Source organism: Cryptomeria japonica, chromosome 5 (genome assembly GCF_030272615.1).
Source record: "Cryptomeria japonica chromosome 5, Sugi_1.0, whole genome shotgun sequence".
In the NCBI taxonomy this organism is placed as follows: domain Eukaryota; kingdom Viridiplantae; phylum Streptophyta; class Pinopsida; order Cupressales; family Cupressaceae; genus Cryptomeria; species Cryptomeria japonica.
The window spans coordinates 672,071,017-672,198,803 of NC_081409.1; the positions used below are offsets into that span (position 1 = coordinate 672,071,017).

The following is a 127,787-nucleotide window of genomic DNA, read 5'->3' on the forward strand; positions in this document are numbered from 1 at the left end:
GCATAAAGAAAATTATAAGGCAAACCTAATGTGCGAATTGTAGGTCAAGGGTTTATGTAAAGAACAGAGCAAGAACCGGTACTGAATCTGGCATTGAAGATGCTATTGTAAAGCAGTACAGATCATTGGATTTGGATAATCCTCATTGTAAGTCAGTGTGACTTCTTATTGAGCAGTGTGCTCTAGGTAGTTGGCCTTCCTGCATGTGCAGGCCCCTATTGTAAGTAATATTCTCTTATTGGCCAGTAAGTGAATATTGTGGGTCACAAATCCCACTAAGGTTTTTCCCACACCGGGTTTCCTCGTTAAACATCTTGTGTTATGGTGTTCTTTTATGTGGATGTTTTTGATTCTGTTAATTACATTAATTCTTGCATACCGGTACACTATTACTTTATGTTCTGCATGTTCTGTTTTAAGAAAATCTCATTACCGGTCAGATACTGATTCACCGCCCCCCTCTCAGTATCTGTGGGAACCCTAACAAGGTGTTGGTGTAAATAATTATTCATCATGGATATTATTACACCTTACTTAAGTTTACTTAGGAAATGCATTTCATAGTAGTTTGGGTATGAGACACTTGGGTGTTTGTGCCACATTGGGATAGTGTGTGTAGGATAATTTCCACCTTTTATGGTGTGATCTTGTTACTACTGTATCATATCCACTTATTGTGGAGTGATAATTCCACCTTTAGTGGGTGATCCACCTCATGTGGAATATTTTATTGTTTCTCCTACCTACCCCTACTTATCCCTACCTACCCTTATTTCTTATTGAGCCACTTGTCATGTTTGTGTTCTCACATATCCATATAGCCTTGCCTATATATGCAAGCTCATCTACATTATATGCAATGACCATTTTTATCTATTGATGAGAATACAAGTTATTCTTGTCCTATATTTTATCTCTCTTTTGTATTTTTCATTGAGCTCTTGATCTTGGCAAAATCTCACGAGGACAATTCTAATGAACACCTTGCTAAGGAACCCTAGAGGATAAAAGAAAATTATGCAAGGAATGTATGGAAATATTTTTTGTTTTGAAGTAATAAAGTGCCATCATACACTAGATATACAAGTATAACGCTCAACCTCAAGATAAGGTAAACTATGTGTTTACCAACTATGCACATGCAGAAGTCCAAGCTCTCAATACTCCAACCAAGTTAACTAAAGTCACCTCTAAGGTCGCCTAATGTCTCTGTAGACACCTAAATTTGGCCAATTATTTAATCAAATTTAAATCCTATTCTTCCAATTAATTAATCTAATTAATTGATTTCCCTATCCCTTTCTTCTAATTAATTTATTCCTAATTAATTAATCTCCCAATCCTCGTTGTACCCTCATGAGATCTTTTCTATCTCATGTTACATTGGGGCATATCTTCTGCTCGGGGTTCTTCTAGCACTATTGCCTGCAGGGTCTTTGTAACTCTATGTGGTGCTAGATTAGCCTATGTCTATTTATATGTGTTAGTCCATGCATTGGCTGTGAAATTCCCCCCTAGTTCCTTATACCTTGGTGACTCACAAACACTACTAAATCAAAATAAGTGATTCATACATGGCATCCTATTTCATGGTTATTGCGCTCCATGATCATTTCATCCATTGCATTTGCATTTTTTCCCCTTCCTATTATGTCTCTTCCCTTCTATCATATTCGTTGGGGCACTGTCTCTTTTGAGATACCGCTCAATTCTTTTTCCTCGTGCACCCTCTTGAAGGGGCATCCCTACCCATTCCTTCATCTGCTTGGGGCATTTTCTTGCTCCCCTTTTTCTACCCTCATAAGTGTCTTTTTGTATTTGCATTGACGATATTCTAGCGCCACCGCGAAGAGGGACAAAATGTATACACCTAAATTTGGCTAATTATTTTAATCAGATTTAAATCATATTCTTCCAATTAATTAATATAATTAATTAAATTCCATGTCCCTTTCCTCCAATTAATTAATTCCTAATTAATTAATCTCCCAATCCTATTCTTCTAATTAATTAATCTAATTAATTAATTGCCCAACTTGTTTCCTCCTAATTCATTAATTATCCTTGTTGTCCATCCCTTTTGATTAATTACTTTAATTAAGTAAATACCCACTTTCCAAGCCCATGGATTAATTAATTTAATCAATTAATTTGGTTCAAATTCCTATTTGAACACATTGCTCCTAATTGTCTTCCTAACCTCCTTCCAATCCTATCCTAACCAACTCTATCCTTCCAACCCTTTTCCCTAGCCTAGTCATCCCTCCAAATAACCTTATCCTATCCCTTTTAATCTCCCACACATGTGTGTACATCCTAACCAATTCCTAATTTTGGGGCAAATGTCCTATTTTGGGTGGCCTTTTCCAAAATGGACATGGGACACATGTCACTCTTCCTATTTTTGGGTGGCTTTGCCCAAAATAGACATGTGTCCATGAGGACATGTGTCATTCCTTTTTCATCTATTTAAGCCACTTGTTCTTTTTTGGAGGACAAGTGTCTCCTCTTCACCTCCCCTTCCCTTCCTCATCTTTCCTATTTAATCCCTCCATTTTAAGACCAAATCTTTTCTGGTCCACTTTTCATTCAACCATACCATTACTCTGCAAAAATCATTACTCAACCCACACTCCATCATTTTCATCCATCAATCCATTTATCATTGCATCAAAATCATGGAGCAACATCGAGCATTCGAAGCAATGTCATGAACACACATCAAATCACGGAATAATCAAATTGAAGTGGGCATTTGGTTTGCATTTTATGTTATCATTTTTATGCGTGTTTTTGTTTTATCATTCTAATCTCGAGGTGTATGATGTATTGTGTTTGCTTGATTAATTAGTTTTTCTTTTTAATCCTTAGTATTTGCACACACATTTTTCATCGCACATTTTATGGCATGCCCAGAGGGACCCACTTAAAGGGTCATTCTAACATTTTTTTGTTGTTTGAGTGCATTTTTTTGACATATTTTGAGCCCTTGCAGGCAAAAAAGCAAAAATACATGTGGATTTCCACCACGGCGGAAGTCTATTTTATCAATCCCGAGATTTCGCGAAACAATGGGAACGCTACTTGAAACAGTGGGTTCACATTCTCGTAACCATATGGAAGGTATAAATCTCCATTTTAAGTTTAGAGAATTTGTAAATGTATTTTGACATTTTTTTGCACAGTAACGAGAACGCGCCTTAAATCAACAGGAACGTGCCCTGAAACAATGGGAACGCGAAACAACAAATTCGCTCATTATCATTTACATGATTTTCCATAATGTTATTTTTCTACTAATCAGCTAACTTGTATGTTATTGGATGATTTATTTTTTGCAAGTTTGCACCCTGAAACAGCGTGAACGCACCCTAAAATAGTGGGAACACACCCTGAAATAGTGGGAACGTGAAATAGTGGGTTTGCATTGTGAAATAGTGGGTTTGCTCATTATCATTTACATGATTTTTCATAATGCTATTTTTCTACTAATTAGCTAACTTGTATGTTGTTGGATGATTTAAATTTTAAAAGTTTTCCCTTTTAAACAATGGGAACTTGCCTTGAAATGGCGAGAACGCACTCTGAAACAGAAGGAGCGCACCCTGAAATAGTGGGGATGCACCCTGAAATAGTGGGACTGTGAAACAACAGGTTCACACTATGGCATAGCGAGTTTGCATATTATCATTTACATGATTTTACATAATGTTATTTTTCTACTAATCAGCTAACTTGTATGTTGTTGGATGATTTAAATTTTGCAATTTTGCACCCTAAAACAGTGGGAATGTGCCCTGAAACTGCGGGAACGCACTCTGAAATAGTGAGAACGCACCTTGAAACAATAGAAATGCGAAACAACAAGTTTGCACTATGAAATAGCGGGTTTGCTCATTATCATTTACATGATTTTCTAGAATGTTATTTTTCTACTAATCAGCTAACTTGTATGTTGTTGAATGATTTAAATTTTGCAAGTTTGCACCCTGAAACAGTGGGAATGCACCCTGAAACAGCAAGAACGCACCCTAAAGTAGCAGAGACACACCCTGAAACAACGGGAACGCGAAACAACAGGTTTGCATTGTGAAATAGCGGGTTCGCTCATTATCATTTACATGATTTTCCAAAATGCTATTTTTCTACTAATCAATTAACTTGTATGTTATTGGAAGATTTAAATTTTGCAATTTTGCACCCTGAAACAGTGGGAATGCACCCTGAAGCAGCGGGAATGCAACCTAAAATAGCGGGTTTGCACTATGTTGTAGCAGTTTCACTCATTATCATTTACATGATTTTCCAAAATGCTATTTTTGGACTAATCTGCTAACTTGTGTGTTTTTGGATGATATTTTGCTAACATTTCTGCAACAAATTGAGTGATAATAAGACCCCATACTTTTGAAATATTAACAATTGGTTGAAGGACTGCTAAAGAGGGCTTTCGCAAAAACATATTTCTTTTCTTACATTTCAATCTTCACATCTTGTGTCTTATGGGTAATTAGGCACACTTGAATTCAACTAAGGAAATGGACATGTTGCGTCTTTTGAGTAATTAGGCACACTTTGATTTGATTAAAGGAAATGAACCCATGTCTTCCATGATTGGCAAACTCATGTGCATATAGAGTGGTCCTACTGCTAACACACAATATCCCCTCCCTTTGCTCTCATGGTCCTAGGTGAAAGAGAAAAGTGTTAGCGACACTCATTTTTCATTGTAGTAATGAATCACATCTTGGGAGTCTCATCACCTCAAGGGAGTGTTTCAAAACAGGGGCACGTTGCGGATAGCATCTCTCCCAGCGTGACCTTGAGCAATTTTTTTCAAGCCGCTATATAAAAAACCCAGTCAAATGGCTGAAGTGTTGAGTGAATTCGTTGTATATGGAGGCCTTCTCTGCACCGATAAGCTCAATTAAAGTCTTAAGTGGCTTGCTTCAAGAATCTATTGTTGGACTAGACCTATCAAAAAATTACTAAAAACCATTGTTATAGTGGACTCAATCCTTCTACTTGTTGACTCAAGCATTGTGATATGTGCATGTCAAAGACACCCCTCATGTACCCCCGAATTTGAGAGAAAATTTCTCAAGATATTCGAGTCTTTAGAAATTCAAAGCTTGGAATGTCTGAGAAGTGTGTGCCGAGGGTGGAGCCAATGCTGCTAAGCTTCTATCTATCTGGTTGGATGTGGTATTCTGGGCTAGGGGATTCAATAGGTATTGTCCTTTGACTATCCTAGGAAGTACATGACTATTTTATTGCAATCTAAAATTTATATGTGCTTGTTGTGTTTGTGTCATAATGATCTTTTGCCAAAATCAGTATGTCATCAAAGATATCGCATTTCACATAGTCCTAGTTGCTATTGTCCTACAATGGGTTCACTTCCTGGTATAGCGAGAATGCCTCTGCCTTGAGATAGATTGACATACTTAGCATAGTCACTGTCATTTGAACTCTTGCGGGTTTTCTCTTTACTCTGGCGGGTTTGATGTCAATCTCACCTATCTTTCATAATCTTGTTCTTAGACATCATTGTGTTGTCATTATGATGTATGCATTTCCTTAAAAACTACTTGATTCTCCTGTTGTTACTTATCTTCATGATCTTATTCTTAGACATCGTCATGCTATCAGAATTATGTCTGTTTAGCGTTAGACTTTTCTTGATCTATCGGCAATTTACACCTATCTTTCATGATCATGTTCTTAGATGTCATTATGTTGCCGAAGTGATGTTTGTATCACATTAGAAATATATTGAGTTTTCAGCAGTCAGTATCTATCCTTGCGTATTCTAAGTCTTAAATGTTGTTGCACTAGCAGAGTATTGTCTTTGGTTTGTTAGTTCTCTCTTAATTGATATCTTTAGCTCTTCACTTTTGCATTCCAGTTTGGCTTCTAGCTTATGTCGTTATTATCGTCCACTAGGGTCTCGACTTGCATTATCACTTTTATCATCTCAGTTGGTAGTCGTCACCTTAGTTATCATCATCTTGGTTCTTTTGTTGTCATTATAGTCTATTATCACCTCTCGTCTCCTAATTTACATCATCATTGCCTTCTTCCTAGGTCATCAATCCAAACATGAGCCATCCAAAATCAAACATCAAAATTCATCCTCTTTCCAGCTTCATTAAACATAAGTCCCCATCCTAGTTTGATTTGGTCATTCATCCTATTTTGAGCTTTGGTTTGTCATTCTTTTTCATCTTTCATCTCTCCAACTCATCAACTAATCATCATTTTACAATTTTATTATGATGAATTTGGTCATCCTTCATTTTCTTCCACTTCACCCTATGTCGATGATGACCAGCATATGGTTGATCAACCTGATGACACGTATGTCCAAGTCATGTCCCAATCCTACTATGATGATTATGGTCATCCCTCATTTTCTTCCACTTCACCCTATGTTGAGGATGACAAGGGTATGGTTGATCAACCCGATGAGACAGATCTCCAAGTTACATCATAATCTTATCTCACTTCTCCATCCAATTCTAATCTTCAATCCTATCTCAATCCTTCATCTAATCCTAATTTGCCATAATTTGTCACTGAAGATATGATTGGGGGCATGAATTACAATCTGTCATTATCATATTTACCCCCACTCGTCCAATGAGTGCCACAAGTGGTCAGTGCTCCATAATATCAATCTCAACTAACATCACAACCTATTATTTTAAAACCATGATCAGTTATCTACAGGCACTACCTTCACACATTGTTGTGATGAACATTCATGAACAAGCATGTGGCACCAGTCGTAATCCTTTATCTCACCTTAATCCTCTACCATCCACTTCCTTCTATCTCAGTCCATCATCCACCGCATCTTACCTCAATCCACTAGCTTCCCTTCCAACTCCCACATTTATCATTCCTCTCCCACTTTCTACCACCATCGAAAACATCTCCTCCATGAGACAATCCAAACACAATCCCCCTCACCTACTTCTACCATCATTCAAACTCAAGATGATGAATTTGTTAGGATAACTGGTGGACAACTGAGAGGGGGGGGTGAATCAGTTGTCAACAGATTATAAAACTTTAAGCACACAAAACCTTTTACTGGAATCCATAAACCAAATATTGAAATAGCAGATATATCAATTAAGCATAAACATAAATCACAAACCAAATACCATACATCCACAACACATAACACCAAGATTTGTACGTGGAAAACCCGGTAAAGGGAAAAACCACGATGGGAAGCCTACCTACAGTCAGATGATACTTTTGCAGTAAGTATGTGATTATAATGAAGGGGCCTACATATGCAAGAAGGCCAACAACATAGAGCACACCTCTCATCACAAAGGAGCCTCACTGACTACAAAATAAATCCAGACTGTAATCCGAAAATAAGAATGAATTGCAAGAATAGCATCTCCTATGCCTAAGTATAGTTTTAGTTAAGCTCAATACTTGAGGTCTTAAACTTCTTACACAAACCCAATTCGATCACCTATAATCGACCAAAACCTCTGCATATGATTACAACCTTATTCGCACATAGATAATCATATAACCATAATCACATGATCTACAAAGAGATCTTACATCATATATATACCAACCTGGGAGCGAAACAATTAGGTCGGCCACCTAAAAGATAATACAATAAATCCATAACGTGAACCCATAAACCAATGATAAACCAAGTTGTCCTAAGACCGAAACAACATAAACCAATGAATAAATCCAACTGGTAACGCATCGGGAAAATCCACCAACATGTTACATAAACCGGTCCATAACCTAACATAATAAGACCGGACCTAAAATAGGTCACCATAAGCCAAATGAAACACCACCAATAAAATGGAACACGAACATGATAACCATCAGCATCCTGGATAACCTTCTAGAAGCCACACCAACACTACTTATCGAATCCATCAAAAGATCTTCAACAAAGCTCTATCGGTAAAACGCTTACTGGTAACCAAAAGGCTTACTAGAACAAATGATAGCTTCCAGATCATCAAATCCCAAACCAACTGAATGAGATACGAATCTGAATGACATGAATAACCAAAACAAACCAAAACATTTCCACCAATCAGAAAATACCGGAGACAAATCTCCTAATCATCATCAAAGTCCAACCACTCTATCGAAACCCGATAGACAACAAAAGAAGCTAGTGTTGACATCAATGCAACACATAATCAATTCTTCTAAATTGCCAATAGAATCTCCCATCCTTACATCAACTCCATCTATTCCAGTTGTAGAACCTCTCATCCCTCCATCTATCTCAATTGAGGACCTCCCCATCCTTCCGTGCACTCCATCTATCCCAAATATAGAACCTCTCATCCCTCCATCTCTCCCAATCGATGAATCTCCCATCCTTCCATCAACTCCATCTATCCCAATTGAAGAACCTCTCATCCTTCCATCCACTCCATCTCCCCCAATGGAAGAACCTCTCATCCTGTCATACACCTCATCTACCCCAATTGAGGAACTCCCCATCCTTCCATATAGTCAATCTATCCCAATTGAAGAATCTCCCATCCTTCCATCTACTCCATTTATCCCAGCTAAATAATTTCCCATCCTTCCATCTATTCCATCCACCCAAGTCATTGACCCTTCTCTCATTCCATCCATTCCATTTGAAGAGTCTACCCACTCACCCCTTGTTGCACCATCCATACCTATCATCTCATGCCAAGATCTTGTTCCAAAGCATGTTGAAAGAATTATTGATCCAAGTCAAGATCCTACCATTCCATCTCCTCCATCTCAAGACCCCTTATCCTCCCCTCTTCTAAGTCAAGATCCTACCATTCCATCCCCTCCATCTCAAGATCCCCTATCATCTCCTCTTCCAAGTCAATATCCTACCAGTCCATCTACTGCATCACAAGAGCCCCTACCGTCCCCTCTTCCAGGTCAAGATCCTCTCATCCCATATGATCCACTTCTTGATCCTCCATCTCCTCTTATCTAAACCATCCCAAGACCATCACTTTATCCCTTTGGTTCGCTTACATTCATCCACGGCAGTTTGTTCGCAGCAAAAGAACATCTTATATGCACCACCCATTCTCCTCCATCTGATAAAGGACTCACATCTTGTTACCCAAAAAACAAGTATCCTATTTTAAATAAAATGCTCAAGAAAATGAACTATTAAGGAAAAGGCTTAGGCCTACATGAGAAAGGCACTTTGTATCCCATCCATGTCAAAGCACATCTAGGATCTCATGGTCTTGGCTACATATCCCAAGGCACTTCAAATAAAATTATTGGTAAAACTATTGCAAAAGCCAAGTATACTTCCAAACACACCATTGCATTTCCCCGTTGTTCCTCCAAATCATTTATTGCCATCCCCCCTCCTCCATCATATAAAGATAAAACAACCATCCATCTCCCTCCTTCATCCTCTAAATCCATAGACTATTGTGATGATGTAATGATCAAGCCAATTTGGTTTGAACTTGTCCTTCTTCTGTATGTCTTGTTGATTTTTGGGATTCTCCTTGAGAACTAAGTCACCCACCTCAAATGGATGAGGCTTAACCTTATGATTGTAACTGCATTGTTCCTTGACTGAATGATGTGTATCTCGAGTGATTGTCTTCCTTGATAAAGGAATTGAGATATAATTACTAATGTGAGGTCTACATTTGCCCATATGCATGTCACCTAAAGAAGTTTGGGCATCCCTGACAACAAAGTCCTTCGAGGAAGTTTCATTAAAGGTCCATGATGTATCGCCAAAAGGGAAAGGATGTGTGGAACAAGTGGATGAGTTATGAAGGCTTATGATTGTGAAAAGAAGTAAAAGTAGGATAGCATGATGGAGACTTGGGATCAACAAGTATGTTTTTTGACTTAAAATTGTAGAACTTTTGCCCCCAGTTATTTTTCTATTTGGGGAGATCAACTCTTGTTCTTTTTCGTTCATAGGATTTTTATCCTTGACTTTGATTTTTGCAGAGTCCAATAGCTTTTGATTTTGATTTGGACTAAAGGACTTTTCTTTAGTTTTGACTTTTAGATTTTTCTTTTCAAAGCTTGATTTTTGATCCCCAATTAGTAAGGGCTTTTGTGATTCTTGTTGATCCAAGTCTGGAAGAGGAGTGAAAATGGAATGAGTAGATGAAATGGTAAGGCTATGTGAGTTATCAAGAGGGCTGGCGATACACTCAATAGATTCTTCACTGGAACCACTCTTAGGACTATTGATATCAAGAGGTGCTTGCACCACTAGAGGAGATTTGCATTCAAACTTAGTATCCACAACACTAGGTGCTTCGTACCCAATTCCTTGGCATTGCAATTTTTTTGTAGGTTGTTCTTTTCGACTGAATGTCTTAGGAGATACTGGGAGTTGATCAACATGAAATATATACTCGCCACATCCCAGGTCTTTAATCTTGAACTTTTCTTTGATCTCTGCTTGTTTTGATGTAGAAGCTTTCAAGGATTTTGGATCAACATATGTTGATGAAGGAATAGCCTCTCTATTGACAGGGATTGTTATTTCTGATCTAGGTCACAAATTGTTGCAATATATGAATGGATTTGGATCAGCTTTGACTGTCACTTCAACTCCATTGTGTGAGAACTTGATACATCAATGATATGTAGATGGAACTGCGCTCATCTCATGAATCCATGGACGTCCTAGCAATATGTTGTATGTCAAATCTAGGTCTAAGACTTGACAAACCACATCCTTCGTAACTGGGCCAACTCTGAGAGGTAAGGTGATTGTTCCTTTGGATGAATGCTCTTCATCATCATATGCCTTGATGGTAATTTTGTTTGAAGCATTCATAGCTTTATCATAATATCCCAATTGTATTATTGTGTTCAAAGTACATATATTGAGACCAGCTCCTCCATCTATCAGGACTCATTTTATTCGATGTTTCTGTAGGAAGGCTTCAATGTGTAAAGGTGCATTGTGTGGTTGGCTCATGGAGGCGTCGTCAGCTTCTGTGAATGTAAGGGAGTGTGGAACAGAAAGGTATCCCACCATGGCTTGAAACTAGTCCACGTTCAGATCAGTGGGGATAGAAGTGTCTCTCGAAGTTTTGTCAAGAATGACTTTATGTGCAGGGGATATGCCTAAAAGCTCAAGGATTGAGATAAGCGCAGGTGTCTTCCCTAAGTGCTCTACCAGATCGTACTCAGGTTTGGTTGATGAGGAAGCAATGTTTTTAGCTGGAGAACCTTGCAAAGTAAATTGACCTCGACGAGTTGTAACATTACATTCAGAGGTCAGTTCGGAAGAAGATCCAATGCCTTTTAGGAAAATTTTGGATCTTTGGGTGGAATTTTTCAGGCGCTTTGTCCTTGATGATAATGATAGAGACATAATTTTCCATCGAAATGTGATTGACAATTGAATCATAGTTATAGGATGCTCCGGTATAGTTGGTCTTCTCATCTATGGCTTTGGCTTTTCCCTTGTCTTGTTTTGGGAATGGTTCTTTAAACATTTCATGTTCTTGGTTAAATGAGTGTCCCTCGATCTCAATGTCACCTCTATCAATAAGATCTTGTATGATGTTCTTTAGTCGATGACAATTTCCTATTTTATGGCCCTTGCTCTTGCGATGTTCACAGTATTTATCATCATTCCACCAATTTGGTTTGACCTTTGGCTCATATGGAGGCATATCTAGAATTGTTATTATTTTGTTTGCCACTAGCTTCTTGAAAGTTGACTCAAGTAGTTCTCCCAATGGGGTGTATTTCCTTCATGATTTTGAAGTTGTTTGAGCATTCACTTGATTTTTTGTAGAGCTTGATCTAGAAAAAACAATTTTGGGTCGTACTGTATTGGCATCAACAACACTATCATTGACTGTGTTCTTGTTTTTATTCCAAAATCTTGGCTTGTCTTTTCCTTTAAAGTCCTCGTTGTTTTCTTTGAATATCTTAATTACTCCTTGTTCAATTAGGACCTTCTCTATTGCTAGTCCTTTTTCAATGACGTCCTTGAAGGTGGACAAACAAGATTTTCTTAGATCATAACCAATATCTTTGTTAACATTCTGGGTGAACATCTCTACCATTTGTTTTTGTGGAATTTCACAAGAGCATCTGCTGGCTAGATTCCTCCATCTTTGTAAAAATGATGAAAAAGATTCTCCATCCTTTTGCTTGGTGTTGCACAAATTAGTGATTGATATGTCTATCTCTATATTGTGTGAGAAATGTTGGATAAAAGCCTTTGCTAAATCACCCCATGACTTAAATCCAGGTGGGAGTTGGGAGAACCATTCTATAGCTTGATCACCTAAGCTTTGTGGGAATAATCTCATCAAATATGTCTCTTTTGTTGCTACCTCAATGCAAGCTATAAAAAATTGTCTTATATGTGCCTTACGATCTCCTTTGCCTCTGTACCTATCAAACTTAAGTGTCATGAAATGTGTAGGAAAAGGAGACATTGGAATGCTTTTTTCAAATGGATAGGGACATATGTCTCTCATTGTATGAGTTGGCTTTGGTGTATTTATGTCCTCCATTTTCTTTTGTAAGTCCTTAATTTGTTGTTCCAAATTGTTCTTAGGTGGAGATCGACTTCTTAGACCATATCCCATGCCTGAGGCACCAGGTGGAGGAGGAGCATGTTGCATATATGGATGGTATTGATCATACACATGTTCATATGGAGGAGGTCTATAGTGATGTTGTGTATAAGGACCACTTGGTATAGAGTCATGATGAGGAATGGAATATTTGTTTTGTCCATGTATACAATACTCTACAGGCATGTCATGAGTTTGTTCTAGTGTGTTGCCCCCAAATTTGACCCAGGGTTTCCTTGTGTCCAAATTTTGAGCATGCCTTTGGACATCCAATTGTTTTGGTGGTTGGTCCTTAGCATTGGCATGTGATTGAGTATATTTTTCTGCATAAGACTTCCATAATGGTCTACGAAGGTGAGTATCATATGCTTGACCATGTGTGTATGGGACCTTGGGTTTTTGAAACAAATATGATGGTGATTCAAGCACCATATGTGGTCCTATATTGCCTCCACTATTAGGCCTCCTTTGATCCATGTTGGGGTGAGGTTGTTGCAAAGGTCAATTTTCCATTATTTGAGACATGTCAAAATCATGAGGGATCTTGGCTCCACTTTGTGCCATCACTTGTAAGAAATATTGTCTATCTCTCCTCATTATTTCCTCAACCAATCTATTAAAACGGGGATCCATTATGGAGTCTTCCACTTTTGTTGAATGTATGAAAAATTTGTCCATATTGTCATTGTGTGTATCATTGTTGTTTGTAGTGTCCATGTTCTCAACATTTGGAATGTTTCTATAGGCATCCATGTAAAGTAATGTGGTATGATTAGAATTGAAGAAGATATCATTATCATACTCATAGGCACTCATGTTTGCCGACTCTTGAGCCTCTTTATCTTCTCTCCTAGATTTTTGGGAACGGGTTTCAACCATGAACTAGGTCTTGACCAAGATGTGTGAGACTAAATGAAAAATGAAAAGAGTATGAAAGACCAAGAGTTGGATGGAATGTAAATGAATCTGAGGTTTACTTGCAATGTCCAAAGTGTAAGACCAAGTATGTATGTAGTAGAGTAGGTGTGACTTGCAAAGAGATGATAGTTTCTCTTGATGAGGTAAGTTGACCTTGACTCTAAGTAAGACCAAATGAGACCCAAAGGTGATAGACCTTGATGAGGGACCACTTAGGAAAATGTTATTGTATGTAGTTTGTTGACAAAGTAAGGTGAGGACAAGAAAGTGACCTTTTGACTCAAGTTTAGAGAAATGTGAATGTAATGTAAGGTGTAAAGCAATGATGGATTTTGTGAGACCCAAAGATAGGTTGAATTCTAGATAAAACCTGAAGAAATAGCTTAGGAAGCTCAAGAATTATGAAACTTATTGCTCTTGTTTGTTGGACTGTAAATTTTTCTAATTTGTGAAGTTGTTTGTTGTGACCAAATCTAAATTTTTGACTATTTTTTCGTGACAAGAGGACACAATGTTGATGAGGACTCAATGTTCGCAAGTGTTTAAACTCAAAATGACTCAAAAAAAAGTGTGTTGTTTGATGTAAAATTGTTTTGCATACACTTGAAGACACAAAAGACACAATGTTTTGATGTTTGATCTTGACTGTTTGATTGTTCAAAATAAGACAAGCACAATTCTCATGGTTGGCTAGGACAATAGTTGTTGATCCCACATGGGGTTTCCCTTGAGGCTACACTATTCAAAGTGGATACTTAGATGCTTGACCCCACTAGCTCCACCCTCAGCACTCACTTCTCTGGGGCAGCCAAGCATCAGTCCCCACAAAAACTCCCCGTGGTGAACTTTGTATCTCTACTAAGAACCATATGTGTGTGGGTCGCTCTAGAGGTCCGACCTCCTGACCCAACAAATAGAAGGATTTTGACTTTCTAAAACAAAAAGGTGCTAGTAAGGGCATCCCCTCGTGTGTCCATACATGTAGCACTTTCATCTCTATAAATACAAAAGGCTCCTAGCCTGTAGGGGTTATGGCCTACAACTAATCAAATAAATTTGATCAAACGAGTTTATGGGGAGACATAGTGTCGATATGAACTAATCAACACACGTTATCCATAGTTTTCACCATGGATACAGTTGTTTATAGTGGTTCGGAAGAGGATGGCTTTTCCTTGCTACCACTCGGGTCATTCTCTCCTCACTAGTAATCCTAATGACCACACGGGGAGATAGGCCCTCTAGAGATTAAACAAAAAGAGCCTATTGCCCAAGACACAAAAGACACTGGTTCAATTTTAGTGCACCAATTGAAGTGTTTGATAATCTATGAAAACAAGGCACACAATAAAGATTAAAAGAAAATTCTTGTCAAGGTCCTGCAACAAAGATCTGTTAGTAGTTTGAGTTGTTTCAAATGATCACCCCTTCCTGCAAGCACACAAGTTAGGTAAATTTTAGATCCAAAAGACTTTGTGAAATAGGGCCCTTCGACAATACATTTTTTTTTGACCAATTCAAAGATCTAATTCATCATAAAAATATAACACTTGTAAAATTTTAAGAAATTTCCAGAAATGTAAGAAAATCCAAAGAATTTGCTAATTTGCTCCAAAAAATATTTTTTTACGAAAAATCATAAAAAATTTATATAAAATGAAAAATAAATCCAAAAAATCTGAAATTTTTACTGGACACTCCCGAAGGTCTTCCAAACTTGTGTAAAAAAATTCTTGCAAAAGTTGCAAGCAGTTTGTGATATATGAGCAAAATAATGCAAAACCCTAATGTTTAAAGATCCAATTTTTGAGGAAATATTTTGCATAAAAATTTAAATCATAAAGAATAGATCCTATGTATAAATTAGAGAGCTTTCCAAAAATATAAAAAAATCCAAAAAATTCGCTAATTTTCTCTCAAAATTATTTTGTTATGAAAAATCATACAAAATTCATAGAAAATAAAAATGTGCTCTAAAAATTCTTAATTTTGGATTGAGAGCTCTTGATACTGTCTTGAACCTTCCAACAAAATTTTGTGCAAAACTTCCAAGCCGTTTGTGAGATCGGATCAAATCTTTTCAAGATCTTAATTTTGTGTCCAAAACCCTAGCTGCACAAGGTTATTCTCCAAATTGTTTTACAAAACAACAATATAGGGTTAGAAAAACCTACAAAAAACATAGATCTAACAAAAATCCATATCCCACAGGGCGTTCCAAAATGTTTATGATGAAAATGGATAACAACAATATTGAAAGACTAAATGAATTCAACCACAAAACCCTAGCCTAACAACAACAAAGATCCACCATAACATATGAAGATTACCTAAGACAATGCAAATCAAATGAAATCACAAAGATTATATCATCACATGTCCAATAGGGTTTGGATCTTCATTCTTCCTATCTCCATTGATCTTGCTTGATATATTTGCTTTCAGATTTTACGTGTGCACAAGAGCTCAACAAAGAACGGAAATGTGGTTGCAAGTAGGCTTGATTGCATATGAAAGTTCGAATGCTAGAGTCGTCGATTCTAAAAGCATATTTGAACCGAATGATTAGCTGATTAGAATTTATTCGGGTTGATAATGAAGGAAGCATCTCCTTATATAGAAGACACTAAAAGAAATGGAGGAATGAGATTGACAGGTGTAAAAGATAAATGGTCGGCTATGATTAAAGGGTAGGTAGAGGAAATAAGAAAATAATGAGAGGGTAGGTAGTGTAAGAATTAAGAGATGAATGACATGTGTCATGGGTAGAAAAGGATAATGAATTAATTAAATAAATAAAGATTTAATTAATTAATAGAAAAAGTGGGATCAATTAAATAAATAAAAGTATTTATTTAATTTAGGAAGAGGGGAATTTAAATAAATAAATGTATTTATTTAAATGGGAAATAAGGCAAGAAGAGGATAAATGAATTAATTAAATAAATAAATATTTAATTAATTAATAGAAGAATTAGGCTTAAAATAATTAAATAAATAAAGATATTTATTTAATTAGACATGACAATTTTAGGTGTCTACAGTATCAAATACCTTTTGTCATCCCATCATCAATCTTTTATCCTGATGTTGTTCTGAGATGTATCCTTCTCACCAACACTCATCGTCTGTCTGCACAAGATGTATCCTTCCTCAAGTCAAACATCATCAAATCCTCATCCAATCAATCATCCTTTTTGGAAAAAGATATTTGAGGCCCTCGTGTTGGCTTTGATTCTTTTTTATCTTTGTTTATCTTTTTAAGCTCCTGAGGGCTATGCTTCTTATTGGTTGCCACAATCTTTTATATCATGGTGCACTAGGAATAACAAGGCTCGGGATATGATCTTGTTGCTTTTGGTTTTTTGCTTGGCATGTCTTTTGGATGTGCTCCTTGTTGTACCCTCATGAGATCTATGTTATCTCATGTTACATTGGGGCATATCTTCTTCTTTGGATTCTTCTAGGACTGTAGCCTGCAGGGTCTTTGTAACTCTATGTGGTGCTACATTAGCCTGTGTGTATGTTTATATGTGTCATTCCATGCATTGGCTGTGAAATTCCACCCTGGTTCCTTATACCTTAGTGACTCACAGACACTACTAAATCAAAATAAGTGCTTCGTACATGGCGTCCTATTTCATGGGTGCTCGTGCTCCATGATCATTTCATCCATATCATCCATTGCATTTGCATTTTTCCCCTTCTTGTTTTGTCTCTTCCCTTTTATCCTGTCCATTGGGGCAGTCTCTTTTGAGATGCGGCCCGGTTCCTTTTTCCCCATGCACCCTCTCGAGGGGGCATCTCTACCCATTCCTTCATCCGCTTGGGGCATTTCTCGCTCCCCTTTTTTCTACCCTAGCAAGTGTCTTTTTGTCTTCACATCAACGCTATTCTAGCGCCACCGCAAAGAGGGGCAAAATGTAGACACCTAAATTTGGCTAATTAATTTAATCAAATTTAAATCCTATTCTTCCAATTAATTAATCTCTCTATCTCTTTCTTCTAATTAATTAATTCCTAATTAATTAATCTCCCAATCCTATTATTCTAATTAATTAATTACCCAACTTGTTTCCTCCTAATTAATTAATTATCCTTGTTGTCCATCCCTTCTGATTAATTACTTTAATTAATTAAATATCCCCTTTCCAAGCCCATGGATTAATTAATTTAATCAATTAATTTGGTTCAAATTTCTATTTGAGCACATGGCTCCTAAATTTTCTCCCTAACCTCCTTCCAATCCTATCCTAACCAACCCTATCCTTCCAACCATTTTTCCCTAGCCTAGTCATCCCTCCAACTCACCTTATCCTATCCCTTTTAGTCTCCCACACATGTGCGCACATCCTAACCAATTCCTTAATTTGGGGAAAATATCCTATTTTGGGTGGCCTTTTCCAAAATGGACATGTGTCCTTCACTCTTCCTATTTTTGGGTGGCTTTGCCCAAAATAGACATGTTTCATTCCTTTTTCATCTAGTTGAGTCACTTGTCCTTTTTTGGAGGACAAGTGTCTCCTCTTCACCTCCCCTTCCCTTCCTCATCTTGCCTATTTAATCCCTCCATTTTTAGACCAAATCCTCTTTGATCCACTTTTCATTCAACCATACTGTTACTCTACAGAAATCATTAGTCAACCCACACTCCATCATCTTCATCCATCAATCCATTTATCATTGCATCAACATCATGGAGCAACATTGAGCATTTGAAGCTACATCATGAGCACACATCAAATCGTGGAATAATCAAATCAAAGCGGCCATTTGGTTTGCATTGTTAAGTGTATAGCTTATATCAGATTGAATAAAATCAATATATATATATATAAATTGATATATATAAATATGTGCATATTTAAAAAAAAAAAAAAAATTAAATGACATGGTCGATATAATAATCCTGATAACTATTGGGTTGCATTAGTTAATGTCTACCGATGCAATGGTTGGGAGACAGAGGGTCATGTCCCCATAAGATCATGACTCTACGTGGCATAAAGCCACGTAGAAGTCATGCCCCTACGTGGGCATGGTTCTACGTCTCCCTATACATATCCAAAGAATATCGACAATATCGGCAAGTTGATCAATCACCCTGGCAATCAAACAATCCAGAAACTATCAAAATTAAATAAAGAATTAATGTTACAGATTTATACTTAGATATAAATCGAGGAGAACAATATTCATTGCAGTAATTTCTGTTAAAGTCCATCCCTGTTAAAATATAGTAAGTTTGTTATCTTCTCTATCTTTGATCTAATTCCTTAACATGGTATCAAAGCCAAGTTGGTAGAGAAATAAATAAAGACAACTCCTTTCATACTTGCATTCAAAATCGAAGGAAAGCAATCATGGTGAACAGTGTTAGAGTGGAGGATAGACTTGAAGTAGCATCCAACTTCATCTCATGGAGAATTCAAATAACAACAATTCTTCAAGAACTCGAATTAGATGAATACATAGAAGAAGACACTAAGATGCCTGAAGACGAGCCAGAGAAAACAACTTGGAAAAGACATAACAACAAGGCTAAGAAAATCATAATTGACGTTGTTAAAGATCACATTCTTCCAACCATCTCAAAACTTACTCCAGCTTATGATATGTTCAAGACCATTTCAAACTCATATGAAATAAATAATGCAAGCAGATTGCTCACCTTAAAGCGGCAATTAATGCATATCTCCATGAACAAAGGAGAATCAATTACATCCTATTTTATGAGGATTTCAGAGTTAAAAGACCAATTATCAACTATTGGAAATAATGTAGATGACTTGGAGCTATCTCTAATAGCACTTAAAGGATTACCATCCAATTGGGAATCCTTTATTCAAGGCATTAGTGCTCGTCCGACACTGCCAAAATTCGATCAACTCAAGAATGATTGCACTCAAGAAGAATCTCAGCTGATCACAAGAGGATTGGGTCCAAACAAAGAGGGAGAAATTCAAGCACTACATGCTAACACAAGCAACAAAAAGAAGAAAATGAAGTTCAAACGAAAGAGAGGAAATAAACACAAAAGCAGAGACTTCTCCAAGATTCAATGCTACAAGTGTGATAAATTTGGACACACTCACAGGTTTTGTCCAGAAAGGAAGAAAGCTCAAGCAACCATAGCCGAAGTCAAGGAAGTAGAGAATCCTCTATTTTTCTTATCCTTATCAAGTGAATTAAATTCAAACAAACATATATGGATAATCAACAGTGGAGCCTCTCAACACATAACCAGATTCAGAGATTAATTTGAAACCTTTGAAGGCCATTCAACTGAAGAAGTTACAATAGGAGAGAATTCTACCTATCCTGTGAAAGGAATTGGGACCTGCTCAATTCAATTAAGAACATGAGTTTCACTACAATTGAAGGATGGTATTTTTGTACCAGGTATCAAAAGAAATTTGGTCTACATTTCAGGACTAGCTGATCAAGGATATCGTGTCACCTTCCATGAAGATAAAGTTCTACTCTGGCCTAAAATTTCGAATATAAAGAATGGTATTCCCATAGGATCTAGAGATGGTAGTTTATACAAATTATGTAATATTCAAAAACAAGCACTAAATCTTGAAGTATCTAACTCTAATGAAATCTGGGATAGAAGATTAAGACATCTTCGATTTAGTGCACTACCCTCTATAGGAAAGATTACCAAAAGATTACCAAATCTAAAATCTGATCATGTTGGAACTTGTAAATGATGTGCTCTAGGGAAGAACTCAAAAAGGTCATTTCCCTCAAGTGATCACAAATCCAAAGTTGTACTCGAACTTGTCCACAATGATTTGTGTGGTCCAATGTCATTACCATCACTAGGGGGTTTCTTGTATTACGTGATATTTGTTGATGACTACTCTAGGAAAACTTGGATCTATTTCATAAAACTCAAGGAATGAAATGAAGTGTTATCAAAATTCAAATAATTTAAAGCCTTAGTGGAAAATCAAACTGGAAAGAAAATAAAAACCCTAAGATCAGATAATGGGGGTGAATACATCTCTGGAAATTTTAAAGAATAATGCATCTTTGTTGGGATTAAGAGGGAGTGTATTGTACCTTATAATCCTCAACAGAATGGAGTCGCAGAAACAAAAAATAGAACCATCATCGAAGCCGCTAAAGCTATGATGCATGATCAAAATCTACATATCTCATTTTGGGCTAAAGCCTCAAATAAAGTTGTGTATATTCAAAATAGATGTCCTCATTCAATCCTAGAGAATATAACACCTGAAGAAGCCTTTACAGGAAATAAACCAGATTTAAGCCATCTAAGAATCTTTGGTTGTCACGTATATATTCACATTCCTAAAGAAAAGAGAACCAAACTAGAACCCTCTGGGAAGAAAGGCATATTTGTTAGCTACAGTGAAACCACTAAAGGATATATAGTCTATATTCCAGGGTGAAGATCTATTGAAATCAGTAGAGATATCAAATTTGAAGATGCAGAAGATGATCAAACCATAGAATCAGATGAAAATCTTACAATTGAGAATTAGAGGGAGAATAGCATAGAAAATCATGAACTTCAATCACCTAATTTCGCGAATGTTGAAAATCCTAACAAGAAGAAAAGACCACTATGGGCAAGAAAGACGATTGAAGAAAATAATGTGGAACCTGATGAAATCTTCAAAGAGAATAAGAAAACAAGAAGTCAATCATGCTATGTTGCACTCATGACCGAACTTACAAAATCTGAACCATCAAATGTTAAAGAAGCCTTAACATGTCAAGCTTGGAAAGATGCAATGATTGAGGAATACCAATCTATACTAAAGAATGATGTTTGGGATATTGTATCTAGACCAAAAGACAAATCAGTTGTCTAATCAAAGTGGTTATTCAAAATCAAATATGCACCAAATGGTAGTATTGAAAAACACAAAGCTGGATTCATTGCCAGGGGGTTCTCTCAAAAGGCTGGAATTGATTACAAAGAGACATTTGCTCCAGTTGCCTAATATACTTCTGTAAGAACAATCATTGCCATTGCAACTTCCAAAAAGTGGAAAATACACCAAATGGATGTAAAAACCGCTTTTTTGAATGGTATTATTGAGGAATAAGTATACATAGAACACCCTGAAGGTTTTGCTACACAGGATAGTAACCTCTATGTGTGTAGACTAAAAAAATCCCTTTATGGCCTTAAGCAAGCTCCCAGGGCATGGTATGGAAGAATAGATAGTTATCTCTCCAAACTAGGACACTCCAAAAATGAAGCAAATTCCAACATATACTTCAAAATATTGGATGGTGACATGTTAATACTTGTTCTCTATGTTGATGACTTGTTGATTACAAGAGAAGATCGCCTCATTGCAAAATGCAAACAAGATCTTGTGTCTGAATTCGATATGAAAGATCTAGGACTATTGCACTACTTTCTGGGCCTAAAAGTATGGCAAAAAGAGAATTATACTTTCCTAAATCAAGGAAAATATACCACTGGTTTTCTGGCCAGATTTGGTATGATAGATTGTAAACCTCTCTCTATTCCAATGGAAACAAACCTTCATAAGCTCAAAAGTGAAGCAGTAGATTCAGAACCTACGGATCCTACATACTATAGACAAATCATTGGATCTATTATGTACCTAGTAAACACCCGCCCTAATATTTGTTACGCTACCAATGTGCTAAGCCATTTCATGTGCGAACCTAAGAAGATTCACATAATGGCGGCTAAGCATATTCTGAGATACTTGTGTGGCACTATTGGACTAGGCCTGAAGTACAAAAATGTAGTGATACAACTCCAGGGGTATTTTGATTCCGACTGGGCAGGCAATTCCATTGATCATAAGAGTACAACAGGGTGTTGTTTTAGTCTTGGATCAGCTATGATATCCTAATTTAGCAGAAAACAGTCAGCAATTGCTCAGAGTTCCACTGAAGTCAAATATATGGCTGCCTCCATGGGAGCACGTGAGGCAGTGTAGTTAAGGAAATTGCTAGTTGGACTATTTGGGAAACCACTAGACCCCACTGTGATTCACTATGATCATCAAAGTTGCATCAAACTTTCTGTAAATCCAGTTTTTCATAATCGATCCAAGAATATAGAGATCTCATACCATTACATAAGAGATATGGTAGATAGAGATGTCATCAAATTGACCTACATCAGCACTGAAGAGAAAAGTGTCGACATATTCACCAAACCTCCTGCAAAATTGAAAGTGGAATACCTTAGAGGTAAACTTGGTATGACTAAATTATAATGGAAATTTCTAATATTAATATTGTTTATATATGATTTATATATTCATGAATATCTTGGATGCAATATTGCATGTATGTGTTGTGTCATGAAAGGTGACGATCTTTCATGTTAGTGTAAGATCGCTATTGTAAGGTGACGACTTTAACAATAGCTTGATTTGTTATCAAGATTGACTACATTAAGTTGATGTCCCGGAATGTGTCGGAAATCTTGATACTAAATTTCCTATGATGAGTTATTGAGTTGTTATCATTAAATGTTGTTCTGAAATATGTCAGAAATTATAATAACAACTATATCATAATTGACTACATTAATTTGTTGTCCTGGAATGTGTCGGATATCATGATACTAAAATTGGTTCACCTATGATAATAACATCAAGGTAGTAATTTGATAAGACTTCAAACAGTTGTTGTCCCAGAGTGTTGGATATCAGATAATCTATATCTCTCTGAGATATGAAGTATTTCATTAGTAAATATTCTAAATGAATGATCATGTCAAGTAAAGTTGTGTATCTAGAAGGTTGCTTCTTAAAACTCAATTATGAAATTCAATCCTCTTTTGCTAAGAGGGAGTGTTAAGTGTATAGCTTCCATCGGATTGAATAAAATCGATATATATATATATATATATATATATATATATATATATATATATATATATATATATATATAAAATAAAACATAAATATTAAATGACATGGTAGATATAATAATTCTGATAACTATCGGGTTGCATTAGTTAATGTCAACCAATGCAATGGGTGGGAAACAGAGGGTCATTTCCCCGTAGGTTCATGACTCTACATGGCATAAAGCCATGTAAAAGTCATGCCCCTATGTGGGCATGGCTCTATGTCTCCCTATACATATCCAAAGAATATCAACAGTATCGGCAAGTTGATCAATCACCATGGCAATCAAACAATCCAGAAACTGTCAACATTAAATAAAGAATTAATGTTACCGATTTATACTTAGATATAAATCGAGGAGAACAATATTCATTGCAGTAATTTCTGTTAAAGTCCATCCCTGTTAAAATATAGTAAGTTTGTTATCTTCTCTATCTCTGATCTAATTCCTTAACATGCATTTTATATTATCATTTTTATGCTTATTTTGGTTTTATCATTCTAATCTCGAGGTGTATGATGTAATGTGTTTGCTTGATTAATTTATTTTGTTTTTTAGTCCTTAGTATTTGCACACTCATTTTCCATCGCACGTTCTTTACCTTAGCAATGCATCCAAAACTAGATCAATATCTCATGACCCACTAGGAGATGACTAAATCAACCTCCAACACTAAACCAAATACGTCTATGTTTATTTTTAAACACCAATTAAAATGTTTCTATGATAACATCATAACACATCAAGAATAGAGAAGCATAAGAGATCATACTTCATGAAGAATCCCAACACTAGTGCGCATAAAGATTTACCAATACATATCCAACAATGATGATTACATCCATCTCCAATTAGAATGTCCAATACATACATGATCACTGATACAACACATGTTACAATATACAAATGATTACATCTTACATGAAATAGAGAAAATGAGAAAGGAATCTAGTGCTGAGGAAGGAGATAAAATCCATCAACCAATCACAAACCATGTCCTTCAGTCCCCAATGGTGGTTGGAAATGCCAACCAACCATGTGGTACCATTAGGTCCACTTTGCCATGCTTGTGGAGATAGTCACATAGCCCAAATAGTCGTACAAGTATACAAGGGAAGTAATAGGCTTACACAAGATCCAAACATGGAGCAAATATTCAACATGAACATATCAACCCAACAAGATTCATACAACCACAAAAAGGTGGAAATACCAACAATGCATCACTCACATCATAGAGAAACAATTAAGAAAGAGAAGGTGTCTAAGAAACAATAAGTAAAATGCCAAAGAACGAGGAAGCATCCTCAATCAGCAACAATAAGGACAAGAAGGCACCCGTAACAGCAGCACCAATTTATCATACAACATATATCCCAATGAGATAACCAAAAGATCAACCAACAATAAATCCATATGGTTTTATTTAACTATCACGTGCTAAATACTAAAGAGCTAGTGTACCTGGAGTGTCATCATGTGTGCTCATGAGGACACACCACATGGAACCAAGCATTCTCTTATATGAATGAGAATGATGATCATGCAATTCCAATCACTACATGTATAGGCATGTCTCTTTGAACAAGTCTCATTCGCTCCATGTGCAAGCATGCCTTCCAAGTCATCCTTAGCCTCATACCAGCGCTCAAGGCATGCTTGGCAAACCAATTATCTTAATTAATGTTTTATTCCATCCCAAGTTTATTAATATGTTATCACTTGATTATAAAACTCCCCAATCTAATTTCTAAGTGTACCACTTACAGGTCAGCGACACGATTAGGAGCCACTCCCTAGACCCAATTTAGTACCTAGTTCTAGGCTCATCCCATTCAATTGAACGAGGAATCAAAATAAAACAAAATGCAATTATTCACTTTCCATTTGCTCAATTGGTCATGCTAACAAGAGAATGGATCCACTTGATCCCACAATGAAATTATGTAATCACATAAGAAGATATAAAGCATCTATTTAATATTTCTATCAGTACTCAAGAATTCATAACACTTGCTCATATCAAGACATAGACACAACACCCATTGGATACGTGAATCCAATAAAATATTGGGCAACATTTCCTCTTGAAAGCCTCATTTTCATCAAAATTCCAACAAGCACTTAACTCAAACAATTAAGTAATCACAAGGAGACCAAAGCAATAGCATAACATGGTTTCAATTCATTATACAATGTCTTTCAAACAACTAAAAGAGTCCAATTTGGAAAGCAAAGGGAGAATGAAGGCACCTACCTCAAACTTGGAGTGAAACCTTCCAATGCAAAGAAAAATCCAAATGCATCACAAATGGCCACAATATTCGGACAACATGAAGGATTCCCCAATCCAAATATTTCAAGAGGACACCCACAAAATTATACTCCAAGAAACTCAAGATCTCAATAATTCCAAAATACCCATGAACTTGGTTCCAAGAGGAAAAACATGAAAATACACTAAGTGATGAGCAAAATGAGCTCAATTACCAAATATAAACTCACTTTTTGAGTGATGAGTTAAATATTAATAAAAATCAATTTAAACTCAAAATGCCAATTAAACTCCCAAAAGACCCCCATGATAAATCATTAAATCAAACACATATAAGGTATATTTCACATTTAAATATTAAATTATCATTAATACATGTAATAAGATGTCGACATTTCTCAATCAATTGATTATGCACAAATAGTCATTATGGACCAACTCAACATGATGGTTGGGTTTCCAAAAGCTACCAACTACGGTAGTCGGGGCTCAAAATAATAAAATAATTAAAATAGTAAAATCAAGGGAATTTTCCTAATCAAGAGGCACAAGTTTTGGCTCGGGATAATTGACCAATGTGGTATCCATCAATGTTGTACTAAAAAGGGCATTTTTAGTGCAATAAAGTGGGATCATTTCTCGAATGATTATTTTTTTTAAAAAAAATATGATTCAAGTTGTGAAATTGAATAATCTAAGGTTATTAGATCAGATTTTTCTTTAACCAAAAGAATGTAAAGATCTATCTAAATTGTCAAGGGGGTTTAATGTTGTCTTGCAGGTAGTAGTTTGGAGTGTGCTAGTGTTGGTGTGAGTAAAGTTATATTGATATTACAAACACAAATATTACAAAGCTAAACCATATTAAATTTATAAATAACATTGAATATTATGTAAATAATGTTATTTGTAAATAAAATTGATGATTGTTGAGATAAGATTTATATTGATATCGATTTGATTTATAAAATCTTCTCCCCATAAACTATCCTACAACTACCTTATGAGATATTCTTGCACATAACACCTAACACTTATTTAATTACTAACATGTGTTTAATTACTAATGCATCTAATGTGTTTATTTACTAACCTAATATCATAGATATAATATATTTACAAACTTTCCCCCTTTATTTCATCAACCCAAACAAAGAGTGAAACATTGCATGCATTTAACATAGCAACCCATTTAAAAATCTAATAAAGGTACTCCACCAAATCTCCTCACTCACTTAAGACATCAAACAATAAAGATGAATGGGTGCCCTAACTATCTAATAAAACATAGGAATTGAGACATACTCAACTATTTACAAGTAAAACACTCCTCTTACAAATTGAGACATATGCAACTATCCAAAAAAACACATTTATCGACACATGTTCAACCACTGTGTAATACTCTAGTTGTGAATCAAGACATATTCAACTAGCCACAACAACAATAACAATCCTTTTGTTAATAAAGACACATTCAACTATCCACAATTACAAATCTTTAATATTCTAGATTGAGACATACTCAATATATGTAGATACAACATGGCTCATGTGGATTGAAGCATATTCAACTATCAACAAGAAAAAAACTATGAACTACTAAGGCCCCCTTGCTCCAAGAAGGGACACAAATGAAGAACTAACATTTCTCATACAATGTGTCATCTCTAAGTGAGAATGTGGCTTGCAATGGAAAAATATTCCAACCTCTTATGTCATCTTGCCTTCTTTTGTACTTGACCCATTAATACAACGTAACTCATGCAGATTGAAACATGCCCAACTATCTACAAGTATGAAGCTACCAAGGCCCTCTTTCTTCAAGAAGGGACACACGTGAAGAACTAATACTTCTCATACAATGTGCCATCTTTGAGTGAGAAACAAGCTCAAAATAGAAAAATCTTCCAACGTCTCGTATCCTCCCGCCTCCTTTTTGACCCTATTACATTTTATCTGCCTAGGATTGCATTAGAATCTCTAAAAATCACATCAGTAAAAGTAGCATGTAAAAAATCAATAACTCTAATAACGCAAATGTAAAATACTATGATAAATAATTATATATATTTTTCAAAATGTTGGGTACAACTAATAATACACCTCTGCACAATATGACTGATATAAACTCCACAAGAAAAACGTACAAAAGTATACACCACCATTATTTCGCCAATTAAAAACATCCTTGTTAACACTATTATACTTTATAACCCAAAAAAGAAGAGCTGAGGTTCTAACTTTTTACCAACTATAATAATTTCTTTAGTTAGCATATGTAGTTTCTAGATTCAACTATGTAAGATTATTTTATATCAATACTTTGGATCACACTCCATGGTTTTTCTCCTCTAACTCTTTATAACTCTGATGATGAATCATGATATGTACTCTGAAACATTGATACAAAATAATCTTACACAGTCAACTCCAAAAACTTTGAATATAAATTATTTTTGTATAACAATCATTATTTTCTATGCTGCAAATGGAGGCAAACAGGAATTGCAAATCATGTCATGTGAGGACCTCAATAGTTACTGGTCAATGATTTACCTTGGAAGGGCTGTCAACCTGGTAACCAGAGGCATTGAATTTTTCACGTGAAGACTAATTTGGCAGTGTTGGGCTTATAACCAGAATAACCAGTCACAATGTTGGCACACAACAGCATATAAAACTTGCACACAACATTGTCAAATCCGTTATCCATGAGTTTTTGGGAGATTTATTACTCCATGAGATTACTTTTTATTTTGATTACTTTTTTTTAATGAACAAACATTTCTCAATAATCTTTGTACTAACACGCATAGACAGATAGTCAAGAAACTTAAAATAATTTCTAAGCATTTGTTAATAGAAAAGAGAAAGAATTGTTTGTATCAAGTTGTGTAATAATCAATATGAAACACTTTGCATCTAACATATTATAAGCAATAAAATATCGATTGACAAATAGACATTAACATCTTATTAGGTTACTATCATTAAGGCATAGTACATTAGTAGTGGGTGTATTGTTTTGCCCACCTAAATTCATACTCCTACGAAGGACAAATCTTACAATCTTTGTAACCCTATTGGGTTGTTGCACTCACAAGCTGAAAGTACTGAATATGTCCCTAACTAAACCTTAGTATTGCCAAAATTCCTATTAGAAGACTCCTATAAAACCTTCATTAATCGCTATATTAAAAAAAATATATCATTAATTACTAGGAAATTAATAAGTCCCACAAAAAGATTGAGAAATATCTTACTTTTTTTTTTATCATCAAGGGCCAATTATATTAAAAAATAGTAAATACATAATAAAAAGTTTAATCCAGTCTAAAAAAATTTGCCCTAGACTAAACCATATCAAATCAAACCATCTAGGGCAAAAACTGAAAGTCATCAAAATTTAATCTTTCTAAAAAACAGAAAATTTGAAATAGGATTAAAACTAAATCTATCTAAACTGAGTATTTTGATAGCATTATGTCCAAACCTAGCCATGAGGCATCTTTTTTTATGCAGAGTCAAGAAGATCACTGAACGGGTAGAGAAGGGCCTGGAGCAACCGAGGTATCCACTAAGTGAACAATTGTTGGAATATGTGGACCGATCCATACCGGTTCTGGGGGAGGAAAGCAATCAACCACTTCCAAAGGTTGTAGACCAAGACGAGCCATGAAATCTTTCACATTTGTTTCCCATTCCACCAATCTTTCCTTAGGAGCAAATTCAAATAGACCATTCATTTCGAAATACCTTTTATCCACTTTTGATTAGAGATTTTTTATAACTAAAAATGAGACCAAAGGAAATTTGCATTTTCCTTGAGAAATATCTTACTTTTAGACAAAATGAATAACTCTTCCTTTAATAATGGTACCTTCCAAAAAAATTATTAAAACCTCTAATGAAAAGGCAACATTATAACACTTAATTATTATATTAAGAGAAAACATCATTAATTACTAAGAAATTAATAATTCCCACAAAAATAATGTAGAAATATCTTGCTTTTAGGCAAAACGAGTAACTCTTACTTTAATAATGGTACCTTCCAAAAACTTTATCAAAATCTCTAATGGAAAGGCTACAATAATTAATGGTGAATTTTAAAAGAGAAAATATTAAGGGCCATAATAAAAAGACAACATTGTTTTTTTATATTAAAAGCAACAAAACAAGGGTGTTGACCCAAAATACAATAGCCCAAAGGGCATAAAATCAACCAGATAACCAGTAGCAGCACATTAATTGCCAACTATGAAAATCAAAACTAGCCATAACGGCGCTACCACATCAAACTAACAAGCTGACAGACGAAAAGAAAAACTTGTCAAGCCAACAACCCAAACCTAGATCAAGGAGGGGTAGAGGCACCCGAGCCTTGACATGAAGGAGGGGGGAAGACTTCCCCTTTTGCCTACGACAAACCACTGTTCAGGCAATATTGTCATTAGGACCATCATGAGAGAGATCATTCAGGAGAGGCCCCACAAGGTTACAATTAGTAGTGCTACCAACGTGTTGCGCAAAACAACAATATTCTGTTACAGAGGAACAACATCAAGAGCAAAATTAGGAGTAGGTTGCTAAGCAAGAGAAATAGGAGTAGGAGCCTCGGGGGTAGAGGAGGCTACAACAACAGTAACAAGAGGGTCTAAAGAGGCATCAACACCAGTGAGGTGCACTTTGTCCTGGGAGGAGCCATCATCCTCCTGAGAGGAGTCAACAAAATCAGTTACAGCAGCATTAACCATCAAGTGATCATCATTAGCATCCTTCCACCAAGTGGCAGCACCTCTACAGTGTGAGAGAGAACAGTATGAAGCTAAGTGATCCATTGAGAAGCATCTCTGACATCAAAAGGGGAAGCCCTCATAATCCAACAGTTGAGTCAATGGCCTATCCCTAACCATAAGAACCACATCCCTAGGGAGGGGCAACAATATGTCGATATCAACCAACAATCGGACAAAGGTAGAATGACCCATAGAAGTTGTGGCATCATCAATCTTCAAGAAGTTGCCAATGGAGTTACCAATGGCCTCGCAACAAGAAAGCTCCCAAAGATGGATGGGAAGATTAGGAAAGCGGACCCAAACAAAACGAACATTAAGAGGTTTGGTAAGGGAGTTGAATGAAGTTGTCCAGGGCTTAATAAAGAAAGAATGGTCTCCCCAAGCCCACAACTTACCCAAAACCAAATCACGATCATGAGTAGATGTAAAGGAGTCAATGAAAAAGCCTTTAGCACAAGGAAAAATCTCAATGATATGAGTAGCCAAAGGCTTCCAGGGGTCACTCACCCAATGATGAATGTCCAAAAGAGAAGGCCAAAACCCAATAAATCTACAAACCAAAGTGAGGCATTGCAAGTAATCAGCATTTTCCACAACCTCCTGACCACATACCACAAGGAGGGAGGTCTTGGCACAGGGGAGAGGATGAAAACCCTTAGGAAAGTGAGTAGCAAATCTGGCCATGCCAGCAAAGCTTCGCCCCCAGCAAAGGAAGAAGGTTTGGGAGGAGCCTTAGCAATCCACAACAGTAATGGTAACACCTGCACCCATAGTAGCACAAATCTCCTTTTCCTCAACAACAATAGTACCCCTATTACAAGTACCCGCAATAGAGCCAATAGTACCATTGGCATGAGCAACCGTAGTAACCGATGCAACAAAGGTCACTGCAAAGGCACCAACGAAACCTCCACACAGCATTGAGGGAAGAAGAAGCATAGAGCCATCGATACGAGGGGGGGTGGGGTGGAATCCTCCTACAAAAAAAGCGGTCTCATTCAAACCTGAATGAGCAGGAGAGCCATTGAAGGACACAGAGCGAGACATCATTTTCTAAATAATAAAAAGACAACATTGTTACACATACAAAATTAATGGTGAATTCTAATAGAAAAAATTCATAAACTCATATTAAAGATTAAGTGTATAACCATAACGACTATACTTTCTCCATTATAATTACTAGTACATTTATCTTTACATGAATAAAGATAAAGTACGCTAAAAATATTGTATTTGTTCATTATTTAACTCAAAAAATTATTAAATATTATATTGCAATAAATATTAAATCATTGTAATATTATAATTATTATTAAATTATTATTAAAATATAATTATATTATTATTTTTTTTAAATCTTTTTTATGTATTTTTTTAATTTCCATCAAATTCTTTTAAAAATAACAATAATAATAATACCAAATTATTATTATTATATTATTATAATTCTATTAAACTATTGACAAAAATAAAAAAAATAATTAAGACTAGATTATTAAAAATTTATTTTTAATTTATTCTTATCCTTGAAAAATAGTGGATTTAATGTAGAGATACTTTCAACCCTCCATACTTAATAATAGTATTATTTGTTCATATTTGTTCATTATTCCACTTAAAAAATATTACATTATTATATTGTAATTAGAATTAAATCGTGATTATATTATAATATTATAATTATTATTATATTTTGATTATGTTATTATATTTTAGTGTATTCTTATAATTATATTTTATATTCCTATTAAACTCTTTACAAAAACAAAAGTTATTATACTATTATTATATCATTATATTTTTATTTTATATTTGTTTTTATCCTTATACTTACGAAAAAAATGGATTTAATGTTAGAAAACTTTCAATATCATGCTTCTATTGTAATCATCTATAGTCGTAATTATTTTTATTATACTATTTTATTATATTATATATTTAAAACAATGTAGAAATATTTTTTTTGTTTTTATATATATTTATCAAGAATATTAACATTAAAGAGTTGAATGGAAATAGCAACACCCCGGCGAATGCCCTAGAAAAAATCAACTAGTTTCTCTTTTGGAGTTTGACTGGCTTTGTGGGGCTTTTGCCGTTTTCCTTCGTTTTCTGTTGGTTTTTCGATGGTCTGTTCCTTTTTGTTTCTCGTCACTTTTTCTGATTAAATTCCGCTTGTAAAGGGTTTCGGGGCCCCTTCAAAACCTGTTTTTACCTTAATCAAAAACATACTAATCTTATAGTAAAAATAATTTTTTATTTTTCATGCACTTGAATTAAACGATAGTGGTTTTGATTTTTATTAATAGACATTTTTACATCCATATGTGAATGTAATAAGCCTTCAACATAATTATATTGACATTCAAATTATTAAGTGAAAGGTTGAAGCACAAAGCAACCATCCGATATTACATAGAGTTATATAATTAGATTAGTCGTCAAATTTAGCTTTGACTTAATATTCACCGATAAGTTTTCTAAAACCCCTAAACCCAAAGTTAGATAAGCGCCATCAATAACATTTTCTCCCAAGATTACGTTAAAATTAATAGCTAAGTACATTCCGATTAGTCTTCAAAATTAATTTGAATTAATTTCCAACAATCAGTTTCCTAGGACCCTCAAAAACTATGGTGGGATGTGATGCATCAATAACAACCCCAAAAAATACAGACACAAAACCGGCAAGCCCATCAGTTTCCCTTTACTTATTAATGTCGTCCAGAGATCCAGACTACAATTACCTAGACCCCAACAACTTACACAAGTGTGGTAAGAACACAAGCAAACAATTATTCATAACATAATAACAAGAGTCCCCTCTAAAAGCTTTAACTGCATATTCAGCACGACAAAGGCATAATGGGCTTTTGGACATGGACATATGCATATGCCTTTAGCTACTTCTGCTCATTCTCCTGATTATCAGAATCCGAATCACTTCGACTGTAACCTGCAAAAGCCCTTGCAATTAAGCTATTTGTGAGTAGTATCAAAAACAAGCAAATTTTCAAAAGAAACTGCAGTCTCACCTGGTGGCTTGGCGCACAAACTTAATATTTTTGATCTAGATTTTGAAGCTTTCTGAAACCATGATTTTCCCTGTTTGTGAAGGCATGGAAGATACAAATTTAATCCACCAGCACAAGCAAACAAAGCACTCCAAAGGTTATGATCATCCATAGTTAACTAGCAATCAATGGCCCTAATACCTTTTTTATGTCTGGGGGTATACCATAGCCACTGCAATACATCTGCCCAACAAGAATTTGCAATCCTACGTCACCTGATTTTGCTTCCTTCAGACTCTCTTGAAACCAGCGCTTTGTGCAATCTGTGACCACTTCCTTTAACGGGGACCTTTTTTGTACCTCTCCGCTTTGCATCTTTACGTTCACGCTCTTTGATTTAGAAACCGTGACCTTGTGCTCACAAAGCTTAGTAGTTTGCTTTTCTTCTACAATAGCTTTGGATACATTGCCTGTTATGGCAATATCTTGAAATTTGATTGATGCTGTGACTCTACTGGCCATAAATACTCATCAAACAAATTAAACTGTCAACCAAAATATAATCAACGTTAGACAACAAATATATTTGAGATCCGCTTTGGTTACTCTCCCATATAATTTTCCTAGTCAAAAGCATATGTGTTACTAGTTTATATTACTACTTATCCATTAAAGGCACCACAAGTAACACAAAACTTGTTTCCCTTGTTACCATATAAAAGGTTGTCAAAGCCTGGAATCAAGTTCTTGGTTTTCTTTCAGATCAACATGCTTATAAAATAAACACTTGAAATATCCATTATTGCTAAATACTCCATGATGCAAGAAAAGCAGGGTGAAGCACTAGTCAGAACTAACAAGTCAGATGACAAAATGCAAACAAATTTGCTTCAGCGTTGAATTCTCATTATGTTGCAGAGCATCCAAATCCAAGAACTAGTGTAACTATGCCGATACAACTAAAAAACTGAAACCTCAATCCATGGACGATGTGAACCCACAAATGCCATTTTGGAAATGAACTAAGATAAGTCTATACAGATTGAAGATATACAAAGGGCAAAATAAGCCTTGTAAACATCTCCCCCTTTATCTTGAACTTGATGAGTTTTCTATTGCTATAATTTAAGAGAAAGCAAATAAATTAATAATCAGTGTGGATGCCACCCTGCTACACAAACAGAAATAGACCTCTGCACACCAAGCAAGCGGTTAGGAAGTTCCACTCAACATGAACAATGTAAGTTGCCTCTCAATTTGCATAGTTCTAACCACTAGGTATAGGTATTTGTCATATCTCTCTCTCTCTGAAATGGTATTTATATTGCACCCGACTTTTACAAGATAGAAGAACGTCAAAATAATCCCCCACTATAGCAAGCGAGTTCTAGACTGATGAATGGGAAGTGAAGCTGTATGCTTGCGGAAAATGAAATGGGAAAGGTAAAAGGTTTGATCTCTCTCAATAACTGTCCCCAGTGTTCAATAATAGGATTTATTCTTATATGGGAGATAAGGTGTAATTATATGTTGGCTTAACATCTACGAAATTATGTCTTGGTGTGTCGGCCCTATAAGTAGTTAATTGAGAATTACAAATAAGTTAATGAAGAATATTTATAAAGCATGATTCATTTCTTTCTTTGTATGCAATAATTAAGTTACCTCTATAAGTACATTTCTTTCATTATGCAATGTTTAATGTAAATGTTGTTATAATATCAACATGTTTTCAATGCCCATGGAGGCCTTACTAAAGGCTATCTGCATAAAGAGACAAAATAGCAGTTTTTTCCTGTGGCTCATGGATTCAGGTTCCTTGTGTTGGGTGCGGGTGAGGTTATGTAAAATTCCCTACTAGGATGGACTGTAAACAGATGTAATTGCCCAGATTACACAGGAAATGTAACGTGTAACTTACTGGTTGCCTATGGATTTAATAATAAAACACATGTAATTCCACTGTAAAATTCCTTACTGAGATTGTATGCAAATAGATATATTTGTAACTTGACCAGTTGCCTATTGTAATACATGAAATTCCAGATTAACATAGCATTTATTATTCATCATACAGCAGGGTATTTCACGATGCACCTGAATATGGGATGGCTGTTTGTGCCCAGACCTGTGCTTCAAACATCTACTGTGAAATATATTGGCAATGTGATGGCTGTTTGATGAAGACTGCACGTTCACTTCACTGGATGAACAGAACGATACCCTCCTGGCTGCCGCTAATACACCAAAGCATATGATGTATGTGCTTCTGCGTTAAAAGCGGTATTTCCTCTGACTGTAGTTACCCCGACATTAATTCTGAGGTTTCCATTTTCCCGCAAGGCGATACCAGCCATCGCGTTCCTTTCAACTGTGTTGAGCACCTTCCGTATGCAGTTGGAGATGCCCATGTTGTTCCCGATATCGGGTTACCCGAACCCGCGTAGACGCCGTAGTGTATTCAGGATTGCAGAAAACCCAGCGTCGTGTTTGCTTCCCGTGACCCAATGGTGTTAGTGTATGCCGTGGTTTGAATGTTGCACTGTCACACACTTCTAGTGTAATCCAGGATGCAAGGTGACTTCGCTAGGGAATAAACCAATGGATATTTCTTAGTTTGTATACCAATGGGCCAGTCCAGAAAACTGACGAAAGGTTACTAATCACCGGGATGTGTGTTAACACACGCAGCCTCAGATTTATTCTTTCATGAATTGTTTTTAAAAAAAACCCATGTCCTCCATCTCGGGTGCCCATCCTTTTATTATCATCAGTTGGTTAAGAATCCCGTAATAGTTAGGATTATTTACGGCGTTAAACAAATACATGTAATTAAAAGACATTCTTGTAAGTATTAATTATTTATATAAATGAATGGGAAGATTTATATAAAATAATTAATATATTTTTATACTTTTGTCAATCATTTATTAGGGGACATGACAGGTTACCATCCTTGAGCTGTGCATTCATGACTGATCAGGAGGAAAGGATCCAATTTTTTTAATTTTGTATACCGTTTGGGCACGTCTTATCAATACAAGTGTTCTATTGATATTTAAAAGTTTTGCTCGTGGACATAAATGTATATACGGGAAGAGCACCAGTAGTTGAGCATGTACCAATTGTTGTGAGGGTTGTTGATACCTTTTGTTCAAAAAATTGAACAAATAAAACCTATTGTTTGAAACAAAAAATATCAATTTTTGTTAGGAAATGTACCAATAGCTGTTAGGAAATGTACTAATATTGTAAAAAGTAACCAATCAGGTGATGCCATATCAGCTACACAACTATTGGGGTCTCTTTAGCACGCCTATTGGTCTCACTTTTTTTTTGGGCTGTTTTGGACACCTTGGCAAAAAGCATGCTGATGTGGCACCATACTAGATGATGTGGTGCTGAAAGCTTAGTTATAAGCAGGAACTTGCCAAGTAAGCTACTGTAAAAAATTGGGAGTGATTTGAAATTTCCATGTAGGATTTTGAGAAGCGCAAAGTTAGGGTGCTCAACTACTGGTGCTCTTCCCCTAGATAGGAAATGCCAAAAAAGTTGCAACAAAATCTCAGACACAAAATGTAGAAAATCAAGACAGCAGAAATGCTACTCTACTTGTATAATAATTGGTATTCAGTGCCCTAGAATTAAACTCAAATAAGAAAGTTAACATTAAAAATTAAAAGACCAAGCATAATAATCATGTACAGCTGGTAGATGTTTGAGATAGCTCTGCAGTAAGCTCAAATCGGCCCAAAAAAAACTAAAATGCAGTGCAATTGAGAAAACAGGTCAACAAGTTCACCAATTAGAGAAGAATGCATTTAGGAAGAAGTGTATTTAGCTATGCTCCCCCAAGTTTCTGGGACGGGGACGGTGGGAGTTGTTTCCAGTGTGCGGGTATTTTTTGGCCATTTTTTAGGGGATGGTACAGGACAGCTATTAATAAAAAAGGAAATTTCAAATATTCATATGATAACATTGATATAGCATTCTTCATAGACATAATAGAACCTTTGTGCACATAGGTAATTGAATAGGAAATATGATATTCTTTATATATACATATGAACGTGAGTTTTATAGAGACACCATATACTGAAGTGAGGAATTTAGTATTAAGATTTTCCTAAAGCCTTCAGACTGCATGTTTTGTTGTCAACCTTATTACCAAAGTGGAAGATTAAGTAAAAAGATAAATGATTATGTTATAGTTTGACCGTAGATGGGATTATTCTATGAATTGTCTATGCAAATACATTTTTGCATTATGAAAATTGCATTTCCTGCAAACTGTGACTTGTATTCAACAATCTAATGACTATAGCATGCCAACTTTTTCTATAGCAATCCTTGTATACTAAACAAGTTCTCCAATGTATGAAACAAGACAATCCCTGATTGTGATTTTGATTGTGAAGATGTAGAGATTTACAAAGGGGATATGTATTTTGTAGATTTTGTGATTATGACTCATCATTGGTCTATTTCTTGGTTAGGCTTATAGTTTGATGAAGGTTTGGGGGCAACGTCCCCAAGAGGGTTGAGGGGCAGCGTCCCTCGCGCTGGTCTGGGGACAGCACCCCCAATGGGGTCGAAGGGCAGCGCCCTGGGTGCATTCCCTGTCGTGATATAGGGCAGGGTGAGGGGCTGAGCCTCCACCACCAAGCCCAAATTAACACCTTTGAAACTGCAAAGACCTTCATGGAAAACACCATTTTCATATTTTTTTATAAATCCTAGTGGACATGTCATAAACCAAACAAGCATTGGAAGGTTGTAAGTTTTTTTTAAAACGTGACTGAAATTGTCCTTTAGTATGGTAAGGGACTGCTAGCCATCCCAGGGACAAATGAGGGGACGTATGGAAGTCCCCTATCCATCCCCTAACATAGCCTGCAATATTTTTTAAGTCCCCAGGATGTTTCCAAAATTTGGCACCAAATGGGGACGGGGAGGAGACGAGGGTAAAAGGATAGGAGACACATCCCCGGGGAGCACTGATATTTAGGCAGATGATCTGCATTTTTTGTGGTAATGAGCATGCATGTGCAGGTATTGGAAAAAATTTAAAATATCAGTGTAACACAACCCTGTAGGCCTACTAAAGGCTATCTGTGAATAGACAAAATGGCAGGTTTTCCCTGTGGCTCATGGATTCAGGTCCCTTGTGTTGCGTGAGGATGAGATGACCATCCTTGAGCTTTGCATTCATGACATCAGGAGGAGAGGATCCAATTTTCATTAATTTGGTATACCATTTGGGTAAGACTAGTCAGTACAAGTGTTCTATTGATATTTGAAAATTTGGTTTTGTGGACATAAATGTATATAAATAGTAAATGCCAAATATGTTACGACAAAATCACAGACACAAAAGGTAGAAAATCAACACAGCAGAAATGCAAATCTACTTACATAATAATTGGCATTCAGCGCCCTAGGAATAAACTCAAATACGAAAGCTAACATTAAAAATTAAAAGACCATGCATAATAATCACGTACAGCCAGTAGATGTTTAAGATTGCTTTGGAGTAAGCTTAAATCAGCCCAAAGAAAGCTAAAATGTAGTGCAATTGACAAAACAGGTCAACAAGTTTGCCAGATAGAGAAAGAATGCAATTAGAGAGGATGTGTATTTAGGCAGATGATTTGCATTTGTTGTGGTAATGTGCATGCATGTGCAAGTTTTGTTAAAAATTAGAAAATCAGTGTAACACAACCCAAGTTGCAAATGTTTCAGCAGTAATATTTTAACCAGACACTTTTATTATTATTATTCAGCTGTCATGGATGATACAATGAAGAACAAAGTGGCAAGACATTCAAATCGTCATATCCCATTATATCTTCTTTTGCTCCTCTAAATCAGTTGCAAAGTATCTATTTTTAAAGAAAGACAAAAGCCTTTCGACGCAAGCACAGTTATAGGCTGCTGGAAAATAGAAAAAAGAAAAAACAGATGCATAATACAATGGTATTCAGTAAAAACAGATTGATTTACAAATGATCGAGAAGATCATTAAATAGAATTACAAAGATCGATGTTTCTAAAAAGAAACAAGCGATAACAGAAGTAAAAATAGAAAATCCTAAAATTACAATAAAATACATGATTAACCATTAAATAAACAAATAAGGATAATATCTTAATACCCTCCCTTAATGTTTAATCTGTCTACTACACCAAGGAGCCCTCTAAACTTAGCAAACTTATCCAGAAGTAGGGACTTGGTGACGATATCTGCAATCTGGTCCTTTGTAGGAATATACTGCAAATTCACGGATCCATCTTCAACCAGCTTGTGGATGAAGTGACAATGAAGCTCGACATGCTTGGTTCTCTCATGGAAGACTGGATTCTTTGCGAGTTTCAACACCCCTTGATTGTCACAAAAGAGGGGTGTAGGATCAGCTTGAGACAATTGGATGTCTGAATGCATCCGATGAAGCCAAACTAACTCACAAGCTGCTTTGATTGTTCCTCGATATTCAGCTTCAGTCGAGGAAAGAGCTACGGCCTATTGCTTCTTACGGGTCCAAGTGATAGCACCTGTGCCCAAACTAAAAACATATCCGGATGTAGACTTTCTGTCATCGATAGAGCCTGCCCAGTCCGAATCTGTGTAACCAATGAGTCTAGGATCTTTGGTTCGTCCATAAAGGATACCAAAGTCTGAAGTGCCCTTGACATAGCGCAGGATCCTCCTTGCTGCAGCCCAATGTTCTAATGTAGGAGCTGTCATGAAGCGGGATATGTAGCCAACTGCATAGCTTAGATCAAGTCTAGTGGAGGTGAGATATATTAAACTGTCCACTAATTGCCTGAAATCGGATTCATTCTCAACTAGAGAACTAGATTTGGCCGACAACTTCAGGCCTCTCTCCATAGGTGTAGATGAAGGTTTGCAGTCCTACATTCTGAACTTGTCTCGCAGAGCCCTGGCATATTTGGACTGAGAAATGAAGATGCCATGAGGTTGTTGCCAAACCTCAACACCTAGGCAGTAGTGCAGAAGCCCAAGGTCGGTCATGTCAAAAGATTGGCATAAATTATGTTTGATTCCTTGAACCAAAGATGCTGACTGTCAGTGATGATTGAATCATCAACATAAATAACCAGAATGATGATATCACTACCAGTAGTCTTGACATACAGATTTGAGTCAAAAGGACTCCTCTGGAAACCCTGATCTGTGAGGTACTTATCAATTTTCATGTACCATGCCCGAGGAGCCTGTTTCAGGCCATAGAGTGCTTTCACCAGTTTGAGCACCTGGTGTTCTTTGTCGGCAACCTTGAATCTAGGAGGTTGTGTCATGTAGACCTCTTCCTGTAACTCACCATTCAGGCAGGCACTCTTGACGTCCATCTGATGGACCTTCTAGCCATACTGAGTTGCCATGGCTAGGACTAATTTGATGGTGCTCATCTTTGCAGTTGGAGCAAAGGTTTCCTCATAATCAATGCCTTCACGGTGAGAGAAGCCTTTGGCAACAAGACAAGCCCTGTACTTATCTAAAGTGCCATCAGCCTTGTATTTTACCTTATAGACCCATTTGCACCCAATGGGTTTCTTCCCTGGAGGAAGATCTGACAGAACCCAAGTGTTATTTTTTAGCAAGCTCTGGTGCTCAGTCGCCATAGCTTGCTCCCACTCAAGTATCCCTTTCGCCTCTGTGTATGTTTGAGGTTCATAGTTCATACACATTGTGAATGTTAGCCATGAGAGAAAAATTGACATAATTAGGTTGCTTGCTCTTTTTCCGAGCAGTTCTACCCTCCATGAGCTCATCATCATGAAGATCAGCAAGTGTCTTAGCCCACCATTTAGGTCAGAGAGTAGAAGTGCCAACATTAGATGCAGGAGGTGCAACAGGATCAAGGTCATCTGACAGAAGATTGGATGAATCTTGTGGATAATCAGGTCGTGCAGCTACATGTCTAGGTGATCCTGCGGGAGAAGAAACTGGTGAAGGTGCAGGAATTGGAACAGCTGGAGCCCTCCCATCAGGTGGACCTAATGGAAGATGAACACCCAAGTTTGAAGCCTTCAAAGGCTGATCTGCGAAATCCACAACTGGAGAAGAGAGTTAAAATGGCCCTCAATCCTCATCAAAAACCACATCACGACTGAAGATGAGACGATCTATCTCAATGTCAATCAGTCGGTAGGCCTTGTGATTATCACTATAGCCGGTGAGCATGAGTTTCTGACTCTTGGCATCCAACTTGGTGCGTTTCACATCAGGGATCCAAACAAAGGCAATGGAGCCAAAAACCTTGAGGTGACTGATTCTAGGCTTGCAGCCTGACCAGGCCTCTTCCGGAGTCTTCTTCACAACCACAGTAGGAGACTGATTCAAAAGATAGACTGCAATACTAACTACTTCAGCCCAAAATTTATTCGGAACACTCTTGTGTTCAAGCATAGATCGGGCCATTTTGGTAATCGTGCGGTATCTCCGCTCAACAACGCCGTTTTGTTGCGGGGTGTATGGTGTAGTGAGTTGACGCTTGACGCCATGTTGTTCACAGAAATGGGAGAAGGCAAAAGAACAAAATTCTCCCCCATTATCAGACCGAAGAGTAATAATATGATTACCAGACTCTTTTTCTACTAATGCTTTGAACTTTTGAAACACAACAAACACTTCTAATTTCTGATGAAGAAAATACACCCACACTTCTCTAATAAAATCATCAACAAAAAGTAGAAAACACCTAGACCCAATAACAGAAGGAGTAACCATAGGCCCACAGATGTCAACATGAACTAGTTGCAGTACCTTAGAAGCTCTCTAGGGGTCGCCATCTGAAAACGAAGTCTGATGTTGTTTGCTAGCCTGACATGCTCTGCAAACTCTAAGGTTTCGAGTCTGAATTTCCAGCAATCCAATGACAAGATCTTCCCGAACAAGCTAAGAAAGATAGTGCACATTCAAGTGCCCATACCACTGATGCCAGAGTGTACTAATAAAGGAGCGCTTGGCTGCCATGGCGAGCTCCGAAGAATCACCAAAATCAACTAGTCTAAATAGACCATGATCCTCAAGACCCATAGCAACAATTGTCTGAGTCTCTCGATCAATGATTGTGATGAACCCTTGCTAGTTCAACTCTTCAACCTGCTGTAATTTGTAGATCTTCAACCTTGATGAACACTTGTCGCTGCCCTGTTACTAAACCCCTCATAATAACTCCGGGATCTTGGTCCTCATTGTTCACAACCTCTCTGCATGGCTCATCACCATTCTTGTCCCCCATAATTTCCAAGGGTATTTCTTCAGTTTGATTAGGATCACCCTGTAAACCAGGTCTCTTGCGTGTGTAATACATGTGAGGCCCAGTCTGTTGTTGATGCATAAAAAAAAAAATCTAACCCTCCAGGAAGGCAAGATCAAAGCTCTGATACCACTGTGATGAACCCTTGCTGGTTCAACTCTTCAACCTGCTATAATTTGTAGATCTTCTTGTAATTTTTAATTATTAAGATGGTCTTTCAGAAATATACAGAAGTTGCAGAAGAGGGTTTCTTTAATTTGCAACACATGTTGAATAATACATGAATTTAATCAACTGAAACAATGAATTGGAGAATTTAGAAGCATACCCGTAGGTCCTTAGCCAATTTATTGAAAAGAAAAAATAAATCAACAACTTACAAAGTTCTGATTTTTATTCTGGAACAATTCAGATCTGCTCTTATTTAAATACTAAGACACCCAAACAGTGGAAGATGGTGCCAATAAATGAGCAAGTTGTGTGTTTGGGAAAAGAAGCCTCCAAACCACAAAAGAATCAACAACAAACAGTAAATAGGAAAACCCTACAACAAATCTGCCTTGTAAGAAGCCAAATCTGCCCCAATTCAATTCAATTTGACTTCTGAATGAAACCAACCAAGCTACAACAATTCGATTGATCTTTCACAATCTCAAAGCTACTGAATTCTGAAGAATGCACGCTCTCCAAAACAGGTCCAAACCCTAGCCGCCATAGCCAAGTGCTCAGAAGAAAATGTCAAATGCTCAATATCAAGAATGAGGTTCAATTTCCATCTTGGCTGCCTAAATACCCAAAAGGTGCGATTTTTGGCAATTAGGGATTTAAAAATAATAACTTGCTTTTAGGGTTCCCAACTTAACCCTAAAAGCCACGCCTAGCTTAGGAGATAATAAATCTTCACTTAAATAAATTTAAGTGATGCACTTTATGATTTTATATTAATATTTCATTAAAATATTAATTGCCTGTGGAACCACTAAAAAATTCACATCTCTCTCATTATTGCTCGGAAACTAAATCTGTTAGAAGCTAGGGCCACAGTTCGCCATGCCAATGAAAATAGGACCATGTCTATTTTTAGCAAATTTTCCCTAAAAAATAGGAAATCCTCATAAAGTGTCAGAAACTGATGAAACGAAGACCAGAACTGAACTCAACACTAAACCAGAACAAATAGACAGACCACTCCTCAAGATACTGCATTATTGATCCCTTTATCCATACTCTGTTAGCCCGCAAGGGTCCAAAAATAAGCTAACTCCTCAATCCCAAGTCCCTGACTAGGATGGGGACATTACAATGATATTGCACTGATGTGAACTGAAGGTCACGTGGAGTCAAGGAAAATGTCTCTGAATTTGACTGACTGAGAGAAGATTGAGTTCCATTCCTGGAACATAGTACACATCGAGGAAAATTAATTTCCTCCCGCTAGACTGAATCTGTACATTGCCCTTTCCGACAACGGTGTACTATTTCCCTCCTCCAAAGATAATTGAATCTGAGTACAGCTGAAAATCAATGAGCCAATCTCGGCGATGAGTGAAGTGGCGTGAGGCACTTGAATCTATATACCAGGCAAAGGATTTGACTTGGTCTGCAGGTCTTTTAGCCATGAAGGCGTAAAAGGCAAACTCGCTCTGCTCAGTGTGCTCTGCTACATTTGCTTTGAACTGCAAACTACTTTGCTTACCCTATGCAGCCAAGTGTTACGACACTCAAGCTTCATGTGACCAAATTTATGGCAGTAATTGCACTGAACATTTTTCCTCTTCGAGCCTTCTGATGATGGAGCAGAGGGTTTATGCTGAGAAGACAAAGAAGATTGTGATTTGCCTTTATCCTTTTGGAAGGATTTAGCTGTGAATGCTTGTTCTGAAGCGGATGAGCTATAACCGCTGCCGAGCTGCTGCTTCCACCGATCCTGCTGCAAAAGTTTAGTGCAAAGATCAGCGAACTTCAGATCAACACCAGTTGAGGTGATGTTGAGCGTTTCAACAAAATGCTCATAGGACTTTGGTAAGCTCTTCAGAGTTATCACGACCATGTCCTCCATTTTTCGGCCAATGGCTTCCAACTGGTCATGGATTTCCTTGATCCAATTGAGATGATCCTGAAGGGATTTGTGCTCATCCATGACAATAGAGAAGAGCATATTTTTCAAAAAGAAGGCTCTTCTCTTATCAGACATCTCATGCAGCGTCTTGAGATGCTCCCATATCTCGACAGCTATTTTGTCAGAAGGTATCTGAGGAAGTTGATCGTCGGTCACTGAGAGCTTGATGAGCATGACTGCTTCACGATTTTGTTCATCAAACTTTGTCAGTTCAGGACCAGCTGCAGTGGGATGAGTGGCCTTTCCAAGAACCAACTAATCAATAACGCAATACTCAAAAATGGTGAGCATCCACTGTTTCCAGGTGTTATAATTTATGCCATTGAATTTCTGAGTTCCCTTGAGCAAAATATTCGTCAAAGATGACATTGCTGAAAACTGAGGTCAAAGCTGGTTGACCGAATGATGGTACGAATATCGAGGTAGAAGATGCGTGAAATCGTGTAAATGCAATGCGTGCAAGAAAACAAAGGCAGAAAACAAGCATTGATTTCAAGGCAGATTTGAAAGAAAGAAAATCGGCATGGATCCCAATGTACGGATTGTTGACAACCCAGAAAATTCTGACAATGACCCAAATGAGTTTTCAAAAAACCCAGAAAACCCAGATATAAGAATTTTCAAAAAACCCTAGCCGCATAACAGGTATGAAGGGTTCGTGAAAAAACCTATGCGGCAAAAAAGTATAGAACACAAAAAATGTTTGTTGCAGACACACCCAGACCGCATAGAAAAATACGCAGTAGAAAAATCATGCATAATGACCTAGCCTCCGCCGAAAAAATACCCAAATCACAGAAAAAAACAAACGAAATACTGCAGAAGTCGGGTCGCCGCCAAATACAAGTTCTGTAAATTGTGTGAAAAATGCACGTGGAAAAAACGTCACACGAGCAAAAAAACAAACGCGACAGTAAATTGCATGAAAAATGCACGAGGAAAAAACGTCGCACGGGCAAAAAAACAAACGTGATAGTAAATTGTGTGAAATGCAGAACGCGAAACAAAAGAAATCGTGTCAAAGAAAAAAAACCCATGGAAAATGCAGGCGTTGCAAAGATCGTGCGAGCAAAACCGACGCATGGAGAGAAGAAAAAACGTGATCTGAAAATCGCAGATTGCAAATACAGAAGATTGCGTGAAATGAACAAACGCGACAAGGAAGATAGGCCACGACGTCCAATAATGAACAGGATTTACATCACGAACGCATCAAAGAATGACACGAAAAAAAAAAACCTTCGACCAATCCACCAAACAAGAACCAGGAGCAATTTCGAATAAGCAAATAAAATTTTTCAAAAAATTGTTGAAAAATTATTTCGAAATAACCAATTCTCTGATACCATAATACAATGGCATTCAGTAAAAACAGATTGATTTACAAATGATCGAGAAGATCATTAAATAGAATTACAAAGATCGGTGTTTCTAAAAAGAAACAAGCGATAACAGAAGTAAAAATAGAAACTCCTAAAATTACAATAAAATACATGATTAACCGTTAAATAAACAAATAAGGATAACATCTTAATAATGCACACATTAGAATTGAACTTTTAAAACTCCCGATGAGGGAGAAAATCTAATTAAAATTTGAGACAGATTTTGATTTGGACTGCTATCTATATGTATGTAGTGAATCTATCCTTGAAAATTAATGAAGACATAATAGCATGAGATGCTGGAAAATGAAGCATTGGAGCTGATCATAGCGGCATCAACCATCATTCAAATAGCAATGCAATCACCAAGAAGAAATCATGGTTGAATCAGAAAATCTTTTGCGAAATTTAAATGGGGTCATAAGCATATATATGATAGCTCTAACAAAAGCAGTAGGTAGATGGTCTCATTTTTCAAAGAGTTTTCTTTATATTCTAGCATGTAAAGCATGACATGTTTTGGTTAAGTTATACTCCAGAGTTGAGCTAATATGATGGCTGATTAATTTATACTTCATGGTGCTTGCAAAAAGTTTCACATAAATTCAATTCCACCTCAGGTGAAACTGGCCCATCTACAACGAGGCTTATATGTTTTCTTACGAGTTCAAAGAAAGCTGGAACAAAGAAAATTAGAAATATAGGATTACTAGAGTTGGCATTGCATCATTATGTGCTGACCCAATGTTCAGGTTCTCTGATTTGTTAATTTGTGCTAAGCTAACAAATCATCATATACAGAAAATAACATATTGAGCTTTGTGCTAGAAATATGAGTATATTTGCAGCAGTAAAGAACTAGAAATATGCATAAACAAGAACCACACACCATGGTACAGTTGTTTACCCCAGAGAAACCCAGTGAGATAAAACACCATCATGGAATGGTGGTGGTGACAGCTTGTAAGATAATGTGTAACAAGTAGGGGCTGTACAAGCACCTGCAGTTGCGTGCATACATTTAAAACACCAAAACTATCGACAATTGCTCCTGTACAAATTCCTTGATCTCATGTGCTACAGCTCAATTCCTACAGTTCTCCATATGCCACAGGAATCCAACTAATTGCTAGGTGATTGTACCTGTGTTATTATTAAAATATGTTAATTTTAGTATTAATGCTCATTTTCAGTGTATATTCTATTTTAGAAAGATCGTCTTCGATCTTCTCAGCAGTTTCTTATTAGAAACTTGCTATTCTTGTAAATAGCTTGTATTATTTATGAGCGTTTTGCTCATTCTGATTATTCATTCAATTCTTTGAAATCCATTGCGTGTTTCGCACTGTTTTATGGTATCAGAGCTACAGGAGGAATTTTTTCGAAAATTTTTTAATCCTAATTTCCAATTAGTGGAAATTTTCGAAATTATTTTTTGGAAAAATTTATCAAAGTTTTTTTTGGCTTCTGGGGCGGAATTGTCGTTTTCTCTTCGGCGTCGTGTTTTATCGCGACCTGTGTTCGCGCAGGGTCGTCGTCTTTCGGCGTTCAGTCTGCAACCTTCGATGATCGCGGCTCTGTCCCTGGTGGTGTCCGCGGCTCTGTGCAAACCCTGGGCTCGTTTCTGACCTCGGCGTCGCGACCTCCGCCTGCAACGTCCCGCGCGACCTGTTCCCGGCGTCATCCACCCGCGACTTGTTCCCGTGACCTGTTCGACGACCTGCAACCCGCGCAATCTGCGACCTGTTCGCGTCGTTCACCTGCGACCTGTTCAGCTCTGTGCACGTCTGCAGGCTTCGGCGTCGTCACCTCCAGCGGCGCCACCTGCAACTCGTCATTCTCTGCAACGACGATGTCTTTCTCTCTGCAAACAATGGCGCCGACCTCTGCAATCTTCGATTAAAGTTCTTACCTCCAGTTTTTATCGAAGCTCAGTTTTTCTTGCAGATTCGTGGTGGGTTTTTCAAACCCTAATCTGGGTTGTTGTCCATTTTTCTGGGTGCCTCGATTTTTCGAGCCTCGATTTTCGAGCCCGCGAATCCAAATTCTGACAGGAGAATCCTTCTGGGTTTTTTGCACGCTTTTCTGGGTTGTCATTGGATTTTTTTGGGTCAGCCAGGAATTTTTTTGGGAAACGTGCAAATGGCTTCTCTCACCAATCTGATGTTAGAAGGCAGTCAACGCTTTAATGGTCACAACTACAACATCTGGAAACAGCGTATGTTGACCATTTTTGAATATAGGCGTCTTGACCAGCTTGTTTTGGGCAAAGAACTCAGTCCTGGTACACCTGGTGCAGATCAAGATAAGTTTGATGAACGGGAGGCAGTCATGCTTCTCAAACTCTCGGTAACTGATGATCAGTTACCGCAGATTCCTTCCGGCAAGACAGCTTCTGACATCTGGAAGCATCTGAAGGAATTGCATGAGACATCCGACAAGAGCCGAGCATTCTTTCTGAAGAATCAGTTGTTCTCCATTATGATGGACGAACGTATGTCCTTACAGGAGCACCTCACGAGGATTAAGGACATTCGAGATCAACTCGAAGCTATTGGTCGGACTATGGAGGAAGAAGACATGGTTGTAATCACTTTAAAAAGTCTTCTGAAATCGTATGAACACTTCATTGAAACCCTCAATATTACTTCCACTAATGTTGATCTGAAGTTTTCAGAACTATGCACCAAACTTCTACAGCAGGATCACTGGAAACAGCAATTTGGTAGTGGTACTACATCAGCCTCCTCGGAAAATGCCTTCACAGCTCAATCCTTTCAGAAGGATAAAGGCAAATTTCAGTCCTCTCAGTCTTCTCAGCAGAAAGGCTCTTCTCAGACACAGGATGGAGCTAAGAAGAAAAATGTGCAGTGCAATTACTGTCACAAGTACGGCCATATGAAGAAAGATTGCCGTCAGAGGCTCGCTTTTGAACAAAAGAAGCAGGGAGGGTCACACCAGAAGGCGCATGTTGCGGAACATTCCGAGCAGAAGGAGTCCGCCTTTTATGCTTTTATGGCTAAAGAGGTCTTCAGATCATGCCAGGTCTTCTGCTTGGTACATCGACTCTGGTGCATCGCGTCACTTTTCTCATCGGCGTGACTGGTTTACAGACTTCTCACCTTTCAGTGATTCCGTTGTATTTGGCGGAGGTGAGGAGTATACAGTTGTTGGCAGAGGCACTGTTCAGATACAGTCTGGTGGCAGGACTCTCCTTTTTCTGAATGTGTATTATGTTCCTGGAATGGAACTTAATCTGCTCTCTGTCAGCCAGATTATGAGGAATTCTCCTCAACTAGATGTGGTGTTCAGTGCTCACAAGTGCTCCATCATTGATCGGGAGACTCGTCTTACTATTGCTGTTGGTCTAGAGGATCATGGCCTATATAGGCTTCTTGACACTGGTGATTCTCCTGAAGTGGCTCTGGCAGCTCGTGTTTCTCCTCTTAGCACTTTGTGGCATCAGAGATATGGACATCTCAACATTCAGTATCTCTCTCAGCTGTCTCGGGAGGGACTTGTTTCAGGGTTACCTGATATTCAGACTCAGCATCTTGGAGTATGTGGCGCCTGTCAAGCTGGCAAACAGCATCGGACTTCATTCCCACATGGAAAGTCTTGGCGCGCATCTAAGGTACTTCAATTACTTCATGCTGATATTTGTGGTCCTATGAATACATCTTCTGTTACTGGTTGCAAATATTTTTTGCTTATTGTAGATGATTTTAGTAGAAAGATGTGGGTGTACTTTCTTAAACATAAATCAGATGTATTTAGTATCTTTCAAAAGTTTAAGTCCTTTGTTGAAAAAGAGTCTGGACATAGTATCATTACTCTTAGGACAGATAACGGGGGGGAATTTTGTTCTTCTGCATTCTCCAACTTCTGTGATACCCATGGCATCAAACGCCAGTTGACTACACCCTACACTCCTCAGCAAAACAGTGTTGTCGAGCGTCGCAATCGTACGGTTGTTGAGATGGCTCGCTCTATGTTACAACACAGGAGTGTTCCGAACAAGTATTGGGTTGAAGCAGTATTTACTGCTGTCTACCTTCTTAACCGCTCTCCTACTCAGGCTGTTAAGGGGAAGACTCCAGAAGAGGTTTGGTCTGGTCGGAAGCCTCAGATCAGCCACCTGAAGGTTTTTGGCTCTGTTGCCTATGTTTGGATTCCAGATGCTAAGCGCTCCAAGTTGGATTCCAAAAGTCAGAAACTCATGATGACAGGATACAGTGATCACCATAAGGCCTACAGACTGATAGATATAGACATTGAACGTCTTATCTTCAGTCGTGATGTTGTATTTGATGAAGACAGAGGATTCTTTCAGTCCCCTTCTTCTGAGCAGAGTTCTGAGGATCAGCCTCACAGTGTTCTTATTCCATTAGGTTCGCCTGATGGGAGGGATGATGCAGAATCTATTTTCGATGATGCACTACCTGAGTTCCCTCCGGAGAATAATCCTCCTCTTGCTGCTCCTGTTCCTGATCCTAAGCCTCTTCCAGCTCCTCCAGATGTTCGCACTTCTATTCTCCGGCCTAAATGGTGGGCCAAGACCATTGGTGATCTCAGGGATACTGAGCTCATTGAGGGTAGAACCTCCCGTAATAAGAGCAAACAGCAGCATACAGTCAATTTTGCTCTCATGGCTAACATACACAGTGTTTTTGAGCCTCAGACATACTCAGAGGCTAAAGGAATACCTGAGTGGGAACAGGCTATGGAAGCTGAGTTCCAGAGTCTTCAGATGAATCACACTTGGGCCCTTTCTGATCTTCCTTCAGGGAAGAAGCCCATTAGCTGCAAATGGGTGTACAAAGTAAAATACAAAGCTGATGGAACCCTAGACAAGTATAAGGCTTGTCTTGTTGCTCGTGGGTTCTCACAGAAAGAAAGCATTGACTACGAGGAGACTTTTGCTCCTACAGCCAAAATGAGTACCATACGGCTCGTTCTTGCCTTGGCAGCCCAGTTCAGTTGGAAAGTCCATCAGACGGACGTCAAGAGTGCTTTTTTGAATGGTGACTTACAGGAAGAAGTCTACATGACGCAACCCCCAGGATTCAAGGTTGTTGGTCAAGAACAGAAGGTCTGTAGACTAGTCAAAGCACTCTATGGTCTGAAACAAGCTCCTCGGGCTTGGTACATGAAAATTGATAAGTACCTGACAGATCATGGCTTTCAACGGAGTCCATCTGATGCAAACCTGTATATCAAGTATACTAGTAATGATATTCTGTTTGTGGTTGTCTATGTGGATGACTTAATCATTACTGGCAGTTCAGCACATTTGATCACTGGGATCAAACAGGATTTGTGCAGCACTTTTGATATGACAGATTTGGGACTTCTACATTACTGCTTAGGAGTTGAAGTCTGGCAGACTGAGACCAGTATCTTTCTCTCTCAGTCCAAGTATGCCAGAAGTCTTGTGGACAGGTTCAGAATGCAGGATTGCAAACCTGCCTCTACTCCTATGGAACCCGGGCTCAAACTTTCAACTCAGTCATCCTCACCAGTTGTGGATGAATCTCTGTTCAGGCAACTAGTGGGCAGCCTCATCTATCTTACTGCCACTAGACCTGACATCAGTTTTGCAGTGAGCTACATTTCACGCTTCATGACAGCTCCCAAGGCTGATCATTGGTTAGCAGCGAAGCGTGTGCTGCGTTATGTGAGTGGCACTTCTGATTATGGACTTCTGTACACTCGGAGTTCTGATCCTATACTCAGTGGTTACACAGATTCTGACTGGGCAGGTTCGGTTGATGACCGTAAGTCTACAGCAGGGTATGTGTTTAGTTTGGGATCTGGTGCTGTCACATGGACTAGTAAGAAGCAGCAGGCAGTGGCTCTCTCCTCGACAGAAGCAGAGTATCGGGGAGCAGTTAAGGCATCTTGTGAGGCGGTTTGGCTTCGAAGAATGCTTGCGGATATGCATGTCTCCCAGGCAGGTCCTACTCCCTTGTTCTGTGATAATCAGGGAGTGCTCAAACTCGCCAAGAATCCAGTCTTCCATGAAAGAACCAAGCATGTGGAAACGCATTGTCACTATATTCGACAGCTGGTTGAAGACGGATCCATCCAGTTGTTGTATGTTCCTGCTTCGGAGCAGCCAGCAGACATCTTCACCAAGCCCCTTGGTCTTGATAAATTTGTAAAATTCAGGGGGTCTATAGGTGTAGTTAATAGATTGAGCATTAAGGGAGGGTAATAGAATATTAAAATATGTTAATTTTAGTATTAATGCTCATTCAGTGTATATTCTATTTTAGAAAGATCGTCTTCGATCTTCTCAGCAGTTTCTTATTAGAAACTTGCTATTCTTGTAAATAGCTTGTATTATTTATGAGCGTTTTGCTCATTCTGATTATTCATTCAATTCTTTGAAATCCATTGCGTGTTTCGCACTGTTTTAGTTATTACTCTCCTTCTCAACTTGGATGCTTCGTCACGGTTCTCCTTTAAAAACTGACTGGGCTGTTTCTGGGCAAATGTTCCGGTTCTCTCATCATTCCAAAGGTGCCCATTCCTTGAGCTGATGCACAGCTGTCGCTGGAGCCACAGCTCTTCAAAAACTGACTGGGCTGTTTCTGGGCAAATGTTCCAGTTCTCTCATCATTCTAAGCGTGCCTATTCCTTGAGCTCATGCACAGCATCTTTTGAAGCTGTTGCTGGAGCCACCAGGGTCTTGATTGTTACCTCTCCTTTTGACACATGAACAGATTGCCTTCGAGGAAAAAAGTGAAGCATCTGGTGATTTTCATGTTTATTTGTGTGATGCTGAAATAGATGTTCCTCAATCACACCTCCAGAGTGGGAAGGTTTTTGGTCCCACAAGAACTCAATTTGAAGGAACATGGTGAGTGTATACTCTCTCCAACTAGTCAGTCAAATCATTTTGCATTGGTAGGGAGCTGGCCCTTTGGACAAACCAGCAACTGCCCACTTCTTCCTCTTCTGGTCTGCCCAGTCTTTTGCTCAAAACAGCTTCTTCTTCCACTTCTTGGAGTGGATTGGATGATATATCCTCGATGGGTGGAAGAACAACTCGTATCAATTCTTCCTCATCAAGAAAGGCTGGTTTAAATAATTCCAATTTGGAATATTAACAACTGAATATATCCTCATGAGCGCTGGAAGAAAGTCTACAAGTATACTATTCTGTCGAGGATCAACGACTCCAAAGAGACCATACCTTACTGGCTTGAGCTTTTTACCTTCACCTTGGAATCTTTTCTTGGAGAGGTAAAGTCAACCCCATCCCAAACCTGCAAATCATGTTGTTTCTGGTGTGCATCATGCCTAGCCTTGTACCTTCCTTGTGACTTTATATGCTGCTCTTGCGCCAACTGATATGGCTTGAATCTTTCCCACAAACTAGGCTGCTTTGTTAGCTTCTTTGTCTACTTCTTTTGGCTAATTTGGGATTCCTTAACACCAAGACAAAAAATGTGACAAACAGACATTACAAACTTCAAATGGAGATTTCTGTAACAAAGGGTTACCAGAAAACAAACCCAATTTTTTCTTTTGTTTTGATAATCAATACTTCTTAGCCTTTTTTTTTTTTTAAACTATGCCTGGTAAACTTTTTAACGTGACCAGTGACGCTGGCATGACATGCCCTCCGGCTCTACGTGAATGCTTTTGACCCGGAACTATGAATCGGTGAGGCCACAAACGAGGGACCTCATCCCCACACTTCACTTGTTCAAATCCGCGAGCACAATGGCCCAGCGAAGGCACAAGGCCTTGCGAGCACAATGGCCCAGTGGGGATTTGAACCTTGGTGGCCGCTTCACCAATGAAGTGTTTTAACCACGACACTACATGTCCGAAGACTCAAACAATACTTCTTAGCCTTATCACTTGTGATGTCCCCAATACAGGACATAAAGATATATGATTAAAATAAGTTATAATTTAAATCCCTTTTTATAAGAGAGAACAAATAATTACAAGCATGATATCAAAGAACCACGAACCATTTATGGATAAAGAAAACAATTATCTCAGTATTGACCTAGAAAACATAGTGACTGGCAAAAATGACAATGTGTTCAATAGTATCAATTATACATGAAGGTATGGGAAGGTAGCACGACTTGCTTGGATCAGGTATAACGTAAGGGCCTACTCACAGCTGCCACGGGATAAGCAGCACAAAAGGAAGATAAAACAATATAATTACAAACAATGATACCTCCATCATCAGCAATTACATAATAATTATGAATAATAAATTAGTTAAAGGGCACTCTAATTATAGAATCGATGTTATTATGAAGAGTCCTCAATATTATGGCAACAACTATAATGCTACCGTGTAATTTGTTAGAAGGCACGATTAGTGGCAACAAAGGGCAGTGATTTGGAAGAGATAGAAGACGTGTCTTTTCAAACCACCTCATCGCATTATATATTGAGACAATCAAAATCATTTCGAATGGCATGGATGGGAGTTATATATAATTACAGTTTAGAAGAACAGAAGGAGGGAGGCAAAAAGGCTCAATATTGTGTGTATGGAAGCCCAGGATTATTCACATCTGACACAACACTGCATATCCTATATAATATCGTATGTATCAGAAATAGCATCATCTCTTTATCTATAAGTAATATGAAATCTCATTCATAGCATATATATATCGGTCATTAAGAGGATTATGAAGGAGCGGTGAGAATTCCATAAGTTTAGTTAGGATTGGACATCAATACATCTCCAGACAGCAGTGATTATAATATGCACAAATTATTAGGCTGAGAGGCTACAGCAGATATATATGTGAAACTCATCATCAAGTTTAATTATTCTATTTAACTCAAGCAGCACTCAGAAAACATATATTAATTCAGAATCATTTATAATTATCTTGTGATTTGGAAGCAAATTATAAAGGAAGGAATTCCACATGGGAGGGGGGCTTTGATCTGCCAGAGATATCAGAATTAAGGAAAAAAGGACTTCAATAAAACATCAAATTTGTTAGTATTGAAATAAGCTTGCCAAAGGTGCTTTGTGGGCCCCAAACAATCAGCAGTTGAATGCTTGTTATTCTGATTTCTATAGTAGAGGGACCCTCAAACGGTGACTGCAGCATTAGGAAAGATTTCACAATGATTGTGTGTTTTTTTTGTAACAGCTCCACTCAAATGGAATGGGACCCACTTGGGAGACTTTGGATTATTGGTTGTGGTTTTTATTTCAGCCATTCTTAAGCCTAGCAAATTATTGTTTGTGATTTGAACAAGCAGCATTACCAAAAGGTCAACAATGGTATAAGAAGAGTTAACCGATTGAAGATTTTGTTTGGGAAAATTATTTGTGTTTTTTTTACCCATTCTCCACTAATTGTGAGATATCAATCGGATGGTCTCAGGGGATGTTTACAATATAGAAACATATATCTCAAATCAGAGAATCTATCAAGATAAGTAGTACTTTTCCAAGCTAGCCTTAAAACTTTAAGTCGAATATTACCATGAAATATATTCAATTTTGATAAAGTTATATTTATTAATGTATTACAACTCTCATATTAAGTTGAAATTATTGTCTCAAGACTAAATTTCAGCAGATCCCGAATGGAGACATTACACCACTCATATTATTTGTCATGATAGAGGTGGTCTTACAACATCAAATATTTACTTTGGTAGTCGACCTGAGCTCTTCTTTGCTTTAATGTTGCTTGGGCCCTGTTGTGACCTATTTCACACATCGCCCCATTGCAAATGAGGACCCCCAGTTGTTTGCTTTTTAGGGTTTTGTCTTAGCTCTGCAATTTCACAAGTCTTCCTTTTCTAGAGTTTAGAGTTAAATTTTTGAGAGGTCATCTAGGTCAAATAGAGAAGTCATGCCCCGATCAATGTCTGGACATCACCAAAGCACTCAGAAGGCCTGAAAGATGAAGATTGCAATTGCTTAGGGTCAATTCTGACACCTTCCTATTTTTTAGGAATTCTGTTTTATTTTATTTTGGCTTATTGCATTTTTGGCTTTTTTTTTGGCACTTTGAAACCAATCCAGGAAACAGCTTTTTTGGCTTGCTTTTTTCTTTTTTGTTTTTTGCTTTTTTTTGCTTTTTTGAAAGTAGACCTAGGGTTGGGTCCCTCGGATCATGGCATCAGCGCCCATGTCTTCAGAATCGAAGAATTTTGTCTCTAAGTGTAAAAAACAGGGTAAAAACCCTAGGCTAGGGTTTTGTTCCAAAAGATCCAACTAAACAACATGGCAGATTAAAAGCAATGGAAACAGGGTTTGAAAGATGGCACATGAACCTATGTCCAATCAACTATCAAAATCCACCCTTGCATGTGCATAAAAGCAGCCATCAATTCTGCCCAAGGTTTAGACATGGCAATGGACTCTCCAAGTCCGACCTAGACTAAGTAATAATGTCCAATGGTAGGGTAAAGTCCGCCCAGCCAAGAGGAAGGATGTCTAAACATGAGCAAAGTCCGCCCAAGGAGAAATTGAAGGTGGCAAAGCAAAATTGCACAAGGTTTGGCAATGCCTAAGTTATGATCCAATCCGCCTTGGCCAAGAGGAGATGGCAGATCAGCTGCCAAGTCGCCCTATAGATGGCAAAGGGAGAATGTCCAATGAAGATCAAAGTCTGCCCTAGGACTGTCCAAACATGAGGTGAAGTCCGCCCAAGAGGTTTTGACATGGCCAATGGAAGGGTTAAGTCCGCCAAGCCACATTGAAAAGATTGTCCAACAAGCATGGAAGTCCGCCCAAGCAAAGGAAGGCATGGAAAAGGCAGCACAAAGTCTGCCCAGCTAGTGGAGTATGTTCAAAAGACCATGAAGTTCACTCAAGGAGAAGATAGATATGTCCGGCATGATCTAAAGTCCGCTCAAGAAGAAATTGTTGATGAACATCCAAGTCTGCCTGGCACTTGAAAAGTATGGCAAGACAATCTTCAAGTCCACCATGCCTAAGGATATGCCATGTCCACCATGGCCAAACATCTGCCAAGTCTGCCATGTGCCAAGAAGTTGTAAAGCCCACTCAACCCTATGGCAAGACAATGCTAAAGTCCGCCCAAGGAAAAGAGAGGTTAAAAAATCGAATTATTCAAGAAGGCATCAAGTTCGCCTATGGTCTAAACAATAGGTCAAGTCCACCTAGGAGAAATAAGGGGATGGCAGAACATGTTCAAAGTTTGCCTAGGGGAAATTGAAGGTAGTGAAGTAAAATGGCACAAAGCTAGTATGTCCAAACATGTGCAAAGTCCACCATGACTAGAGAAAGATGGCAAGACAACCAATGCGGCTTAGCAAGAGACCAAGTTTGACAAAAGAAAAAGAAACAAAGGATTTTGACAAGAAGCACATGAAGTCCACCATTGAAAGATCGATCAAGATTGAAGGGGTTGGAAAAATAAAGTTCATACACTTAGAATATATTATATTTTTCCAACACTTAGAATTATTTTCAAAAGAAAAACAAGTTCAACACTTGGGAAAAAATTTCGAAAAATTCAATTTTCAAACACTTAAGAAAAATTTTGGAATTCGAGAGAAACATATAGAAGGTTGCATGCCAACTCGCCCTTAGACAAGATTGAGTTTCTATTTTGGAAGAAATAAAACAAGTCCAAATTCGATGAACCCAAGGAAAACACAAAAAATGAAAAAAAACATGAAGCTTCCTAAAATCGAACTTCTCAACTCTGTATCAACTCAACCTATTAATTCAAATTCATTATCAAGTTTAAAGGTTGAAAGTTCGATTGCAAAGGGTGAAAGATAGATTTTTGAAAAGGAATTTTTGGAGAGAGAAAAATTTTGAAGAGGAAGGTAGAGAATAAGTAAAATTTTCAAAGTGGAGGACATAATTGCCAAAGAATAAAGTGTTTTTTCAGAATTAAAGGCAAATTTTCATCAAAATCAGTCAAAAGTAAATTCCAGAAGTCCAAAAATTCACGTTTTTGACTGATTTCTTCTGTCTTTATCATTTATTTCTCGAAATTTGCTAAGTAATTAGCCAAATTTGTCCATTTTCAGCCTAATTTTTCACAAAATTCTAACTTTTGATAGGCTAAAAGTGAAATTCTGAGATAAAATGGTCAAAATCAAAGTTAAAGCTTTAAAATTTTCTCAAAAATAATGTTAAGCTTTCATGTTTTTCGCAGGTTAATGACAACCAAAGGAGCTCCTTCAAGAAAAGTTCAAATGAAGTTGGCCAATAAAGGGTTGCAGCTGGAGACAAAGATCAATTCCAAATGGAAAAATATCACAGACACCAACTTCGGGCACGTAGACATCAAAGATTTCAAAAAGAGAATGTATGGGCTCGATGGATTTTTGCCAACACCTATTGCTTGCCAGATGATGAGAAATGGCATCGTCCAAGCAACTAGATTTCCACCAGCGATGGAATGTGCAAAACTCATGGTTGAATGTGGCATACACTATAATGCACAAGAAAGAGAAATTGTTGCCCCAGATGGAAGAGTCTTGGCTCATCTTGGAGAAGAAGCCATTCAAGAAGCATTCGGGATTCCAAGCTACAACAGCACTTCCTATAAAACCAAGGAGCAAACTAGAAGACTTTATGAAGATCAACCTAAACTTTGTGCAACCAATGTCAATAAGTCGTGGCTAGAGAAACCGAGGCCCAGTCTCAAGTGTTAATGCATAGTAGCTTCGGTAAGATAAATGATTGAATGAGAGATAAATGAAGTCTCTCATTCAATCATTTATCATATCGATAATTATGATGAATAACTTCAAGCCCTCATTTGATAAACCATTCTTTATTTGTATATGATCAATCAAATTAGTTCGATCAAAATGCTTAACTGTCAATTATTATTCTATAGCATAGAATCCCGATTTAATATCGGTTACATTCACCGATTATTAAATCGGGTTAACCATTGCAATCCGAGTAAATTCGGTTAACTCATTTAATGATAAAACGAACAATTATCGGGTAGACCAAACATCGATTAGTATCGATGTTAACTTATGTTTGCACCGATTGATATCGGGTGGTAGAATAAATATACACCGATTGTTATCGGGTGTTAAGGCAAGCATTCACCGATTGGCATACACCAATTGTTATCGGGTGTTAATATAAGCATACACCATTTGGTAAATAAACGCCATGTATTATTATTATAGCGAAGGGGCACGATCAAGTAATGTCTTGATCGGCCATGTCAAGGCATTGCTTGACTGTACCCAGTCTGCTATATATATATCAAATGGCATTTGTGAGAAAGGACATCGAAATTCATAAATGCTCCTCTCACCTGCCATACAAAAGAAGATAGTCAGATTTATATTTTTAAATCAGTAATACATAGAACAAGATAATATCAAATAGAATATAACTTGCATATTGAATGTAAATGGAACATCATTTACATGGTATCAGAGCTATAGTTAAATCGAACCCGAGGCTGTTCAATTTTACGTAAAATTCAAATCAAGCACATATTCAACATCACAATCCTATCAATGGCTAGCGCTATTAGATTTGAAGACAAACTCGGAGGAGGTGATGACTTCTCCGCATGGAAATTCAGAATTCAAATGATTCTAAAAGAAAATAAAGTCGAATCATTTGTAAAGACTGAAACTAAAGAACCTGAGACTGAACCTGACAAAGCAATTTGGAGAGAAGGAAATGATAGGGCTATCAAAATCATAGTTGATGGGGTAAGGAACAACATTATGCCCATTATAAGGAAACATGAAACAACCTTCAACATGTTCAAAGCACTTGAAGATGCTTTTGAGATATCTAATGCCGGAAGAGCCTCGGCTCTAAAAAGAGAAATAAATCACATAGCCATGATAAAAGGAGAATCAGTCAATGCCTACTTCATGTGAATATCAGCCCTAAGGGATGAACTAGCAACCCTTGGATATGAGATCCAAAGCAAAGAATTAACCCTCATTGCTCTAGATGGGTTGCCTAGCATATGGGAAACATTCGTCCAAGGCATCAATGCAAGGGATAACTTCCCAAAATTCGATAGGCTATAGGTTGACTGTCTCCAAGAGGAATCAAGGCAAAATAAGAAAGGGATCAAACAGAGGAATATAGATGAAGATCTTCAAGTTCTAAATACGAACTCAAACAAGAAAGGCAAGCAGAAGCAATTCAGGAAGAGAAAAGGTCATCACGGCAAGAACTCCTTCAAGAAGGACCTCTCTCAGATTCAATGTTACACATGTGACAAATTTGGGCACTATGTTGCCAAATGTCCAGAAAGAGCTAAACAAGCCACATTTGTCAAAACAAGAAAATCCAAAAGGGAAGAGGACTCTGAGAAGTATGTACTCTATTCAGCACTCACAAATCAAGCATCAAACAAAGTGAACTCCTAGGTGATCGATAGTGGCTCATCCAGACACATCACAGGATTCAGAGAAGTACTAGACTCCATGAAAGAGGAGAATGATGAGGAAGTAACTATCGGAGATGATTCTACACACCCTGTCAAAGGAGTTGGAACCTGCACCATCAAACTAAAGTCGGGTGTATCATTACAACTTAGAGGAGTGCTATATGTTCCAGGCATCAAGAGAAATCTAGTCTCAATATCAGCACTGGAGGACAATGGATACAAAGTAACCTTCATGGACAACAAAGTATTGGCTTGGCCAAAGAACTCATCCATCAAGAAAACTAAAACAATTGGTCAAAAACAAGGATATTTGTATGAGCTATGTACAGAGCCCAACTTAGCCCTAATTCATGAGACTACAGATACCAACGAAATCTGGCATAGAAGACTAGGCCACCTAAATTTTAGAGCTTTATCATCAATGGGAGACCTTGTCACAGGTCTACCTAAGTTAAAGCAATATCATTCAGGGGCATGCCCATGATGTGCCCTAGGTAAAAATACTAAGGGTGCTTTTCAAAATAGTACTAGGAAAACAAGTAAAATTTTAGAGTTAGTTCATTCTGATGTATGTGGACCTATGTCCGTACCTTCATTGGGGGGATTTCTGTATTATGTAATATTTCTTGATGACTACTCTAGGAAAACTTGGATCTACTTTCTGAAATAAAAAGAATCAGAAGAGATCCTTAATAGGTTTAAAGAATTCAAATCACTAATAGAGAACTACTCATGAAATAAAATTAAAACCCTAAGAACTGACAATGGGGGGGAATACACATCAGAATTATTTAAAGAGTTTTGTAAAAATTCAAGGATTAAGAAGGAGTTAACAATACCTTTTAACCCTCAACAAAATGGGATAGCTGAAAGGAAAAATAGGACAATCATTGAAGCTGCCAAAGCTATGATTTTTTATCAGAATATAAATATCTATCTTTGGGCAGAAGCAACTAGCACTGCTCTATATATTCAAAACAGATGTCCCCACTCTCATCTTGAAGATAAGACCCCTGAGGAAGTCTTTACTAAATCAAAACCTGATATTAGCCACCTTAGGATATTTGGATGCCCTGTCTATATTCATGTACATAAGGAGAAAAGATTAAAATTAGAGCCTTCGGGAAAAGGGGAATCTTTGTAGGATATAGTGAAACCTCCAAAGCTTACAGGATCTATATACCTGGTCAAAAGAATATTGAACTAAGCAGGGATGTGATCTTTGAAGAAGACTTAGCTTTCAACAGAACCCAAAGCTCTCTAGACCCTGAAGTCTATATCCCCACCCCTAGCATAGATAGAGATCCTACTCCTGAGCTTCAGAGGGAGAATCCTGAGGAAACTATAAGTGAAACTCAAAGTCCACCTAGAGAAAACCTCAAGAAAAGACCACTATGGGCCACCAAAACTATAGCAGAAGCTCAGAAGTTTGTTGCTCCTTCAGGAACCTTCACGGAAAGCAAAAGGCCTAACAAATTCACTAGCTATGTTGCCCTTATGAATGATCTCTCCAAAGCCGAACCAAACAATGTATCCAAGGCTCTTGAACATCAAGTATGGAAGGATGCCATGTCTGAAGAGTATCAATCCATTATAAAAAATGATGTTTGGGAGATTGTTCCTAGGCCAACTAAGAAATTTGTTGTTTCATCTAAATGGCTTTTTAAGATCAAACATGTTGCAAACGATAGTATTGAAAAACACAAGGCTAGATTTGTAGCTAGAGGTTTCTCTCAAAGGGAAGGAATGGATTATGAAGAAACTTTTGCACCTGTTGCCAGATATACATCAGTAAGAGCTGTATTATCCATTGCAGCAGCTAAGGGGTGGAAGATACACCAAATGGATGTTAAGACAGCATTTCTAAATGGTGAGTCTACCTAGAGCAACCTGAAGGGTTTGAAATTTATGATGCAGAGTCTCATGTGTGCAGACTCAAGAAAGCTCTCTATGGGCTTAAACAGGCTCCCAGGGCCTGGTATGAAAGAATTGACACCTATCTCTCAGAACTAGGTTTCTCTAAAAATGATGCAAATCCTAATCTCTACTACAAAAGAAATAAAGGTGATATACTAATGTTGATTTTATATGTTGATGACTTATTAATCACGGGAAATGATCATCTTATAGATCAATGTAAGAAAGATCTATCCAAAGAATTTGATATGAAGGACTTAGGACTCCTTCATTGCTTCCTAAGATTGGAAGTATGGCAGAATTCTGACAACATTATACTAAACCAAGGAAAGTATACCTTGGATATATTGAAGAGATTCGGAATGCTAAACCGTAGGCCCATGACCTCTCCTATGGAAACCAGTTTACATAAACTTAAAGAAGCAGCAGCAAAGTCACAACCCACTGACTCTACTCAATACAGACAAATGATTGGGTCCCTGCTGTACCTAGTGAACACAAGGCCAGATATCTGTTATGCAGTTAATGCCTTAAGCCAGTTCATGTGTGGACCTAAGGAGATACACCTGGTTGCAGTAAAGCAAATCATGAGATACCTACAAGGTACTCTAAACCTTGGTCTCAAATATGAGAAAGTTGACATAAACCTACATGGATTTATAGATTCAGATTGGGCTAGAAGTGTAACTGATAGAAAAAGCACCTCAAGGTGTTGCTTCAGTCTAGGTTCAGCCATGATATCTTCGATCAACAGGAAACAATCCTTTGTAGCTCAAAGCTCCACCAAGGCAGATTACATTGCAGCTTCTATGGCTGCTCAAGAGGCACTATGGCTTAGAAAGTTGCTTGTGGGGTTGTTTGGAGAACCTATGAAACCCACTAGTATACACTGTGACAATCAGAGCTGCATAAAACTTTCAATTAACCCAGTGTTCCATGACAGATCCAAGCATATTGAGATCCCATACCACTATGTGCGAGATATGGTAGACAAAAATGTAATTCAATTAGAATATGTTTGTACAAGAGATCAAACGGCAAATATTCTGACCAAACCTCTTTCCAGGGTGAAGGTTGATCACTTCAAAAAAGGTTTAGGTATGATAGAAAGGTAATTTGCTTTGTAATTTGTATTTACATATCAATAAGATGTTTAATGTGTAAACTTCTATGTCATGATCGGACATTTTGGATTTTTATCCCCTGAGTTCATATCTAAGAGGTGACGATCTCTCAAGATAATGAACACTTGTATGGAGACATTATAAGGTGGCAATCTTATAATATCCAAACCAGTTATCATGTTGGATCTCTGGTGTATCATGGATGAGCCATGATTGTGTTGTGATAAAACATTTATGTGAAATGTTAGTGCACCTACCACAACTTGGATAAAAATGAGAATTGAATATTTTCTCATATGATTATCCTTAAGTATTGCGTGCTTAGGCAATACTGATATCACGTGTTAAGGTGATATCCTGTCATCACAAGATTGATGTGATAGACACTTTGTATCACGTGTTTAGGTGATACTTCATATCATGTGATTAGGTGATATGATCTCCTAGAAGGTCAGATTGTGTACAAGAATGCTAACTATCATTTGAATTGTGATGCTTGATACACTGCTCTCATTTATCTTACCTAGCTAAGAGGGAGTGTTAATGCATAGTAGCTTCGGTAAGATAAATGATTGAATGAGAGATAAATGAAGTCTCTCATTCAATCATTTATCATATCGATAATTATGATGAATAACTTCAAGCCCTCATTTGATAAACCATTCTTTATTTGTATATGATCAATCAAATTAGTTCGATCAAAATGCTTAACTGTCAATTATCATTCTATAGCATAGAATCCCGATTTAATATCGGTTACACTATTTGTGTTCATCGATTATTAAATCAAGTTAACCATTGCAATCTGAGTTAATTCGGTTAACTCATTTAATGATAAAACAAACAATTATCGGGTAGACCAAACATCGATTAGTATTGATGTTAACTTATGTTTGCACCGATTGATATCGGGTGGTAGAATAAATATACACCGATTGTTATCGGGTGTTAAGGCAAGCATTCACCGATTGGCATACACCGATTGTTATCAGGGGTTAATATAAGCATGCACCGTTTGGTAAATAAACGCCATGTATTATTATTATAGCGAAGGGGCACGATCAAGTAATGTCTTGATCGGCCATGTCTAAAAGACATGGCCGGTCAAGGCATTGCTTGACCGTACCCAATCTGCTATATATATATCAAATGGCATTTGAGAGAAAAGACATCGAAATTCATAAATGCTCCTCTCACCTGCCATACAAAAGAAGATAGTCGGATTTATATTTTTAAATCAGTAATACATAGAACAAGATAATATCAAATAGAATATAACTTGCATATTGAATGTAAATTGAACATCATTTACATCAAGAAGGTGCCAAAGAAATTATTCCACACCGACTTCAAAGAAGACTATGGCGATCTCGTCTAGTTATTGAACAGAGTAATGGGCAGCCCTCAAGGTGCACCATTTGAAACGTGGGTGTACTACTTCATTGATGAGATCACGTCAGGAGTTAAAATGTTCAACTGGTCTCGAATAATCAGTGATAATCTTGACGAGCAACTGTCTACTTGCTGGCAAGAAACTGGAGATACACTAGACTGATTTGCAGAGGCGTGGTAGGCAATGGTGAAAACGAGTTTAAGTCCTATGACTGTTATCCTCAACTGCAATTGAGCGAGAAGACCCACTTCAAGCGGATAAATGATGTGTTCCTAATGTATATCACCAGAACATTGCAAGGAGGAACCCATCAGAGACACCCCAGAAGCCAAAAGTTTAATAAGCAAGTATGGATCCTAGTTTATCCAGTTTCCAAGATTGACATACATAAGAATCCAGGGGTTTACCAGATGTCCTTATTGGCTTCTGATTTATACCACCAATAGAATGGTCTTGCTTGAAGTCCTTTGACAGTTGGAGACATATCAGGGCTTTCAAAGAACCAAGCAAAAAGCAGCCATTTCCTTTCCATTCTTCATCGGAAATATGCTGGAATCTTGTCCAACAGCACAAGCAGCTGAAAGTGACAGATTATAAATGCAGTGGTATTTGTTCACATTCTACCGATCCTGGGCTGATTTTGATCCTCATAACCACATTGGATCAGTAAATGGAGAAAAGTACAGGCACAAGATTGACTTAGAAGATTTTTGGGCAAATGTTGCAGATGAGTTTGAAGTTCGGAAAAGACTTTGGTCCAGACTACCCGTAAGCTTGACCAGAACAACCGAGCTCTTTTGAGTGCCTGATCAATTGGAAGACAATGGAGAATACACTCAGTCGCACTTTAATGAAAATTGGCCTCTTTCTCCTATGAAGTGGTCAGAACCGGAACTCACTGATATAACCACCTTGATGCGGCCAGTTGTCAAATATTCACAGCGGTGGGTTGACCAACAAGTCCAAGGGCTGAAGCGAAGAGGTGTGACTCTCACATACAACCTGATGGGCGCCATGGAATCATAATCTTCCAATGAATAAAGTGTCAGGCCAATTGAAAGCATCAATTCAAGAAAAAGGAAGGAGGCAATTGATAACCCTTCAAGAACGAAAGGGAAGGAAGTCGCATATGAGGAACTTGCTCAAAAGAAGCAAAGGTCAGAGCTACCTCATTCTGCTACATCTAGGAATTTGGATAGCCTAATGATTATTAAGGATCAACCACTTGATGAAATAGAAATTCCTTCTCCAATCCATGGGGGAAATGTGATGACAGTCCATAGGAGGATGAAGAACCTCTATCTCCTATAGGCACAGAGATATTGGAATCAAACAATGAAATGGATATTCTGGGCGATGAATTTTTGGGAGGGAATGATTTCCGCTCTACAAGGAGGTCAGAATATACCATGTGAAGAGAGTAATCAGGAGGAGGAAGGCATTAAGCAGCCTACTATTCCTGATTGGTTGAAGGAAAGATTGAAGATAAAAGTACCTATGGAAGTAGTCCAGGAAGAAGAAGATGATACGGCCGATTTCTTGGCTAGATTAAGAGAGGTTGCTGCAAAGAAGCTTGCCAGGAAGTTTTCCACAATCCAAAGAGATGAGACAGGCTGTTGTACAGTCCAAATTGTTGTACCAAAAGTAGACAAGTCAAAAGGAGATATAACTCATCAGGAGTATGAAATTACCACTTTTGACTTGGGGCCAACTACCAAAGGTCAAGAGGTGGAAGACTTCGACAACTCAGTCGCTTCCATGAAGGCAAGAATAGACAAAGAGGTAAGAAAGAAGAGAGAATACAAAAGGGAAATCAAGCGCCTGAAGGAATACATTCGGCACTTGACCAAACCACTCAACCAAGGCGATGCAGCAACTCCTCTACTTTTGAATCCTTTGCAAGGAGCAATTGAGAATTTTGAAGAAGAAAAAGTGACAGCCAAAGAAGCTAAAGAGTGGATGGCTAGCAAAAGAGAAGAAGCAGCCACGTTCATGGATAAATTGATGCTGATATATGGACAGACCTCCTTCTTACTTTCCAGAATCGCAAACATAGCAAAAGCATGGGCCGACCCCCAAGATATTCAGGACAGAGTTATCCCGTACTTTAGAGTATTGAAAGGCATGCCTAAACAGGAACTAATTGATGGAAAGATAATTGCAGCAGGGGCCGCATATGACTTCAACGCACAGCATTGGGCATCGGTTGCATGCAGCGAAGTTCTGGAGAAGGTAAAGGCTGAAAGTGTAAGTCTGAGGAGCAGATTAAAGAAATACAAAGCAGAATTCTCCTTGTAACTACTGATTTACTTGAAAAGGAGACCATCCAAGAAAGTGATATGCAGCTGGAAAATCTAAAACTCAAAACTCAGGAGATTTTCTTCACCGTCACAAGACCAGTCCTGAAACAAAATTTGACCAAAGCATCAGAATTCTTGTCCATCCGAGATGCCTTCCAAAAAAAAGAGCTAGAATGGGAGATTGCATTTGCCGCTTGTGCAAATGACTTGGATGGATGGGAATACAGGGTCAATATGCTGCCACATATCACCATGGAGGAGGTCAACCTGATTGTGTCCAAATTCATTGAACACACTGCTGCTCGCGAGGATAAGGATGTGCCTTCCTAGGAAATGGCTATTCACGCCACTTGTCTAGCATGCATTTGTTTCTTGTGTTATTTTGGGAAACTCTATCTAGGGTTGTGTTGTCTTAATCTCAGACATTGATCTTAAACGATCTCAGCCTTTCATTTGTTTTTATAAACTCTACATAAACTCTCATTATCTCATTTCATAGTGTTGTGGAGAGATTTATGAAATTGTTGCTTAGAGCTACTTGAATAATAAAAAGTTCATTTGCAGATTTTGCTTTGAAGTCTTATTGTTATTAAGTGGTTGCATGGTTACATACTTCAACAATAGAATAGATTTGCTTAGAGTAAATTTGCTTTCAAAGTTGTTAGATGAATGAAGGATTTGATAGTTTAGATAGGTGAAAATCTTGCTCATACTTTCTTTGGATGGATGATTTTCGTTCAATGTGTAAAGTTAGCCTAAGCTCATGATGTGGATGATTTAACTTCTGCTTTGAGTAAATATTGTTCAATTGATGGCATTGTTCATAAGTATGAAAATCTTGAGCACAACCTTAGAAGATTGCACCTGCTTTGCGTAATTGTCCTAGTGTGGCGAAACAAAGTGTTGTTATTGGTTCCACCTAATCTTTACCGTCTCTCGAGTTCATAAGAATAGCTTAGAAGTAGCATAGAACTTCTGAATCCTTATCCTTTTTATCCTTTTTGAAAGTCCAAAACTGAAAATCAAAAAAAAAAAAAAAAAGAGCATCCATTGTTATATTCGTCCAAGTCCTAACTTGTGATCAACATAGTTGAGCGTAAGTCCCCCTTGTATTTCAGCATACATAACCAAGGAAGCTATCCAACATAAAGTCACCCGTTCGCACATATAGACCTTGGAGTCGCCGTGTGGTCTTTCTTTGCAATCTTGGCACACGTAGTGACTTTGTTCAGGAGAGGGTAGAGTATCATTGGATATTTTATTCTAATGTTCGGTGTATGATAAAACATACACCGACAGGTCCTCAGATCAGGCATTAGCTTTGACCTCAGCTATTCATAGGCAAGATGAATGCATATTAATCTTATTTCTGATGCTAGGTTATTGCTATGAGACAAGTATCAGATTTTGCCAGGTTCAAGCATTACACGTCACCTTGGAGAGGGGATAGTATGATGTCATATGGTAGATGGCATTGAGACCATTTATCTCATTTTAAATCCAGCAGCCATCCCAACCCCAACATGGTCAAGCTCACTGTCACCTAGGAGTTACATCAACCTTATGATCTCTAATTTTAATCTGAAGGTTCTCACAATTCCCCAATGTTACCAAATCCATTGATGGCAACCATCCAATCCATTTTTATCTTAAGGCACTCGCACTCCAAAGGCAGCAACACCAATATGTCAAAGTAGGAGCTACATGATTCATAATGGGTTTATAAATCAATAGGATAGCAGACCCCTCTCCTTTTGTTTGACAAAACAAGTTCATGTCATCAATGATATCATTATTGCTAAAGGTTCAACCTCTTGGGTTTATAACAATAAATATCAATGAAGCAATACATGGAAAGCTCTCACACTTCCAAGGAGTTGTTAGAGCCCTTGGTTCATGAGATTGTTGCAGTCATTAAATTAGAAATCAAACTACGGTTCACACATCTCCTAAAGGTTTCCCTATGGTAGTCAATATATTGTTGCGCTATTGGTCAACGGGTCTCTCTCTCTCTCTCTCTCTCTCTCTCTCTCTCTCTCTCTCTCTCTCTCTATATATATATATATAGTACTATCTGTAGGGTGTCGTATCAAACTAGCACATCCCCAAGATTGTGTCAAACTTTTGTGTTAGAGGTGCCCAAAATGCACTAAATCTAAATATAAAATTGCCATACCACCATACCCAAACCTGAAATGGTAACATGGGGCAATAATAAACATGTAATGTCCCAATTTTTAAGGTGACATTTAATTAAATTGATTTTTATTAAGTTATCACAATATAAATAAAATATTCATACAATGACTTAATATTAATTAATTTAATTAAATAATAAAATATCAATTATAAGGCCACTTATGTAATTAAGTTCTCCAGTCGGCCTGATCTTCTAGATGTTTCCTGGATGGCTTTATAAGGAGGTCATAGGGTTGTAGCAAAGGCATGCTTGATTTGATAAAATGTTTTAGGATTTCTGGAGACAGAAACCTTCAAGATTTATCAGAAGAGCTGGACGAAACCCCAGTTCTTCCAAGGGGTGTATTCGCGACGTTGTTCAGAGCTGGACCAAATTTGTGAAGTCGCCAATGGAGACAAATTTGCAGTAATAAAGTATTTGCAGAATTAAGGCATTTTTGTATATATTTGGGAAGTAAGAATTCTGAGTATTGTTTGTTTGTGAGATAAGTATGCACTAAGTAGATCCTTGCTGTGAATGCTATTCCTTTGGCAAGTTATGAATATGCATTAATATCTGTAGATGCGGTAATGTGAACTTTGTCCTCTTCTTCTAATATGCTGACACGATATATTATCTTTGCCAAAGAATATATAATTTGGGGACGGGAACTATATTCTAGCACAAGGCTCAAAAGTAATTAGAATGTCATTCTAATGATATAAGTTGGGGGTAAAGGTTTATTTCAGCGATATAACTGTTAGATATTATTCTAAAATGTTTTGACTGAAGATTTGAATTCAATTGCAAAAGCTTGAATGTTTTGACAAGCCTCTTAATAGTGGGTGAGATCTATCTAATAAGTGAAGCAGCACTCCATTACTGGAACGGGGTTTTTTTTCATGAGCACATATTCCTTTTGAAGTCAGGGTCTGTGACGTGGGGAAAGCAGAGCTAACAGGAGACTTCTTTCTCAGCCGTGAGTTGTGACTGGGCTCCATAAATCGCTTGGGGCAGGCAATGATTCGGTTTTCCACAAGTATGGGCTTCTTCTCCTTGCGGGATCATTCAAGAGCAAGTTCATCTTGATGCAGATCAATATCTTGATACCAGCAGGAGCCCTTCTATAATTGAGACTCGTTTCCTCTGGTCTGGATTGCTGTGGTTGATTATACCCTGCGACTTCCAACGCAGGCTTAATTTATTCATACCAGCATCCACTGTATGGGTGATCTTCCATCGCTGTCGTGCAAATTGATTAAGGTGCAAGCTCACTATTGGGTTCTCTGTAAATCTCTGATAAAACTTTGTACTCACCAGGACTTATATATAATGGAGTTGACAAAAGTGAAACATATTGCATATTGATAGAATCTTATTTATTTATTAAGTCTGCATTCATGCGCCTTTAATTTGCAAAACTGGAACTTAGCATAGACAACAGTAAGACTTAAAATGGACTCCACCAATCTAGCATTTCAAGATCAGTTCATTGACCTATGATTTGGACTGTTGAATGAAAGAGATTGAAATTATTGCAAGGGACATTACAACACAGCAATAGTGGGAGTTCCAGTACAAGTTTCAAACGTTTTTTGAAGATTAACTGAATGGTAAATTTGGATTAATTATTAAGTAGACTTAGAAATTTAAAAGATGTCAAAGAGATAAGGACATTTTTGTAATGTCCCCTATTTGGGATTAAAAAATTACTTTATATTGCACAATGGCTGTATGGCCTGAATCTTATTTACTTAAATCAAATCTCTACTTTTTCAATGCTTATTGAATTTCTATCTAATTTCCTTCGATATCCTTCTTGCAAATCAGAACTATCTTATCCTCCAGATCAGACTATCATTCTTTATCGAAATCAGATCTCAGAATTTCTTATTTTCTTATTTGATTTGTTGATCTATTATTTCTGCTTTAATTTAATTGCATCTGATTCCCTAGCTGTTTGATCTCCATAAATAGAGTTACCTATTCGATTTCTGCTTTTCTTTCTAATTTTCTGCTTTCCCAGTGTATGTTTATATCCTTCCTTTTCTCCACAATGAAGAGCTTCCCCTTTTTTATATCTCCATTTTTAGTGGGGAAAAGTCACATCCTTTCACTAAAGTCATACCATTCTCAAGGGATACATCCCCTCACAAATGGATTGCTGTTGTTGGTGTTAGATATAACTTAATCTTTTATTATTCTCTTAACTTTTTCTGTTTATTATCCCAATTCCCAAACTTGATTATCCCCCAAATGATTTGTTCTTCCCTCTTATATCTTTACCTTTAAGGGAGGCACAACTCTTCATGACATGCCTCTTAACCTTTCATTAAACCTAATTAACTTGTGATTATATTATATTACATTTTATTATTAATATTTATTATTAAATCCTAATTCAGAAAGGGGTCATTACAGTCCACCCCACCCAAGATTGCTTGTCCTCAAGCAATGTCGGTTTTAATCTTATCAACTGAAATTTTTGCCAATATGAAGGACACCTTTTGGAGACTTGTCATCCTTAGATCCTCCATGGGATATAATTAGCTTCTGCTGCACAACTCTGATGTCAACTCAGCTTGCAAATTTGAACCAAAATATATTTTGTCTTTACTCCTAGGTGGGATGTCCCAATAATACAATGTGAACCAAAGTTTATATTAAGATTACAATTAGAAGAATGACATACATCTATGACCTTAAATGCAATGTTCTTTTGTAAATAAATTCATATTTTTTTGGTTCTCTAGTTATCCTCATATTCTAGATTAACCAAAAATAGTAATCTAATGATGATAGAATAAGTTTACAACAATCATAGACATTCATGGAGTAGACATATTCGAAACACATCAAGTATCAACCACACACAGCGCATACACATAAAAACATTAAGTATACACATGAATATATGCATACACAGAGCATACACATTAAAACATGAGTATACACCAGAATATATGCAGACACAGACTATACGCATAAATACATGTATTGTTAGATCCCTTCTCTTTGACTAGAATGCATCCATAGATTTACCCTAGAATTTGCCCTAGAATTTGCCCTAGTCTTCAAAAACATTAGGATTTGGGGAAGAAAACATGATAGGTCCGCCCAAAGCCACTCTCGCACTAAGCCCAAGAGCACTCACCCTCTTGGCCCCAGTGGCAGGCACATTGGACATCCACTCGGGGTGGTCTACTTAGTGGGGTGCTTGCTTTCCCTATCCATGCATCATCCCTTTAAGTCAATAGTCAATCATAGTAGAGTTAGGAGAGGAGATCGCAATAGGGAGCTTTGCAATCTACCTATCTAAGCCCGAGAGCGGTTACTCACCATCTTGGCCCTAGTGGTAGGCACATTGGACATCCACTCGGGGTGGCCTACTCAGATTGTGATCTTATAATTGCATCCCTTCCTTATACTTCCATACGGAGCCTAAACCACCTTACTGCTCCCATGAGCCAAGTCGGGGGCCTAACCCCACCTTGCTGCTCATAAGCCATTTAGAGCCAAAAAGAGGGCCTAACCCTATCTTGCTGCTCATTAGCCATTTAGAGCAAAAAGGAGGGCCTAATCCCATCTTGCTGCTCTTAAGCCCTTTAGAGCCCAAAAGTGGGCCTAACCCCATCTTACTACTCATAAGCCATTTAGAGCCACATAGAGGGCCTAACCCCGTCTTACTAGCTCATAAGCCATTTTGAGCCAGAAAGTGGGCCTAACCCCATCTTGCTGCATAAGCCATTTTGAGCCAGAAAGTGGGCCTAACCCCATCTTGCTGCATAAGCCATTTTGAGCCAGAAAGTGGGCCTAACCCCATCTTGCTGCATAAGCCATTTAGAGACATAAAGTGGGCCTAACCCCACCCTAGGACCGTCATGTCACTTGTTAACTTTGCCATTACCTTGCCACTTTGGAACATTGTGACTGTCCTATGCTTGTTCTTATAATGACAGAATGTTTTGTTTTTGCACAATTCAGTTTCCTCCTAATAGGCTGATCATACATACATTTAAACCCTCTACACTATGTCATGAAATCCACTCTGCCATGCCATTGATGCTTATCTTTAAGGCATGCTGTGCTCTTTATCTTGCAGATGGTTGTCATATCTTATTATTCTCTGTCAAAAGACACTATACATTACCTACCCTATATCCATCTATATCACAGTGTACTCTAATAGTGTACTCACTCCAAGAGGTCTCTTTACACATTACCAAGATAATCTCAACCATTACACTTGTGCCCTAGACTTATCAAAGGGCTGTCATGATGTTTGCATGATATTTAATCTGCCTTTTGCCTGGCAAACCCAATCCTTTGTCATGTTTTGTTTGGGTTACTGATATGTCACTTGGCTAGTCACAAATATTCCTTCCTTCTATCTTGTTACCACCAATGACACCCAACATTATTTCCACACCTATGACAGCTTCTTTACACTTTTCTTGAGTGATATAACTCTTCTAATTTCTGTCTTGTTTTTCATACTTATGAACTACAACCTTTATGCCTACTTAATAGTGCCCTTCATTGTTTGTTATCTTCCACACTAGGTTTGTCCATTTGACTCTACATTAACCAATGTACATTGCACTCTCTACCCACGTGTTGGGTATGCAACTTTTGGACCCTCATCTTGTATGGGTTTTTTACCACCGTGCAATTGAAACTCTGTCACTGCAACTCTATCTTCCACAGAACATCCATGTGCAATCCTCTTTGTTTGAGACTCTTGCATGATGTCAATGACTGAGTGTCAACTGTGATCTCTGAGTGATGATTTGCACTATGACTCTTGTCATTTCTTGCCACTAATTCTTGATCACTATCTTCAAGCACATTGCACAGTGTTCTCACATGCTGGCAGAATCACTGCTCTGATACCATTTGTGATATCCCCAATTTGGGATTAACCAATTACTTTATATTGCACAATGGCTGTATGACATGAATCTTATTTACTTAGATCAGATCTCTACTTTTTCGATGCTTATTAAATTTCTTTCTCATTTCCTTCAATATCCTTCTTGCAGATCATCTTATCTTCCAAATCAGGCTATCATTCTTTATCCAAATCAGATCACAGAATTTCTTATTTTCTTATTTCATTTGTCGATCTGCTATTTCTGCTTTATGTTAATCAGATCTGATTCCCCAGCTGTTTGATCTCCACACATAGAGTTACCTATTCAATTTCTGCTTTTCTTTCTAATTTTCTGCTTTCCCAATGTATGTTCATATCCTTCCTTTTCTCCACAATTAAGTGCTTCCCTTCTTTTATCTCCATTTTTAGTGGGGGCAAGTCGCATCTCTTCACTAAAATCATACCATTCTCAAGGGATACATTCCCTCACAAATGGATCGCTGCTGTTGGTGTTAGATATAATTTAATCTTTTATTATTCTCTTTACTTTTTCTGATTTATTATCCCAATTCTGAAACTTGATGATCCCCCATATGATTTGTTCTTCCCTCTTATATCTTTAAATTTAAGGGAGACACAACTCTTCATGGCATGCTTCTTAACCTTTCATTAAACTTAATTAACTTGCAATTATATTTTATTATTATTATTTTTATTTTTATTTTAATCTTATTATTTTTATTTATTATTAAATCCTATTTCAAAGAGGGGACACTACACATTTGTAGTAAAAGCATATCAATATTTATAGTTGATGCAAGGCTATGATGAAAATAAATTTAAGTGTAGTGTTTAGTGATAAACAACAGGCCCAGGTTATGGTCTAACAAAATTTCCAAACACATATCCTACTAAAGGACACAAGCCAACCATAGTGACTAAGTTACTGCCATTACCCCAAATTCACATTAAAGGGGCTCTTGTTTTGACAAATGTCTGCCATTATATGTCAACTAATTACCTTACAGCTTATATCACCATGTATTGTCCTTGTGAGTACTAAATAGATTTCATTTAGAATTGATAGTAATCTACAAATTAATATCAAACATCTCATGTCTTTCTCTAAGAGCATTTGTTGTATGTAAGTTTATTTCCTTTATTGAGTTTGTTTAATTTAAATGTTTAAATCATATGACGTTTGGAATTACACAACAATCCCAAAGGATGGATACTAAAAGAGTTATAGGAAAAATGACACTATCCAATTTTCAATAGGCAAATCATAGAAAAGCAATTGAAATCAATGCGAGTGTAGCAATTCAAATTTCATACTCCATCGTTAAAGTTAGGTTGATCCTAGATTGTAAGAGATTCTTATCGAGATAGATGTCCGTTGTCTCCAGTTGTTGTTCCTCAAATTTACAGATCAATCATCTTGCAAGTGCATCATTGCTGGTGCTAAAGATCATAAACTTGGTTTTCGCAAAGTCAATTCCAATGCTTGGACTCACAAGTTCTTTGCAATAAACTCATCATGCCACAGTGATAAGGATGTGGACATAGGCGCTACCTTTCCAGTCTTTATGTATTCATGTAATGCCAGTGTAAGTACTAAATAAATTTGATTTGAAATTGATAGTAATCTACAAATTATCATTAGGCCGATTCAAAAGAGGGCTGGAGGTAGCGAAGTTTCTAAAGCATGGACTTCAAAAGAGTTATTGAAAAGATGAGAGTAGCTAATTTCTGTACGAAAGTTCTAGAAAAATATTGAGATTACTACCAGAGCAGCAATAAAACATGGCTTATGTTAATTCTGCACTTCATTGTTATTGTTAAAGTTGGTTGATACTAGGTCATAAAATTTTCCTATTGACATAGATGTGACTTGTCTCCAGCTGTTGGTCATAAAGTTGTGGAGCAGTCATCTTGCCAGTGTATCATTGCTGGAGTTAATGATCATAAACTTGGTTTCTTTTAACAAGGATGATTCCAACACTTAGATTTGCAAGTTCTTTGCAGTAACCTCATCATTCCATACAGAGTCAAATGGGAGTGTAAGGAAGCGGACTACCTTCAGTATTTATGCCCCAGGCAACCCATGAACTGAGAATAATTTAGAAACAGACAACCCAATAGATTTTCACGAAAAAAACTGGGTATCTGCTTTTCAAAAAGGATGTTAAGAGACCAGAGCTGAAAATTGACAGAAAAAGAGATATATTGCCAAAAGATAAACCAAATACGGCATAAATTCTTATGAAATCTTTCAATATTATATATTTACTGATATGATTTCAGCTGGCATATCCTAAAAAGCTATAATGGAACAGACAATTCCAGTTCTTGTTGAACCATTTTCTGCCAAAAACTCTTAAATTTTAAGAAAACCCCTTTTTATAGGACCACTAGGTCATGAAGCTGTCAGAGGGGAATAGGGTTCTAAATTATTAGCTTTCTAGTAAAAGCTGGGTCTGAAACTATTAAGAAGATTTTAATAAGAAATTCTCATTCAATATTTTCGAGTAAGCTTATTAAAAATGTTCACAAGCAGGCTTCCACTCAGCAATAAAAATATCCTTAAAGGTCCTCCAAACTTACAGCCTCTCCTCTCCAACACCCTGACGACTGAATTGTTATGAACGATTGGGATTTTGCAATTTTTGTCCAATGATCCACCCTAGAATAGAGTAAGCTGATTAATAAGTTCCAGCATTTGTCTGAACCCTAAAACAAATCGACACAAAATGAAAACCGTTCCCGTATTAAAAACCAAATACTCGACCATTCCGGACTTCAAATCGAAACCAGAATGCATATAACGAACACTGTGTCATCGCCCTAAAATTCCAAAATCGGACTAATACTAGGCCATGTTGGGAATCGAGGAGCCCTAGATCTGCTTTCCAGACATTGAACCACAGCCTTGTAATTCCATATTCTAAATACATTATAAGCCATTTTCGTTAAACTCTAAGTTAGTATTTTTTTAGTGGTCTGCAAAATACCTTGCAAATACTAATTATGTGAAATGACGGATAAAGTCCTTCTAGTTTTCTTTGGTCTCATTTTTAACTTCAATGGCTAATTTAGAGCAGACGAGGAAAAGTAGCACAGAGAATAAAACAATTAAGAAAAAAACAGATAAATAAAAACCTGCAGATAAGGGCTTGCCTGAGAATTCGTCAGGGCACGCACGAGAACTCCATTGCAGACAAAGCTATTGCTCGAACATGTCGGAGCTCCTTTAGCCGCCCCCTCACACCATCGCGGCGTAACAAAGAACGACAAGATAAAATTGTCTTACAAAAGGCAAGAGGTTTTTTGTTGTGGGGGGAGAGAGGCTCGAACTGTCGACCTCAGGATCACTCAATAAACTATGAGACCTACGCGCTAGCCAACTGCGTCACCATCCCTCTTATGCATCTTAATTTAAATAAATCTTAAAAAAAAAGTTTGATTTTGATAACTTACGTCTATCACAAAATTGTTTTATGACTTAAGGTGAGGATCATGGTTTCATGTATGACTTAAATGTTTTTTAACGAGGGGCCAATTCGTTTTCCTATTGTGACGCCAAGAAAGGGGGAGGTTCAATATTTTAAAAGATTATCTTGTGATTAAGGAAATAAAGTGAGTTTAAATTGTCATATTGAGAGCTTCAAAAAGGTTCGACTCTTTTAGGGTTAATTTCATTTCATGTGTTATTTGAAATGAGAAGGAAAAGCACTTCCAATTCAAATTTAGATTTTTCCAATTCTTTCCTCGTTTTGTATATTTTCATTTCACTTCAAATAGGGTTATGCTTCCTTTAACAACTTAATGTTATGCTATTAGATTGATTTTTGGAGTTATTCTTTTGTTGGATAGAGGATGAAATCCCTTTTCTAGGTAGTTGATTGTGGAGATGAAATATCCGTCTTAACTGATTGATGCTTTTGATTGCAGATATTCAGTGATTTTTGGTTTGTTAATGATTTTTGGCTTGAGAAGAATGATGGCGTATTTAGTATTTTGATATGAGTTTCTTGGTTTTGGTGCAGTGTGTGTTTATTTGGAGTGAAGTTTGAGTTTAGATAAGATTAGAAACATTTTCTAAGTGTTGGTGTGAAATTTTTTTGTTTTGGGGTGTTTTTTCTAGGTAGCTAGGAATCGAAGTTACGCTCATATTTTAGTATCCAAGATTGCAGTCATTTTGGGTATTATTGTTTAGTATTCCCCATAGTTGGGTGACCCTTTTTAACTATTCACTTGTGGTATTTGGTGAAGCATTGAATTTGAAAATTAAAAAACACCCCTTCTAGGAGGTCATACCATTCTCTTTACTCTTGGTTTTTGGGTCTGAGTTCAAATCTACACTTTTTGAATATCTACAATAGACTACTTGAGGGGCCCGTCCATTGAAAATTGACTTGTTAGTGAGAAGAGCAGTTTGGGTGTTGATTGATACTTATAAAAGACATTTATGAGGAGTTTGAATGAGTTTTATTGCTCCCCTCGAGGACTGGAGTACATAATTTGGCTTATGTCAAGTCTACAAAATAAATGTTAATTTTGATTTTCATAATATTGTTCATTGATATCTAATTTGTAGCATGTTTGACAATGTTCTATGAGGTTTGAATGAAATCTACTTGCAATCAGCACTTGTTATTCTACGTTATTTTGCAAATCACCATGTTATATGCATGTTTCTTATCTTGAAATACAAACTAAAGAAAACAAACAACAAATTACTTCATTGGTTTATATCTTGCAAACACATATTTCAAAAAAAAACTAGGGATAGTTATTACAGTGGTATTTGAGCATAGGTGATAGTACCATCTTGTATTGGATTTCTACAATCAGATTTTTACCTTCTATGAGTGAGAGGGAATGAAAGAATTTTATAGGGAATAAAGGAAGAGTCATTGGCTGCCCCCATAGGTTCCAAATGGTGAGATGGTCTCTGGTATTTTAGGCATGCATCCAAAATATCCCAAATATATTGAAAACATAATAGGGAACATAATAGATAAAAGGAAAAAGAGAGCTTGTTCTTTGAGTCGAAATACATGTATGGGTATGAAGTTCAATACTATGATGGATATGATGTCTCAATTGTTGGGTAAGATTGGATAGCGTATGCCAAATAACACATGGGGCAATCAAAACACCTCACAAGGTAATCAAACACAAAATGTAGAGAGCAATTATACTAATTAACAAAATGATAGTTAAAAGCAGCCTATAGTAGTGGGTTCAAACAATTTTTCTAGCCCTTTCCAATCCACCTTTATTTAGAGAAAGGCACTACAAATTGTCAATCAAACTCATCTACCTTTGGTGGATGAGTTAAGGTATGTCTACCTTGAGTGTGGTACACTTCTTGAGCCACTTAAGAACAATCTAAGCTTCAATGATTCATGGATCAAAAGAAGAAGAGGAATGGTGGAAGAGTTCATCCTAGAGGACTAGCAGGATAGATAGACCTTTAATAGGCAATAGGAAAGCTTACACTTGCCCATTTTGATGGGAATGATAAGTGTACAACTAGAGCATGGGCTCAAAAATTAGATAACATCCTAGCTCTTAGATCTATGGTAGAGGATGAGGCAATCAAGTTTGACACTTTGCATTTAGATGGAGTTGCACATGACCGGTGGTATCATGGTTTTACCACCGATGCATAGATCAATCACTACTTGTGAGGAGTTCACCAATAGACTCATTGAAATATTTGATAAGAAGGACCATGTGGTGCATTTTAGGGAGATTACACAACTAAAGCAATATGGTACAGTGGATACATACATAGCAGATTTGCAGAGGCTCAATGTTATGGTTTTAGGGCTACAGAGAAGAGATTGGTGGTGGTGTTTAGTGAGTGACTTATGGAGACACTTGAGGGATGGATTAAGACATTTGATCCTCCATCATTACACAAATAAATGAAGAAATCAAGGCATATGAAGTGGGTTGAACCTAAAAGAAAATTAAAATCCAAATCATTTTTACACAAGAAAGACAAGAAACATTTCGTAAAAGACTGCAATTAGCAAAAACAAATCAATCGTGAGGTTCCATCGTGAGACCCCAAATGACTTAAGAAAAAGAATTTATGCTTGTCGTTCAAGGAGCCTTAGAATCTAAGGCATAAATGTGCAACCAAAGGGAAAGTGGACAAGATAGAATACTATTCAGCAGATGAATCATCATAAAAAAAAGAAAAAACTAAAAAGTTGATTCAGATGAGAAAGGGGAAGAAGAAACTACATAAGAGGTTGAATTGTGTGTGAATAATGGTAGGAAGCTTGCCCAGCTACGTAGTTTCCAAAAGAATGAATACCTATGTATTAGAGGAGTACTATCGGATAACAACTGATAGCTTTGATTAATACAAGTGCTACACATTATTTCATTGATGAGGGACTAGTAACACAAAGAGGGCTTCAGATATAGGAGGTAGATGGCTTCCATGTGATGGTTACATATGGATTCATTATTAATTGCACCGAGATGATTCCACTTTTGAATTTGCAATTAGGGAACTGTGAACTCAAGGATGACTTATATGTGGTGAGTGTTGGAGATACAAATGCAATGATGGGGATATAGCAGCTTTGATCACTTGGTGAGATTAAACTTAATTTTTATACTAATATGAGCTTAAATTAAGATCAAAGGGTCGCCTGTTAATGGGCTTGATCGAGTTAATCCGGTAGACCATGGGAAGAGAGAGGTAGAGTGGGTCCCCCTGAATTTGGGTGGACAAAGATTAACTTCGACGTTCCATCCAAGGGTAACCCGGGACCGTTGAGTGCAAGGTGTGTGTCAATGGATTCCCTAGGGACTAGAGTGGGAGCAGGTTGGCAAAGATTACCAGATGTATCTAACAACAAAGTCAAGGCCAAAGCGGTTGTACTTACAATTCATCTCACAAGAAAGTTAGGGGTGACCAAGCTCCACTCGGAAGGGGATTCCCAAGTGATAGTCAATGCTATCATATGTGGCAACTCGCTCAGTTTGATAGTTAACCATGGCATTGAAAAGATCACGTCGATTATGGCACACTTTAAAGATTTCAAGATATCTCATGTTTTCTGAAGTGGCAAAGCGAAGGCTGATAGATGCGCAAATGAGGCATTGGAGATGGGGCTAGGTGATACGAAAATTATAGTGTATGAATAAGATTGGTGTCCTTGAGTTCCTTTTTGGTTGATTATATTCATTATCCTTGAGGTGACAAGTAATTAATGGAGGTGGTTGTTTGAACTTGGTGGTGACACGGGGTGGCAGTAAGAGGATCTCATTTATTCCTCCACCTTGCTTTAAGCTTTCTTGGGCAGAGTGGTAGAGGTTTGATCTTTGGCCAAATGTGGAGGTGGTGAGAAAGGTGGTACATGCATTTATATCATGTTGCAGGAGAATGTTTCAAGAATTATCAGATGAAGATATGCATTTATTGTGATTGTTATTGTGTTTCTAAGTTAAGTTTGCTCTTGTTTAATGGGCGGTGTGTAGTGAGTCATTTGAAAGGTGGTTCAAGGAGTGTATGGTGTGGATGCTTTGTGCAGCCATGGAGCCAAACTTTTCCCTCAAGGTTTTGTGTCCTATGGTGGCATTTTGGGGTGCCATTTCTGATGAGTGCCTCTCTAATGTATTCAGGTTTGAAGACCAAGACTTTCTAAATATAGTCAAAATTGTTTTTAGTGATGAATACATGCGAGGGGAGTTCAAATATCGCACAAATGTAGATATTGTGTCTATTTTTGTTGCATGGGCTTTTGAGTTGGTTGGGGTTGATAGAGTTCATTGGGTGGTTTCTAACAGTGTGAAGGAGGACTGGAGGGGTGGTTTGGAGGGCTTCATCTAGATGGCGCGGGATGGAGAAGGTTTTATGTGCCTGAACGAAGTGTGGCTGCATTCTAGTGTATTTTGTCCTCCTCTGTGCCCTTTTCTATTGTGGAGAGCGAATTACAGAAAGGAAGTTCGTAGAGCATCAACTCAAATTGGGATGCATGGAGTGCAGGAGTATATTCGAGCATGGAAAAGGTTGGATATTCGAAGGGAATTAGAGAAATGGAATCCCTCCAATGTAACGAGAATGGGGGAGGATTCTAGCTCAGGCTCTTCCCCAAAAAAGAAGAGAGAGTGGCCTAGAGGATCTAAGAAAAACTCGAGTGGCAGACACTATGGATTGACTTCCCCCCGGAAGCTCATGACGACCATGTTGATGAAGAGGACCAGCGGGTGCGTGACTTGGCAGGAAGTGATAAAGGCAAGGAGATCGTGGTGGTCAGTGAACCACAATAGTTTCCTTTTATTTGTTGTTTTTGCTTACTTCGTCAAACTCTGCTTATTTCGACAGACTTATGATGTTCTGGGTTGTATATGTGGTTGGTTAGGTGGATGGTGTCTTTTCGTTTGAATAGTAGTCAAATATGCAAATATTTGAAGTATGTAACTTTTTTGATAGATCAATACAATGAATCAATTACCGATCAAAAAAAAATTAAGATCAGAGGGTAGGAATGTGGTCTTGAGAAGTATGTCTAATGGAGGACCTCAAGTAGTATATTTTAGATGTATGGAGTGGATATTTAGATGTGATCAAGTTGAGTGGATAACAAAGTGTATTATTATGTTGGAAACCAAGAACACTGAGAGGGGGGGTGAATCAGTGTTCAACCAGAATGGAGAAATTTAACCTTATTAATACAACTTAGAAACTGGTAAACATAAAAGCATATAACAATAAGCAACAATGCAACCCTAAAGATAAACACCATAACACCATAGATTTATACGTGGAAAACCTCAAAGAGGAAAAACCACGGTGGGATTGGAGACCCACAATATCTATCCACTAATCAGATGAATAAATATTACAATAAGGGGCCTGCACATGCAGGAAGGCCAACAGGCTAGAGCACATTGCTCATCACAAAAGGAGTCTCGTTGACTACATAAAAATCCAGACTACAATCCGGAAGAAAGAATGAACTGCAAGTATAACATCTCCCATGCCTGAATACAGTTCTAGTTAAGCTCAATACCAGAGGCCTAAAACCTCTTCCACAAACCCAACTCAATCACCAATGATCGACCAAATCCTCTACATGAATGGTTATTACATTATTCGCTCGCATACAATATCCCATTTATTTCATACCATGATCTACAATGAGATCTTACAACATTTTATACCAACCCGGGACCTAAACAATTAGGTCGGCCACCTAAAAGATAATACAATAAATTCGTAGCTTAAACCCATAAACTAATGATCAACCAAGTCATCTTAGGCCAAAAACAATGTAAACTAATCCTTAAATCTCATCAGTAACACATCAAGAACATCCTCCAACATGTTACAAAAATCGGTCCATAACCTAGATAAACCAAGACCCAATATAAGTCCACACACGCTAAAGCAATGATCCCAATCAACCAAGTCTCGAATATGATCACCATCAACATCCTAAATCTCTACTAGAAGCCGCACCAACACCACTTATGCATAACATCAAAGATCTTCAATAAAGCTCTGTAGGTGAAACCCTCACCGAAACAACAAACCAAGCTTGCCAGCATACAAGATAGCATCTGATCACCAAATCAAAAACCAACTAACTGAACATGACTTTGAGTAGCATGAATAAGACAATTCCATAACCCAAGCATACCAGAGCATACCAAATCATCGTGATCTAATCCAACTAGAAACCAAACAACCTACCAGGACCAGAAGGATATCGGTAAACTGCCAAAGCAGCTAGTGTAGCCAGTGTTGCCAATGTTGCCATCAATGACAAACATCAATGCAACACATAATCAATTCCTCCAAATTGCCAACATGTTATGCCTACAATTATAGAAGAGGTGAAGAGATCATATCCTCCTAGCATTCAAGCTTTTCTATCCAAGTGAAGCAAGGTGTAGACACCTAAAAACCTCTCATCACTAGCACGCTAATTATTCGTCTTTATTAGTTAAATAATTATTTAATTATTTAATTAAGCTAATGTTTATTCTTCTAAATAAATTTAATCATCCCATTTCATCTTTTTAAATTATTCTATTTCTCCTCTAATCATTTAACCTCTTTTCTTATAATTAATTAAATATTTTATTTAATTAATTTTGACTTAACATCTTTAAATAAATAATCTTTATTATTGGGGGTGACCCTGCGGTGCAATGACAGTTGCGAGGCCCTGTGGTTTGGGTTGTCCCAGGTTTGACTTGCAGGCAGGTTGTTTGCCCATGCTCCCAAATATTGTTAGCAAAAAAAAAAGTCAACGACTCGCAATGTAGGGGGTGTTAATGCCCCATCCCATGGCTAAGTAAGCGGTTGATATGGACAAAAAGTCTATGCAAAACAACAAACAAGGTTTCCACGTGAACATCGGAGGTAGAAAAAATGGCAACAAGGTGTTAAGGCCTCGACCATGGTGGTGGGAAGATAAATTGCAAGTTGCGATGGTGGATAGCGGAGAGATAAGGAGTCAAAGTCAGAGAGATAAGGAGATATGCCTGATGTAATGGAGAGATAAGGAGAAGTGGAGAGATAAGGGGTTGCACAGGCAGAAAACATATGGAGTGATATGGACAACTTAGAAATGTCAACAAAGAGCCAAATCTAGGAAGCGTTAATGCCTCAACATAATTGTAACCACGGGGCTGGGGTCCCCTAATGTGACCCCACTGGTTCAAACATCCAGTCAAAAGCGAGAAAAAGGAACCATTAATCGATCAAAAATAAATAAATAAAATTATTTAATTAAATTCAATTTCTAATGATTAAATAATTTCTTTAAACTATTTAATTAACTAATTCATTCTTTGCTAATTCAAAATTTCAAAAATCCCCAAATGCTAATTTTGTCTAATTTCAATACATGTGCGTTTCAATTTCATGATTTCAAAAATCTAAAATCAACTCAAATGCAAATTAAAATTGAATTTCAAATCAAAAATCCTACAACACATGCTAAAATCCTAACCAATCAATCAATTCAATTATCACACTAGTTAACTCAGTTAACTCCTCAATCACCTTTTCCAACTCCAAATCAGCTTTTTCTAACAATGCAATCAAATTAGTTAAGTTAGTTAACTAATCAATATCTCTAGTCATCTAATCAATATATTCATTTGACAAATCAATCAAATGAGTTTATCTCTCAATTAATTCAATTCAACTATCAATCAACTTTTCAACTCACTTCAGTTCCACCTCTCAATCAATCTCCTCTCAAAATCTATACATTCAGCATCATTCTCCCATTTTCAACAATCACAAACTTCAAATTATTTTGTCAATCTTATGTAGGTTAGCAGCGCAATATTGAGAGCCATCATACCATGAGAAGCAGAAGATCAATGGAAGCAATTTGCATCTATGCAATAGGGAGTTTTGATTAAATTTTTTTTATAGCCTTGTTGTTTTGATTGCATTCTTTTATTGATGTTTTGGAATTCGTTAATTAGATAGGATTCGTGATTTTCTTGTTAGTTTGATTAACCATGATGAATTTTATAGTAACACATTTGGTTCTCGACGTGAATCAACAACAACCTAATATTCTTGTGTTTTATGTGTCTTTTGCAGATGTACAATACAAAAAATTTCAATCGTTCTCAAGATTTCGTATCAGTCACAACAGTATTTTGCATGCGTTCTGACAATGCTTCGCATGCGTAGTTATGATATGTTGCATGCATTTAATGATTGCTTCACATGCATTCCAAGTAAAAGCAAGGTAACATACTTAAATCATTTTGATTTATTATGATGTCGCCTCTTTGTTTAAGACCCTGATCAATTTTTTAACTCTATCAATTAATTGCTAAGATGGATGAATACGGGATTCACAATCTCTTTAATGAAATGGCATGCAAAGTAAAATTTAAGATTGCAGGATCTAGATAGTGAGCTGAACAGAGAAGACAATGAAAATATTATCAGAGAACCTTGCAGGTAGAACGCAAATTCAGTGAACCAGAGTTACAGATCGCCTATTTTCAGTATCAGAGACGTGTCCAAGCCTATATACTAAAATATGGAATGATAAAGGGGACTGAATTAGCAATTTGATAATAATTTGTGAATGTTTAACCCTTCGTTTTGCAAAAAACTAAATTGCAAGTTTTACACAGAAAAATGTTTCACATGTGTTCAATTTGTGTGTGGCATACGTTCAATCAGTATTTCGCAAACGTTGAGAAAATGTTTCATATACATTGATTTACTATGTCGCATGCATTCAAGTTCTGTTTTGCATAAGATTGGTAATCATTGCTTTCATTTTGTCTCTGTGTTTTATCTCTGATTTGATTTTTTGGTGCTACTAATGGTTTGTTTGCAGCATGTGGCAAGGGTAACAGAGACATTTTGATTGGCCAAATATTTAAATCAAACTACTAACTTGTTTGCTTGCAAGATGTGTTAATTTTCCTTTTAGCAATTGCACATTTCAATTTGGTGCAAAATGGACATGCATGATAACTCACACTTCAACTTGGGTTTAATAAATGGATATGGGTCTATCTTATGTTTAGATTGGCTCATTAATTGTTATCTTTAAAGGAAATTAACTTTTGTTTGCCATCTCTTGAGTGCTTGCTCGATTTGTAGGGTGGACCCATTGTTGCATTGAGTACCTTTCCACCCACGTTCGGGGTCTTGGGAGAGAGGGAAAGGTGATAATGACGCTTGCTTTTTTTTTAGTAGAGGGATATCTATGATTGGGGATTTCATCTCCTTACAAGGGTATTTCCAATTGAGATACGTTGGGGATATCATCTCTCCTAGCAGGATCTTGAGTGGGCTTTTTGAGCTACTATATAAATATATTGGTCAAGCGACTAAAATATTGAGTGAATTCAACGTATGTGGGGGCCTTCTCTGGACCGATGAGCTCAATTAAAGCCTTAAGTGGCTTGCTTTGAGAATCTATCATTAGACTGGGATCCCTTAGAACATCATTACAAGCTAATTAATTTTAATAACAAAAAATCCTTACATTTAATGGTTCAGTGTGTGTGGATCGTAACCCATAGATACCTCTCATGTACCCTTCAAGATGAGACAGGAATGCCTCGGTTATAAGATCTTCGAAACTTCAAGGTAAGAGAATCTGGTATGCTTGAGAAGTGAGTGTTGTGGTGGGGGAGCCAATGCTACTAGAATCTCTATATGTCTATCTTTCTCGTGGTATTCTATTGTAGAGGCTCCATTGGATGGTTTCTACTTTCCAAACTAATTAAGCTTGCAATTGTTTTCAATGTATCTTTAAATCGTTTCATGTTTTCAACTAATAAGAGTCAGTCAAATCTTGGGCTAGTCCAGGCTCTTTAATATGTAACTCTTCCTGTTAGAGTTTGTCAAAAACAAATTCATTTAGCCATACTGTCTTTGCAGTCTATATTTTGTGTTCTTAGAAACTATTAAAAGAAAAAATTGGATGCTTAAATAAGATCACAAAAACAACAAACTACAAACAAGGTCCTCACAATCAAAATAGAAACATCTTATCCATGTCTTTGCGATCATAGGTCTATCCAAAATCCATAAATCTCAAAATGTTGCATAGTCCTCATATTGCACTCGCGTCATCTTATAATTAAGTCTCAAGATTCCTTGCATAGTCCTCATTTATCACTTGCATTCTCCTAGGATCAAGTCCAAACATCTGCTTAGAAATTTGTGAACTCAAAAGACCCTCAGATCAACCATCAATCAAACTAGGTGCCCTTACTCATCAGTCTAGTATAGGGTATCATCTATCAACATTTTAATATGGTCCGGCATTAAACCTTAATACTTTTAGAGCAGTGTCAACCATTTGGTCCTTAGACTTGGAATTCCATTAGTTGCATATTTATCTTAGGAATCATCCCTTGTTTAGAAAGAGTTTTAGAGCATGCATCAATATGGGCCTACTAGGTGACAGTTTCTTTCCTTTCTTGTAGCCTAATTTAGGACCAAATGATGATCAAAAGGAAGTTATTGATGGTCTTAATAACCTTTCTTAGAGGCTAAGAAGGATTTCCCCTCGGTATATAGGAGTCACATTTGTCATAGAGGACAAAATACGAAAAGCTCATCGTATTGAGGCTGAAGATGAAAGAGAAATCATTTAGCAGAGATTTGAGAGACTCGGGCTACAACAACCTCGTCCTAAACCTCAATAGAGTGTCAAGTTAGGGTGCATACTTAGTCCAATCTCACTTACATACCCAATCCATCCTTATATTCAGGTCTTGTATTTAGATCTGTAGTTCATCATAACCGGTCATAAGTCTTGCATTTTTGAGTCATCTTAGAAGTCCTTAATGCCCATAATGCAATCACAAAAGGATAAAAGTCAGATGGACCCAAACAATGACCAATTGTTCAACCCTACCTGGAACATGAATCCATCTATTTATTCACACTCACAACTCGGATGGGTGTAACATTGCCAACAAACACGAACACCATGACATCAATAGACGAAATCCAATACAACTTAACAAAAGAAAAACTAGATGCTGCCCAACAGGACCCACAAATTCTCACAGTCCTAAATGCTCTTCTTAATCATGATAGGGATATATATCTTTCCCTCTTAATACAAAATGGAGCTAAGTTACCCTCAAACTTTGACGTTATAACAATATTGCCACTGGAGGTTACTTTAAACCAAGGTGTAAATGTTACATCCCACTTGTGCCCTGGATGTTTTTATGCTATATTTGCACAATGTGACTTGTGCCCTAGATGTTTCATGATTTATTAAAGTAATGTTGATTGTGATCAATATGATTAAATGATGACTTGCAACTTTTATGTTGATGATTTAATATTATTCATGATGCTATTAAGATGATTCTTTTTGTTGCTAAATAATGCAATGACCAGATTTCAAGCTAACTACTTGAACTGGCCAAGTGTCTGTAGGAGATCGTCGTCCTTCGAGAAGGGAGGGAAAGTATCATCAGGTCAAGAGGAAATGGAAGAGGAACTCATGACATTTGAACCCAGTGAAGAACACATGGCATTTAAGGATCCACTTTTTAACTATGAGAAAGGAAGAACTTCCAAATCAGACAATAATAGTATTGATAGTGCCAACTACACGAAAGCATCTTATGTTAACATTGTTAATCATATATCTAAATTTGATTCACATATAAATGAGATCACAATAAAAAACAAAGCCTGAATGTAACGTTACTACCCATTGAGAAAATGTTACTCTTCAAGGAGTTCGCCCCAAACCATCCTCCATATCAAATCAATATAATGTCTTAGATCAACTCAAGAAAACAACCACACACATATCCATTTTAGAAATTTTGCATCTCTCACCATCTCACAAAGCTATCTTAGAAAAATCTCTACTAGAAACTATTGTGCCCACAGATCTGGACCAAGTGCAGTTTAAAGCCACGGTGGGACATATTGCTATGCCTCACTTCCTATCTTTTACTGAAAATGATGACATGGCCATTAATCAACCTCATAATGCACCTCTCTGCATTGAAGTACTTATTCACATAGTATGAAACAAGTCCTTATAGATGGAGGAGCTCGTTTAAATATTTGTACTTTAAAATCAATCCTTGCATTGGGTTTTTCTGAGAATTTGGTAGATCCATAGAAGAAGATCACTATAAAAGAATATGATGAAGAGGAAAGAGATTATAAAGGATCTATTGTTTTACCCATAAGAGTTGGATTAGTTGAGAAATATGTGGTTTACCAAGTACTCGATATTGACCTAGCCTATAATATTCTCCTTAGACATCCTTGGATTCATGCAATGCAAGTTGTACCGTTCACTTATCATCAATGCCTAAGATTTCCCTACAATGGTCAAGAGATTACAATCCAAGGAGAGCATAACCCTTTCAATATTGTAACAACATTACACCTATGCTAGAAACATTTGTACCTAATAACCTTGTAGCCTCATCATCCACATCCCATGTTGAAACAAACTCATTACCTTCTACGTCCAAATCCTTTGAATTGAAAGTCAGGCTCAAATATAAAGTTGTTGGAGAATATTCCATTGAAAAATCCTTTTTTGTTGCCCAACTACCCCTTTCACCCAAGTCCTATAACAAACCATCTATATCTAAACAACAACATTTGATTCCTACAAAACATCTTGATGGTCCTTTTATCAAATGGGAAAATTTATTAGATGAGATCGAGGAGAAAGATATTCGATAATGGTTATATAAAGAAGAAGAAAGTGATCCTAAGTCCCAAGAACCAGAACACAATTGCCAACTGAGCAATATGGCAAAGGTTTCACTGTTATGTAGAGAATGAAATAAGATGGTCATAGTCCATAGGCTTAAGAAAAGGACTTACTAAACCAATACAACCTTCTTTAGCAATTGTATGAGATACTAAAGGACTGGATTATAAAGGAGATATCATAGAAAAGGCTACTACCAATCTAGTCGAGCAAATCCATAAATTTCAAGAAGGAAGTGAAACAAATTGTCAAGAATGGGAAGGGTTTTCTGAGGTTTCTTATAAAGATAAACATGTGGATGAATTTTAGTTTATCATTATACCAATACATACCACAAGAGACAAAGTTCGAGGTCTAGACTAATAGAGCTAGATTCATAGAGTATTGAGAGTGACTCCCACCAGGCTAGTCGGATACCTAACATGACAAATAATCCTAAGGAGAGTATTGATCCTGGCCTTGGAGATACCATCATAAACCTAGAGAATTTTTTCATCCTAACCATTATATCAATTGATCTAGATCAACCAAATAACCTCCTCCACTTATATATCTTGAGCTTATAGATTGGGAACAACAAGCAACACCTGAACATGATACCTTCCACAATGATGATGCTATTATTGACTATTTGGGTATTAGTGATCATTTACCCTAGGAGACCATAAGGTTGGCTTCACCATAGAACTCAATAATGTGGATTTATTTTGGAGAGAGTGTCAAGCCTTTTAGTCACAAAAATATAATATTAAGGATAGATCTAATGATCAAAACCATACTTCGGTAGTATTAGATCATGAAAAAGATAAAATAAATGATGCATATACTAGTGAAAACCTCTCTGAGGTGCCAAAGGATGAAAGGCTTGATACTTTTCCCAACCCTACACATTAGGAGAGGTCTTCAGTGTTAATAGAACCAACAAAAGTAGTGAACATTGGAACAAAAGATAGTTCGAAGATATTCACCTAGTAGCATCTTTATCAATGCAGGAAAATAACGTGTTTATAAAATTATTTTAAGAAAAAAAATCAATTTTGCTTGGTCCTACATGGATATGTTAGGTCTTGATCCATATCTCATCATGCATCATTTATTAGTAGCTCCAAGAGCTAAATTAGTAGAACAAAAGTTGAGGAAGATGCATCCACATATAGCACTTTTAGTCAAAGCAGAATTAAAGAAGTTGTTGGATGTAGGTTTTATTAGATCAATTGATTATCCTGAGTGGATCTTCAACATTGTTGTTGTTTCTAAACCAGGCAAGAGTATTAGAGTTTGCACTGACTTTCAAGATTTGAATAAATCATACCCTAGGATGACTTTCCTTTACCCAATACAAATACCATTATATATTTGACATCAGGACGTGCTATGTTATCTCTAATGGATGGTTTTGTTAGTTACAATCAAATCAAGATAGCACTAGAGGACTAGCATAAAACTGCCTTCACATTTCCATGGGGTACATATTATTGGAATGTTATACTATTCAGGTTGAAAAATGCAGGAGCTACTTATCAAAGGGTAATGATAACTGTAGACGTATAAAAATGACCATATTCCTAAATGAATATTTTATGTTCATTTCTCTATTTAATTAAATCCAATTTAATTAAATTATCCACATTCCTCTATTTTATTAAGTAAATTACTCAATTTATTTAAATAAAATTCACTATACCCATTTAATGAATAAATCATTTTATTCAATTAAATCCCCCCTATCCACTTTTAATTAAATTCAAATTTAATTAAATAGTTATCCTAAATTGAATAAATCTAATTTATTTAATTTCCCCAAATTGCAACCAAATTGAATTAAATTAACTTTATTTCAATTAAATCCTATTATCCCTCCATCCACTTGCAAAATCCTACATCTCCCACTTGCTTTCCTAAACCCCTTTCTAATCCCTTCTAGAATCTTCTAATCACTTCTAATTAGCCTAACCCATCATTCTAAACTTTGTCACATCCCTGAGCAAAGGGAAGTCACTTCTCAAACCTCAAAGTCTTTGATAACCATTAAAGGCTTCAAGCCTTCAACCACTTAATTCCTCAAAGTCTTTGATAACCATTAAAGGCTTCAAACCTTCAACCACTTAATTCCCCAAAGTCTTCAATAACCATTAATGGTTAACTCAAACCCTCTTACATGGTTAAAGAATTTGTTTTAACTCAACCTTCACCCAACCCAAGGGTCTCATCAAGCCTTTAATGCTTTGACCATGATTATCTCTTAATCATTTGCACAAAGGTTTATCCTTGGATTAACTCTTAATCCATTGGATAAGCCTAACTTAAGCTTAACCCTTATCTCTAGATAACCATAAGGTCTTCTTAGGCATTTAATGCTTCCAACCCCTTCTTTCAACCCAACCCTATGTTGACACTTGTCACCATTTTATTGGTGCCAATTACAAACATGGATCCCCAACTTTCAAACTTGACCCTTGATTGAATCTTTCAATCCTGGCCATCCATTGCCCTATTTTTGCTATAAATAGAGCTCTCATTCCTCCATTTTGATCATCCTCCAAATTTGTAGTATCACATTTATGCTCAAATACATTCAAGCTCTCATATATCATTTTTATGCTCATCATTTAGCCTCTTTTTAGAATAGAAATTAGTCTAAATATGCATGTTTAGAATACTTTCTTTATCATTTAGCTCAATCATAGACTAAATATATCATGTTAGGATAATATTTATACTAACCTTGTCATCTTATCATCTAGTTTATTGCATTTTTAGAATCATGCATAGCTTAGGATGCATTTCATTCTAAAAATCTATCAAAACATCCCTTGTTCTTGCATTTGCCATCTCTGAACCATTTTGCTCAGTGATCTAAGAGCAAAAACATTGGTTTGAGGGACATTGTGAGATAGAGAACCATGGGACCCACCTTGGGAAGCTGAGTAATACTTTGTTACTCCATAGCTTGCACCAAGAAGTCCCGTGTGTGTGTGTGGACAAGTCATTTAGCAATATTTTCACATATTGAGATTTATCAACCCACTTTTCCCACATATATTTCTGGCACCCACCGTGGGGCCCGACCCCATATATCAAATCGGTTTTTGAAATTAACTACTTTTGCAAGCACGCGAGAAAAATGAATTAGCACGTTCAATTCACTGTTTAACGCATCCAGTAAACAACATAGCGCATCCGGTCCAGTGTTCAACGCGTGGAGTCCATCATCTAGCGCGTGCAATTAATATATTAGCTCATCAAATCACTAGTTTTCCTGTAGGTCTCAGCGCGGAAGAAAACCAGAGCAGCGCTTTCAGCGCACAGAGTAGCGCATCCAAAAAACAGTGTAGCGCGTTGATACTTAATTTTAGCACATCGAAGGTATATTGTAGCGCATACAGTCTATTATGTAGCGCATCGAAGATAGAAACAAAAATTGTAACCAAAAATAAAATTTTAGACTTATGGAAGTCCACCAAATCATCTAACATTTTTTTCTTCTTTGGTTTGCTTGCAAGATTCTAACCAAATTTGTTGCAGAAAGGAGCGTAATCTTAGAATATTTAGATGGTTAAGATTTTCTCTAACTTAGTTAAGTTAGTTTAAAATTTTAAAACATCTTTTATTCTTAAAATTGAACTCACTTATTTTTTTTGGGTTATAAAAAGAACTACTATCCGAAATCTTCTTGCTTTTATAGGAGAAAAACACTTCATTTTGAAAGCTATAAAAAGAACCAACAATCTTTACTTTGGCACAAGTTTTAAAAAAAGAACCTCACCATCCTTTGGTGTTTAAAAGGATTCACTTCATTTTTTTGCAAAGTAAAAGAACCTCATCTTCATTTTGTGCAAGGCAAAGAGGGAAAGTTTTCCCCTATCGACTTTAATTTTGTTGACCAACATCGAATTTACTTTGTTGACCAATTCCTTTTCATAGATCAGAGAATCATTGCCTTGAAAGGATAAAATAAACACCATGTTTTTGTGGAGCAACATCTCCATATAGATTTTAGCAAATCACTAAATTGAAAGGCTAAAAAGAACCAACTTGATTGCTTTGTCTCGAAAGTGGAAGGAATATGCTCTCCCCTTAATTGGGTGATCAAAAATCCAAACCACTCTTACAACTTTTTGTACTTCAAGCATTTACATCCTTTAGCAGGCCCGTCTTCTCGAGGAGTTGGAATCAACTCTTAAAGTCGTTTATGGCCGGTGTGAAGGAAATGACCTAAGTGGGGAACGACTTTGACGCTAAGAATTCCAACCCACTATAATCAAACGTGGAAAGTGATGAAAGTCCTTTTCAACAGTTGCGCGCAGCGATTAGCCTTCCCCTAGTATCCTCGTGATACGTAAAGCCTTTGTTCTAAAGGTTGAGAAGCCTCCTGAGGGAGTTTATCACTGACGGTCAAACGGGAAGCCTGATTACGAATCATAGAAATAGAAACTTTGAACCGAGTCAGTAACTAGACATTTATAACATCATAGTGTAAGGGTGGGGAAGAATCCGCCCCCAAGATTACTCACCATATATCTCCCAAGATAACTACTCAACTGTGAAACAATTCACTTTGAGTTAATTTTTGGCAAAAGGCAAAAAAACGGGCACCCTCTAGGGGGTGACACGGCTGTTTGAGTTACGGAGTATCGAGACTAGTGAACTATGATGTTATTTATGACTCTTGACTAAAGAGTCTTTCTGAAGTGTATTATTCGTATACAAACCTGTTAAAACATTGGGGATTTGAACACATCCTCGCAGAACATACACTTTTTGTTAGATTAGGCAAAATGGTTGTACTTTTTGTGTCGTGCTTGCATTTATTACTTCAGAAAATCATCCATCAAACTTGAAAAATTCACAACAAAAATTCAAAATTAAAAAAAAATCAACAAAAGGAAAAATCAAGGCAATTTAGCGCATAAGAGCAACTTCTTAGTGCGTGAGGTACTTTTGTTAGCACATCAAAACATCAAGTTAGCGCGTCAATTCCAAACAGTAGCGTTTTTATCATAGGTCAAATCAGTGTTGAAACATTTAGCGCATCAGAAAAACAACTTAGCGCGTGGAATCCAAACATTAGTGCATAAAGTCCAACAGTTAGCGCGTGACAGACCCAGGATAGTGCATAGCTTTTTCAAACAGTTAAGACAACAATTTTTAAACAGTCCAAAACTTTAGCGCGTGTCTGGGGGCAGCCTAGCGCGTGTGGTTATTATTTTAGCGCATAGAGGCGTTTCAGTAGTGCATGTAGTCTCTGTTCTAGCGTGTGATCAAAAACAAAAAAACAGATGCCAAAACTAGAAAGAATTTTAAAATTTTCAAAAACATTTTTAGAAGCTTTTTTCCACCAACATCATTTTTCATCAAAATAGAGTGACCAAAACAAACCGTTAAAACTATTTCTTGAGCTAAATTTGTGTCAAAATAAATGTTGTCAAAATCCTAAACGAATCACGCGATAAAAGATGTCTTTCCTATCATAATCCGGAAACCTCATCATCAGTATCAACATAATCCTTTACCATCTTACGGATTTTTATCTCAAAACACTTGTTTAAAATTTTCAAATTGTCAAATCAAGTTTCCATATCGGGAGGCTTTTATCCATATCATTTGACACACTTTGTCGTGAAGGGGCATCTAAACCTTGACTTTGATAAAAGTAAGATTTGAAATTTTCAAAAACAAGAATCAACTGAATCCAAACAAATCAAAGGAAACCATTGATCACTCATGCATGACTAATCCCCTTATTCTGAGAAGAAAGAACCTTTATCGTAACATCACGTTGAAGAAACAACCTAGTTTTTCCAAATTCATCAAGAGAAATAACTTTTTATACATCAATCGTCAACTCTTCAAATCTCATCGGGTATTCCTTCATCACGTCAAACAGTATATCCAAAACAAATCCAACAAATTTGACAAAGAACTCTTGAAGACAAGAGCCTACTGTCAAAAATCTGCTTTTAATCAAATCATAAACCGCGGAGGAAAAATCAATCCAGCATTCTTGCCCGACGAGTGCATCACGTATAACACATCTCGACTAGAACCACCCACCCCCGAGCAACACATCGAAGAGGATTTTGTCCCCTTCGTCACTGAAAGTTTCTACTAAAATGCCTGTTACTCGCTCTCAAAAGAACCAACAAAGCGAGACACACGCAGAATCAAGTATGAATCGTAGATTGTCAAATCCTTTTGAAGTTCCACACTCAGAAGAGCCTGAAATTACTGAAGCACTTCTTCAAGAATGTCAGGAAAACCCTTCATTCCAAAAACTTATCAAAAGGCTTATGGAAAATGACAAAGAAAAGTATCTGCTCATGCTCACAAGTAAAGGCATTAAACTTCTCGAAGATTTAGACACAAACATTTTTCAAACCAGGTCTCGACAATACGCATATCAAGAACAAGAAAGAGAAGAAGAAACTCACATGCCTGAGCAACATATTCCAGAACAACGTATACCAGAAATGCGTATACCTGAGCTCAAAACTCCAGAACAAAACATACCGTTTACCACACCTTTTCAGCTAAGAACAAATATAAGGGAAGAACTTTTTCTTCGGCAAGCTAATGCGCCTTTGGTTGCTCTTACTCAACAAATACAAATGTTGCAAAGACAAATACAAGATATGCAACAAGGGACAATAGTGCGGTACTCTTTAAACGAAATCTGTCCTTATCCATTTGACAGAAGATTGAACATGGTGCCTTTTCCTCCAAACTCAGATGTTCCCAAGTTTGACAAATATGATGGGAAAAGTGATCCTCGGGATCATGTTCGAGAATTTTGCACCATGAGTCTTGAATTTGCTCATGATGACACCTATCTGATGAGGTTATTCCCAAGAAGCCTGGGAGGGCAAACAATGGAATGGTTATCCAAAATTACACCACCTGTCAGATCATTTGATGAATTGGTTAACAAATTCATAACCCAATATTCCTATAACATTCAACATGCCATAACCATGTTAGATGTCTGCAACACCAAACAAAAGAACAATGAAACATTCATGATATTCCTTCAACGTTGGCGATGTATGGTATCACGATATCCTCGAGATATTCCTGAAAAGGAGAAAATGGAAATATTCATCGATAACTTGAATGGTGAAATGAGTTACAGACTAAAACTTCAATGCATACCATCTTTCACTAAATTGATTGAAAATGGCATTCAAGTAGAGGAAGCATGTGTCAAAAAGGGAACACTCAAATTCTACAAGGAAGGAACAAACTCATCGAACTACAATAATCAGAACAACACCAACCTTGACAAATCGCGATTTTGGACTCGAAACAAAAATGAAGGCAACAATGAATCATATGATCCCAAATCTAAGTAACCAGTGCTTGCATTATCCGGAAATGCTCAAAATACAAAAAATCCTAAAAATGCTAATCCCAGTGCTAACACATATGCACCAAACACTGATCAAGGACAACTCAACACAAACAACACCCATGATACTCAAAACAAAAACATGAATCTAGGACCTAACAACAATTCACGCAACAACACGAACAATTTCCAAAAGCGTATCTTCACACCACTGGGACAATCATTAGAATCAACATTCAGAGAACTTTTGGCAAACAAGATTCTTTCTTTACCTCCAATCAGCAACTATGAACCCCCAATCAAACCACCTTGGTGGAATGATTCACATTATTGTGATTTCCATCGTAACAAGGGTCATAGAACGAATGATTGCATGAGATTGAAACACCTGGTACAGGACATGATTGATCGAGGTGACTTAATGGTGGATGGTCTCAAAACAAATGGTGATCACGGAGCCTTCAAAAATCCTCTCCCAAATTACAACAAAGATGGAGCATCAACTTCGGATGATACATGCGGAGCTCGTATTAATCACATCTACAACAACACCATCAACCACATATCAACTGAAGATTATCAAGTAAATGTCATCACCATTCGAGATCGACATGATCATGAATCTGTCAATGTAACAATCCGAACTCAGAAATATGTCTTGAAAGGACATACTGCACCTGCAAATACCACATCAAAAATCCAATATGACTTGGTTAGCCAACTACGCAAAACTTCAGCTCAGATATCTATACTAGAATTGTTGAAACTATCACCAAAACACAAAGACATATTGGAACAAGCGCTATTGGAAACAAATGTACCTCAAAATCTGGATACAGACATATTTCAAGCCATGGTCGCCCATATGATAGGACCTCATAACCTCACCTTCTCAGAGCATGACAATACTTCCTTGAGCCATCCGCATAATACTCCTCTCCATATTGAAGTCATCGTTTGCAAACACCGAGTAAAAAGAGTCTTGATAGATGGAGGAGCCGGACTTAATATATGTACTTTAAAGCTTATCCGTGCATTAGGCTTCTCCGAAGAGTCTATTAATCCCTGCAAGAAGATTACCATAAAAGCATATGATGATGAGAAAAGGTCCTCTAAAGGAACTGTGATATTACCTATCCAAGTGGGACCAGTACAAAAGGATACTATATGTCAAGTCTTAGATATAGATCTCACCTACAATATTTTGTTAGGACGACCCTGGATACATGAAATGCAAGCAGTACCTTCTACGTATCACCAGTGTGTCAAATTTCCTTATGATGGACAAGAAATCTCCGTATCTGCTGATCACAATCCATTTCAACATTGCAACGCAATGTGGGCAACCCAAGACAATTTGGTTCCTCATAATAGAGAAAAGCAGCGATCTTTGACATCAAATCTACAAACAACAAAGCCCAACTCTTTATTTGGAGACTTCAAGCAGAAAATGCAAATCAAAGACCAAGGCATGGGAGAATACTCTTTGGAGCCTTTATGTTTGGCCAAATTGCCAACATCACCTAGATCTCATGGATTGCCTACTACATCAACGCATCTGGCCACTCAGCCCATCACCAAATTTGATGGTACCTTCATCCAATTGGGTACTCTAGCACATGAATCAAAAGACAAGGATGTTCTTAGCTGGTTATACAAAGATGAGGATGAAGATAATAGAGCAGCCTCTCTGGACATTGTTCTACCAACACACCTGTACGGAAAAGGATACTTAATCATGAAGCAAATGAGATATGAAGGTAAAGGACCTATTGGGAAACACAAAGAAGGAGTCACTGAACCTATAGATCTTCCTTCACAACCTAGTAGAAACAAAGCAGGATTGGGTTCTAAACTCACTTTCTTATTGAAAAGGCCACCACATACAACTACAAAACCTCAATGGAAGGTAAAGAAGAAATACAAAGAAGAATCCTGGCAGGAAGCACTCTTTGAATTAGTAGAAACAATCGGCAAGGCACAGGAACGTCAAGATCAAAAGTTACATCAGGGAAAGTTTCTAAGTCATAAGAAGGCCATATCTGCAGCGGTGGCTCATATTCAAACACCAATGACTCAAGAACAAATCATATCATCTCCAGATACCGTTATTCCTCCCCGAGGACACACAGTCTATGAACAAATCCAAAAAGTAGAAGACGGATCTGACACAGAATCAACAAAAACTATCAAAATGGTATCCATCATCAAAGGTTTGTTTTCACCATACAACATACCTATTTATAGCACTGATAGAATCTGGGATAATGCCTCCGAGACAGATTCCAATGAATATGAATGGGGTACCTGCTCCAATGCTACTACAAATATCCCGGATGATACTGATTCTATATCCCTTTCTCAAGAAGAACATAACGCAGAAGATAGACCTCTTGAATTTGGACCGCAGAATATCTATGACGCCAAGGAAAGCGAACAAAAACATTATGAAAAAGTCTATGTGGAAGATAATACCATCGAAGACCTTGACGAAATCCTCGACTTCTTTAAAACCAAGAACAATCACGATGAAAACTCTATCCTAACACTTATAGTAGCCGAACTTGATCCACCTAACGATTCCTTACCGCTTGTCTTTCCTGACCTCATCGACTGGGATGAATCTGAAACCCATGATATACCAATTTTCCTAGATGATGAATCTATTATCCATTACCTATGTACCGTAAATCCAGAAACAGGCTCTGTCAGTGAACAAAGTAACGATGTCTGCCAAACAACGAGTGCCAAGTCCCTCAGTCGCAAAAATAAACCAAATAAAGGATCTGATGCTGAAAACTAATCCATGGTAGCTCTAGATCACAAAAAAATAAAAATAAAGGATGCATCTGAGGGTGAAAACCTTTTCAAGACACCTAACGATGGGAGACTTGACACTCTTCCTGAGCACTTTCATGAGTGATCACCCATATTGATTGAGCCCACTCAATCAATCAACATTGGTACCACAGAAGCAGCCAGAAACATCCATCTTGCAGAATCTCTGACAGAGGAAGAAAGATCAACATTCATCATTTTCTTTAAAGAACAGCAAATTAACTTTGCTTGGTCATATGCTGATACGCCCAGAGTAGATCCACACTTAATCATGCATCACTTGTCCATTTCTTCAGGAGTTAAACCAGTCAAACAAAAGCTACGAAAGATGAATCCATAGGTGGCACTCATGGTCAAAACTGAACTGAAGAAACTATTAGATGTCGGATTCATCCGACCCATTGACTATGCAGAATGGATTTCCAACATCGTTCCAGTATCAAAACCAGATGGTAGTATCAGAATATGCACTGACTTCAGGGACGTCAACAAAGCTTGTCCAAAAGATGACTTTCCTTTGCCTAGTATCGACATCGTTGTAGATCTCACAGCAGGCCATGCAATGCTCTCACTAATGGATGGTTTCTCAGGCTATAATCAAATCAAAATAGCTCCAGAAGATCAAGATAAAACCACGTTCACCTGTCCTTGGGGAACGTACTGTTGGAATGTTATGTCTTTTGGCTTAAAGAATGCCGGGGCCACTTATCAAAGAGCAATGACAACAATATTCCATGACATGATGCACACATTTATGGAAGACTATGTGGATGATTTACTCACTAAATCCTTCACCAGAGCCGAACATCTCGGCATCCTAACAAAGATCTTTGCTCGATTGGAGAAATTCCAAGTCAGGCTCAACCCTAAGAAGTGTGTCTTCGGGGTTACATCAGACAAGTTACTAGGCTACATAGTCTCAGCTAAAGGTATTGAAGTTGATCCAGCAAAGGTACAAGCCATTATGGACATGCCACCACCACAGAATATCAGTCAACTCAAATCTCTATAGGGACGACTTCAATCAATCAGGCGATTCATCGCTCAACTAACAGATAAAAGTCTACCATTTAACCATTTGCTACACAAAAATGTACCATTCAGGTGGGAGACCAAATGTGCAGAATCTTTTTACCAAATCAAACAGTACCTGATGAATCCACCAGTTCTAGTACCACCAGTCGTAGGAAAGCCACTTATACTATATATCTCAACAACAGATATATCACTGGGGACACTATTGGCACAAGAAGATCAACAAGGAAAAGAATGGGCCATATATTACATCAGTAGGACATTGAATGGCTATGAACTCAACTATACATTCATTGAAAAAGCTTGCCTAACAGTGGTCTTCGCATCTCAGAAGTTCTGACATTATATGCTAGCACACACCATTAAGCTAGTCGCAAAAATTGATCCTCTCAAATATCTACTCAGCAAGGCAGCTCTTACAGGCCGATTGGCTAAATCGGTCATGATTCTCAGTGAATTCGACATCCAATACACAGAAAGACGAGCCATCAAAGGACAAGCAATTGCAGATCAGCTAGTTGAAGCACCACTACCAGGAAAACAAACCATGGAGATTGAATTTCCAGACATGGACGTTCTTGCTCTTTCTCCCAAACAATGGATCCTATACTTTGATGGATCCTACACACAATATGGTTCAGGGGCCGGCATTCTATTCATCACTCCTGAAGGACACACTATGCCAAGATCATATAGGCTTATGTTCCCATGCACAAATAATGTGGTTGAATATGAGGCATTGGTTATAGGCATCAAAATGGCTGTAGAATGGAAGATCACAGAGTTAAAAGTCTATGGAGACTCACAACTAGTCGTCAATCAAATCAACAACAACTATCAAACAAAGGATGACATGCTACTACCCTACAAGTGAATGGTGGATGACTTCAAACAGTATTTTGTGCACATCACCTTTGAACAAATACCAAGATTGAACAACAAAGTAGCCGATGCAATGGCTACTATCGCTTCAGTACTACAAATTCTAGAGCAACAGAGTCATTACGAGTTCCTGGTAGAGCAACTGTTCTTCCCCGCCTATGACCACTCTGAATCCTAGGTTATCTATGCCTTGACTGGTTCCGATTCTCCATTATATGGACCAATATACGACTACCTCAAGCACAATATTTTACCAATTGACCAATCCCGTAACCAAAAACCTAACTTTATCCGACAAGCCGCCCATTACACCCTTACCGTTGATACTTTATATCGTCGAGGTCTAGATGGTACTCTTCTTCGTTGCCTTGATCCTAATGATTCTGATTCTGCTTTACACGAGCTTCATGAAGGTATTTGTGGCACACATTCAAGTGGTACTACTCTTGCTAAAAAGCTTCTACGGATGGGATACTACTAGCCTACAATGGAGAAAGACTCATATTACTTCGCCAAGAAATGTGCTAAATGCCAGATCCATGGCAATCTGATACATGCACTAGCACAGGAACTGCAGCCATTTACAACATCCTGGCCCTTTTGTCAGTGAGGACTAGACTTAGTTGGCAAAATTCATCCTTCATCTTCACATGGACACAAGTTCATTATAACTGCAACAGAATACTTTACCAAATGGATCGAAGCAGTTCCCATGACCACAGTGACTGGGAAACAAATTGCCTCTTTTATCCTAAATTATCTGATCTGCAGATATGGTATTCCAAGTTCAATCATCATAGATAATGGACGACCTTTCAAAAACCAAGATGTACAAGAACTATGTGAAAAGTTCAAAATCCAACATCGATTTTCTACACCATACTACCCACAGGGCAATGGTCAAGCAGAAGCATCTAACAAGACAATCTTGAAAATCCTAAAGAAAACAGTGAATGATGCAGGCAAAGATTGGCACGTACAACTCAATCCAGCACTTTGGGCATATAGAACCAGCATCCGCACACCTACAGGAGCAACACCATACTCATTGGTATATGGATCAGAGGCCATTTTACCCCTAGAAGTAGAAATCCCATCTCTCAGAGTCTCTTTGAAAGGTTTAATCCCAGATGAAGAGTATCGAGTTAACCAACTGCAAGAACTGGAACTATTAGATGAAAGACACCAACATGCTTACACCCATCTCAAAGCATATCAGCAACACATGTGCAGAAGCTACAATCACAAGGTCATTCCCAGAAACTTCAAAGTTGGTGATCTAGTCCTCAAAGAAAATCCAATAAATCAGCAAGATAGAGAAAAGAAAGGGAAATTTGAGCCAAATTGGTTAGGCCCATATGTCATCATATCAGTCTATGGATCAGGTGCCTATCAGCTTACAACTTCAGAAGGAGATGTGCTCGACGAACCAACTAACAGCATCCATCTGAAGAAGTACTATACTTAAGTGGCCTAGTGCACGGAAAAAGCCAAAAACAATCAAAAAAATCAAAAAATCCAGAAAAAGCAAAAACAAAGTACAATAAAAACAAATGGTGAAAACCTGGTAAACAGGCGCTCTTGTGAAAGAACAGCTCCTCTATCTATCTCCATGCCATTTTATCCGTACAAACACTATCGGCCATCACCCGACACTTAGCATGTATCCATTCAGGACATACTTAGCGTAGTCACTATCCTGGGTTATCCATATATATCTATCCTCTTATTGCATTCCACCATGGCTTGGAAATCACTATACATGATCATATCAAGAGGCACACTTAGCTAGGGGCATTAACTTGTTCAAAAACTTGCAAATATTCAAGACATCAAAACTATTGCAAAACTCAGACGCATGACATCCAACAACCAAAACTACGTTTCATCGCAAAAACAAAACAAAACAATTCACAGAAATACCAAGGATGGATGATTTTCTGAAGTACTAAATGTTGCATTCTTGCATAAAAATCTTGACTATTTTTGCATTTTGAACTTTTTCAAATTTGGATTTTCTTCCTTATCTCACGAAATGCTTCAAAAGCTTGAGATCATGGGGAACTTCCAATATTTTCTTAGTCTTTTGTCTGGGAGGCGATCATTTGTACTGTGTGAATACTTGCCTCGAGACGTGATGCATCAAATATCACTGAAGGCTTGATTCCACTTCACGCATACAAATGATTTAATCTTGTCTGTTTACGCAATATGCACTCAAGTCGTCCTGGTTCAATTATACCTTGACGCTTGTGCTATCTTGCAAAATCAGACATCATGTAAATTTTTCTCAGGTCATCATGGTTCAATTATACCATTATGCTTGTATAAATTTTCAACATATCCTAAACAAATCAATGGTCAATGATGAAACCTCCACATACAACAAATAACATATGGTTGTATTGGGGTGGCAAATGCAAAATGAGGATGCTCCAAAAACATTAGTTGCATATCATTTTACAATTAGTTGCATATCATTTTACATTCAATTGCATATCATTTTACACTTAATTACATATCATTTTCAAGATACATTTCACATTATTATCAAATCATACATTTCACATCATTATCAAATCATGCATCTCATTTTCAAGATAAATCTCACAGCATAGAAAAGCATACATCCTGCATCATACATTATATATTTACGCATTGCATCATCATAAAATAAAGAAATAACCCACATAACATGCATCCATATAAACACATCACATGATCAAAGCAAATGGTGTCGTATATATACATATATATATATATATATACATATATATATATATATATACATATATATATATATATATATATATATATATATATATCTCAAAATGATCCAAATGTACAACATGTATCACATACTGTGTCCAGTATAAAGAATACAATGCTCAAAAACATAACATAGACCATGTCTTTCTCAAGTGTGACTATCCCCTGACGGAGATGGTCTCGCTCTAGATGTCCTCGCTCCTGGATCTCCAGGAGGGTCCTGTCTCAGTGGCCCCATAACATCTCGGCTCTCAGATCGCGACCCAGTATCTCGAGATCGACTAGATCTCGACTGTGCAAAGCTCTGTACTCGGCGTTCCCTGGGTACTGCAGCCTCATAGTGACGTCGATAGTACTCCACCTCCTGAGCTCTCAATGCCAGCTCTCTCAAGGTGTCTCTCATCGGACCACCCCGCCACTACTCTCTGCATACTCGATACCAGCTCCTCCGCTCGCCCTCTCCACTCTATCTCAGTATCTCACTCCGTGGTCAACTACGCAATCTGTCGCTGATATGTCAACACCTGTGCCTGCAGCTGCTGTACAGTAACTTGTAGGGTCCGAATCTGAGCATCCTCAATGTGACCCGGGACCCGAACCCGTAGCGGTACCTGTGCAGGGGGAACCCCTCCCACTCGACCTGTCCTCGGTGCTGGAGGTGGGAGTACATCCGTCCTCCTCCTCTGCGTTGGTCGCCTAGGCTCCTTTGTACCACCCACTGTAACTAACACCTCCCCCACTCTCCCCTCTCCCCCGGCTCCAATAGCCAATCCACCTCTCCCCCTATCTATCACCGCCTGTCTCACCGCTCTATCCACACCTCTATCCCCTCTCCTCCTTCTATCTCCCCGTCTCCCTCTGGCTCCTCTCCCTCGTCCTCCTCCTCAATCATCTCCATCATCTCCATCGTCTCCCTCATCTCCCTCCTCCTCATCATCATCGAATGCTGGCCTCATCTCCTCAGGATCAGATATCCTAGCCACCGCTCACGCAACAAACAATCTGGCAAACTCATCAGTCATGCCTGCATCCTGAATCTCTGGGGCATAATCCCATATCTGCCTTGCTAACCCCACAAACTCCTCCACCACCACTACACTATCAATGGTCAGCCCCCAATCAACTACATCTTGCCTCCGCCGTGCATAAAGGCAAGCTCCCTGTGGTATACCCTGCTGGCGCCCAAACTGTCTCAAAACTCGGGTCACCACAAACCTCTCTATGATAAAAGGGGTCCTCCCAATCAAGTATCTGATCATAAAAACAAAAGGCATCTCCAGCCCATCCTCTGCCCACACCTCGCATCCTGTATACGGTCGCCATGTGACCGTATCAATGTCATCAAGTACTCTCCTCCAATGCTCTAGTTTGCCCAGCTTGCGCTAGACAACTAGACCCCTGTATCCGTAGGCATATGCCGCTCTTACGAGCCTATCTCTGTCTGCTAGTGGCCTCGCCGCTGGAATGTGCTCCCAGCACCATACCTGTAATAGTGTCATGCCAGCTGACAAATTGTCATAACCGATGTATGCCACCTCATGCAGGCCCCTGTATAGATGGGCCAGCATAGCTGACCCCCATGAAAACCTCCGGCCCTGTGTGACCATCTCCTCCAACACCAGCCCCCATCCCACAGAAAATCCCTTTAACCTGCAATCAGGACAAAGGAATCCACCAATGAACCCTGCTAGTATGGATGGCAGTGGTGCGTAATCCAGGTCTAGGAACTCCTGCCACGGGATCTCATAGCTGCAGACTGTATCATCATGGAAAATGCGGCACAATGCTTCTGTCCCACCCTCCTCCGACTGCTCATATGGTAGTAGTGCACCTACTACAGGAATGCGTAGGATCCTGTAACAGTCCTCTGGTGTGACTGTCATCTCTCCAGTAGCAAAATGAAAGGTGTTCGTGTCACTATGCCACCTCTCTGCAAGTGTTGTCAGTAGCCCCTGGTTCACAGTGAACTGAGGCATATCCAAGAGGGAAGTCAACCCACATCTCTTGATGATATCAAGGTCGGCCTAAGACAACCACAGTATCAATGTTCACGGTCTCGAAAATCTCTCCCGCGACTAGACCACACCCAATCGCTCTTGTCAAACAAGCCAAACAAATCCAATATCAGTTTCCACATCAAAACAACGATATCAAAATCAAACTCACATCAACAACATGAAACAAATTTGCTCATCTACATCAAGTTCAAAATCCTATCATTTCATATCAACTTGTAAAACAACTCAAGTTCTCAAAAACCATATCAAAACTTGTAAAACAACTCAAGTCTCCAAAATCACATAAACTTGTAAAACACCTCAAGTTTCCCACCCATATCAGCTTATAAAACAACTTAAGTTTCCAACCCATATCAGCTTGTAACATACATCAGGCTTCACACATTGAACTTGAAACGGAACACGCAAATAAATCATATTTTGATCAACACAACACATTGATATCTATACATAACTTGAAATATCGCAAATCAAAACAAGTTATATTGACACTCATATTGGACAAATCCATAAAATCATGACAGCATGACATAAAAACATTTACAAATCACCTCATCATGCAAAATTTTTCTAGATGCGCTAAAACAGACTCCCAATGCGCTAAAAACCCCCCACGCGCTAGACTGTTTTTCCTACGCGCTACTCTATTTACCCTATGCGCTAGACTGCATCTACACGCTAATCTTTTCCCCCCATGTGCCACCTAACCTACTTTATGCGCTAAACTCCGTCGACGCGCTAATCTATACCTCCTGGGTGCTACCTGTTTGACCCTATGCGCTAAGTTAACCCTACGCGCTAAACCCCCTTACCCATGCGAACCCTTGTGACCCCTATGCGCTAGGTCTACCCTACGCGCTAACCTGCTGACCTGACGCGCTACCTGACTATCGCCATGCGCTATTCTATGTTTATGCGCTAACCTATATTTCCTATGCGCTACCCTATTCATTTCGGACGCGACCCTATAAATCGACCTTATGCGCTACTAAAAACTTCGTATGCGCTAATCTATGACTTAGACACACTAAACCGCTAAAACCGAACTTTAAAAATCCAAAAATGACTAAAAACGACCAAATGAAAAGTCAAAAGAGAGTCAAAAATGTTGACTTATTGGTGGTCCATACGCTGCAGGTCTTCGGTACCTCCGAACGCACTCGAAATGGTGTCTATGATATGGAATAGACATTTTCTCTGCAGACCAAATTCTCTTTCTCCAAAGTCAACAAAGCACAAATGAATCTAATTCAAGCCCTTTTTCCCTTTTATGGGAGAAAAATGAAATTAAGGTTAGCCAAATGGACCTGTAATATGGTCGCGGTCTCCCTTATACAGTAACATTTGTAAATTATCGAGAGAAGAATCAATTGACACACATTTCACATAAACAAAATCATACACATCATACGCAACTCATCAAATTAAATCAAAAAATTTCAAAATATTGATTCATCTCCCGAGGGGGCATCACCATCAAATATCGAATCTGGGGCATCACACATCAAATCAAATCCGGGGCATGACTTGCAAATCATAAGAGCGACACAAAAATTGTTTTTGATCATAAATCACAAAAACACATCATTTTCTTTGAAATAACATGTGCACACACGTCACTTCAAAGAGGGGCAAAATGTAGACGTATAAAAATGACCATATTCCTAAATGAATATTTTATGTTCATTTCTCTATTTAATTAAATCCAATTTAATTAAATTATCCACATTCCTCTATTTTATTAAGTAAACTATTCAATTTATTTAAATAAAATTCACTATACCCATTTAATGAATAAATCATTTTATTCAAATAAATCCCCCCTATCCACTTTTAATTAAATTCAAATTTAATTAAATAGTTATCCTAAATTGAATAAATCTAATTTATTTAATTTCTCCAAATTGCAACCAAATTGAATTAAATTAACTTTATTTCAATTAAATCCTATTATCCCTCCATCCACTTGCAAAATCCTACATCTCCCACTTGTCTTCCTAAACCCCTTTCTAATCCCTTCTAGAATCTTCTAATCACTTCTAATTAGCCTAACCCATCATTCTAAACTTTGTCACATCCCTAAGCAAAGAGAAGTCACTTCTCAAACCTCAAAGTCTTTGATAACCATTAAAGGCTTCAAGCCTTCAACCACTTAATTCCTCAAAGTCTTTGATAACCATTAAAAGCTTCAAACCTTCAACCACTTAATTCCCCAAAGTCTTCAATAACCATTAATGGTTAACTCAAACCCTCTTACATAGTTAAAGAATTTGTTTTAACTCAACCTTCACCCAACCCAAGGGTCTCATCAAGCCTTTAATGCTTTGACCATGATTATCTCTTAATCATTTGCACAAAGGTTTATCCTTGGATTAACTCTTAATCCATTGGGTAAGCCTAACTTAAGCTTAACCCTTATCTCTAGATAACCATAAGGTCTTCTCAGGCATTTAATGCCTCCAACCCCTTCTCTCAACCCAACCCTATGTTGACACTTGTCACCATTTTATTGGTGCCAATTACAAACATGGATCCCCAACTTTCAAACTCGACCCTTGATTGAATCTTTCAATCTTGGCCATCCATTGCCCTATTTTTGCTATAAATAGAGCTCTCATTCCTCCATTTTGATCATCCTCCAAATTTGTAGTATCACACTTATGCTCAAATACATTCAAGCTCTCATGTATCATTTTTATGCTCATCATTTAGCCTCTTTTTAGAATAGAAATTAGTCTAAATATGCATGTTTAGAATACTTTCTTTATCATTTAACTCAATCATAGACTAAATATATCATGTTAGGATAGTATTTATACTAACCTTGTCATCTTATCATCTAGTTTATTGCATTTCTAGAATCATGCATAGCTTAGGATGCATTTCATTCTAAAAATCTATCAAAACATCCCTCGTTCTTGCATTTGCCATCCCTAAACCATTTTGCTCAGTGATCTGAGAGCAAAAACATTGGTTTGAGGGACATTGTGAGATAGAGAACCATGGGACCCACCTTGGGAAGCTAAGTAATACTTTGTTACTCCATAGCTTGCACCAAGAAGCCCTGTGTGTGTGTGTGGACAAGTCATTTAACAATATTTTCACATATTGAGATTTATCAACCCACTTTTCCCACATACAATAACCATTTTCCATGATATAAAACACACTTTATGGAAGATTATGTGGATGACCTCCTAGGAAAATCATTCACATGGGAAGAACATCTGAGCATTTTAGATAAGATCTTTAAGCGACTGGAGAAATTCAATATTTATTTGAATCCAAAGAAGTGTGTGTTAGGAGTCAAAACTAGCAAGCTTTTATGATACATAGTTTCAACAAGTGGAGTTGAGGTGGACCTCACAAAGGTCTAAGTTGTAATGGAAATAACACCTCCTAAAAACAACAATCAATTGAGATCACTTCAAGGAAGGTTGTAGTCTATCTGACGATTTATCTCATAATTAGTAGAAAAAGCATCCATTTACTCATCCATTACACAAGAATGTTCCTTTCAGATGGGATGAGAAATGTGAATAGGCTTTTCAACTCTTGAAAGACTATTTGATGGATTCACCAATCTTGATGCTACCAATCCAAGGTAAGCCCCTATTGATCTACAATTCAACCACATCAACATCTTTCTAGGAGCTCTACTTGTACAACAAGATTGTGAAGGAAGGGAGCAAGCAATCTATTACATTAGTTAGACCTTAGTATGCTATGAGCTAAATTATACACCTATTGAGCGAGCATGTCTTACTATAGTCTTTGCCTCTCAAAAGTTACGACATTATATGCTAACTCATCAAATCAAGTTGGTAGAAAAAATAGATCCATTGAAATATTTGCTTAGTAAGGTGACTCTTACGGGTAGATTGGCAAAGTGTTTCTTGAGTGAATTTGACATAGAGTATATGGATATAAGAGAAATAAAAGGACAAGTAATTGTAGATCAACTAGAAAATTCACCACTGACTAATCAATATCCATTAATTTTTTTGTTTCTGGATGAATCATCTTTACTTTGATGGATATTACACACAACATGGTTTGGGAGTAGGAATTATATTTATTACTTTGCAAGGAGATACCATACCAAAGTCACATCGAATAATATTTCATTGCACCAACAACATAGCAAAATATGAAGCATCGATCATTGGTCTCAAAATTGTTGTAGAATGGAAAATTCAAGAGCTATATGTTAATGGAAATTCACAATTAGTTATCAATAAGGTGAATGATGATTATTAGACCAAGGATGAGAAGATAACACTTTACAAGCACATGGTAGACATATTTAGAAAGTATTTTTCCATGATTTATTTTGAGTAGATACCTAGGTTAGATAATAAAGCTACATATGCCATGACAACTATTGTATCTCTCCTAGATATGCTTGAAAATCAGTCATGTTATGAGTTCTTAGTGGAACAATTTTCTAATCTTGCATATGATGATCATGAGACCTAGATTATATGCTATTTAGTTGGATTTGATTCCCCTTTGTATGGAAATATCTATACCTATTTGAAAGAGAACACACTATCACCTACCCATCTAAAAAATCAATGAATAAGTTTTATTTGTCAAGCCTCCCGTTATACCATAATTGTCGATACCCTTTATCGACGAGGTCTTGGTGGTACTCTTCTTAGGTGTTTAGAATGCAAGGAATATCAAATCACCTTAAAGGAAGTTCATGAATGTATCCGTGGAACACATTCTAGTGTTCTTGCCCTGACAAAGAAACTTATGTGTATGGGATACTATTGGCCAAGTATGGAAATAGATTCTTATGTCAGGAAGTATGAGAAATGCTAGATCCATGGAAATCTTATTCAAGCACAAGCTCAAGAATCAAAGTCCTTAGTTACTCCTTGGCCTTTTTGCCAATGGAGACTCGACCTTATGGGCAAGATTCATCCCTCTTCATCAAATGGCCACAATTTCATAGTAACAACCACTGAGTATTTCCTTAAGTGGATTGAAGTCATACCTCTTACTACTGTCACAAGTAAGATTGTCAAATTTATCCTGAATTATACCATTTGTCGTTATGAAATTCCCTTCACCGTTATCATTGATAATGAAAGACCTTTTAAGAATCAAGATGTCCAAGAGCTCTGTGACAAGTTTCATATTCAACATCGATTTTCCACACCCTACTACCCCTAAGAAATGGTTAGGTAGAATCTTCCAATAAAACAATTTTGAAAATCCTAAAGAAAAAATAGTCAATGATGCCAATCATGAATGGCATGTCCAACTGAGTCCTGCCTTATGGGCTTATCGCACTAGTATCTACACAACCATAGGCATTACACCCTATGACCTTGTCCGTGGATTAGAAATAATCTTTCCCATCAAGGTTGAGTTACCCTCTCTATGAGTACTACTAAAGAGCCTAATACCTATTGAAAAATATCAAGTTTCCAGACTCTGGGAACTAGAGTTGCTGGATGAACGACAAAAAAATACTTTTAATCACCTCAAGGCTTACCAACAACATATGCCGATAAGCTATAATCACAGAGTGAAGCCAAGAGTTTTTAAAGTTGGTGATCTACTTTTGAAAGAGAACCCTAAGAATCAACAAGATAGAGAAAAGAAGGGGAAGTTTGAATCGAATTGGCTTGGTCCTTATGCAATTATTGTTGCTTATAGATCAAGAGCATATTAGTTGGCAACACCAAAGGGTGAGTTGTTGGAGGATCCCATCAACAACATGCACCTTCACAAATTTCACACTTAGCTTTTAGGAAACCTTGATGTAAGCGACTAAAATAAAATACAAAAAAAAAGTAAAAAAAAATGTAATTAAAATAAGTGGTGAAAACCTAGAAGTAGGCACTATTTGTGGTAAACTATTATTCTCCATCTTTTAGGACTTTAGTCTCCATCCATGACAATCCTTTATCCCACAACCATGTACACATATGCATACCCATCATGGTTTGTTACTTGCTTATACCACTTCACCAAATAAAATGCATTAGTCCATCCATCCGCTCATCCATATTTCTCCATCCATAATAAACAGGTCCTTTCCTTGACTAGGGGAAAATCCTTGACCTAGTTACAAAATTGGATCCTTGATGCCACAATCTAGAGAATAACAATCCAAATTGTGATACTATCTCTAGACAACAAACAACATAACAACAAGTTTTAAACAAAATCTTGACATTGGAAGTTAACATATATCAGACAACAAAAATAACTTGCCTAAGAACCTCACTATTATATCTATCATGACAAGAAAACACATCTATGGCAAGATGATTTAATGGTTGTTATAGGTCTAGGTCTTGTGTCTTGATTTTCATTATGTTTCCTATGCTAGTCAAGGATGTCTATGTTGGTGTTATGGATATGTTGCATTGGTTTTGTCATTGATGTCAACACTTATCAACACTTATCCTTCTGGAGATCTTTGGTTATGTTGAACCGGCACATTATGTTCACCGACAAGTTCAGTAGCTTATGCACAGCCACCGGTATATCACTCACCGGCAGGTTATATTGTTCACCGACACTGAGGATGACTTGTTATCATCTAGAGATCACTTGGTTATGTCAAAGACATGGTTTGGACACTTGGTTCTCATATTTTGGTTATTGGACTAAACGGGTTGACATATTTGTTGTTACCGACAATTTGGTCTAGGTTATGGACCGACATGCATTATCTATTATAGATCAGCACGTCACATTATGGAGATGATTAATTAATTGGATATTGTTGTAATTGTATTGAGCCGACATGATGCATTGCATCTTGACTTATTTATAATTGATTTAATTGTAATATTATTAGTGATCCGACCTACACATTTGGTCTTAGGTTTTGGTATATATGTAAGATCTCATTTGTGAGATAAAGTAGTAACATGTAATAGGTATATGGTTATGGTTTTGTAACATGGTATGTGCAAATATTGAAGATCATATGAGCAGACCACAGAGAAGATTCAAGGAAGGTTTGAAGGTGATTATCAGAGCTTAGCCGATACTGAATCCAACATTGGAGATGCTACTTTGAGTAGTACATTATCATTGGATTTAATCATCCAATTGTAGTCAGTGTGACTCCTACTTTGTGATTGAGCAGTGAGCTCTAGGCGGTTGGCCTTTCTGCATGTGCAAACCCCATTTGTATACACATACTATCTGCAATAGTATCATATGATTGTGGGTAAAGTTTCCCACCGTGGTTTTTCCCTTTACAGGGTTTCCACGTACAAATCTTTGTGTTATTTGTTGTGGATGTTGTTTCTCTTTATGTTATATGCATTGAGTTTCATCGGTATTAATATTAACTGCTAATCTGTCTACCGATATTAAGTTTGGTTTACTGGTATTAAGTATCAAGTTTGATTAAGTTATATTTGGGTTGAAATTAATAGACAACCAATTCACCCCACCCCCCCCCCGCCCCCCCCAACTTTTAGTTGCCTCCGGGTCCTAACAATTGGTATCAGAGCCAAGTCCTCTTTTTGCAGAAGTTTAACAACTTGAGGAGATTCTATGGCAACTAACTTTTTCAGGAAGGACAATTTGAAACTTGATGGAACTAACTATGGTATATAGAATATCAGAATGGAGACACATCTGAATTGCATTGGAAAATACATATGGGATGTTACAAAGAATGGCTATGTTGGTCCTACACCGAATCAACCTAATCCACCAACATTGGGTAAGGATCAAGAAAATGATTGCAAAGCAAGAGAAGCACTCTTGAGTGCCTTGTCAAATCAACAAATCATGGGATTATCAGACCGATCTACTGCTAAAGCTATTTAGGATAAATTGGAGACATTGAATGAAGGAGACACCATTGTCAAAATTGCAAAACTAGAATGCTTCCGGGTCAGGTATGAAAATCTGAAAAATGGAAGAAGATGAAATAATTTTTGCTTTTATGGAAAGGGTTAATGAAATTGTTTTAGGAATACAATGTTGTGGAGGTTCCTTAAGTGAAGATGAAATTATCTCTAAAGTTTTAAGAGCATTGCCACCGACATACAAAATAAAAGTAATTGCTATTAATGAGTTGAAAACAATGCCTAATACATCAGTATCTAGAGATACCTTGGTTGGAAAACTTTTAGCATTTGAGCTTGAGGAATTTGGTCATGTTGCTACAATTAAGACAGATTTAGCCTTCAAAACATCATCATCTGTACCATCATCATCATCATCTGATAAATTTGATTGGAAAGCACTTTATGCAAGAGAACTTGAAGAAATCAAAAGGGAAAATGAAGAACTGGAAGAACTTGAAGCACTATTTGCAAGGAAAATGCCTAAAGGTCCTATTGGAAGTAAGTATGAAGGTAAAGCACCATTTAAATGTTTTAACTGCAATAAAATTGGTTATATGACATCTATATGTCTTGATAGACATGCAAGATTAAGAGAAGAAGCTAAAAGGACATATAAGCTTAACCTTGAATATCAGAGATACAGATTTAAGAAGAATAGAGACAAATCATGTTACTATGTTGATGAAGGAGTTACTGATGATTCTGATGAAGAACCGACAGACAATGGATGGGATTTTGTTGCAACAAAAGAAGATCAATCGACACCTACTATTCCACTGGTAGAGCAGGCCCAGACAGCTAAAATTGAAGAAAAGGATGAATGGATTATAGATTTCGGATGTTCATATCATATGACTGGTGATAAAAGTAAATTCTTATTTTTTCAGGAATACAATGGAGGTCTAGTAAGATTTGGGGATGACAAAGCTTGTTTGTTCAGAGGAAAAGGCACTATATCTTTTGATGGTAAGCACAATACTGACAACATTTATTATGTTGAAGGTTTGAAGCATAATTTTTTGAGTGTTAGTCAATTAGTTGAAAAGGGATTTCAGTTACAAATCAAGAATGGTAAATGCAAAATCATGAATAGAACTGATTTGGAGATTGCAACCGGTAATCAGACTAGAGGTAATATCTTTCATTTGAACAACAATGAAAAGACATGCTTGATTTCACATATTGATGAAAGTTGGTTATGGCATAAAAGACCCTGTCATGTGAATTTTGATTGCATTATAAAGATTAGTTCATCTAAGGCAGTAAGGGATTTACCTAAGATTTTAAAACCTCATAATCCGGTATGCAAGGAATGTCAAATGGGAAAGCAAGTTAGAACAACTTTTAAGAGTATTTATGAGAAATCCAATAATGTTCTTGATTTAATTCATACTGACTTGTGTGGTCCGGCAAGAACACGAATTCTAGAGGGAGATAGATACTTTTATGCTAATCATTGATGATTATTCTAGAATGTGTTGGGTTACTTTTCTCAGGGAGAAATCAGAAGCTTTTGAAAAATTCAAATTATCGAAGGCAATGGTAGAGAATGAAACCAGTAAGAAAATCAAATGTTTAAGATCAGATCAAGGAGGTGAATTTACATCTAAAGAGTTTAATACATTTTGTGAAGTGAATAGAATTAGAAGACAACTATCAGCACCTCAAACACCTCAGCAAAATAGAGTTGTGGAAAGGAAGAACAAAACTATTCTGGATGCAGCTAGAAGCATGATATTAGAAGTAAATCTACCTCATGTGTACTGGAGAGAAGCAATGAATACAACAGTTTACACTTTTAATAGAGTTCACATCAAAGGAGAAACCGGTAAGACACCTTATGAACTATGGTTTGGTAATACTCCTACTCTTAAATACTTCATAGTATTTGGAAGCAAATGCTACATTAGGAGAGATGAGTATATTGGCAAATTTGATCCTAGAAGTGATGAAGGAATATTTCTTGGTTATTCATCTAAGAGCAAGGCATATAGATGTTTTAATAAAAGATTGCAAAAAATCATTGAAAGTGCAAATGTGAAGATAGATGAACACTTTAGAGGAAATTCAAGGTCTATGGATTTTGAACCGACAGTTGAGATGATCATAAATGAACCTATATAAAATGCACCGGCACAGAATATGGATCCAGTCACACCGACATCATCAGAGAATTCCACAATGACTGAAGAACAACAACAAGTGAACACACCCAGGTATGTAAGACTGAATCACTCTGAAAGTCAAATAATTGGGAATAAGTATCAAGGTGTTATGACAAGAGGAAGATTGGAAAATGAAGAGGTATGTTTAATTTCTCAAATTGAACTACCATCTATTATTGAGGCATGTGAAGATAAACATTGGATTAAAGCTATGGAAGATAAATTAGAACAAATTGAAAAGAACAATACATGGACATTGGTTCCCCGGCCTAACGACAAAAAATGTAATTGGAACTAAATGGGTATTCAGAAATAAACTTAATGAAGATGGTAAGGTAATCAAAAAAAAAGCAAGGTTAGTGTGTAAAGGATATTCACAGAAAGAGGGAATTGATTACAATGAAACCTTTGCACTGGTAGCTAGAATTGAGGCAGTCAGATTATTTCTTGTATTTGTAGCACACAAGAACTATAAAGTATATCAAATGGATGTAAAATGTGCATTTCTGAATGGTGATCTTGAAGAGGAAGTTTACATTGAACAACCTGATGGATTTTCATTGACAAATGATAAAGATATGGTTTGCAGATTAAGGAAAGCTTTATATGGATTGAAGCAAGCTCTTAGAGCTTGGTATGCTAGATTGGACAAATATCTTTTGAAGCTTGGTTACACTAAAGGTAATGCTGACATCAACTTATATTTCAAAGTGACTAATGAAGACATCTTGGTTATTGAATTTTTTTGTTGATGACATCATTTTTGGAGGAGAAGATGGACTGTGTAAAGACTTTGCTAATAAGATGCAAGAAGAATTTGAAATGTCTATGATTGGGGAGACAAAATTCTTTATAGGATTACAGATTTCACAGACTGATAAAGGTATATTCATATGTTAAACAAAGTACTTGAAGGAACTACTGAAGAAATTTGGTGTGGAAAACTCTAAACCGGTAAGTACTCCTATGACTACAACTAATAAATTGACATTGAAGGTTGATTCAACTCCTGTTAATCCGACAAGATACAAACCTATGATTGGAGGTTTACTGTTTTGACACAAACAAGACCTGATATAAACGAATGCAGTATGTATTGTATTAAGTGATGCTCTGCAAAAAGGATTAGAAAATCTGTTTGATGGCAACACACACAAGAGCACAAGAAACAAACGTTAGTGTTAGCAACAAAAGATTATCCTAAACAGGCATATCAAGAGAGATATTAAGCATGAAATAGAAAGCATATAAACATAGAATGAAATAGCTAATCAAGATGCTCATAGTTGCTCCTCCCTTGTTCCTCTCCTCTCCAAGTCCCAAATGAGTGTAGCTCTCAACTTTTAGCACTAGCCATGGATGCCATATGGAGATTCAAGATGGTTGAATATGATAAGCAAATACTATGCAAGAGTAGATAGTGATGCTATGAAAAAGCTCTATGCTAATGCCAGTATAACAACAATACTCTAAATGCTTCTTTTTGCTTGAGGAGAAGGGTTCTATTTATAGAAGAAATGGGGAAATGAAGGGTTAAGATTGAATGGTTTAATCAAGGGCCAAGTTTGAAAGTTGGGGATCCATGTGCACAATTGGCACCAATAAAATGGTGACAAGTGTCAACATAGGATTGGGTTGAGAGAAGAGGTTGGAGGCATTAAAGGCCTGAGAAGACCTCATGGTTATCTAGAAGGTAAGGGTCAAGTCTAAATTAGGATTACCCACTGGATTAGGAGTTAATGCAAGGATAAACCTTTGTGCAAATGATTAAGAGATAATCATGGTCAAAGCATTAAAGGCTTGATGAGACCCTTGGGTTGGGTAGAGGTTGAGTCAAAACAAATGTTTTAACCATGTGGGAGGGTTTGAGGTAACTATTAATGGTTATTGGAGACTTTGGGGATTAAGTGGTTGAAGGTTGAAAGCCTTCAATGGTTATCAAAGACTTTGAGGGTTAATTTGTTGAACACACAAAGCATTAATTGCTTTTCAAAGACTTTGGAGTCTTTGAGAAGTGACTCCAATTTGCTTAGGAATGTGACAATATTTAGGGGATGGATTAGGCTAATTAGGAAGGGTTTAGAAGAATCTAGAAGGGGTTTAGGCATACAAGTGGATTTTGTAGGAAAATGCAAGTGGGAGAAATTTTGGTATTTTCAATTAAAATAAAATCATTTATTTCAATTAAATGGTGTAATTTGCATTTGGATAAATATTCAAATAAATATTAATTTATTTAAATGAGAAAAATGAAGATAAAGCATTAAAATGCTTGAAGACTTTGAGGGAAACCATTAAAGGCTTGAAGACTTTAAGGAAAACCATTAAAGTCTTAAGAAGACTATAGAAGGAAGCCATCAAGTTTGAAGACTTTAAAGCCATCAAGTTTGACTACTTTAAGGGAAACCATTAAAGGTTTCAAGTGGGGGAGGATAAATAGGATTTTAAATAAATTATTTATTTAAAATAGTTGTGCAACTTGCTTTTGTAGGAAAATACAAGTGGGTGGAGGATAAAGGTGATTTAAATAAATTATTTATTTAAAATAATTGTGCAACTTGTATTTGTAGGAAAATGCAAGTGGGTGGAGGATAAAGGTGATTTTAAATAAATGATTTATTTATTTAAATGTGAGAGGTGGGATTTTGGGGGTTTTAAATAAATATTAATTTATTTAAATGTGAGAGAAGATTTAATTAAATAAATATGATTTATTTATTTAATTAATGGTCTGAATTTGGTTAAGTGAATTAAATCAAATAAATTGAATAATTTATTTAATTAATAGGAGAAGAGGGTTAAGATGAATTAATTAAATATTAATTTAATTAATTCATTAATTGATGGTTAAATAATCAAATAAATACTAAATATTCATTTAATTAAGTGGACAGATTTATGTGACTACATTAAGATTTCAAAGTAATTGTAGAGAAATTCATGAATCAACAGTAAAAAAAGATTTTTCGGTATCTACAAGGCACAACAAATCTTGGTTTATGGTATCCTAAAGATGAAAATTTTGATTTATGTGCATACATCGATGCAAATTGGGTAGGAGATGTAGATGACAGAAAGAGCACCACCGGCGAGGCATTATTTCTTGGTAGCAAATTGATTTCATTGTTGAGCAAGAAACAGAGTTGTACATCATTATCAATAGCATAATCAAAATATGTTGCAGCAACAACTAATTGTACCCAGGTATTATGGATTAAGAAAATGTTGAAGGACATAAAGGTAAAATGCAAAGAACCTATAATCATTTATTGTGATAATTCAGCAGCAATTGATATATCTAAGAATATGGTATTTCACTCTAAAACTAAACATATTTCTATCAAATATAATTCTCTGAAAGAGAATGTTGAAGCAAAAGAAGTGAGATTGGTTAATGTGAATATTAAAGAGCAGATTGCAGATATCTTTACTAAGCCTTTGCCTAAGGAAACTTTTGAATATCTCAGAGAGTAGCTTGGGGTTATACCCTCACCGGTAGAGACTTAGATAGTTGATGATTTGCATCAAACCAACAGAATTAACAGAGAAACCATTTTCTGGCTTTGATGGAGGAGAGATGCTTCTCAGGGGGAGTAGTTAGTTATAACAATTGGTTATTGTAATTGGTTATATGAATTGCTTGTATCTTGTATTTGTATTACTTTGGCATTTGATGTCAAAGGGGGAGAGATATCTATGGAAAAACCTTGTATTTAGGAAACATTATCCTTTGGGGAGAGATTATTCATTGGGGGAGAAATATATACTCTCTGCACTTTGTATTTTGATATCTGGTATTGATCTATTATGGAGATTGTTGGTTTTTGGTTTTTGGCATTTAGATGTTTTTCCATCTCGTGTTGCCATCAATGCCGAATGGGGAGATTGTTGGTATTATGGATATGTTGCATTGGTTTTGTCATTGATGTCAACACTTATCCTTTTGGAGATCTTTGGTTATGTTGAACCGACACATTATGTTCACCGATAAGTTCAGTGACTTATGCACAGTCACCGATATATCACTCACCGACAGGTTATATTGTTCACCGACACTGAGGATGACTTGTTATAATCTAGAGATCACTTGGTTATGTCAAAGACATGGTTTGGACACTTGGTTCTGGTATTTTGGTTATTGGTCTAAATGGGTTGACATATTTGCTGCTACCGACAATTTGGTCTAGGTTATGGACCGACATGCATTATCTATTCCAGATCAACACGACATGTTATGGAGATGATTAATTAATTGGATATTGTTGTAATTGTATTGAGCCGACATGATGCATCACATCTTGACTTATTTATAATTGATTTAATTGTAATATTCTTAGTGAGCCGACCTACACATTTGGTCTTAGGTTCTGGTATATATGTAAGATCTCATTTGTGAGATAAAGAAGTAACATGTAATAGGTATATGGTTATGGTTTTGTAACATGGTATGTGCGAATATTGAAGATCATATGAGTAGACCATAGAGAAGGTTCAAGGAAGGTTTGAAGGTGATTATCAGAGCTTAACCGATACTGAATCCAACATTGGAGATGCTACTTTGAGCAGTACATTAGCATTGGATTTAATCATCCAATTGTAGTCAGTGTGACTCCTACTTTGTGATTGAGCAGTGAGCTCTAAGTGGTTGGCCTTTTTGCATGTGCAAATCCCATTTGTATACACATACTATATGTAGTAGTATCATCCGATTGTGGGTAAGGTTTCCCACCGTGGTTTTTCCCCTTTCAGGGTTTCCATGTACAAATCTTTGTGTTATGTGTTGCGGATGTTGTTTCTCTTTCTGTTATATGCATTGAGTTTCATCGGTATTGATATTAACTGCTAATCTGTCTACTGACATTAAGTTTGGTTTACCGATATTAAGTATCAAGTTTGATTAAGTTATATTTGGGTTGAAATTAGTAGACAACTGACCCCCCCCCGCCCTCTTAGTTGCCTCTGGGTCCTAACAGTCTAGGACTAGAGGAGCTATAATGGGGCATGATTATTTTATTTGTTTTTTGTTTCTAGGTTAATCTTTGGTAGTGTGAAGGCTTGTCCAACGACATGATTGGCAAAAGATCATCTGGGACGTTATGAGTCTAAGCATGAAAGAGGACAATCCTTGTATCTTGATACATGCAAGTGATACTTAGGTCATCTCGGTTTAATTATACCTAGATGCTTGTATTAACCTGCTAAATCAAAATCCATGTAAGAAATACTTAGGTCATCTCAGTTGAATTATACCTAGATGCTTGTATTCTTGTACAACATTTAAAGCTCAATGATGAGAAAAAGCACTTGAAATTTGTATACAAGATGACTGTGTTGCATTGGTTCATGTTGATTTTGCTTTGCATTTTTATTCATTTATAAGCATTCCATAGTTGTCATCTTCTAGGTTATCCTTTTATTCATGGCTTAAGATCAAAATTCTTTTCTAATTCTTCACGATTGTCTTTTTATTCATGTTTGAGCATACTTGGCATAAAAAAAATAACTCATCATATAGGATTGCATTATCACGACATATATCATAGGCATTATAATCACAAGTTCACTATTTAGATGCATTGCTCATACATTTAGATCATTATTTCAAATGATAATCCATATAGTAGTGTCTTATATCAGCATAGGTTTCATACATAGAAATATCATCAAATAAAAAATAAAATTGTTGTCATGAAGAATTGCGCTCAATTGATCAAGCTCTAAAGCTTAGCAATCTCGTGCAACATGGAAACACCTTCAAGCTTGTAGGTTGCTCATAATGAAGGTGAATCTCCAAATTATGGGTTGGTTACCTTATGGATACCTCCTGAAAATTAACTTTTATGGGAAAAGAGATAAAAGAAAACTTTTAAATGAATCTCATCCTAGAAGGTGATGCACCAAAATTTAGCCAAGAGCTACATTAGTTGTTGCTAACAATTTGATTCAACATGAAGCAAAGGACACAGTTTAACTTTTACAACCTTCATACATCAGTGATTCATAAGGAGGTTTGAGTTTTCAGGTTTGTTGAAGAAGAATTGAACGTTTTAACAACTTTAAATTGTTACAAGGGATAAACACTACTTAACCCTGTATACATTAATTACATTCTATTTAAAGGTGTCTGGATGAGACATGAATGGAGGAGTTTGCGTAATAACTCACAAAATTTACATTAATCACACATATAACACACAAAAGAATAGATTAGAATAGGTCCAAACTATTATTTTATTGAAATAAAAGAGCTATTTGCTGATACAAATCTCCAAAAAATGAGTTACAATGCCAATGCCTTTGCTATGTGCAATAGGCGAAAAGAAAAGAACTAGCAAGAATAGAAGAAGTTTATAGAAAGGATTTGTTCTCAATTGATAGGTAAAATTGAATTTGAACTCCATCTTTATCTCTTGAAATGAACTCCAATTGACCTTCCAACTTGGTCATCTTTCTTGAAATCTCCATTAAATTGCATGACTTTAGCCTCTTGGGGTACGATAGGACCCACTAGATCAACTTGTGGAGCTTGTTGGGTTGTTGGAAGGCAATTAGGTTCTTCAAGAGGCCGCTCTTCAAGGATTGTAGGCTTAGCATCAAGCTTTGAGCAAATATTTTTTATTATGTTTAGGAACATGTTCTCACTAGCTTCTTAACTTCTTTATTGAATATTAAAGATACCAAATATTTTAGCTTGACCAACCAGCTCTTACTCTTAAGATATTGGATCTTGTCTTTCAACTTGTTCATCCTGTCGGAAAAATTATTTTGTTTCCACCTTTTCATCCTTCAAAATCATGCTATCTTTATTTGCATCTCCCTGGTGTCCCAAGCTTGTCTTATCTTCTTCATCTTGGTCATTGAAAAAATGAAGTTCATCAAATAAGAAAATGAAAACTTCATTATGATTACCTTCATTTTTATTTTCATCTTGCTGTCCCAACTGATTTGTTGGCATTGAACATAGTACAACCTCCTCTTCTTCAACAAAATGTGGAATTTCATTAAACAAATTAGGCAATACCTCGCATTGGTTAGCATTTTATTGATCTATACCTTGCTATTCTAGCATGCTATGCTCGGTATAAAAACTCTCTTGGGATACAATAGGACCCACTAGATTGACTTATGGAGCTTGTTGGGCTGTTGGAAGGCAAATAGGTTCTTCAAGAGGCTGCTCTTCAAGGATTGTAGGCTGAACTTGCTCATGTGGTTCATCTTGTATAAAGCATATTGTATTGAACATAGGGATGCCCATTTCAAAAAATGGGTTTGGAAATATACTAGCAAGGTTTGCTTCTTGCGCAGGCTCTTGTAATGAAGGAGAAGAAATTAATTGTGCTAATAACTTTGCAATATTCTCCTCACATTTCTCTTTTTGTACAATTAACTCCCTTGCAATATTTTCCTTGTACTGCCTATGTTGTTCCACCAAATACTTCTTATGAAATTGAGCTTGATGAGCTATCTCCTTTTACTCATGGAGATAAGCTTGATAAGCCCACTCATCTTGTTGTTCATCAAGATAAGCTTGATAAGACCACTCATCTTGTTGTTCATCAAGATAAGTTTGGAAAGATAAATCATTTTGTTGTTGATTAAACTCTTGTTGTCTTTTGATCTCATCTAGCCACTTGATGTAGTCTTGCAATATATTCTTGCCTTCATTAATTCCCAAATCATCATTTTGGAGCTAGTTGGGAATGTGATCATGTTGATCTAGAACAAAATAGTCTTCTTAAGACTGGTTGTAAGCTTGGTTAGGTTTCCAAGAGGACCGAGCAAAGGTGGATGGATCATAAGCATGTTGGTTACTTGGATATGGCTGATAAGGAGCCTCATGGACATCATTTTCATAGTATGGTGGTGGCTATACATATTGTTCATGAAAATTTGATATTATTACTCATTTATACAACTAGAAATCAATCATCATTGCCTTTCCAAAAGAAATGATAAAGCTTCTTTGCAATATTGTTAAACCCCATTCTCATGTTGGTCTAGGTATAGTTACCATTCTTTAATAGGATTTCAAAGAGACCGTTGCTTTCAACGAAAATTTCAAAATCCACTTGCAATTATCCTTTCTTTTTGATGTCTCCCCACCCATCTTCCTCTCAGAGAATATAATTGAAATCTCCTCCAGTAATATTAGTCTTGTTTGAGAGATTTTATATTATCATTGAAAGCTCTGGTTAGGTTCTATTTTTATCCCTACAAGAGGTTTGCCCATATACATTAATGAGTATGGCTTTAGGGTTCATCCTAAAGTAATTAATTTCGCATGCTATCCATCTTTACTTTTGGCAAATTGTCAACTACATCAACTTGAAGTGGGTTCCACAAGTTAATCAATCAACCTGAAGTCCCACTAGTTGGGACATTGATCAAGTTCTACATTTTTTATTTCTTTTTTAAGATCACTATGTCTGTTTCATCTAGCTTAGTCTCCCACAGTAGAAAAATGCTAGATTTTGACACATCCAGTTGTTGCTTGACTAAGTACTTTTTGTTAGGGGCATTCATATCCCTAACATTCCATGAAGAGAACCTCATTGCTCCTGGAAAAGGTGATTCCCTTCTCCAATCTCAGTGCCATTATTAGTTTTTGTTGCCCCCCTATCTCTCCCGCTTGTCAAAGCTTCTCTTTAGTGGTCTTATGATCCACATTTTTAGCTTCCCCACAATCTAGTGTTAATTTTACTATTTCTATTTGGAGTAGACCCAATTTGCCTTCCTATGTTTCACCTTCCTCTCTGGGAGTGTCCTTTCCTCCTCCTCTTTGACCTCTTTAACTATTTCGCCTTCTTCCATAATCATAATTTTGTGATTATGCTTTTCATATCTTTCTCTTTCTAAGAGAATCATATCTTTACTCTCTTTGATTTTGACTGGTGTTATGCCCCCACATTCATTTGTTATTCTGAACAAAAAATAGGCCACCTCAAAACTATTGCATTATCGTCTATTTCTATGTTACTGATCCAATCCTCATCTTCTAGGAGAACATTATTCTCCTCATTGTCTTCAATTGTTTTATTATGCTTTTTGTTTGCTACTATAGTAACTCCCTTCCTCGCCTCTGCTTTTGTTATATGAAATTCCTCTTGAACCATCACTTCTATTTCATTAGAATGATTCTCTTGATTCATACCCACAAGGTTCGTTGATTTCTTAGGAATAATTTTATATTGGGCTTGCTTGCGTGAAGGACACTCCTTTACTCTATGTTCCATGCTTAAGCATTCGATGCGTGTCTTTGAGGAGTGTTCTAATTCCACCTTTTGTTTCCACATTCCTTGATCTATTTCATTTTCTCTCTTTTCCATCACTTTCTCTTTTGGCCTTTCCGAGATGCATATTCTGGCATGCATCCCGCACTCCCCCGCAACCATCTTCTCATCTATTTTAATGAATTCCCCAAATATATTGGCTCTAGGGTTTTTAGGGTTTCTTTGTTTCAGTATTCCATTGGTAGATTATAAAATCTTATCTAGGTTGGGACTTTCCCTGTTTCGTCCTCCAACGGATTGAAATTCAACCTTTAATTAACTGAATACCAACCGAAGCCCTCAATAATATGGTGATTTTGCCCTAGAATATCTTGCTTTTTCTTTGCACTTGAGCAATTTACCATAAAGAATCCTTTTGGTAGAGAATTCTAAAATCCTCACCCCAATTCTTTAGGCACCATTTTTTAACTTTTGCCCTGTCAATCACTCGCCCACCTTTTTCATAATAAAAGCCCTTTCTTCTAAACTTGAAATAGATCTAGATAGAGAAGCAAAATTTAAATTGATCTTATGACTAGGTTTATGCCCTAAAGGTATTCAATTTGCCCCAGTTACCACAGATTTACCTTTCAGAACCCATCATGTGCTAGTTATTTGTGTTCCTTGATCATTCCTTCTTTTTGTTGGGTGGTGCTTCTTTTGTGTAGGAAGCCTATTTTGCAAATTATCTTTTGTTGAATCCATGATAGAGGGTTTTGATACCACCTTCTATTTAACACCCGCTCGACTAATTTACACATCTTAAATTTTTTCCTAAGAGATGCCAATTAAAATTATATTAGTTAAAAATCTTACATTTTTAATTTACCAAATATAATTTTTTTTGAATCAAAAATCTGATATCCAATTTGTTAAAATAAACTAATAATAACTAATTAAAAAGAGCCCCTTCCCTATAATTCT

General features: G+C 37.1%; 1 protein-coding gene across 2 annotated transcripts; it reads right to left on the reverse strand.

Annotated features, from left to right (window-relative positions):
• Positions 1-33,000: 33,000 nt before the first annotated feature.
• LOC131039539 (uncharacterized) lies at positions 33,001-77,852 on the reverse strand. 2 transcript variants are annotated; one of them, XM_057972323.2, is made up of 4 exons: positions 77,617-77,852; positions 33,701-34,044; positions 33,521-33,590; positions 33,001-33,441 (listed from the first exon to the last, which is right to left on the reverse strand). In XM_057972323.2, the coding sequence occupies exons 2-4, from the start codon at positions 34,019-34,021 to the stop codon at positions 33,389-33,391; spliced, it is 444 nt and encodes a 147-aa protein (XP_057828306.2). In that variant the 5' UTR covers positions 34,022-34,044; positions 77,617-77,852; the 3' UTR covers positions 33,001-33,388. The 2 variants fall into 2 exon arrangements, with proteins under 2 accessions (XP_057828306.2, XP_057828307.2); XM_057972324.2 differs by having other exon boundaries at positions 77,635-77,851.
• Positions 77,853-127,787: the final 49,935 nt, after the last annotated feature.

Bases quoted from the DNA above. Each gene is read 5' to 3' on its own strand.
- LOC131039539 (XM_057972323.2), bottom strand. From the start codon at position 34,021: ATGGCCAGTAGAGTCACAGCATCAATCAAATTTCAAGATATTGCCATA. The intron at 33,591-33,700 runs GTATTAGGGCCA...CTTCACAAACAG, and splicing joins TACCCCCAGACATAAAAAAG to GGAAAATCATGGTTTCAGAA. The intron at 33,442-33,520 runs GTGAGACTGCAG...GGGCTTTTGCAG, and splicing joins TTTGTGCGCCAAGCCACCAG to GTTACAGTCGAAGTGATTCG.